Source organism: Camelus bactrianus, chromosome 31 (genome assembly GCF_048773025.1).
Source record: "Camelus bactrianus isolate YW-2024 breed Bactrian camel chromosome 31, ASM4877302v1, whole genome shotgun sequence".
In the NCBI taxonomy this organism is placed as follows: domain Eukaryota; kingdom Metazoa; phylum Chordata; class Mammalia; order Artiodactyla; family Camelidae; genus Camelus; species Camelus bactrianus.
The window spans coordinates 2565275-2709453 of NC_133569.1; positions in this window are offsets into that span (position 1 = coordinate 2565275).

Consider the following 144179-nt stretch of genomic DNA (forward strand, 5'->3'; position numbering starts at 1 on the left):
CTAGATGAACGAACGTCTCTCCACATGCTCAGTTCTGAGAGATAAGTGTGTGTGAAATCCTTCCTTCACCTAGCTTGTTGGGAACACAAAGTTTCTCTTCATTAGCAAACTCCACTCCATACATATATATGGGGAGGTACAAGCTCCAACTCGGTTTTACAGTGAAAACTGCAGGAACTTCAAACCGGCACTAGGAAACAGACTGAGAAACAAGAGTAAAAGTTTCTCCTGCAACCCGTTCCCTTTGTGCTAGATGAACGAACGTCTCTCCACATGCTCAGTTCTGAGAGATTATGTGTGTGAAAGCCGTCCTTCACCTAGCTTGTTGGGAACACAAAGTTTCTCTTCAGTTGCAAACACCACTCCATACATTTATATGGAGAGGTACAAGCTCCAACTCGGTTTTACAGTGAAAACTGCAGGAACTTCAAACCAGCACTAGGAAAGAGACCGAGATACCAGAGTAAATGTTTCCCTGCAACCCGTTCACTTTGTGCTATATGAACGAACGTCTCTCCACATGCTCAGTTCTGAGAGATAAGTGTGTTTGAAAGCCGTCATTAAACTAGCTTGTTGAGAACACAAAGTTTCTCTTCAGTTGCAAACTCCATTCCATACATATATACGGGGAGGTACTAGCTCCAAATCGGTTTTAAAGTGAAAACTGCAGGAACTTCAAACCGGCAGTAGGAAAAAGACTGAGAAACCAGAGTAAAATTTTCTCCTGCAACACGTTCCGTTTGTGCTAGATGAACGAACGTCTCTCCACATGCTCAGATCTGAGAGATAAGTGTGTGTGAAAGCCATACTTCATATAGCTTGTTGGGAACACAAAGTTTCTCTTCAGTTGCAAACTCCACTCCATACATATATATGGGGTGGTACAAGCTCCAACTCGATTTTACAGTGAAAACGCAGTAACTTCAAACCGGCACTAGAAAACAGACCGAGAATCCAGAGTAAAATTTCCTCCGGCAAACTGTTCCATTTGTGCTAGATGAACGAACGTCTCTCCACATGCTCAGTTCTGAGAGATAAGTGTGTGTGAAAGCCGTCATTAAACTTGCTTGTTGGGAACACAAAGTTTCTCTTCAGTTGCAAACTCCACTCCATACATATATATGGGGAGGTACTAGCTCCAAATCGGTTTTACAGTGAAAACTGCAGGAACTTCAAACCGGCACTAGGAAACAGACTGAGAAACCAGAGTAATAGTTTCTCCTGCAACCCGTTCCCTTTGTGCTAGATGAACGAACGTCTCTCCACATGCTCAGTTCTGAGAGATAAGTGTGTGTGAAAGCCGTCCTTCACCTAGCTTGTTGGGAACACAAAGTTTCTCTTAAGTTGCCAACTCCACTCCATACATATATATTGGGAGGTAGTATCTCCAACTCTGTTTTACACTGAAAACTGCAGGAACTTCAAACCGGCACTAGGAAACAAAATGAGAAACCAGAGTAAAAGTTTTTCCTGCACCCCGTTCCCTTTGTGCTAGATGACCTAACGACTCTCCACATGCTCAGTTCTGAGAGATAAGTGTGTGAAAGCCGTCCTTCATCTAGCTTGTTGGGAACACATAGTTTCTCTTCAGTTGCCAACTCCACTCCATACATATTTATGGGGAAGTACTAGCTCCAACTCGGTTTTACAGTGAAAACTGCATGAACTTCAAACCGGCACTAGGAAACAGACTGAAACCAGAGTAAAAGTTTCTCCTGGAACCCGTTCCCATTGTGCTAGATGAACGAATGTCTCTCCACATGCTCATTTCTGAGAGATAAGTGTGTGTGAAAGCCGTCCTTCACCTAGCTTGTTGGGAAAACAAAGTTACTTTTCATTTGCTAACTCCACTCCTTACATATATATGGGGAGGTACTAGCTTCAACTAGGTTTTACAGTGAAAACTGCAGGAACTTCAAACCGGCACTAGGAAACAGACTGAGAAACCAGAGTAAAAGATTCTCCTGCAACCCGTTCCCTTTGTGCTAGATGAACGAACGTCTCTCCACATGCTCAGTTCTGAGAGATAAGTGCGTGTGAAAACCGTTCTGCACCTAGCTTTTTGGGAACACAAAGTTTCTTTTAAGTTGCAAACTCCACTCCTTACATATATATGGGGAGGTACTAGCTCCAAATCTGTTTTACAGTGAAAACTGCAGGAACTTCAAACCGGCACTAGGAAACAGACTGAGAAACCAGAGTAAATGTTTCTCCTGCAACCCGTTCCCTTTGTGCTAGATGAACGAACGTCTCTCTACATGCGCAGTTCTGAGAGATAAGTGTGTGTGAAAGCCGTCCTTCACCTAGCTTGTTGGGAACACAAAGTTTCTCTTCAGTTGCAAACTCCACTCAACACATATATATGGGGAGGTACTAGCTCCAACTCGGTTTTGCTGTGAAAACTGCAGGAACTTCCAACCGGCACAAGGAAACAGACTGAGAAACCAGAGTAAAAGTTTCTCCTGCAACACGTTCCCTTTGTGCTAGATGAACGAACGTCTCTCCACATGCTCAGTTCTGAGAGATAAGTGTGTGTGAAAGCCGTCCTTCACCTAGCTTGTTGGGAACACTAAGTTTCTCTTCAGATGCAAACAACACTCCATACATATATATGGGGAGGTACTAGCTCCAACACGGTTTTACAGTGAAAACTGCAGGAACTTCAAACCGGCACTAGGAAAAAGACCGAGAAACCAGAGTAAAAGTTTCTCCTGCAACCCGTTCCCTTTGTGCTAGATGAACGAACGTCTTTCCACATGCTCAGTTCTGAGACATAAGTGTGTGTGAAAGCCGTCCTTCACCTAGCTTGTTGGGAACACTAAGTTTCTCTTCAGATGCAAACAACACTCCATACATATATATGGGGAGGTACTAGCTCCAACACGGTTTTACAGTGAAAACTGCAGGAACTTCAAACCGGCACTAGGAAACAGACCGAGAAACCAGAGTAAAAGTTTCTCCTGCAAACCGTTACATTTGTGCTAGATGAACGAACGTCTCTCCACATCCTCAGTTCTGAGAGATAAGTGTGTGTGAAAGCCGTCCTTCAACTAGCTTGTTGGGAACACAAATTTTTTCTTCAGTTGCCAAATCCACTCCATAAATATATATGGGGGGTTACTAGCTCCAACTCGGTTTTACAGTGAAACCTGCAGGAACTTCAAACCGCCACTAGGAAACAGACCGATATACCAGAGTATAAGTTTCTCCTGCAACCCGTTCACTTTGTGCTAGATGAACGAACGTCTCTCCACATGCTCAGTTCTGAGAGATAAGTGTGTTTGAAAGCCGTCATTAAACTAGCTTGTTGAGAACACAAAGTTTCTCTTCAGTTGCAAACTCCATTCCATACATATATACGGGGAGGTACTAGCTCCAAATCGGTTTTACAGTGAAAACTGCAGGAACTTCAAACCGGCAGTAGGAAAAAGACTGAGAAACCAGAGTAAAAGTTTCTCCTGCAACACGTTCCCTTTGTGCTAGATGAACGAACGTCTCTCCACATGCTCAGATCTGAGAGATAAGTGTGTGTGAAAGCCATACTTCACATATCTTGTTGGGAACACAAAGTTTCTCTTCAGTTGCAAACTCCACTCCCTACATATATATGGGGTGGTACAAGCTCCAACTCGATTTTACAGTGAAAACGGCAGTAACTTCAAACCGGCACTAGAAAACAGACCGAGAATCCAGAGTAAAATTTCCTCCGGCAAACTGTTCCATTTTTGCTAGATGAACGAACGTCTCTCCACATGCTCAGTTCTGAGAGATAAGTGTGTGTGAAAGCCGTCATTAAACTTGCTTGTTGGGAACACAAAGTTTCTCTTCAGTTGCAAACTCCACTCCATACATATATATGGGGAGGTACTAGCTCCAAATCGGTTTTACAGTGAAAACTGCAGGAACTTCAAACCGGCACTAGGAAACAGACTGAGAAACCAGAGTAATAGTTTCTCCTGCAACCCGTTCCATTTGTGCTAGATGAACGAACGTCTCTCCACATGCTCAGTTCTAAGAGATAAGTGTGTGAGAAAGCCGTCCTTCACCTAGCTTGTTGGGAACAGAAAGTTTCTCTTCAGTTGCAAACTCCACTCTCTACATATATATGGGGAGGTCCTAGCTCCAACTCGGTTTTACAGTGAAAACTGCAGGAACTTCAAACAGGCACTAGGAAACAGACTGAGAAACCAGAGTAAAAGTTTCTCCTGCAACCCGTTCCCTTTGTGCTAGATGAACGAACGTCTCTCCACATGCTCAGTTCTGAGAGATAAGTGTGTGTGAAAGCCGTCCTTCACCTAGCTTGTTGGGAAGAAAAATTTTCTCTTCAGATGCCACCTCCACTCCATACATATATATGGGGAGGTACTAGATCCAACTCGGTTTTACAGTGAAAACTGCAGGAGCTTCAAACCGGCACTAGGAAACAGATCGAGATACCAGAGTAAAGTTTCTCCTGCAACCAGTTCCCTTTGTGCTAGATGAACGAACGTCTCTCCACATGCTCAGTTCTGAGAGATAAGAGTGTGTGAAAGCCGTCCTTCACCTAGCTTGTTGGGAACACAAAGTTTCTCTTCAGTTGAAAACTCCACTCCATACATATATATGGGGAGGTACTAGCTCCAACTCGGTTTTACAGTGAAAACTGCAGGAACTTCAAACCGGCACTAGGAAACAGACTGAGAAACCAGAGTAAAAGTTTCTCCTGCAACCCGTTCCCTTTGTGCTAGATGAACGATCGTCTCTCCACATGCTCAATTCTGAGAGATAAGTGTGTGTGAAAGCCGTCCTTCACCTAGCTTGTTGGGAACAAAAATTTTCTCTTCAGTTGCAACCTCCACACCATACATATATATGGGGTGGTACTAGATCCAACTCGGTTTTACAGTGAAAACTGCAGGAACTTCAAACCGGCACTAGGAAACAGACCGAGAAACCAGAGTAAAGTTTCTCCTGCAACCCGTACCCTTTGTGCTAGATGAACGAACGTCTCTCCACATGCTCAGTTCTGAGAGATAAGTGTGTGTGAAAGCCGTCCTTAACCTAGCTTGTTGGGAACACAAAGTTTCTCTTCAGTTCCTATCTCCACTCCATACATATATATGGGGAGGTACTAGCTCCAATTCAGTTTTATAGTGAAAACTGCAGGAACTTCAAACCGGCAGAAGGAAACAGACTGAGAAACCAGAGTAATAGTTTCTCCTGCAACCCGTTCCCTTTGTGCTAGATGAACGAACGTCTCTCCACATGCTCAGTTCTGAGAGATAAGTGTGTGTGAAAGCCGTCCTTCAACTAGCCTGTTGGGAACACAAAGTTTCTCTTCAGATGCAAACTCCTCTCCGTACATATTTATGGGGAGGTACTAGCTCCAACTCGGTTTTAAAGTGAAAAATGCAGGAACTTCAAACCGGCACTAGAAAACAGACCGAGAAACCAGAGTAAAAGTTTCTCCTGCAACCCGTTCCCTTTTTGCTAGATGAAAGAACGTCTCTCCACATGCTCAGTTCTGAAAGATAAGTGTGTGTGAATACCGTCCTTCACCTAGCTTGTTGTGAACACAAATTTTCTCTTCAGTTGCAAACTCCACTCCATACATATATATGGGGAGGTACTAGCTCCAACTCCGTTTTACAGTGAAAACTGCAGGAACTTCAAACCGGCACTAGGAAACAGACCGAGAAACCAGAGTAAAAGTTTCTCCTGCAACCTGTTCCCTTTGTGCTAGATGAACGATCGTCTCTCCACATGCTCAATTCTGAGAGATAAGTGTGTGTGAAAGCCGTCGTTCACCTAGCTTGTTGGGAACAAAAATTTTCTCTTCAGTTGCAACCTCCACACCATACATATATATGGGGTGGTACTAGATCCAACTCGGTTTTACAGTGAAAACTGCAGGAACTTCAAACCGGCACTAGGAAACAGACCGAGAAACCAGAGTAAAGTTTCTCCTGCAACCCGTTCCCTTTGTGCGAGATGAACGAACGTCTCTCCACATGCTCAGTTCTGAGAGATAAGTGTGTGTGAAAGCCGTCCTTCACCTAGCTTGTTGGGAACACAAAGTTTCTCTTCAGTTGCTATCTCCACTCCATACATATATATGGGGAGGTACTAGCTCCAACTCGGTTTTATAGTGAAAACTGCAGGAACTTCAAACCGGCAGAAGGAAACAGACCGAGAAACCAGAGTAATAGTTTCTCCTGCAACCCGATCCTTTGTGCTAGATGAACGAACGTCTCTCCACATGCTCAGTTCTGAGAGATAAGTGTGTGTGAAAGCCGTCCTTCAACTAGCTTGTTGGGAACACAAAGTTTCTCTTCAGATGCAAACTCCTCTCCGTACATATATATGGGGAGGTACTAGCTCCAACTCGGTTTTACAGTGAAAACTGCAGGAACTTCAAACCGGCACTAGAAAACAGACCGAGAAACCAGAGTAAAAGTTTCTCCTGCAACCCGTTCCCTTTGTGCTAGATGAAAGAACGTCTCTCCACATGCTCAGTTCTGAAAGATAAGTGTGTGTGAATACCGTCCTTCACCTAGCTTGTTGGGAACACAAATTTTCTCTTCAGTTGCAAACTCCACTCCATACATATATATGGGGAGGTACTAGCTCCAACTCGGTTTTACAGTGAAAACTGCATGAACTTCAAACAGGCACTAGGAAACAGACCGAGAAACCAGAGTAAAAGTTTCTCCTGCAACCCGTTCCCTTTGTGCTAGATGAACGAACGTCTCACCACATGCTCATTTCTGAGAGATAATTGTGTGTGAAAGCCGTCCTTCACCTAACTTGTTGGTAACACAAAGTTTCTGTTCAGTTGCAAACTCCACTCCATACATATATATTGGGAGGTACAAGCTCCAACTCGGTTTTACAGTGAAAACTGAAGGAACTTCAAACCGGTACTAGGATACGGACCGAGAAACCAGAGTAATAGTTACCCCTGCAACCCGTTCCCTTTGTGCTACATGAACGAACGTCTCTCCACATGCTCAGTTCTGAGAGATAAGTGTGTGTGAAAGCCGTCCTTCAACTAGCTTGTTGGGAGCACAAAGTTTCTCTTCAGTTGCAAACTCCAGTCCGTACGTATATATGGGGAGGTCCTAGCTCCAACTCGGTTTTACAGTTAAAACTGCAGGAACTTCAAACCGGCACTAGGACACAGACTGAGAAACCAGAGTAAATTTTCTCCTGCAACCATTTCCATTGTGCTTGATGAACGAAAGTTTCTCCACATGCTCAGTTCCGACAGATAAGTGTGTGTGAAAGCCGTCCTTCACCTAGCTTGTTGGGAACACAAAGTTTCTCTTCATTAGCAAACTCCACTCAATACATATATATGGGGAGGTACTAGCTCCAACTAAGTTTTACAGTGAAATCTGCAGGAACTTCAAACCGGCACTAGGAAACAGACTGAGAAACAAGAGTAAAAGTTTCTCCTGCAACCCGTTCCCTTTGCGCTAGATGAACGAACGTCTCTCCACATGCTCAGTTCTGAGAGATAATTTGTGTGAAAGCCGTCCTTCACCTTGCTTGTTGGGAACACAAAGTTTCTCTTCAGTTGCAAACACCACTCCATACATATATATGGGGAGGTACCAGCTCCAACTCGGTTTTACAGTGAAAACTGCAGGAACTTCAAACCTGCACTAGGAAACAGACCGAGATACCAGAGTAAATGTTTCTCCTGTAACCCGTTCCCTTTGTGCTAGATGAACGAACGTCTCTCCACATGCTCATTTCTGAGAGATAAGTGTGTGTGAAAGCCGTCCTTCACCTAGCTTGTTGGGAACACAAAGTGGCTCTTCAGTTGCAAACACCTCTCCATAAATATATATGGGGAGGTACTAGTTCCAACTCGGTTTTACAGTGAAAACTGCAGGAACTTCAATCCGGCACTAGGAAACAGACTGAGAAACCAGAGTAAAAGTTTCCCCTGCAACACTTTCTCTTTTTGCTAGATGAAAGAACGTCTCTCCACATGCTCAGATCTGAGAGAAATGTGTCTGTGAAAGCCGTCCTTCACCTAGCTTGTTGGGAACACAAAGATTCTCTTCAGTTGCAAACTCCACTCCATACATATATATGGGGAGGTACTAGCTCCAACTCGGTTTTACAGTGAAAACTGCAGGAACTTCAAACCGGCACTAGGAAACAGACTGAGAAACCAGAGTAAAAATTTCTCCTGCAACCCGTTCCCTTGTGCTAGATGAACGATCGTCTCTCCATATGCTCAGTTCTGAGAGATAAGTTTGTGTGAAAGCCGTCCTTCACCTAGCTTGTTGGGAACAAAAATTTTCTCTTCAGTTGCAACCTCCAAACCATACATATATATGGGGTGGTACTAGATCCAACTCGGTTTTACAGTGAAAACTGCAGGAACTTCAAACCGGCACTAGGAAACAGACCGAGAAACCAGAGTAAAATTTCTCCTGCAACCCGTTCCCTTTGTGCTAGATGAACGAACGTCTCTCCACATGCTCAGTTCTGAGAGATAAGTGTGTGTGAAAGCCGTCCTTCACCTAGCTTGTTGGGAACACAAAGTTTCTCTTCAGTTGCTATCTCCACTCCATACATATATATGGGGAGGTACTAGTTCCAACTCGGTTTTATAGTGAAAACTGCAGGAACTTCAAACCGGCAGAAGGAAACAGACCGAGAAACCAGAGTAATAGTTCTCCTGCAACCCGTTACCTTTGTGCTAGATGAACGAACGTCTCTCCACATGCTCAGTTCTGAGAGATATTTGTGTGTGAAAGCCGTCCTTCAACTAGCTTGTTGGGAACACAAAGTTTCTCTTCAGATGCAAGCTCCACTCCATACATATATATGGGGAGGTACTAGCTCCAACTCGGTTTTACAGTGAAAAATGCAGGAACTTCAAACCGGCACTAGAAAACAGACCGAGAAAACAGAGTAAAAGTTTCTCCTGCAACACGTTCCCTTTGTGCTAGATGAAAGAACGTCTCTCCACATGCTCAGTTCTGAAAGATAAGTGTGTGTGAATACCGTCTTCACCTAGCTTGTTGGGAACACAAATTTTCTCTTCAGTTGCAAACTCCACTCCATACATATATATGGTGAGGTACTAGCTCCAACTCGGTTTTACAGTGAAAACTGCATGAACTTCAAACAGGCACTAGGAAACAGACTGAGAAACCAGAGTAAAGTTTCTCCTGCAACCCGTTCCATTTGTGCTTGATGAACGAACGTCTCTCCACATGCTCAGTTCCGACAGATAAGTGTGTGTGAAAGCCGTCCTTTACCTAGCTTGTTGGGAACACAAAGATTCTCTTCAGTAGCAAACTCCACTCCGTACATATATATGGGGAGGTACAATTTCCAACTCGGTTTTACAGTGAAAACTGCAGGAACTTCAATCCGGCACTAGGAAACAGACTGCGAAACCAGAGTAAAAGTTTCTCCTGCAACCCGTTCCGTTTGTGCTAGATGAACGAACGTCTCTCCACATGCTCAGTTCTGAGAGATAAGTGTGTGTGAAAGCCTTCCTTCACCTAGCTTGTTGGGAACACAAAGTTTCTCTTCATTAGCAAACTCCACTCCATACATATATATGGGGAGGTACTAGCTCCAACTCGGTTTTACAGTGAAAACTGCAGGAACTTCAAACCGGCACTAGGAAACAGACTGAGAAACAAGAGTAAAAGTTTCTCCTGCAACCCGTTCCCTTTGTGCTAGATGAACGAACGTCTCTCCACATGCTCAGTTCTGAGAGATAATGTGTGTGAAAGCCGTCCTTCACCTAGCTTGTTGGGAACACAAAGTTTCTCTTCAGTTGCAAACACCACTCCATACATATATATGGAGAGGTACAAGCTCCAACTCGGTTTTACAGTGAAAACTGCAGGAACTTCAAACCAGCACTAGGAAAGAGACCGAGATACCAGAGTAAATGTTTCCCTGCAACCCGTTCACTTTGTGCTAGATGAACGAACGTCTCTCCACATGCTCAGTTCTGAGAGATAAGTGTGTTTGAAAGCCGTCATTAAACTAGCTTGTTGAGAACACAAAGTTTCTCTTCAGTTGCAAACTCCATTCCATACATATATACGGGGAGGTACTAGCTCCAAATCGGTTTTAAAGTGAAAACTGCAGGAACTTCAAACCGGCAGTAGGAAAAAGACTGAGAAACCAGAGTAAAAGTTTCTCCTGCAACGCGTTCCCTTTGTGCTAGATGAACGAACGTCACTCCACATGCTCAGATCTGAGAGATAAGTGTGTGTGAAAGCCATACTTCACATAGCTTGTTGGGAACACAAAGTTTCTCTTCAGTTGCAAACTCCACTCCATACATATATATGGGGTGGTACAAGCTCCAACTCGGGTTTACAGTGAAATCTGCAGGAGCTTCAAACCGGCACTAGGAAACAGACCGAGAAACCAGAGTAAAGTTTCCTCCGGCAAACTGTTCCATTTGTGCTAGATGAACGAACGTCTCTCCACATGCTCAGTTCTGAGAGATAAGTGTGTGTGAAAGCCGTCATTAAACTTGCTTGTTGGGAACACAAAGTTTCTCTTCAGTTGCAAACTCCACTCCATACATATATATGGGGAGGTACTAGCTCCAAATCGGTTTTACAGTGAAAACTGCAGGAACTTCAAACCGGCACTAGGAAACAGACTGAGAAACCAGAGTAATAGTTTCTCCTGCAACCCGTTCCCTTTGTGCTAGATGAACGAACGTCTCTCCACATGCTCAGTTCTGAGAGATAAGTGTGTGTGAAAGCCGTCCTTCACCTAGCTTGTTGGGAACACAAAGTTTCTCTTAAGTTGCCAACTCCACTCCATACATATATATGGGGAGGTACTATCTCCAACTCTGTTTTACACTGAAAACTGCAGGAACTTCAAACCGGCACTAGGAAACAAAATGAGAAACCAGAGTAAAAGTTTTTCCTGCACCCCGTTCCCTTTGTGCTAGATGACCTAACGACTCTCCACATGCTCAGTTCTGAGAGATAAGTGTGTGAAAGCCGTCCTTCATCTAGCTTGTTGGGAACACATAGTTTCTCTTCAGTTGCCAACTCCACTCCATACATATTTATGGGGAAGTACTAGCTCCAACTCGGTTTTACAGTGAAAACTGCATGAACTTCAAACCGGCACTAGGAAACAGACTGAAACCAGAGTAAAAGTTTCTCCTGGAACCCGTTCCCATTGTGCTAGATGAACGAATGTATCTCCACATGCTCATTTCTGAGAGATAAGTGTGTGTGAAAGCCGTCCTTCACCTAGCTTGTTGGGAAAACAAAGTTCCTTTTCATTTGCTAACTCCACTCCTTACATATATATGGGGAGGTACTAGCTTCAACTAGGTTTTACAGTGAAAACTGCAGGAACTTCAAACCGGCACTAGGAAACAGACTGAGAAACCAGAGTAAAAGATTCTCCTGCAACCCGTTCCCTTTGTGCTAGATGAACGAACGTCTCTCCACATGCTCAGTTCTGAGAATAAGTGCGTGTGAAAACCGTTCTGCACCTAGCTTGTTGGGAACACAAAGTTTCTTTTAAGTTGCAAACTCCACTCCTTACATATATATGGGGAGGTACTAGCTCCAAATCTGTTTTACAGTGAAAACTGCAGGAACTTCAAACCGGCACTAGGAAACAGACTGAGAAACCAGAGTAAATGTTTCTCCTGCAACCCGTTCCCTTTGTGCTAGATGAACGAACGTCTCTCCACATGCGCAGTTCTGAGAGATAAGTGTGTGTGAAAGCCGTCCTTCAACTAGCTTGTTGGGAACACAAAGTTTCTCTTCAGTTGCAAACTCCACTCAACACATATATATGGGGAGGTACTAGCTCCAACTCGGTTTTGCTGTGAAAACTGCAGGAACTTCCAACCGGCACAAGGAAACAGACTGAGAAACCAGAGTAAAAGTTTCTCCTGCAACACGTTCCCTTTGTGCTAGATGAACGAACGTCTCTCCACATGCTCAGTTCTGAGAGATATTTGTGTGTGAAAGCCGTCCTTCACCTAGCTTGTTGGAAACACAAAGTTTCTCTTCAGTTGCAAACTCCAGTCCTTACATATATATGGGGAGGTACTAGCTCCAACTCGGTTTTGCAGTGAAAACTGCAGGAAATTCAAACCGGCACTAGGAAACAGACTGAGAAACCAGAGTAAAAGTTTCTCCTGCAACCCGTTCCCTTTGTGCTAGATGAACGAACGTCTCTCCACATGCTCAGTTCTGAGAGATAAGTGTGTGTGAAAGCCGTCCTTCACCTAGCTTGTTGGGAACACTAAGTTTCTCTTCAGATGCAAACAACACTCCATACATATATATGGGAGGTCCTAGCTCCAACACGGTTTTACAGTGAAAACTGCAGGAACTTCAAACCGGCACTAGGAAACAGACCGAGAAACCAGAGTAAAAGTTTCTCCTGCAAACCGTTACATTTGTGCTAGATGAACGAACGTCTCTCCACATCCTCAGTTCTGAGAGATAAGTGTGTGTGAAAGCCGTCCTTCAACTAGCTTGTTGGGAACACAAATTTTTTCTTCAGTTGCCAAATCCACTCCATAAATATATATGGGGGGTTACTAGCTCCAACTCGGTTTTACAGTGAAACCTGCAGGAACTTCAAACCGCCACTAGGAAACAGACCGATATACCAGAGTATAAGTTTCTCCTGCAACCCGTTCACTTTGTGCTAGATGAACGAACGTCTCTCCACATGCTCAGTTCTGAGAGATAAGTGTGTTTGAAAGCCGTCATTAAACTAGCTTGTTGAGAACACAAAGTTTCTCTTCAGTTGCAAACTCCATTCCATACATATATACGGGGAGGTACTAGCTCCAAATCGGTTTTACAGTGAAAACTGCAGGAACTTCAAACCGGCAGTAGGAAAAAGACTGAGAAACCAGAGTAAAAGTTTCTCCTGCAACACGTTCCCTTTGTGCTAGATGAACGAACGTCTCTCCACATGCTCAGATCTGAGAGATAAGTGTGTGTGAAAGCCATACTTCACATAGCTTGTTGGGAACACAAAGTTTCTCTTCAGTTGCAAACTCCACTCCATACATATATATGGGGTGGTACAAGCTCCAACTCGATTTTACAGTGAAAACGGCAGTAACTTCAAACCGGCACTAGAAAACAGACCGAGAATCCAGAGTAAAATTTCCTCCGGCAAACTGTTCCATTTTTGCTAGATGAACGAACGTCTCTCCACATGCTCAGTTCTGAGAGATAAGTGTGTGTGAAAGCCGTCATTAAACTTGCTTGTTGGGAACACAAAGTTTCTCTTCAGTTGCAAACTCCACTCCATACATATATATGGGGAGGTACTAGCTCCAAATCGGTTTTACCGTGAAAACTGCAGGAACTTCAAACCGGCACTAGGAAACAGACTGAGAAACCAGAGTAATAGTTTCTCCTGCAACCCGTTCCATTTGTGCTAGATGAACGAACGTCTCTCCACATGCTCAGTTCTAAGAGATAAGTGTGTGAGAAAGCCGTCCTTCACCTAGCTTGTTGGGAACAGAAAGTTTCTCTTCAGTTGCAAACTCCACTCTGTACATATATATGGGGAGGTCCTAGCTCCAACTCGGTTTTACAGTGAAAACTGCAGGAACTTCAAACCGGCACTAGGAAACAGACTGAGAAACCAGAGTAAAAGTTTCTCCTGCAACCCGTTCCCTTTGTGCTAGATGAACGAACGTCTCTCCACATGCTCAGTTCTGAGAGATAAGTGTGTGTGAAAGCCGTCCTTCACCTAGCTTGTTGGGAAGAAAAATTTTCTCTTCAGATGCCACCTCCACTCCATACATATATATGGGGAGGTACTAGATCCAACTCGGTTTTACAGTGAAAACTGCAGGAGCTTCAAACCGGCACTAGGAAACAGATCGAGATACCAGAGTAAAGTTTCTCCTGCAACCAGTTCCCTTTGTGCTAGATGAACGAACGTCTCTCCACATGCTCAGTTCTGAGAGATAAGAGTGTGTGAAAGCCGTCCTTCACCTAGCTTGTTGGGAACACAAAGTTTCTCTTCAGTTGAAAACTCCACTCCATACATATATATGGGGAGGTACTAGCTCCAACTCGGTTTTACAGTGAAAACTGCAGGAACTTCAAACCGGCACTGGGAAACAGACCGAGAAACCAGAGTAATAGATTCTCCTGCAACACTTTCTCTTTGTGCTAGATGAAAGAACGTCTCTCCACATGCTCAGATCTGAGAGAAAAGTGTCTGTGAAAGCCGTCCTTCACCTAGCTTGTTGGGAACACAAAGATTCTCTTCATTTGCAAACTCCACTCCATACATATATATGGGGAGGTACTAGCTCCAACTCGGTTTTACAGTGAAAACTGCAGGAATTTCAAACCGGCACTAGGAAACAGACTGAGAACCCAGAGTAAAACTTTCTCCTGCAACCCGTTCCCTTTGTGCTAGATGAAAGAACGTCTCTCCACATGCTCAGTTCTAAGAGATAAGTATGTGTGAAAGCCGTCCTTCACATTGCTTGTTGGGAACACAAAGTTTCTCTTCAGTTGCAAACTCCACTCCGTACATATATATGGGGAGGTACTAGCTCCAACTCGGTTTTACAGTGAAAACTGCAGGAACTTCAAACCGGCACTAGGAAACAGACTGAGAAACCAGAGTAAAAGTTTCTCCTGCAACCCGTTCCCTTTGTGCTAGATGAACGATCGTCTCTCCACATGCTCAATTCTGAGAGATAAGTGTGTGTGAAAGCCGTCCTTCACCTAGCTTGTTGGGAACAAAAATTTTCTCTTCAGTTGCAACCTCCACACCATACATATATATGGGGTGGTACTAGATCCAACTCGGTTTTACAGTGAAAACTGCAGGAACTTCAAACCGGCACTAGGAAACAGACCGAGAAACCAGAGTAAAGTTTCTCCTGCAACCCGTACCCTTTGTGCTAGATGAACGAACGTCTCTCCACATGCTCAGTTCTGAGAGATAAGTGTGTGTGAAAGCCGTCCTTAACCTAGCTTGTTGGGAACACAAAGTTTCTCTTCAGTTCCTATCTCCACTCCATACATATATATGGGGAGGTACTAGCTCCAATTCAGTTTTATAGTGAAAACTGCAGGAACTTCAAACCGGCAGAAGGAAACAGACTGAGAAACCAGAGTAATAGTTTCTCCTGCAACCCGTTCCCTTTGTGCTAGATGAACGAACGTCTCTCCACATGCTCAGTTCTGAGAGATAAGTGTGTGTGAAAGCCGTCCTTCAACTAGCCTGTTGGGAACACAAAGTTTCTCTTCAGATGCAAACTCCTCTCCGTACATATTTATGGGGAGGTACTAGCTCCAACTCGGTTTTAAAGTGAAAAATGCAGGAACTTCAAACCGGCACTAGAATACAGACCGAGAAACCAGAGTAAAAGTTTCTCCTGCAACCCGTTCCCTTTTTGCTAGATGAAAGAACGTCTCTCCACATGCTCAGTTCTGAAAGATAAGTGTGTGTGAATACCGTCCTTCACCTAGCTTGTTGTGAACACAAATTTTCTCTTCAGTTGCAAACTCCACTCCATACATATATATGGGGAGGTACTAGCTCCAACTCCGTTTTACAGTGAAAACTGCAGGAACTTCAAACCGGCACTAGGAAACAGACCGAGAAACCAGAGTAAAAGTTTCTCCTGCAACCTGTTCCCTTTGTGCTAGATGAACGATCGTCTCACCACATGCTCAATTCTGAGAGATAAGTGTGTGTGAAAGCCGTCGTTCACCTAGCTTGTTGGGAACAAAAATTTTCTCTTCAGTTGCAACCTCCACACCATACATATATATGGGGTGGTACTAGATCCAACTCGGTTTTACAGTGAAAACTGCAGGAACTTCAAACCGGCACTAGGAAACAGACCGAGAAACCAGAGTAAAGTTTCTCCTGCAACCTGTTCCCTTTGTGCGAGATGAACGAACGTCTCTCCACATGCTCAGTTCTGAGAGATAAGTGTGTGTGAAAGCCGTCCTTCACCTAGCTTGTTGGGAACACAAAGTTTCTCTTCAGTTGCTATCTCCACTCCATACATATATATGGGGAGGTACTAGCTCCAACTCGGTTTTATAGTGAAAACTGCAGGAACTTCAAACCGGCAGAAGGAAACAGACCGAGAAACCAGAGTAATAGTTTCTCCTGCAACCCGATCCTTTGTGCTAGATGAACGAACGTCTCTCCACATGCTCAGTTCTGAGAGATAAGTGTGTGTGAAAGCCGTCCTTCAACTAGCTTGTTGGGAACACAAAGTTTCTCTTCAGATGCAAACTCCTCTCCGTACATATATATGGGGAGGTACTAGCTCCAACTCGGTTTTACAGTGAAAACTGCAGGAACTTCAAACCGGCACTAGAAAACAGACCGAGAAACCAGAGTAAAAGTTTCTCCTGCAACCTGTTCCCTTTGTGCTAGATGAACGATCGTCTCACCACATGCTCAATTCTGAGAGATAAGTGTGTGTGAAAGCCGTCGTTCACCTAGCTTGTTGGGAACAAAAATTTTCTCTTCAGTTGCAACCTCCACACCATACATATATATGGGGTGGTACTAGATCCAACTCGGTTTTACAGTGAAAACTGCAGGAACTTCAAACCGGCACTAGGAAACAGACCGAGAAACCAGAGTAAAGTTTCTCCTGCAACCCGTTCCCTTTGTGCGAGATGAACGAACGTCTCTCCACATGCTCAGTTCTGAGAGATAAGTGTGTGTGAAAGCCGTCCTTCACCTAGCTTGTTGGGAACACAAAGTTTCTCTTCAGTTGCTATCTCCACTCCATACATATATATGGGGAGGTACTAGCTCCAACTCGGTTTTATAGTGAAAACTGCAGGAACTTCAAACCGGCAGAAGGAAACAGACCGAGAAACCAGAGTAATAGTTTCTCCTGCAACCCGATCCTTTGTGCTAGATGAACGAACGTCTCTCCACATGCTAGGTTCTGAGAGATAAGTGTGTGTGAAAGCCGTCCTTCAACTAGCTTGTTGGGAACACAAAGTTTCTCTTCAGATGCAAACTCCTCTCCGTACATATATATGGGGAGGTACTAGCTCCAACTCGGTTTTACAGTGAAAACTGCAGGAACTTCAAACCGGCACTAGAAAACAGACCGAGAAACCAGAGTAAAAGTTTCTCCTGCAACCCGTTCCCTTTGTGCTAGATGAAAGAACGTCTCTCCACATGCTCAGTTCTGAAAGATAAGTTTGTGTGAATACCGTCCTTCACCTAGCTTGTTGGGAACACAAATTTTCTCTTCAGTTGCAAACTCCACTCCATACATATATATGGGGAGGTACTAGCTCCAACTCGGTTTTACAGTGAAAACTGCATGAACTTCAAACAGGCACTAGGAAACAGACCGAGAAACCAGAGTAAAAGTTTCTCCTGCAACCCGTTCCCTTTGTGCTAGATGAACGAACGTCTCACCACATGCTCATTTCTGAGAGATAATTGTGTGTGAAAGCCGTCCTTCACCTAACTTGTTGGTAACACAAAGTTTCTGTTCAGTTGCAAACTCCACTCCATACATATATATTGGGAGGTACAAGCTCCAACTCGGTTTTACAGTGAAAACTGAAGGAACTTCAAACCGGTACTAGGATACGGACCGAGAAACCAGAGTAATAGTTTCCCCTGCAACCCGTTCCCTTTGTGCTACATGAACGAACGTCTCTCCACATGCTCAGTTCTGAGAGATAAGTGTGTGTGAAAGCCGTCCTTCACCTAGCTTGTTGGGAGCACAAAGTTTCTCTTCAGTTGCAAACTCCAGTCCGTACATATATATGGGGAGGTCCTAGCTCCAACTCGGTTTTACAGTTAAAACTGCAGGAACTTCAAACCGGCACTAGGACACAGACTGAGAAACCAGAGTAAATTTTCTCCTGCAACCATTTCCATTGTGCTTGATAAACGAAAGTTTCTCCACATGCTCAGTTCCGACAGATAAGTGTGTGTGAAAGCCGTCCTTCACCTAGCTTGTTGGGAACACAAAGTTTCTCTTCATTAGCAAACTCCACTCAATACATATATATGGGGAGGTACTAGCTCCAAATAAGTTTTACAGTGAAATCTGCAGGAACTTCAAACCGGCACTAGGAAACAGACTGAGAAACAAGAGTAAAAGTTTCTCCTGCAACCCGTTCCCTTTGCGCTAGATGAACGAACGTCTCTCCACATGCTCAGTTCTGAGAGATAATTTGTGTGAAAGCCGTCCTTCACCTAGCTTGTTGGGAACACAAAGTTTCTCTTCAGTTGCAAACACCACTCCATACATATATATGGGGAGGTACCAGCTCCAACTCGGTTTTACAGTGAAAACTGCAGGAACTTCAAACCTGCACTAGGAAACAGACCGAGATACCAGAGTAAATGTTTCTCCTGTAACCCGTTCCCTTTGTGCTAGATGAACGAACGTCTCTCCACATGCTCATTTCTGAGAGATAAGTGTGTGTGAAAGCCGTCCTTCACCTAGCTTGTTGGGAACACAAAGTGGCTCTTCAGTTGCAAACACCTCTCCATAAATATATATGGGGAGGTACTAGTTTCAACTCGGTTTTACAGTGAAAACTGCAGGAACTTCAATCCGGCACTAGGAAACAGACTGAGAAACCAGAGTAAAAGTTTCCCCTGCAACACTTTCTCTTTGTGCTAGATGAAAGAACGTCTCTCCACATGCTCAGATCTGAGAGAAATGTGTCTGTGAAAGCCGTCCTTCACCTAGCTTGTTGGGAACACAAAGATTCTCTTCAGTTGCAATCTCCACTCCATACATATATATGGGGAGGTACTAGCTCCAACACGGTTTTACAGTGAAAACTGCAGGAACTTCAAACCGGCACTAGGAAACAGACTGAGAACCCAGAGTAAAAGTTTCTCCTGCAACCCGTTAACTTTGTGCTAGATGAAAGAACTTCTCTCCACATGCTCAGTTCTAAGAGATAAGTATGTGTGAAAGCAGTCCTTCACATTGCTTGTTCGGAAAACAAAGTTTCTCTTCAGTTGCAAACTCCACTCCGTACATATATATGGGGAGGTACTAGCTCCAACTCCGTTTTACAGTGAAAACTGCAGGAACTTCAAACCGGCACTAGGAAACAGACTGAGAAACCAGAGTAAAAATTTCTCCTGCAACCCGTTCCCTTGTGCTAGATGAACGATCGTCTCTCCATATGCTCAGTTCTGAGAGATAAGTTTGTGTGAAAGCCGTCCTTCACCTAGCTTGTTGGGAACAAAAATTTTCTCTTCAGTTGCAACCTCCAAACCATACATATATATGGGGTGGTACTAGATCCAACTCGGTTTTACAGTGAAAACTGCAGGAACTTCAAACCGGCACTAGGAAACAGACCGAGAAACCAGAGTAAAATTTCTCCTGCAACCCGTTCCCTTTGTGCTAGATGAACGAACGTCTCTCCACATGCTCAGTTCTGAGAGATAAGTGTGTGTGAAAGCCGTCCTTCACCTAGCTTGTTGGGAACACAAAGTTTCTCTTCAGTTGCTATCTCCACTCCATACATATATATGGGGAGGTACTAGTTCCAACTCGGTTTTATAGTGAAAACTGCAGGAACTTCAAACCGGCAGAAGGAAACAGACCGAGAAACCAGAGTAATAGTTCTCCTGCAACCCGTTCCCTTTGTGCTAGATGAACGAACGTCTCTCCACATGCTCAGTTCTGAGAGATATTTGTGTGTGAAAGCCGTCCTTCAACTAGCTTGTTGGGAACACAAAGTTTCTCTTCAGATGCAAGCTCCACTCCATACATATATATGGGGAGGTACTAGCTCCAACTCGGTTTTACAGTGAAAAATGCAGGAACTTCAAACCGGCACTAGAAAACAGACCGAGAACCCAGAGTAAAAGTTTCTCCTGCAACACGTTCCCTTTGTGCTAGATGAACGAACGTCTCTCCACATGCTCAGTTCCGACAGATAAGTGTGTGTGAAAGCCGTCCTTTACCTAGCTTGTTGGGAACACAAAGATTCTCTTCAGTAGCAAACTCCACTCCGTACATATATATGGGGAGGTACTATTTCCAACTCGGTTTTACAGTGAAAACTGCAGGAACTTCAATCCGGCACTAGGAAACAGACTGCGAAACCAGAGTAAAAGTTTCTCCTGCAACCCGTTCCGTTTGTGCTAGATGAACGAACGTCTCTCCACATGCTCAGTTCTGAGAGATAAGTGTGTGTGAAAGCCTTCCTTCACCTAGCTTGTTGGGAACACAAAGTTTCTCTTCATTAGCAAACTCCACTACATACATATATATGGGGAGGTACTAGCTCCAACTCGGTTTTACAGTGAAAACTGCAGGAACTTCAAACCGGCACTAGGAAACAGACTGAGAAACAAGAGTAAAAGTTTCTCCTGCAACCCGTTCCCTTTGTGCTAGATGAACGAACGTCTCTCCACATGCTCAGTTCTGAGAGATAATGTGTGTGAAAGCCGTCCTTCACCTAGCTTGTTGGGAACACAAAGTTTCTCTTCAGTTGCAAACACCACTCCATACATATATATGGAGAGGTACAAGCTCCAACTCGGTTTTACAGTGAAAACTGCAGGAACTTCAAACCAGCACTAGGAAAGAGACCGAGATACCAGAGTAAATGTTTCCCTGCAACCCGTTCACTTTGTGCTAGATGAACGAACGTCTCTCCACATGCTCAGTTCTGAGAGATAAGTGTGTTTGAAAGCCGTCATTAAACTAGCTTGTTGAGAACACAAAGTTTCTCTTCAGTTGCAAACTCCATTCCATACATATATACGGGGAGGTACTAGCTCCAAATCGGTTTTAAAGTGAAAACTGCAGGAACTTCAAAACGGCAGTAGGAAAAAGACTGAGAAACCAGAGTAAAAGTTTCTCCTGCAACACGTTCCCTTTGTGCTAGATGAACGAACGTCACTCCACATGCTCAGATCTGAGAGATAAGTGTGTGTGAAAGCCATACTTCACATAGCTTGTTGGGAACACAAAGTTTCTCTTCAGTTGCAAACTCCACTCCATACATATATATGGGGTGGTACAAGCTCCAACTCGGGTTTACAGTGAAATCTGCAGGAGCTTCAAACCGGCACTAGGAAACAGACCGAGAAACCAGAGTAAAGTTTCCTCCGGCAAACTGTTCCATTTGTGCTAGATGAACGAACGTCTCTCCACATGCTCAGTTCTGAGAGATAAGTGTGTGTGAAAGCCGTCATTAAACTTGCTTGTTGGGAACACAAAGTTTCTCTTCAGTTGCAAACTCCACTCCATAAATATATATGGGGAGGTTCTAGCTCCAAATCGGTTTTACAGTGAAAACTGCAGGAACTTCAAACCGGCACTAGGAAACAGACTGAGAAACCAGAGTAATAGTTTCTCCTGCAACCCGTTCCCTTTGTGCTAGATGAACGAACGTCTCTCCACATGCTCAGTTCTGAGAGATAAGTGTGTGTGAAAGCCGTCCTTCACCTAGCTTGTTGGGAAAACAAAGTTTCTCTTCAGTTGCCAACTCCACTCCATACATATATATGGGGAGGTACTATCTCCAACTCTGTTTTACACTGAAAACTGCAGGAACTTCAAACTGGCACTAGGAAACAAACTGAGAAACCAGAGTAAAAGTTTTTCCTGCACCCCGTTCCCTTTGTGCTAGATGAACTAACGACTCTCCACATGCTCAGTTCTGAGAGATAAGTGTGTGAAAGCCGTCCTTCATCTAGCTTGTTGGGAACACATAGTTTCTCTTCAGTTGCCAACTCCACTCCATACATATTTATGGGGAAGTACTAGCTCCAACTCGGTTTTACAGTGAAAACTGCATGAACTTCAAACCGGCACTAGGAAACAGACTGAAACCAGAGTAAAAGTTTCTCCTGGAACCCGTTCCCATTGTGCTAGATGAACGAATGTCTCTCCACATGCTCATTTCTGAGAGATAAGTGTGTGTGAAAGCCGTCCTTCACCTAGCTTGTTGGGAAAACAAAGTTCCTTTTCATTTGCTAACTCCACTCCTTACATATATATGGGGAGGTACTAGCTTCAACTAGGTTTTACAGTGAAAACTGCAGGAACTTCAAACCGGCACTAGGAAACAGACTGAGAAACCAGAGTAAAAGATTCTCCTGCAACCCGTTCCCTTTGTGCTAGATGAACGAACGTCTCTCCACATGCTCAGTTCTGAGAGATAAGTGCGTGTGAAAACCGTTCTGCACCTAGCTTGTTGGGAACACAAAGTTTCTTTTAAGTTGCAAACTCCACTCCTTACATATATATGGGGAGGTACTAGCTCCAAATCTGTTTTACAGTGAAAACTGCAGGAACTTCAAACCGGCACTAGGAAACAGACTGAGAAACCAGAGTAAATGTTTCTCCTGCAACCCGTTCCCTTTGTGCTAGATGAACGAACGTCTCTCCACATGCGCAGTTCTGAGAGATAAGTGTGTGTGAAAGCCGTCCTTCACCTAGCTTGTTGGGAACACAAAGTTTCTCTTCAGTTGCAAACTCCACTCAACACATATATATGGGGAGGTACTAGCTCCAACTCGGTTTTGCTGTGAAAACTGCAGGAACTTCCAACCGGCACAAGGAAACAGACTGAGAAACCACAGTAAAAGTTTCTCCTGCAACACGTTCCTTTTGTGCTAGATGAACGAACGTCTCTCCACATGCTCAGTTCTGAGAGATATTTGTGTGTGAAAGCCGTCCTTCACCTAGCTTGTTGGGAACACAAAGTTTCTCTTCAGTTGCAAACTCCACTCCTTACATATATATGGGGAGGTACTAGCTCCAACTCGGTTTTGCAGTGAAAACTGCAGGAAATTCAAACCGGCACTAGGAAACAGACTGAGAAACCAGAGTAAAAGTTTCTCCTGCAACCCGTTCCCTTTGTGCTAGATGAACGAACGTCTCTCCACATGCTCAGTTCTGAGAGATAAGTGTGTGTGAAAGCCGTCCTTCACCTAGCTTGTTGGGAACACTAAGTTTCTCTTCAGATGCAAACAACACTCCATACATATATATGGGGAGGTACTAGCTCCAACACGGTTTTACAGTGAAAACTGCAGGAACTTCAAACCGGCACTAGGAAACAGACCGAGAAACCAGAGTAAAAGTTTCTCCTGCAACCCGTTACATTTGTGCTAGATGAACGAACGTCTCTCCACATCCTCAGTTCTGAGAGATAAGTGTGTGTGAAAGCCGTCCTTCAACTAGCTTGTTGGGAACACAAATTTTTTCTTCAGTTGCCAAATCCACTCCATAAATATATATGGGGGGTTACTAGCTCCAACTCGGTTTTACAGTGAAACCTGCAGGAACTTCAAACCGCCACTAGGAAACAGACCGATATACCAGAGTATAAGTTTCTCCTGCAACCCGTTCACTTTGTGCTAGATGAACGAACGTCTCTCCACATGCTCAGTTCTGAGAGATAAGTGTGTTTGAAAGCCGTCATTAAACTAGCTTGTTGAGAACACAAAGTTTCTCTTCAGTTGCAAACTCCATTCCATACATATATACGGGGAGGTACTAGCTCCAAATCGGTTTTACAGTGAAAACTGCAGGAACTTCAAACCGGCAGTAGGAAAAAGACTGAGAAACCAGAGTAAAAGTTTCTCCTGCAACACGTTCCTTTTGTGCTAGATGAACGAACGTCTCTCCACATGCTCAGATCTGAGAGATAAGTGTGTGTGAAAGCCGTCCTTCACCTAGCTTGTTGGGAACACAAAGTTTCTCTTCAGTTGCAAACTCCACTCCATACATATATATGGGGTGGTACAAGCTCCAACTCGATTTTACAGTGAAAACGGCAGTAACTTCAAACCGGCACTAGAAAACAGACCGAGAATCCAGAGTAAAATTTCCTCCGGCAAACTGTTCCATTTGTGCTAGATGAACGAACGTCTCTCCACATGCTCAGTTCTGAGAGATAAGTGTGTGTGAAAGCCGTCATTAAACTTGCTTGTTGGGAACACAAAGTTTCACTTCAGTTGCAAACTCCACTCCATACATATATATGGGGAGGTACTAGCTCCACATCGGTTTTACAGTGAAAACTGCAGGAACTTCAAACCGGCACTAGGAAACAGACTGAGAAACCAGAGTAATAGTTTCTCCTGCAACCCGTTCCATTTGTGCTAGATGAACGAACGTCTCTCCACATGCTCAGTTCTAAGAGATAAGTGTGTGAGAAAGCCGTCCTTCACCTAGCTTGTTGGGAACAGAAAGTTTCTCTTCAGTTGCAAACTCCACTCTGTACATATATATGGGTAGGTCCTAGCTCCAACTCGGTTTTACAGTGAAAACTGCAGGAACTTCAAACCGGCACTAGGAAACAGACTGAGAAACCAGAGTAAAAGTTTCTCCTGCAAACCGTTCCCTTTGTGCTAGATGAACGAACGTCTCTCCACATGCTCAGTTCTGAGAGATAAGTGTGTGTGAAAGCCGTCCTTCACATAGCTTGTTGGGAAGAAAAATTTTCTCTTCAGATGCCACCTCCACTCCATACATATATATGGGGAGGTACTAGATCCAACTCGGTTTTACAGTGAAAACTGCAGGAGCTTCAAACCGGCACTAGGAAACAGATCGAGATACCAGAGTAAAGTTTCTCCTGCAACCAGTTCCCTTTGTGCTAGATGAACGAACGTCTCTCCACATGCTCAGTTCTGAGAGATAAGAGTGTGTGAAAGCCGTCCTTCACCTAGCTTGTTGGGAACACAAAGTTTCTCTTCAGTTGAAAACTCCACTCCATACATATATATGGGGAGGTACTAGCTCAAACTCGGTTTTACAGTGAAAACTGCAGGAACTTCAAACCGGCACTGGGAAACAGACCGAGAAACCAGAGTAATAGATTCTCCTGCAACCCGTTCCTTTTGTGCTACATGAACGAACGTCTCCCCACATGCTCAGTTCTGAGAGATAAGTGTGTGTGAAAGCCGTCATTCATCTAGCTTGTTGGGAACACAAAGTTTCTCTTCAGTTGCAAACTCCACTCCGTACATATATATGGGGAGGTACTAGCTCCAACTCGGTTTTACAGTGAAAACTGCAGGAACTTCAAACAGGCACTAGGAAACAAACTGAGAAACCAGAGAAAAAGTTTTTCCTGCAACCCGTTCCCTTTTTCTAGATGAACGAACGTCTCTCCACATGCTCAGTTCTGAGAGATAAGTGTGTGTGAAAGGCGTCCTTCAACTAGCTTGTTGGGAACAAAAATTTTCTCTTCAGTTGCAACCTCCACTCCATACATGTATATGGGGAGGTACTAGATCCAACTCGGTTTTACAGTGAAAACTGCAGGAGCTTCAAACCGGCACTAGGAAACAGACCGAGAAACTAAAGTTTCTCCTGCAACCCGTTCCCATTGTGCTAGATGAACGAACGTCTCTCCACATGCTCAGTTCTGAGAGATAAGTGTGTGTGAAAGCCGTCCTTCAACTAGCTTGTTGGGAACACAAAGTTTCTCTTCAGATGCAAACTCCACTCCATACATATATATGGGTAGGTACTAGCTCCAACTCGGTTTTATAGTGAAAACTGAAGGAACTTCAAACCGGCAGTAGGAAACAGTCCGAGAAACCAGAGAAATAGTTTCTCCTGCAACCCGTTACATTTGTGCTTGATGAACGAACGTCTCTCCACATGCTCAGATCCGACAGATAAGTGTGTGTTAAAGCCGTACTTCACCTAGCTTTTTGGGAACACAAAGTTTCTCTTCAGTAGCAAACTCCACTCCGTACATATAAATGGGTATGTACTAGATCCAACTCGGTTTTACAGTGAAAACTGCAGGAACTTCAAACAGGCACTAGGAAAGAGACTGAGAAACCAGAGTAAAAGTTTCTCCTGCAACCCGTTCCCTTTGTGCTAGATGAACGAACGTCTCTCCACATGCTCAGTTCTGAGAGATAAGTTTGTGTGAAAGCCGTCCTTCACATAGCTTGTTTAGAACAAAAATTTTCTCTTCAGTTGCAACCTCCACTCCATACATATATATAGGGAGGTACTAGATCCAACTCGGTTTTACAGTGAAAACTGCAGGAGCTTCAAACAGGCACTAGGAAACAGACCGAGAAACCAGAGTAAAGTTTCTCCTGCAACCCGTTCCCTTTGAGCTAGATGAAAGAACGTCTCTCCACATGCTCAGTTCTGAGAGATAAGTGTGTGTGAAAGCCGTCCTTCACCTAGCTTGTTGGGAACACAAAGTTTCTCTTCAGGTTCAAACTCCACTCCATACATATATATGGGGAGGTACTAGGTCCAACTCGGTTTTATAGTGAAAACTGCAGGAACTTCAAACCGGCAGTAGGAAACAGACCGAGAAACCAGAGTAATAGTTTCTCCTGCAACCCGTTCCCTTTGTGCTAGATGAACGGACGTCTCTCCACATGCTCAGTTCTGAGAGATAAATGTGTGTGAAAGCCGTCCTTCAACTAGTTTGTTGGGAACACAAAGTTTCTCTTCAGTTGCAAACTCCACTCCGTACATATATATGGGTAGGTACTAGCTCCAACTCGGTTTTACAGTGAAAAATGCAGGAACTTCAAACCGGCACTAGGAAACAGACCGAGAAACCTGAGTAAAAATTTGTCCTGCAACCCGTTCCCTTTGTGCTAGATGAACGAACGTCTCTCCACATGCTCAGTTCGGAGAGATAAGTGTGTGTGAAAACCGTCCTTCACCTAGCTTGTTGGGAACACAAATTTTCTGTTCAGTTGCAAACTCCACTCCATACATATATATGGGGAGGTACTAGATCCAACTCGGTTTTACAGTGAAAAATGCAGGAACTTCAAACCGGCACTAGGAAACAGACTGAGAAACCAGAGTAAAAGTTTCTCCTGCAACCCGTTCCCTTAGTGCAAGATGAACGAACGTCTCTCCACAAGCTCAGTTCTGAGAGATAATGTGTGTGAAAGCCGTCCTTCACCTAGCTTGTTGGGAACACAAAGTTTCTCTTCAGTTGCAAACACCACTCCATACATATATATGGAGAGGTACCAGCACCAAATCGGTTTTACAGTGAAAACTGCAGGAACTTCAAACCGGCACTAGGAAACAGACTGAGAAACCAGAGTAAAAGTTTCTCCAGCAACCCGTTCCCTTTGGTCTAGATGAACGAACGTCTCTCCACATGCTCATTTCTGAGAGATAAGTATGTGTGAAAGCCTTCCTTCACCTAGCTTGTTGGGAACACAAAGTTTCTTTTCAGTTGCAAACACCACTCCATACATATATATGGGGAGGTATTAGCCCCAACTCGGTTTTACAGTGAAAACTGCAGGAATTTCAAACCGGCACTAGGAAACAGACTGAGAAACCAGAGTAAAAGTTTCTCCTGCAACACTTTCTCTTTGTGCTAGATGAAAGAATGTATATCCACATGCTCAGATCTGAGATATAAGTGTCTGTGAAAGCCGTCCTTCACCTACCTTGTTGGGAACACAAAGTTTCTGTTCAGATGCAAACTCCACTCCGTACATATATATGGGGAGGTACTAGCTCCAACTCGGTTTTACAGTGAAAAATGCAGGAACTTCAAACCGGCACTAGGAAACAGACCGAGAAACCTGAGTAAAAATTTCTCCTGCAACCCGTTCCCTTTGTGCTAGATGAACGAACGTCTCTCCACATGCTCAGTTCGGAGAGATAAGTGTGTGTGAAAACCGTCCTTTACCTAGCTTGTTGGGAACACAAAGTTTCTCTTCAGTTGCAAACTCCACTCCATACATATATATGGGGAGGTACTAGATCCAAATCGGTTTTACAGTGAAAACTGCAGGAACTTCAAACCGGCACTAGGAAACAGACTGAGAAACCAGAGTAAAAGTTTCTCCTGCAACCAGTTCCCTTAGTGCAAGATGAACGAACGTCTCTCCACAAGCTCAGTTCTGAGAGATAATGTGTGTGAAAGCCGTCCTTCACCTAGCTTGTTGGGAACACAAAGTTTCTCTTCAGTTGCAAACACCACTCCATACATATATATGGAGAGGTACCAGCTCCAAATCGGTTTTACAGTGAAAATTGCAGGAACTTCAAACCGGCACTAGGAAACAGACTGAGAAACCAGAGTAAAAGTTTCTCCAGCAACCCGTTCCCTTTGGGCTAGATGAACGAACGTCTCTCCACATGCTCATTTCTGAGAGATAAGTGTGTGTGAAGCCTTCCTTCACCTAGCTTGTTGGGAACACAAAGTTTCTTTTCAGTTGCAAACACCTCTCCATACATATATATGGGGAGGTATTAGCCCCAACTCGGTTTTACAGTGAAAACTGCAGGAATTTCAAACCGGCACTAGGAAACAGACTGAGAAACCAGAGTAAAAGTTTCTCCTGCAACACTTTCTCTTTGTGCTAGATGAAAGAATGTATATCCACATGCTCAGATCTGAGAGATAAGTGTCTGTGAAAGCCGTCCTTCACCTACCTTGTTGGGAACACAAAGTTTCTGTTCAGATGCAAATTCCACTCCGTACATATATATGGGGAGGTACTAGCTCCAACTCGGTTTTACAGTGAAAAATGCAGGAACTTCAAACCGGCACTAGGAAACAGACCGAGAAACCTGAGTAAATATTTCTCCTGCAACTCGTTCCCTTTGTGCTAGATGAACGAACGTCTCTCCACATGCTCAGTTCGGAGAGATAAGTGTGTGTGAAAACCGTCCTTTACCTATCTTGTTGGGAACACAAAGTTTCTCTTCAGTTGCAAACTCCACTCCATACATATATATGGGGAGGTAGTAGCTCCAACTCGGTTTTACAGTGAAAACTGCAGGGACTCCAAACCGGCACTAGGAAACAGACTGAGAAACCAGAGTAAAAGTTTCTTCTGCAACCCGTTCCCTTAGTGCTAGATGAACGAACGTCTCTCCACATGCTCAGTTCTGAGAGATAATGTGTGTGAAAGCCGTCCTTAAAATAGCTTGTTGGGAACACAAAGTTTCTCTTCAGTTGCAAACACCACTCCATACATATATATGGGGAGGGACCAGCTCCAACTCGGTTTTACAGTGAAAACTGCAGGAACTTCAAACAGGCACTAGGAATCAGACTGAGAAACCAGAGTAAAAGTTTCTCCTGCAACCCGTTCCATTTGTGCTTGATGAACGAACGACTCTCAAATGCTCAGTTCCGACAGATAAGTGTGTGTGAAAGCCGTACTTCACCTAGCTTGTTGGGAACACAAAGTTTCTCTTCAGTAGCAAACTCCACTCCGTGCATATATATGAGGAGGTACTAGCTCCAACTCGGTTTTACAGTGAAAACTGCAGGACCTTCAAACAGGCACTAGGAAAGAGACTGAGAAACCAGAGTAAAAGTTTCTCCTGCAACCCGTTCCATTTGTGCTAGATGAACGAACGTCTCTCCACATGCTCAGTTCTGAGAGATAAGTGTGTGTGAAAGCCGTACTTCACCTAGCTTGTTGGGAACACAAAGTTTCTCTTCAGGTTCAAACTCCACTCCATACATATATATGGGGAGGTACTAGCTCCAAATCGGTTTTATAGTGAAAACTGCAGGAACTTCAAACCGGCAGTAGGAAACAGACCTAGAAACCAGAGTAATAGTTTCTCCTGCAACCCGTTCCCTTTGTGGTAGATGAACGAACGTCTCTCCACATGCTCAGTTCTGAGAGATAAATGTGTGTGAAAGCCGTCCTTCAACTAGCTTGTTGGGAACACAAAGTTTCTCTTCAGTTGCAAACACCTCTCCATACATATATATGGGGAGGTATTAGCCCCAACTCGGTTTTACAGTGAAAACTGCAGGAATTTCAAACCGGCACTAGGAAAAAGACTGAGAAACCAGAGTAAAAGTTTCTCCTGCAACACTTTCTCTTTGTGCTAGATGAAAGAATGTATATCCACATGCTCAGATCTGAGAGAGAAGTGTCTGTGAAAGCCGTCCTTCACCTAGCTTGTTGGGAACACAAAGTTTCTCTTCAGTTGCAAACTCCACTCCATACATATATATGGGGAGGTACTAGCTCCAACTCGGGGTTACAGTGAAATCTGCAGGAGCTTCATACCGGCACTAGGAAACAGACCGAGAAACCAGAGTAAAGTTTCTCCTGCAACCCGTTCCCTTTGTGCTAGATGAACGAACGTCTCTCCACATGCTCAGTTCTGAGAGATAAGTGTGTGTGAAAGCCGTCCTTCACTTAGCTTGTTGGGAACACAAAGTTTCTCTTCATGTTCAAACTCCACTCCATACATATATATGGGGAGGTACAAGCTCCAAATCGGTTTTATAGTGAAAACTGCAGGTACTTCAAACAGGCAGAAGGAAACAGACCTAGAAACCAGAGTAATAGTTTCTCCTGCAACCCGTTCCCTTTGTGCTAGATGAACGAACGTCTCTCCACATGCTCAGTTCTGAGAGGTAAGTGTGTGTGAAAGCCGTCCTTCAACTAGCTTGTTGGGAACACAAAGTTTCTGTTCAGATGCAAACTCCACTCCGTACATATATATGGGGAGGTAGTAGCTCCAACTCGGTTTTACAGTGAAAAATGCAGGAACTTCAAACCGGCACTAGGAAACAGACCGAGAAACCTGAGTAAAAATTTCTCCTGCAACCCGTTCCCTTTGTGCTAGATGAACGAACGTCTCTCCACATGCTCAGTTCGGAGAGATAATTGTGTGTGAAAACCGTCCTTCACCTAGCTTGTTGGGAACACAAATTTTCTCTTCAGTTGCAAACTCCACTCCATACATATATATGGGGAGGTAGTAGCTCCAACTCGGTTTTACAGTGAAAACTGCAGGGACTTCAAACCTGCACTAGGAAACAGACTGAGAAACCAGAGTAAAAGTTTCTCCTGCAACCCGTTCCCTTTGTGCGAGATGAACGAACGTCTCTCCACATGCTCATTTCTGAGGGATAAGTGTGTGTGAAAGCCGTCCTTCACCTAGCTTGTTGGGAACACAAAGTTTCTCTTCAGATGCAAACACATCTCCATACATATATATTGGGAGGTACTAGCTCCAAATCGGTTTTACAGTGAAAACTGCAGGAACTTCAAACCGGCACTAGGATACAGTCCGTGAAAGCAGAGTAATAGTTTCTCCTGCAACCCGTTCCCTTTGTGGTACATGAACGAACGTCTCTCCACCTGCTCATTTCTGAGAGATAAGTGTGTGTGAAAGCCGTCCTTCACCTAGCTTGTTGGGAACACAAAGTTTCTCTTCAGTTGCAAACTCCAGTCCGTACATATATAAGGGGAGGTACTAACTCCAACTCTGTTTTACAGTGAAAACTGCAGGAACTTCAAACCGGCACTAGGAATCAGACTGAGAAACCAGAGTAAAAGTTTCTCCTGCAACCCGTTCCATTTGTGCTTGATGAACGAACATCTCTCCACATGCTCAGTTCCGACAGATAAGTGTGTGTGAAAGCCGTACTTCACCTAGCTTGTTGGGAACACAAAGTTTCTCTTCAGTAGCAAACTCCACTCCGTACATATATATGGGGAGGTACTAGCTCCAACTCGTTTTTACAGTGAAAACTGCAGGAACTTCAAACAGGCACTAGGAAAGAGACTGAGAAACCAGAGTAAAAGTTTCTCCTGCAACCCGTTCCCTTTGTGCTAGATGAACGAACGTCTCTCCACATGCTCATTTCTGAGAGATAAGTGTGTGTGAAAGCCGTCCTTCACCTAGCTTGTTGGGAACACAAAGTTTCTCTTCAGGTTCAAACTCCACTCCATACATATATATGGGGAGGTACTAGCTCCAAATCGGTTTTACAGTGAAAACTGCAGGAACTTCAAACCGGCACTAGGATACAGTCCGAGAAAGCAGAGTAATAGTTTCTCCTGCAACCCGTTCCGTTTTTGGTACATGAACGAACGTCTCTCCACATGCTCAGTTCTGAGAGATAAGTGTGTGTGAAAGCCGTCCTTCACCTAGCTTGTTGGGAACACAAAGTTTCTCTTCAGTTGCAAACTCCAGTCCGTACATATATAAGGGGAGGTACTAACTCCAACTCGGTTTTACAGTGAAAACTGCAGGAACTTCAAACCGGCACTAGGAATCAGACTGAGAAACCAGAGTAAAAGTTTCTCCTGCAACCCGTTCCATTTGTGCTTGATGAACGAACATTTCTCCACATGCTCAGTTCCGACAGATAAGTGTGTGTGAAAGCAGTCCTTCACCTAGCTTGTTGGGAACACAAAGTTTCTCTTCAGTAGCAAACTCCACTCCGTACATATATATTGGGTGGTACTAGCTCCAACTCGGTTTTACAGTGAAAACTGCAGGAACTTCAAACAGGCACTAGGAAAGAGACTGAGAAACCAGAGTAAAAGTTTCTCCTGCAACCCGTTCCCTTTGTGCTAGATGAACGAACGTCTCTCCACATGCTCATTTCTGAGAGATACGTGTGTGTGAAAGCCGTCCTTCAACTAGCTTGTTGGGAACACAAAGTTTCTCTTCAGGTTCAAACTCCACTCCATACATATATATGGGGAGGTACTAGCTCCAAATCGGTTTTATAGTGAAAACTGCAGGAACTTCAACCGGCAGTATGAAACAGACCTAGAAACCAGAGTAATAGTTTCACCTGCAACCCGTTCTCTTTGTGCTAGATGAACGAACGTCTCTCCACATGCTCAGTTCTGAGAGATAAATGTGTGTGAAAGCCGTCCTTCAACTAGCTTGTTGGGAACACAAAGTTTCTCTTCAGTTGCAAACTCCACTCCGTACATATATATGGGGAGGTACTAGCTCCAACTCGGTTTTACAGTGAAAAATGCAGGAACTTCAATCCGGCACTAGGAAACAGACCGAGAAACCTGAGTAAAAATTTCTCCTGCAACCCGATCCCTTTGTGCTAGATGAACGAACGTCTCTCCACATGCTCAGTTCGGAGAGATAAGTGTGTGTGAAAACCGTTCTTCACATAGCTTGTTGGGAACACAAATTTTCTGTTGAGTTGCAAACTCCACTCCATACATATATATGGGGAGGTACTAGCTCCAACTCGGTTTTACAGTGAAAAATGCAGGAACTTCAAACCGGCACTAGGAAACAGACTGAGAAACCAGAGTAAATGTTTCTCCTGCAACCCGTTCCCTTAGTGCTAGATGAACGAACGTCTCACCACATGCTCAGTTCTGAGAGATAATGTGTGTGTAAGCCGTCTTTAACCTAGCTTGTTGGGAACACAAAGTTTCTCTTCAGTTGCAAACACCACTCCATACATATATATGGGGAGGTACCAGCTCCAAATCGGTTTTAAAGTGAAAACTGCAGGAACTTCAAACCGGCACTAGGAAACAGACTGAGAAACCAGAGTAAAAGTTTCTCCTGCAACCCGTTCCCTTTGTGCTAGATGAACGAACGTCTCTCCACATGCTCATTTCTGAGAGATAAGTGTGTGTGAAAGCCGTCCTTCACCTAGCTTGTTGGGAACACAAAGTTTCTCTTCAGTTGCAAACACCTCTCCATACATATATATGGGGAGGTATTAGCCCTAACTCGGTTTTACAGTGAAAACTGCAGGAATTTCAAACCGGCACTAGGAAACAGACTGAGAAAACAGAGTAAAATTTTCTCCTGCAACACTTTCTCTTTGTGCTAGATGAAAGAATGTATATCCACATGCTCAGATCTGAGAGATAAATTTCTGTGAAAGCCGTCCTTCACCTAGCTTGTTGGGAACACAAAGTTTCTCTTCAGTTGCAAACTCCACTCCATACATATATATGGGGAGGTACTAGATCCAACTCGGGTTTACAGTGAAATATGCAGGAGCTTCAAACCGGCACTAGGAAACAGACCGAGAAACCAGAGTAAAGTTTCTCCTGCAACCCGTTCCCTTTGTGCTAGATGAACGAAAGTCTCTCCACATGCTCAGTTCTGAGAGATAAGTGTGTGTGAAAGCCGTCCTTCACTTAGCTTGTTGGGAACACAAAGTTTCTCTTCATGTTCAAACTCCACTCCATACATATATATGGGGAGGTACAAGCTCCAAATCGGTTTTATAGTGAAAACTGCAGGAACTTCAAACAGGCAGTAGGAAACAGACCTAGAAACCAGAGTAATAGTTTCTCCTGCAACCCGTTCCCTTTGTGCTAGATGAACGAACGTCTCTCCAATGCTCAGTTCTGAGAGGTAGGTGTGTGTGAAAGCCGTACTTCAACTAGCTGGTTGGGAACACAAAGTTTCTCTTCAGCTGCAAACTCCACACCATAAATATATATGGGGAGGTACTAGCTCCAACTCGGTTTTACAGTGAAAACTGCAGGGACTTCAAACCGGCACTAGGAAACAGACTGAGAAACCAGAGTAAAAATTTCTCCTGCAACCCGTTCCCTTAGTGCTAGATGAACGAACGTCTCTCCACATGCTCAGTTCCGAGAGATAATGTGTGTGAAAGCCGTCCTTAAACTAGCTTTTTGGCAACACAAAGTTTCTCTTCAGTTGCAAACACCACTCCATACATATATATGGGGAGGGACCAGCTCCAACTCGGTTTTACAGTGAAAACTGCAGGAACTTCAAACCGGCACTAGGAAACAGACTGAGAAACCAGAGTAAAAGTTTCTCCTGCAACACGTTCCCTTTGTGCTAGATGAACGAACGTCTCTCCACATGCTCATTTCTGAGGGATAAGTGTGTGTGAAAGCCGTCCTTCACCTAGCTTGTTGGGAACACAAAGTTTCTCTTCAGTTGCAAACACCTCTCCATACATATATATGGGGAGGTACTAGCTCCAACTCGGTTTTACAGTGAAAACTGCAGGAATTTCAAACCGGCACTAGGAAACAGACTGAGAAACCAGAGTAAAATTTTCTACTGCAACACTTTCCCTTTGTGCTAGATGAAAGAAAGTATATCCACATGCTCAGATCTGAGAGATAAGTGTCTGTGAAAGCCGTCCTTCACCTAGCTTGTTGGGAACACAAAGTTTCTCTTCAGTTGCAAACTCCACTCCATACATATATATGGGGAGGTACAAGCTCCAACTCGGTTTTACAGTGAAAAATGCAGGAACTTCAAACCGGCACTAGGAAACAGACCGAGAAACCAGAGTAAAAGTTTCCCCTGCAACCCGTTCCTTTGTGCTAAATGAACGAACGTCTCTCCACATGCTCAGTTCTGAGAGATAAGTGTGTGTGAAAGCCGTCCTTCACCTAGCTTGTTGGGAACACAAAGTTTCTCTTCAGTTGCAAATTCTACTCCATACATATATATGGGTAGGTACTAGCTCCAACTCGGTTTTACAGTGAAAACTGCAGGAACTTCAAACCGGCACTAGGAAACAGACTGAGAAACCAGGGTAAAAGTTTCTCCTGCAACACGTTCCATTTGTGCTAGATGAACGAACGTCTCTCCACATGCTCAGTTCTGAGAGATAATGTGTGTGAAAGCCGTCCTTCACCTAGCTTGTTGGGAACACAAAGTTTCTCTTCAGTTGCAAACACCATTCCATACATATATATGGGGAGGTACCAGCTCCAACTCGGTTTTACAGTGAAAACTGCAGGAACTTCAAACCGGCACTAGGAAACAGACCGAGATACCAGAGTATATGTTTCTCCTGCAAACCGTTCCCTTTGTGCTAGATGAACGAACGTCTCTCCACATGCTCATTTTTGAGAGATAAGTGTGTGTGAAAGCCGTCCTTCACCTAGCTTGTTGGGAACACAAAGTTTCTCTTCAGTTGCAAACACCTCTCCATACATATATATGGGGAGGTACTAGCCCCAACTCGGTTTTACAGTGAAAACTGCAGGAATTTCAAACCGGCACTAGGAAACAGACTGAGAAACCAGAGTAAAATTTTCTACTGCAACACTTTCCCTTTGTGCTAGATGAAAGAAAGTATATCCACATGCTCAGATCTGAGAGATAAGTGTCTGTGAAAGCCGTCCTTCACCTAGCTTGTTGGGAACACAAAGTTTCTCTTCAGTTGCAAACTCCACTCCATACATATATATGGGGAGGTACAAGCTCCAACTCGGTTTTACAGTGAAAAATGCAGGAACTTCAAACCGGCACTAGGAAACAGACCGAGAAACCAGAGTAAAAGTTTCCCCTGCAACCCGTTCCTTTGTGCTAAATGAACGAACGTCTCTCCACATGCTCAGTTCTGAGAGATAAGTGTGTGTGAAAGCCGTCCTTCACCTAGCTTGTTGGGAACACAAAGTTTCTCTTCAGTTGCAAATTCTACTCCATACATATATATGGGTAGGTACTAGCTCCAACTCGGTTTTACAGTGAAAACTGCAGGAACTTCAAACCGGCACTAGGAAACAGACTGAGAAACCAGGGTAAAAGTTTCTCCTGCAACACGTTCCATTTGTGCTAGATGAACGAACGTCTCTCCACATGCTCAGTTCTGAGAGATAATGTGTGTGAAAGCCGTCCTTCACCTAGCTTGTTGGGAACACAAAGTTTCTCTTCAGTTGCAAACACCATTCCATACATATATATGGGGAGGTACCAGCTCCAACTCGGTTTTACAGTGAAAACTGCAGGAACTTCAAACCGGCACTAGGAAACAGACCGAGATACCAGAGTATATGTTTCTCCTGCAAACCGTTCCCTTTGTGCTAGATGAACGAACGTCTCTCCACATGCTCATTTTTGAGAGATAAGTGTGTGTGAAAGCCGTCCTTCACCTAGCTTGTTGGGAACACAAAGTTTCTCTTCAGTTGCAAACACCTCTCCATACATATATATGGGGAGGTACTAGCCCCAACTCGGTTTTACAGTGAAAACTGCAGGAATTTCAAACCGGCACTAGGAAACAGACTGAGAAACCAGAGTAAAAGTTTCTCCTGCAACACTTTCTCTTTGTGCTAGATGAAAGAATGTATATCCACATGCTCAGATCTGAGAGATAATTGTCTGTGAAAGCCATCCTTCACCTAGCTTGTTGGGAACACAAAGTTTCTCTTCAGTTGCAAACTCCACTCCATACATATATATGGGGAGGTACTAGCTCCAACTCGGGTTTACAGTGAAATCTGCAGGAGCTTCAAACCGGCACTAGGAAACAGACCGAGAAACCAGAGTAAAGTTTCTCCTGCAAACCGTTCCCTTTGTGCTAGATGAACGAACGTCTCTCCACATGCTCAGTTCTGAGAGATAAGTGTGTGTGAAAGCCGTCCTTCACTTAGCTTGTTGGGAACACAAAGTTTCTCTTCATGTTCAAACTCCACTCCATACATATATACGGGAAGGTACAAGCTCCAAATCGGTTTTATAGTGAAAACTGCAGGAACTTCAAACAGGCAGTAGGAAACAGACCTAGAAACCAGAGTAATAGTTTCTCCTGCAACCCGTTCCCTTTGTGCTAGATGAACGAACGTCTCTCCACATGTTCAGTTCTGAGAGGTAGGTGTGTGTGAAAGCCGTCCTTCAACTAGCTTGTTGGGAACACAAAGTTTCTCTTCAGCTGCAAACCCAACTCCGTACATATATATGGGGAGGTACTATCTCCAACTCGGTTTTACAGTGAAAAATGCAGGAACTTCAAACCGGCACTAGGAAACAGACCGAGAAACATGAGTAAAAATTTCTCCTGCAACCCGTTCCCTTTGTGCTAGATGAACGAACGTCTCTCCACATGCTCAGTTCGGAGAGATAAGTGTGTGTGAAAACCGTCCTTCACCTAGCTTGTTGGGAATACAAATTTTCTCTTCAGTTGCAAACTCCACTCCATACATATATATGGGGAGGTACTAGCTCCAACTCGGTTTTACAGTGAAAACTGCAGGGACTTCAAACCGGCACTAGGAAACAGACTGAGAAACCAGAGTAAAAGTTTCTCCTGCAACCCGTTCCCTTAGTGCTAGATGAACGAACGTCTCTCCACATGCTCAGTTCTGAGAGATAATGTGTGTGAAAGCCGTCCTTAAACTAGCTTGTTGGCAACACAAAGTTTCTCTTCAGTTGCAAACACCACTGCATACATATATATGGGGAGGGATCAGCTCCAACTCGGTTTTACAGTGAAAACTGCAGGAACTTCAAACCGGCACTAGGAAACAGACTGAGAAACCAGAGTAAAAGTTTCCCCTGCAACGCGTTCCCTTTGTGATAGATGAACGAACGTCTCTCCACATGCTCATTTCTGAGGGATAAGTGTGTGTGAAAGCCGTCCTTCACCTAGCTTGTTGGGAACACAAAGTTTCTCTTCAGTTGCAAACACCTCTCCATACATATATATGGGGAGGTATTAGCTCCAACTCGGTTTTACAGTGAAAACTGCAGGAACTTCAAACCGGCACTAGGAAACAGACTGAGAAACCAGAGTAAAAGTTTCTCCTGCAACACTTTCCCTTTGTGCTAGATGAAAGAAAGTATATCCACATGCTCAGATCTGAGAGATAAGTGTCTGTGAAAGCCGTCCTTCACCTAGCTTGTTGGGAACACAAAGTTTCTCTTCAGTTGCAAACTCCACTCCATACATATATATGGGGAGGTACAAGCTCCAACTCGGTTTTACAGTGAAAAATGCAGGAACTTCAAACCGGCACTAGGAAACAGACCGAGAAACCAGAGTAAAATTTCCCCTGCAACCCGATCATTTGTGCTAGATGAACGAACGTCTCTCCACATGCTCAGTTCTGAGAGATAAGTGTGTGTGAAAGCCGTCCTTCACCTAGCTTGTTGGGAACACAAAGTTTCTCTTCAGTTGCAAACTCTACTCCATACATATATATGGGGAGGTACTAGCTCCAACTCGGTTTTACAGTGAAAACTGCAGGAACTTCAAACCGGCACTAGGAAACAGACTGAGAAACCAGAGTAAAAGTTTCTCCTGCAACACATTCCATTTGTGCTAGATGAACGAACGTCTCTCCACATGCTCATTTCTGAGAGATAATGTGTGTGAAAGCCGTCCTTCACCTAGCTTGTTGGGAACACAAAGTTTCTCTTCAGTTGCAAACTCCACTCCATACATATATATGGGGAGGTACTAGCTCCAACTCGGGTTTACAGTGAAATCTGCAGGAGCTTCAAACCGGCACTAGGAAACAGACCGAGAAACCAGAGTAAAGTTTCTCCTGCAAACCGTTCCCTTTGTGCTAGATGAACGAACGTCTCTCCACATGCTCAGTTCTGAGAGATAAGTGTGTGTGAAAGCCGTCCTTCACTTAGCTTGTTGGGAACACAAAGTTTCTCTTCATGTTCAAACTCCACTCCATACATATATACGGGAAGGTACAAGCTCCAAATCGGTTTTATAGTGAAAACTGCAGGAACTTCAAACAGGCAGTAGGAAACAGACCTAGAAACCAGAGTATTAGTTTCTTCTGCAACCCGTTCCCTTTGTGCTAGATGAACGAACGTCTCTCCACATGTTCAGTTCTGAGAGGTAGGTGTGTGTGAAAGCCGTCCTTCAACTAGCTTGTTGGGAACACAAAGTTTCTCTTCAGCTGCAAACTCCAGTCCGTACATATATAAGGGGAGGTACTAACTCCAACTCTGTTTTACAGTGAAAAATGCAGGAACTTCAAACCGGCACTAGGAATCAGACTGAGAAACCAGAGTAAAAGTTTCTCCTGCAACCCGTTCCATTTGTGCTTGATGAACGAACATCTCTCCACATGCTCAGTTCCGACAGATAAGTGTGTGTGAAAGCCGTACTTCACCTAGCTTGTTGGGAACACAAAGTTTCTCTTCAGTAGCAAACTCCACTCCGTACATATATATGGGGAGGTACTAGCTCCAACTCGGTTTTACAGTGAAAACTGCAGGAACTTCAAACAGGCACTAGGAAAGAGACTGAGAAACCAGAGTAAAAGTTTCTCCTGCAACCCGTTCCCTTTGTGCTAGATGAACGAACGTCTCTCCACATGCTCATTTCTGAGAGATAAGTGTGTGTGAAAGCCGTCCTTCACCTAGCTTGTTGGGAACACAAAGTTTCTCTTCAGGTTCAAACTCCACTCCATACATATATATGGGGAGGTACTAGCTCCAAATCGGTTTTACAGTGAAAACTGCAGGAACTTCAAACCGGCACTAGGATACAGTCCGAGAAAGCAGAGTAATAGTTTCTCCTGCAACCCGTTCCGTTTTTGGTACATGAACGAACGTCTCTCCACATGCTCAGTTCTGAGAGATAAGTGTGTGTGAAAGCCGTCCTTCACCTAGCTTGTTGGGAACACAAAGTTTCTCTTCAGTTGCAAACTCCAGTCCGTACATATATAAGGGGAGGTACTAACTCCAACTCGGTTTTACAGTGAAAACTGCAGGAACTTCAAACCGGCACTAGGAATCAGACTGAGAAACCAGAGTAAAAGTTTCTCCTGCAACCCGTTCCATTTGTGCTTGATGAACGAACATCTCTCCACATGCTCAGTTCCGACAGATAAGTGTGTGTGAAAGCCGTCCTTCACCTAGCTTGTTGGGAACACAAAGTTTCTCTTCAGTAGCAAACTCCACTCCGTACATATATATTGGGTGGTACTAGCTCCAACTCGGTTTTACAGTGAAAACTGCAGGAACTTCAAACAGGCACTAGGAAAGAGACTGAGAAACCAGAGTAAAAGTTTCTCCTGCAACCCGTTCCCTTTGTGCTAGATGAACGAACGTCTCTCCACATGCTCATTTCTGAGAGATACGTGTGTGTGAAAGCCGTTTTTCAACTAGCTTGTTGGGAACACAAATTTTCTCTTCAGGTTCAAACTCCACTCCATACATATATATGGGGAGGTACTAGCTCCAAATCGGTTTTATAGTGAAAACTGCAGGAACTTCAACCGGCAGTAGGAAACAGACCTAGAAACCAGAGTAATAGTTTCACCTGCAACCCGTTCTCTTTGTGCTAGATGAACGAACGTCTCTCCACATGCTCAGTTCTGAGAGATAAATGTGTGTGAAAGCCGTCCTTCAACTAGCTTGTTGGGAACACAAAGTTTCTCTTCAGTTGCAAACTCCACTCCGTACATATATATGGGGAGGTACTAGCTCCAACTCGGTTTTACAGTGAAAAATGCAGGAACTTCAATCCGGCACTAGGAAACAGACCGAGAAACCTGAGTAAAAATTTCTCCTGCAACCCGATCCCTTTGTGCTAGATGAACGAACGTCTCTCCACATGCTCAGTTCGGAGAGATAAGTGTGTGTGAAAACCGTTCTTCACATAGCTTGTTGGGAACACAAATTTTCTGTTGAGTTGCAAACTCCACTCCATACATATATATGGGGAGGTACTAGCTCCAACTCGGTTTTACAGTGAAAAATGCAGGAACTTCAAACCGGCACTAGGAAACAGACTGAGAAACCAGAGTAAATGTTTCTCCTGCAACCCGTTCCCTTAGTGCTAGATGAACGAACGTCTCACCACATGCTCAGTTCTGAGAGATAATGTGTGTGTAAGCCGTCTTTAACCTAGCTTGTTGGGAACACAAAGTTTCTCTTCAGTTGCAAACACCACTCCATACATATATATGGGGAGGTACCAGCTCCAAATCGGTTTTAAAGTGAAAACTGCAGGAACTTCAAACCGGCACTAGGAAACAGACTGAGAAACCAGAGTAAAAGTTTCTCCTGCAACCCGTTCCCTTTGTGCTAGATGAACGAACGTCTCTCCACATGCTCATTTCTGAGAGATAAGTGTGTGTGAAAGCCGTCCTTCACCTAGCTTGTTGGGAACACAAAGTTTCTCTTCAGTTGCAAACACCTCTCCATACATATATATGGGGAGGTATTAGCCCTAACTCGGTTTTACAGTGAAAACTGCAGGAATTTCAAACCGGCACTAGGAAACAGACTGAGAAAACAGAGTAAAATTTTCTCCTGCAACACTTTCTCTTTGTGCTAGATGAAAGAATGTATATCCACATGCTCAGATCTGAGAGATAAATTTCTGTGAAAGCCGTCCTTCACCTAGCTTGTTGGGAACACAAAGTTTCTCTTCAGTTGCAAACTCCACTCCATACATATATATGGGGAGGTACTAGATCCAACTCGGGTTTACAGTGAAATATGCAGGAGCTTCAAACCGGCACTAGGAAACAGACCGAGAAACCAGAGTAAAGTTTCTCCTGCAACCCGTTCCCTTTGTGCTAGATGAACGAAAGTCTCTCCACATGCTCAGTTCTGAGAGATAAGTGTGTGTGAAAGCCGTCCTTCACTTAGCTTGTTGGGAACACAAAGTTTCTCTTCATGTTCAAACTCCACTCCATACATATATATGGGGAGGTACAAGCTCCAAATCGGTTTTATAGTGAAAACTGCAGGAACTTCAAACAGGCTGTAGGAAACAGACCTAGAAACCAGAGTAATAGTTTCTCCTGCAACCCGTTCCCTTTGTGCTAGATGAACGAACGTCTCTCCACATGCTCAGTTCTGAGAGGTAGGTGTGTGTGAAAGCCGTACTTCAACTAGCTGGTTGGGAACACAAAGTTTCTCTTCAGCTGCAAACTCCACACCATAAATATATATGGGGAGGTACTAGCTCCAACTCGGTTTTACAGTGAAAATTGCAGGGACTTCAAACCGGCACTAGGAAACAGACTGAGAAACCAGAGTAAAAATTTCTCCTGCAACCCGTTCCCTTAGTGCTAGATGAACGAACGTCTCTCCACATGCTCAGTTCCGAGAGATAATGTGTGTGAAAGCCGTCCTTAAACTAGCTTTTTGGCAACACAAAGTTTCTCTTCAGTTGCAAACACCACTCCATACATATATATGGGGAGGGACCAGCTCCAACTCGGTTTTACAGTGAAAACTGCAGGAACTTCAAACCGGCACTAGGAAACAGACTGAGAAACCAGAGTAAAAGTTTCTCCTGCAACACGTTCCCTTTGTGCTAGATGAACGAACGTCTCTCCACATGCTCATTTCTGAGGGATAAGTGTGTGTGAAAGCCGTCCTTCACCTAGCTTGTTGGGAACACAAAGTTTCTCTTCAGTTGCAAACACCTCTCCATACATATATATGGGGAGGTACTAGCTCCAACTCGGTTTTACAGTGAAAACTGCAGGAATTTCAAACCGGCACTAGGAAACAGACTGAGAAACCAGAGTAAAAGTTTCTACTGCAACACTTTCCCTTTGTGCTAGATGAAAGAAAGTATATCCACATGCTCAGATCTGAGAGATAAGTGTCTGTGAAAGCCGTCCTTCACCTAGCTTATTGGGAACACAAAGTTTCTCTTCAGTTGCAAACTCCACTCCATACATATATATGGGGAGGTACAAGCTCCAACTCGGTTTTACAGTGAAAAATGCAGGAACTTCAAACCGGCACTAGGAAACAGACCGAGAAACCAGAGTAAAAGTTTCCCCTGCAACCCGTTCCTTTGTGCTAAATGAACGAACGTCTCTCCACATGCTCAGTTCTGAGAGATAAGTGTGTGTGAAAGCCGTCCTTCACCTAGCTTGTTGGGAACACAAAGTTTCTCTTCAGTTGCAAATTCTACTCCATACATATATATGGGGAGGTACTAGCTCCAACTCGGTTTTACAGTGAAAACTGCAGGAACTTCAAACCGGCACTAGGAAACAGACTGAGAAACCAGAGTAAAAGTTTCTCCTGCAACACGTTCCATTTGTGCTAGATGAACGAACGTCTCTCCACATGCTCAGTTCTGAGAGATAATGTGTGTGAAACCGTCCTTCACCTAGCTTGTTGGGAACACAAAGTTTCTCTTCAGTTGCAAACACCATTCCATACATATATATGGGGATGTACCAGCTCCAACTCGGTTTTACAGTGAAAACTGCAGGAACTTCAAACCGGCACTAGGAAACAGACCGAGATACCAGAGTATATGTTTCTCCTGCAAACCGTTCCCTTTGTGCTAGATGAACGAACGTCTCTCCACATGCTCATTTTTGAGAGATAAGTGTGTGTGAAAGCCGTCCTTCACCTAGCTTGTTGGGAACACAAAGTTTCTCTTCAGTTGCAAACACCTCTCCATACATATATATGGGGAGGTACTAGCCCCAACTCGGTTTTACAGTGAAAACTGCAGGAATTTCAAACCGGCACTAGGAAACAGACTGAGAAACCAGAGTAAAAGTTTCTCCTGCAACACTTTCTCTTTGTGCTAGATGAAAGAATGTATATCCACATGCTCAGATCTGAGAGATAATTGTCTGTGAAAGCCGTCCTTCACCTAGCTTGTTGGGAACACAAAGTTTCTCTTCAGTTGCAAACTCCACTCCATACATATATATGGGGAGGTACTAGCTCCAACTCGGGTTTACAGTGAAATCTGCAGGAGCTTCAAACCGGCACTAGGAAACAGACCGAGAAACCAGAGTAAAGTTTCTCCTGCAAACCGTTCCCTTTGTGCTAGATGAACGAACGTCTCTCCACATGCTCAGTTCTGAGAGATAAGTGTGTGTGAAAGCCGTCCTTCACTTAGCTTGTTGGGAACACAAAGTTTCTCTTCATGTTCAAACTCCACTCCATACATATATACGGGAAGGTACAAGCTCCAAATCGGTTTTATAGTGAAAACTGCAGGAACTTCAAACAGGCAGTAGGAAACAGACCTAGAAACCAGAGTAATAGTTTCTCCTGCAACCCGTTCCCTTTGTGCTAGATGAACGAACGTCTCTCCACATGTTCAGTTCTGAGAGGTAGGTGTGTGTGAAAGCCGTCCTTCAACTAGCTTGTTGGGAACACAAAGTTTCTCTTCAGCTGCAAACACCACTCCGTATATATATATGGGGAGGTACAATCTCCAACTCGGTTTTACAGTGAAAAATGCAGGAACTTCAAACCGGCACTAGGAAACAGTCCGAGAAACATGAGTAAAAATTTCTCCTGCAACCCGTTCCCTTTGTGCTAGATGAACGAACGTCTCTCCACATGCTCAGTTCGGAGAGATAAGTGTGTGTGAAAACCGTCCTTCACCTAGCTTGTTGGGAATACAAATTTTCTCTTCAGTTGCAAACTCCACTCCATACATATATATGGGGAGGTACTAGCTCCAACTCGGTTTTACAGTGAAAACTGCAGGGACTTCAAACCGGCACTAGGAAACAGACTGAGAAACCAGAGTAAAAGTTTCTCCTGCAACCCGTTCCCTTAGTGCTAGATGAACGAACGTCTCTCCACATGCTCAGTTCTGAGAGATAATGTGTGTGAAAGCCGTCCTTAAACTAGCTTGTTGGCAACACAAAGTTTCTCTTCAGTTGCAAACACCACTCCATACATATATATGGGGAGGGATCAGCTCCAACTCGGTTTTACAGTGAAAACTGCAGGAACTTCAAACCGGCACTAGGAAACAGACTGAGAAACCAGAGTAAAAGTTTCCCCTGCAACGCGTTCCCTTTGTGATAGATGAACGAACGTCTCTCCACATGCTCATTTCTGAGGGATAAGTGTGTGTGAAAGCCGTCCTTCACCTAGCTTGTTGGGAACACAAAGTTTCTCTTCAGTTGCAAACACCTCTCCATACATATATATGGGGAGGTATTAGCTCCAACTCGGTTTTACAGTGAAAACTGCAGGAACTTCAAACCGGCACTAGGAAACAGACTGAGAAACCAGAGTAAAAGTTTCTCCTGCAACACTTTCCCTTTGTGCTAGATGAAAGAAAGTATATCCACATGCTCAGATCTGAGAGATAAGTGTCTGTGAAAGCCGTCCTTCACCTAGCTTGTTGGGAACACAAAGTTTCTCTTCAGTTGCAAACTCCACTCCATACATATATATGGGGAGGTACAAGCTCCAACTCGGTTTTAAAGTGAAAAATGCAGGAACTTCAAACCGGCACTAGGAAACAGACCGAGAAACCAGAGTAAAATTTCCCCTGCAACCCGATCATTTGTGCTAGATGAACGAACGTCTCTCCACATGCTCAGTTCTGAGAGATAAGTGTGTGTGAAAGCCGTCCTTCACCTAGCTTGTTGGGAACACAAAGTTTCTCTTCAGTTGCAAACTCTACTCCATACATATATATGGGGAGGTACTAGCTCCAACTCGGTTTTACAGTGAAAACTGCAGGAACTTCAAACCGGCACTAAGAAACAGACTGAGAAACCAGAGTAAAAGTTTCTCCTGCAACACATTCCATTTGTGCTAGATGAACGAACGTCTCTCCACATGCTCAGTTCTGAGAGATAATGTGTGTGAAAGCCGTCCTTCACCTAGCTTGTTGGGAACACAAAGTTTCTCTTCAGTTGCAAACTCCACTCCATACATATATATGGGGAGGTACTAGCTCCAACTCGGGTTTACAGTGAAATCTGCAGGAGCTTCAAACCGGCACTAGGAAACAGACCGAGAAACCAGAGTAAAGTTTCTCCTGCAAACCGTTCCCTTTGTGCTAGATGAACGAACGTCTCTCCACATGCTCAGTTCTGAGAGATAAGTGTGTGTGAAAGCCGTCCTTCACTTAGCTTGTTGGGAACACAAAGTTTCTCTTCATGTTCAAACTCCACTCCATACATATATACGGGAAGGTACAAGCTCCAAATCGGTTTTATAGTGAAAACTGCAGGAACTTCAAACAGGCAGTAGGAAACAGACCTAGAAACCAGAGTAATAGTTTCTCCTGCAACCCGTTCCCTTTGTGCTAGATGAACGAACGTCTCTCCACATGTTCAGTTCTGAGAGGTAGGTGTGTGTGAAAGCCGTCCTTCAACTAGCTTGTTGGGAACACAAAGTTTCTCTTCAGCTGCAAACTCCACTCCGTACATATATATGGGGAGGTACTATCTCCAACTCGGTTTTACAGTGAAAAATGCAGGAACTTCAAACCGGCACTAGGAAACAGACCGAGAAACATGAGTAAAAATTTCTCCTGCAACCCGTTCCCTTTGTGCTAGATGAACGAACGTCTCTCCACATGCTCAGTTCGGAGAGATAAGTGTGTGTGAAAACCGTCCTTCACCTAGCTTGTTGGGAATACAAATTTTCTCTTCAGTTGCAAACTCCACTCCATACATATATATGGGGAAGTACTAGCTCCAACTCGGTTTTACAGTGAAAACTGCAGGGACTTCAAACCGGCACTAGGAAACAGACTGAGAAACCAGAGTAAAAGTTTCTCCTGCAACCCGTTCCCTTAGTGCTAGATGAACGAACGTCTCTCCACATGCTCAGTTCTGAGAGATAATGTGTGTGAAAGCCGTCCTTAAACTAGCTTGTTGGCAACACAAAATTTCTCTTCAGTTGCAAACACCACTCCATACATATATATGGGGAGGGATCAGCTCCAACTCGGTTTTACAGTGAAAACTGCAGGAACTTCAAACCGGCACTAGGAAACAGACTGAGAAACCAGAGTAAAAGTTTCCCCTGCAACGCGTTCCCTTTGTGATAGATGAACGAACGTCTCTCCACATGCTCATTTCTGAGGGATAAGTGTGTGTGAAAGCCGTCCTTCACCTAGCTTGTTGGGAACACAAAGTTTCTCTTCAGTTGCAAACACCTCTCCATACATATATATGGGGAGGTATTAGCTCCAACTCGGTTTTACAGTGAAAACTGCAGGAACTTCAAACCGGCACTAGGAAACAGACTGAGAAACCAGAGTAAAAGTTTCTCCTGCAACACTTTCCCTTTGTGCTAGATGAAAGAAAGTATATCCACATGCTCAGATCTGAGATATAAGTGTCTGTGAAAGCCGTCCTTCACCTAGCTTGTTGGGAACACAAAGTTTCTCTTCAGTTGCAAACTACACTCCATACATATATATGGGGAGGTACAAGCTCCAACTCGGTTTTACAGTGAAAAATGCAGGAACTTCAAACCGGCACTAGGAAACAGACCGAGAAACCAGAGTAAAATTTCCCCTGCAACCCGATCATTTGTGCTAGATGAACGAACGTCTCTCCACATGCTCAGTTCTGAGAGATAAGTGTGTGTGAAAGCCGTCCTTCCCCTAGCTTGTTGGGAACACAAAGTTTCTCTTCAGTTGCAAACTCTACTCCATACATATATATGGGGAGGTACTAGCTCCAACTCGGTTTTACAGTGAAAACTGCAGGAACTTCAAACCGGCACTAGGAAACAGACTGAGAAACCAGAGTAAAAGTTTCTCCTGCAACACATTCCATTTGTGCTAGATGAACGAACGTCTCTCCACATGCTCAGTTCTGAGAGATAATGTGTGTGAAAGCCGTCCTTCACCTAGCTTGTTGGGAACACAAAGTTTCTCTTCATTTGCAAACACCATTCCATACATATATATGGGGAGGTACCAGCTCCAACTCGGTTTTACAGTGAAAACTGCAGGAACTTCAAACCGGCACTAGGAAACAGACCGAGATACCAGAGTATATGTTTCTCCTGCAACCCGTTCCCTTTGTGCTAGATGAACGAACGTCTCTCCACATGCTCATTTTTGAGAGATAATTGTGTGTGAAAGCCGTCCTTCACCTAGCTTGTTGGGAACACAAAGTTTCTCTTCAGTTGCAAACACCTCTCCATACATATATATTGGGAGGTACTAGCCCCAACTCGGTTTTACAGTGAAAACTGCAGGTATTTCAAACCGGCACTAGGAAACAGACTGAGAAACCAGAGTAAAAGTTTCTCCTGCAACACTTTCCCTTTGTGCTAGATGAAAGAAAGTATCTCCACATGCTCAGATCTGAGAGATAAGTGTGTGTGAAAGCCGTCCTTCACCTAGCTTGTTGGGAACACAAAGTTTCTCTTCAGTTGCAAACTCCACTCCATACAAATATATGGGGAGGTACTAGCTCCAACTCGGTTTTACAGTGAAAACTGCAGGAACATCAAACCGGCACTAGGAAACAGACCGAGAAACCAGAGTAAAAGTTTCTCCTGCAACCCGTTCCTTTGTGCTAGATGAACGAACGTCTCTCCACATGCTCATTTCTGAGAGATAAGTGTGTGTGAAAGCCGTACTTCACCTAGCTTGTTGGGAACACAAAGTTTCTCTTCAGTTGCAAACTCCACTCCATACATGTATATCGGAAGGTACTAGCTCCAACTTGGTTTTACAGTGAAAACTGCAGGAACTTCAAACCGGCACTAGGAAACAGACTGAGAAACCAGAGTAAAAGTTTCTACTTCAATCCCGTTCCATTTGTGCTTGATGAACGAACGTCTCTCTACATGCTCAGTTCCCAGATACAAGTGTGTGTGAAAGCCGTTCTTCAACTAGCTTGTTGGGAACACAAAGTTTCTCTTCAGTTGCAAACTCCACTCCATACATATATATGGGGAGGTACTAGCTCCAACTCGGTTTTACAGTGAAAACTGCAGGAATTTCAAACCGGCACTAGGAAACAGACTGAGAAACCAGAGAAAAAGTTTCTCCTGCAACCCGTTCCCTTTGTGCTAGATGAACGAACGTCTCTCCACATGCTCAGTTCTGAGAGACAAGTGTGTGTGAAAACCGTCCTTCACCTAGCTTGTTGGGAACACAAATTTTCTCTTCAGTTGCAAACTCCACTCCATACATATATATGGGGAGGTACTAGCTCCAACACGGTTTTACAGTGAAAAATGCAGGAATTTCAAACAGGCACTAGGAAACAGACCGAGAAACCAGAGTAAAAGTTTCTCCTGCAACCCGTACCATTTGTGCTAGATGAACGAACGTCTCTCCACATGCACAGTTCTGAGAGATATGTGTGTGTGAAAGCCGTACTTCACCTAGCTTGTTGGGAACACAAAGTTTCTGTTCAGTTGCAAACTCCACTCCATACATATATATTGGGAGGTACTAGCTCCAAATCGGTTTTACAGTGAAAACTGCAGGAACTTCAAACCGGCACAAGGATACAGACCGAGAAACCAGAGTAATACTTTTTCCTGCAACCCGTTCCATTTGTGGTACATGAACGAACGTCTCTCCACATGCTCAGTTCTGAGAGATAAGTGTGTGTGAAAGCCGTCCTTCACCTAGCTTGTTGGGAACACAAATTTTCTCTTCAGTAGCAAACTCCACTCCGTACATATATATGGGGAGGTACTAGCTCCAACTCGGTTTTACAGTGAAAACTGCAGGAACTTCAAACAGGCACTAGGAAACAGACTTAGAAACCAGAGTAAAAGTTTCTCCTGCAACCCGTTCCCTTTGTGCTAGATGAACGAACGTCTCTCCACATGCTAAGTTCTGAGAGATAAGTGTGTGTGAAAGCCGTCCTTCACGTAGCTTGTTGGGAACAAAAATTTTCTCTTCAGTTGCAACCTCAACTCCATACAAATATATAGGGAGGTACTAGATCCAACTCGGTTTTACAGTGAAAACTGCAGGAGTTTCAAACCGGCACTAGGAAACAGACCGAGAAACCGGAGTTAAGTTTCTCCTGCAACCCGTTCCCTTTGTGCTAGATGAACGAACGTCTCTCCACATGCTCAGTTCTGAGAGATAAGTGTGTGTGAAAGCCGTCCTTCACCTAGCTTGTTGGGAACACAAAGTTCTCTTCAGGTTCAAACTCCACTCCATACATATATATGGGGAGGTATTAGCCCCAACTCGGTTTTAAAGTGAAAACTGCAGGAATTTCAAACCGGCACTAGGAAACACACTGAGAAACCAGAGTAAAAGTTTCTCCTGCAACACTTTCCCTTTGTGCTAGATGAAAGAAAGTATATCCACATGCTCAGATCTGAGAGATAAGTGTCTGTGAAAGCCGTCCTTAAACAAGCTTTTTGGGAACACCAAGTTTCTCTTCAGTTGCAAACTCCACTCCATACATATATATGGGGAAGTACTAGCTCCAACTCGGGTTTACAGTGAAAACTGCAGGAGCTTCAAACCGGCACTAGGAAACAGACCGACAACCAGAGTAAAGTTTCTCCTGCAACCCGTTCCCTTTGTGCTAGATGAACGAACGTCTCTCCACATGTTCAGTTCTGAGAGATATGTGTGTGTGAAAGCCGTCCTTCACTTAGCTTGTTGGGAACACAAAGTTTCTCTTCAGGTTCAAACTCCACTCCATACATATATATGGGGAGGTACTAGCTCCAAATCGGTTTTATAGTGAAAACTGCAGGAACTTAAAACCGGCAGTAGGAAACAGACATAGAAACCAGAGAAATAGTTTCTCCTGCAACCCGTTCCCTTTGTGCTAAATGAACGAACGTCTCTCCACATGCTCAGTTCTGAGAGATATATGTGTGTGAAAGCCGTCCTTCAACTAGCTTGTTGGGAACACAAAGTTTCTCTTCAGTTGCAAACTCCACTCCGTACATATATATGGGGGGGTACTAGCTCCAACTCGGTTTTACAGTGAAAAATGCAGGAACTTCAAACCGGCACTAGGAAACAGACCGAGAAACCTGAGTAAAAATTTCTCCTGCAACCCGTTCCCTTTGTGCTAGATGAACGAACGTCTCTCCACATGCTCAGTTCGGAGAGATAAGTGTGTGTGAAAACCGCCTTCAACTAGCTTGTTGGGAACACAAATTTTCTCTTCAGTTGCAAACTCCACTCCATACATATATATGGGGAGGTACTAGCTCCAACTCGGTTTTACAGTGAAAACTGCAGGGACTTCAAACCGGCACTAGGAAACAGACTGAGAAACCAGAGTAAAAGTTTCCCCTGCAAACCGTTCCCTTAGTGCTAGATGAACGAACGTCTCTCCACATGCTCAGTTCTGAGAGATAAGTGTGTGTGAAAGCCATACTTCACATAGCTTGTTGGGAACACAAAGTTTCTCTTCAGTTGCAAACACCACTCCGTACATATATATGGGGTGGTACAAGCTCCAACTCGTTTTTACAGTGAAAACGGCAGTAACTTCAAACCGGCACTAGGAAACAGACCGAGAATCCAGAGTAAAATTTCCTCCGGCAAACTGTTCCATTTGTGCTAGATGAACGAACGTCTCTCCACATGCTCATTTCTGAGAGATAAGTGTGTGTGAAAGCCGTCATTAAACTTGCTTGTTGGGAACACAAAGTTTCTCTTCAGTTGCAAACTCCACTCCATACATATATATGGGGAGGTACTAGCTCCAAATCGGTTTTACAGTGAAAACTGCAGGAACTTCAAACCGGCACTAGGAAACAGACTGAGAAACCAGAGTAATAGTTTCTCCTGCAACCCGTTCCATTTGTGCTAGATGAACGAACGTCTCTCCACATGCTCATTTTTGAGAGATAATTGTGTGTGAAAGCCGTCCTTCACCTAGCTTGTTGGGAACACAAAGTTTCTCTTCAGTTGCAAACACCTCTCCATACATATATATTGGGAGGTACTAGCCCCAACTCGGTTTTACAGTGAAAACTGCAGGTATTTCAAACCGGCACTAGGAAACAGACTGAGAAACCAGAGTAAAAGTTTCTCCTGCAACACTTTCCCTTTGTGCTAGATGAAAGAAAGTATCTCCACATGCTCAGATCTGAGAGATAAGTGTGTGTGAAAGCCGTCCTTCACCTAGCTTGTTGGGAACACAAAGTTTCTCTTCAGTTGCAAACTCCACTCCATACAAATATATGGGGAGGTACTAGCTCCAACTCGGTTTTACAGTGAAAACTGCAGGAACATCAAACCGGCACTAGGAAACAGACCGAGAAACCAGAGTAAAAGTTTCTCCTGCAACCCGTTCCTTTGTGCTAGATGAACGAACGTCTCTCCACATGCTCATTTCTGAGAGATAAGTGTGTGTGAAAGCCGTACTTCACCTAGCTTGTTGGGAACACAAAGTTTCTCTTCAGTTGCAAACTCCACTCCATACATGTATATCGGAAGGTACTAGCTCCAACTTGGTTTTACAGTGAAAACTGCAGGAACTTCAAACCGGCACTAGGAAACAGACTGAGAAACCAGAGTAAAAGTTTCTACTTCAATCCCGTTCCATTTGTGCTTGATGAACGAACGTCTCTCTACATGCTCAGTTCCCAGATACAAGTGTGTGTGAAAGCCGTTCTTCAACTAGCTTGTTGGGAACACAAAGTTTCTCTTCAGTTGCAAACTCCACTCCATACATATATATGGGGAGGTACTAGCTCCAACTCGGTTTTACAGTGAAAACTGCAGGAATTTCAAACCGGCACTAGGAAACAGACTGAGAAACCAGAGAAAAAGTTTCTCCTGCAACCCGTTCCCTTTGTGCTAGATGAACGAACGTCTCCACATGCTCAGTTCTGAGAGACAAGTGTGTGTGAAAACCGTCCTTCACCTAGCTTGTTGGGAACACAAATTTTCTCTTCAGTTGCAAACTCCACTCCATACATATATATGGGGAGGTACTAGCTCCAACACGGTTTTACAGTGAAAAATGCAGGAATTTCAAACAGGCACTAGGAAACAGACCGAGAAACCAGAGTAAAAGTTTCTCCTGCAACCCGTACCATTTGTGCTAGATGAACGAACGTCTCTCCACATGCACAGTTCTGAGAGATATGTGTGTGTGAAAGCCGTCCTTCACCTAGCTTGTTGGGAACACAAAGTTTCTGTTCAGTTGCAAACTCCACTCCATACATATATATTGGGAGGTACTAGCTCCAAATCGGTTTTACAGTGAAAACTGCAGGAACTTCAAACCGGCACAAGGATACAGACCGAGAAACCAGAGTAATACTTTTTCCTGCAACCCGTTCCATTTGTGGTACATGAACGAACGTCTCTCCACATGCTCAGTTCTGAGAGATAAGTGTGTGTGAAAGCCGTCCTTCACCTAGCTTGTTGGGAACACAAATTTTCTCTTCAGTAGCAAACTCCACTCCGTACATATATATGGGGAGGTACTAGCTCCAACTCGGTTTTACAGTGAAAACTGCAGGAACTTCAAACAGGCACTAGGAAACAGACTTAGAAACCAGAGTAAAAGTTTCTCCTGCAACCCGTTCCCTTTGTGCTAGATGAACGAACGTCTCTCCACATGCTAAGTTCTGAGAGATAAGTGTGTGTGAAAGCCGTCCTTCACGTAGCTTGTTGGGAACAAAAATTTTCTCTTCAGTTGCAACCTCAACTCCATACAAATATATAGGGAGGTACTAGATCCAACTCGGTTTTACAGTGAAAACTGCAGGAGTTTCAAACCGGCACTAGGAAACAGACCGAGAAACCGGAGTTAAGTTTCTCCTGCAACCCGTTCCCTTTGTGCTAGATGAACGAACGTCTCTCCACATGCTCAGTTCTGAGAGATAAGTGTGTGTGAAAGCCGTCCTTCACCTAGCTTGTTGGGAACACAAAGTTCTCTTCAGCTTCAAACTCCACTCCATACATATATATGGGGAGGTATTAGCCCCAACTCGGTTTTAAAGTGAAAACTGCAGGAATTTCAAACCGGCACTAGGAAACACACTGAGAAACCAGAGTAAAAGTTTCTCCTGCAACACTTTCCCTTTGTGCTAGATGAAAGAAAGTATATCCACATGCTCAGATCTGAGAGATAAGTGTCTGTGAAAGCCGTCCTTAAACAAGCTTTTTGGGAACACCAAGTTTCTCTTCAGTTGCAAACTCCACTCCATACATATATATGGGGAAGTACTAGCTCCAACTCGGGTTTACAGTGAAAACTGCAGGAGCTTCAAACCGGCACTAGGAAACAGACCGACAACCAGAGTAAAGTTTCTCCTGCAACCCGTTCCCTTTGTGCTAGATGAACGAACGTCTCTCCACATGTTCAGTTCTGAGAGATATGTGTGTGTGAAAGCCGTCCTTCACTTAGCTTGTTGGGAACACAAAGTTTCTCTTCAGGTTCAAACTCCACTCCATACATATATATGGGGAAGTACTAGCTCCAAATCGGTTTTATAGTGAAAACTGCAGGAACTTAAAACCGGCAGTAGGAAACAGACATAGAAACCAGAGAAATAGTTTCTCCTGCAACCCGTTCCCTTTGTGCTAAATGAACGAACGTCTCTCCACATGCTCAGTTCTGAGAGATATATGTGTGTGAAAGCCGTCCTTCAACTAGCTTGTTGGGAACACAAAGTTTCTCTTCAGTTGCAAACTCCACTCCGTACATATATATGGGGGGGTACTAGCTCCAACTCGGTTTTACAGTGAAAAATGCAGGAACTTCAAACCGGCACTAGGAAACAGACCGAGAAACCTGAGTAAAAATTTCTCCTGCAACCCGTTCCCTTTGTGCTAGATGAACGAACGTCTCTCCACATGCTCAGTTCGGAGAGATAAGTGTGTGTGAAAACCGCCTTCAACTAGCTTGTTGGGAACACAAATTTTCTCTTCAGTTGCAAACTCCACTCCATACATATATATGGGGAGGTACTAGCTCCAACTCGGTTTTACAGTGAAAACTGCAGGGACTTCAAACCGGCACTAGGAAACAGACTGAGAAACCAGAGTAAAAGTTTCCCCTGCAAACCGTTCCCTTAGTGCTAGACGAACGAACGTCTCTCCACATGCTCAGTTCTGAGAGATAAGTGTGTGTGAAAGCCATACTTCACATAGCTTGTTGGGAACACAAAGTTTCTCTTCAGTTGCAAACACCACTCCGTACATATATATGGGGTGGTACAAGCTCCAACTCGTTTTTACAGTGAAAACGGCAGTAACTTCAAACCGGCACTAGGAAACAGACCGAGAATCCAGAGTAAAATTTCCTCCGGCAAACTGTTCCATTTGTGCTAGATGAACGAACGTCTCTCCACATGCTCATTTCTGAGAGATAAGTGTGTGTGAAAGCCGTCATTAAACTTGCTTGTTGGGAACACAAAGTTTCTCTTCAGTTGCAAACTCCACTCCATACATATATATGGGGAGGTACTAGCTCCAAATCGGTTTTACAGTGAAAACTGCAGGAACTTCAAACCGGCACTAGGAAACAGACTGAGAAACCAGAGTAATAGTTTCTCCTGCAACCCGTTCCATTTGTGCTAGATGAACGAACGTCTCTCCACATGCTCAGTTCTAAGAGATAAGTGTGTGAGAAAGCCGTCCTTCACCTAGCTTGTTGGGAACAGAAAGTTTCTCTTCAGTTGCAAACTCCACTCCATACATGTATATCGGAAGGTACTAGCTCCAACTTGGTTTTACAGTGAAAACTGCAGGAACTTCAAACCGGCACTAGGAAACAGACTGAGAAACCAGAGTAAAAGTTTCTACTTCAATCCCGTTCCATTTGTGCTTGATGAACGAACGTCTCTCTACATGCTCAGTTCCCAGATATAAGTGTGTGTGAAAGCCGTCCTTCACCTAGCTTGTTGGGAACACAAAGTTTCTCTTCAGTTGCAAACTCCACTCCATACATATATATGGGGAGGTACTAGCTCCAACTCGGTTTTACAGTGAAAACTTCAGGAATTTCAAACCGGCACTAGGAAACAGACTGAGAAACCAGAGTAAAAGTTTCTCCTGCAACCCGTTCCCTTTGTGCTAGATGAACGAACGTCTCTCCACATGCTCAGTTCTGAGAGACAAGTGTGTGTGAAAACCGTCCTTCACCTAGCTTGTTGGGAACACAAATTTTCTCTTCAGTTGCAAACTCCACTCCATACATATATATGGGGAGGTACTAGCTCCAACACGGTTTTACAGTGAAAAATGCAGGAACATCAAACAGGCACTAGGAAACAGACCGAGAAACCAGAGTAAAAGTTTCTCCTGCAACCCGTACACTTTGTGCTAGATGAACGAACGTCTCTCCACATGCACAGTTCTGAGAGATATGTGTGTGTGAAAGCCGTCCTTCACCTAGCTTGTTGGGAACACAAAGTTTCTGTTCAGTTGCAAACTCCACTCCATACATATATATTGGGAGGTACTAGCTCCAAATCGGTTTTACAGTGAAAACTGCAGGAACTTCAAACCGGCACATGGATACAGACCGAGAAACCAGAGTAATAGTTTTTCCTGCAACCCGTTCCATTTGTGGTACATGAACGAACGTCTCTCCACATGCTCAGTTCTGAGAGATAAGTGTGTGTGAAAGCCGTCCTTCACCTAGCTTGTTGGGAACAAAAATTTTCTCTTCAGTTGCAACCTCAACTCCATACAAATATATAGGGAGCTACTAGATCCAACTCGGTTTTACAGTGAAAACTGCAGGAGTTTCAAACCGGCACTAGGAAACAGACCGAGAAACCAGAGTAAAGTTTCTCCTGCAACCCGTTCCCTTAGTGCTAGATGAACGAACGTCTCTCCACATGCTCAGTTCTGAGAGATAAGTGTGTGTGAAAGCCGTCCTTCACCTAGCTTGTTGGGAACACAAAGTTTCTGTTTAGTTGCAAACTCCACTCCATACATATATATTGGGATGTACTAGCTCCAAATCGGTTTTACAGTGAAAACTGCAGGAAATTCAAACCGGCACAAGGATACAGACCGAGAAACCAGAGTAATAGTTTTTCCTGCAACCCGTTCCATTTGTGCTAGATGAACGAACGTCTCTCCACATGCTCAGTTCTGAGAGATAAGTGTGTGTGAAAGCCGTCCTTCACCTAGCTTGTTGGGAACAAAAATTTTCTCTTCAGTTGCAACCTCAACTCCATACAAATATATAGGGAGGTACTAGATCCAACTCGGTTTTACAGTGAAAACTGCAGGAGTTTCAAACCGGCACTAGGAAACAGACCGAGAAACCAGAGTTAAGTTTCTCCTGCAACCCGTTCCCTTTGTGCTAGATGAACGAACGTCTCTCCACATGCTCAGATCTGAGAGATAAGTGTGTGTGAAAGCCGTCCTTCACCTAGCTTGTTGGGAACACAAAGTTCTCTTCAGGTTCAAACTCCACTCCATACATATATATGGGGAGGTATTAGCCCCAACTCGGTTTTACAGTGAAAACTGCAGGAATTTCAAACCGGCACTAGGAAACACACTGAGAAACCAGAGTAAAAGTTTCTCCTGCAACACTTTCACTTTGTGCTAGATGAAAGAAAGTATATCCACATGCTCAGATCTGAGAGATAAGTGTCTGTGAAAGCCGTCCTTAAACAAGCTTTTTGGGAACACAAAGTTTCTCTTCAGTTGCAAACTCCACTTCATACATATATATGGGGAGGTACTAGCTCCAACTCGGGTTTACAGTGAAAACTGCAGGAGCTTCAACCCGGCACTAGGAAACAGACCGAGAACCAGAGTAAAGTTTCTCCTGCAAACCGTTCCCTTTGTGCTAGATGAACGAACGTCTCTCCACATGTTCAGTTCTGAGAGATATGTGCGTGTGAAAGCCGTCCTTCACTTAGCTTGTTGGGAACACAAAGTTTCTCTTCAGGTTTAAACTCCACTCCATACATATATATGGGGAGGTACTAGCTCCAAATCGGTTTTATAGTGAAAACTGCAGGAAATTAAAACCGGCAGTAGGAAACAGACCTAGAAACCAGAGAAATAGTTTCTCCTGCAACCCGTTCCCTTTGTGCTAGATGAACGAACGTCTCTCCACATGCTCAGTTCTGAGAGATAAATGTGTGTGAAAGCCGTACTTCAACTAGCTTGTTGGGAACACAAAGTTTCTCTTCAGTTGCAAACCCCACTCCGTACATATATATGGGGAGGTACTAGCTCCAACTCGGTTTTACAGTGAAAAATGCAGGAACTTCAAACCGGCACTAGGAAACAGACCGAGAAAACTGAGTAATAATTTCTCCTGCAACCCGTTCCCTTTGTGCTAGATGAACGAACGTCTCTCCACATGCTCAGTTCGGAGAGATAAGTGTGTGTGAAAACCGCCTTCAACTAGCTTGTTGGGAACACAAATTTTCTCTTCAGTTGCAAACTCCACTCCATACATATATATGGGGAGGTACTAGCTCCAACTCGGTTTTACAGTGAAAACTGCAGGAACTTCAAACCGGCACTAGGAAACAGACTGAGAAACCAGAGTAAAAGAATCTCCTGCAACCCGTTCCATTAGTCCTAGATGAACGAACGTCTCTCCACATGCTCAGTTCTGAGAGATAATGTGTGTGAAAGCCGTCCTTCACCTAGCTTGTTGGGAACACAAAGTTTCTCTTCAGTTGCAAACACCACTCCATACATATATATGGGGAGGTACCAGCTCCAACTCGGTTTTACAGTGAAAACTGCTGGAACTTCAAACCGGCACTAGGAAACAGACTGAGAAACCAGAGTAATAGTTTCTCCTGCAACCCGTTCCATTTGTGCTAGATGAACGAACGTCTCTCCACATGCTCAGTTCTAAGAGATATGTGTGTGAGAAAGCCGTCCTTCACCTAGCTTGTTGGGAACAGAAAGTTTCTCTTCAGTTGCAAACTCCACTCCGTACATATATATGGGGAGGTCCTAGCTCCAACTCGGTTTTAAAGTGAAAACTGCAGGAACTTCAAACCGGCACTAGGAAACAGACTGAGAAACCAGAGTAAAAGTTTCTCCTGCAACCCGTTCCCATTGTGCTAGATGAACGAACGTCTCTCCACATGCTCAGTTCTGAGAGATAAGTGTGTGTGAAAGCCGTCCTTCACCTAGCTTGTTGGGAAGAAAAATTTTCTCTTCAGATGCCACCTCCACTCCATACATATATATGGGTAGGTAGTAGATCCAACTCGGTTTTACAGTGAAAACTGCAGGAGCTTCAAACCGGCACTAGGAAACAGACCGAGAAACCAGAGTAAAGTTTCTCCTGCAACCCGTTCCCTTAGTGCTAGATGAACGAACGTCTCTCCACATGCTCAGTTTTGAGAGATAATGTGTGTGAAAGCCGTCCTTCACCTAGCTTGTTGGGAACACAAAGTTTCTCTTCAGTTGAAAACTCCACTCCATACATATATATGGGGAGGTACCAGCTCCAACTCGGTTTTATAGTGAAAACTGCAGGAACTTCAAACCGGCACTGGGAAACAGACCGAGAAACCAGAGAAATAGTTTCTCCTGCAACCCGTTCCATTTGTGCTAGATGAACGAACGTCTCTCCACATGCTCAGTTCTGAGAGTTAAGTGTGTGTGAAAGCCGTCCTTCAAATAGCTTGTTGGGAACACAAAGTTTCTCTTCAGTTGCAAACTCCACTCCGTACATATATATGGGTATGTACTAGCTCCAACTCGGTTTTACAGTGAAAAATGCAGGAACTTCAAACCGGCACTAGGAAACAGTCCGAGAAACCAGAGTAAAAATTTCTCCTGCAACCCGTTCCCTTTGTGCTAGATGAACGAACGTCTCTCCACATGCTCAGTTCGGAGAGATAAGTGTGTGTGAAAACCGTCCTTCACCTAGCTTGTTGGGAACACAAATTTTCTGTTCAGTTGCAAACTCCACTCCATACATTTATATGGGGAGGCACTAGCTCCAACTCGGTTTTACAGTGAAAAATGCAGGAACTTCAAACCGGCACTAGGAAACAGACCGAGAAACCAGAGTAAAAGTTTCTCCTGCAACCCGTTCCCTTAGTGCTAGATGAACGAACGTCTCTCCACATGCTCAGTTCTGAGAGATAATGTGTGTGAAAGTCGTCCTTCACCTAGCTTGTTGGGAACACAAAGTTTCTCTTCAGTTGCAAACACCATTCCATACATATATATGGGGAGGTACCAGCTCCAAATCGGTTTTACAGTGAAAACTGCAGGAACTTCAAACCGGCACTAGGAAACAGACTGAGATACCAGAGTAAAAGTTACTCCTGCAACCCTTTCCCTTTGTGCTAGATGAACGAACGTCTCTCCACATGCTCATTTCTGAGAGATAAGTGTGTGTGAAAGCCGTCCTTCACCTAGCTTGTTGGGAACACAAAGTTTCTCTTCAGTAGCTAACACCTCTCCATACATATATATGGGGAGGTATTAGCCCCAACTCGGTTTTACAGTGAAAACTGCAGGAATTTCAAACCGGCACTAGGAAACAGACTGAGAAACCAGAGTAAAAGTTTCTCCTGCAACACTTTCTCTTTGTGCTAGATGAAAGAATGTATATCCACATGCTCAGATCTGAGAGATAAGTGTCTGTGAAAGCCGTCCTTCACCTACCTTCTTGGGAACACAAAGTTTCTCTTCAGTTGCAAACTCCACTCCATACATATATATTGGGAGGTACTAGGTACAACTCGGGTTTACAGTGAAATCTGCAGGAGCTTCAAACCGGCACTAGGAAACAGACCGAGAAACCAGAGTAAAGTTTCTCCTGCAACCCGTTCCCTTTGTGCTAGATGAACGAACTTCTCTCCACATGCTCAGGTCTGAGAGATAAGTGTGTGTGAAAGCCGTCCTTCACTTAGCTTATTGGGAACACAAAGTTTCTCTTCATGTTCAAACTCCACTCCATACATATATATGGGGAGGTACATGCTCCAAATCGGTTTTATAGAGAAAACTGCAGGAACTTCAAACAGGCAGTAGGAAACAGACCTAGAAACCAGAGTAATAGTTTCTCCTGCAACCCGTTCCTTTGTGCTAGATGAACGAACGTCTCTCCACATGCTCAGTTCTGAGAGGTAAGTGTGTGGGAAAGCCGTCCTTCAACTAGCTTGTTGGGAACACAAAGTTTCTCTTCAGTTGCAAACCCCTCTCCGTACATATATATGGGGAGTTACTAGCTCCAACTCGGTTTTACAGTGAAAACTGCAGGAACTTCAAACAGGCACTAGGAAAGAGACTGAGAAACCAGAGTAAATGTTTCTCCTGCAACCCGTTCCCGTTGTGCTAGATGAACGAACGTCTCTCCACATGCTCAGTTCGGAGAGATAAGTGTGTGTGAAAACCGTTCTTCACCTAGCTTGTTGGGAACACAAAGTTTCTGTTCAGTTGCTAACTCCACTCCATACATATATATGGGGAGGTACTAGCTCCAACTCGGTTTTACAGTGAATAATGCAGGAACTTCAAACCGGCACTAGGAAACAGAATGAGAAACCAGAGTAAAAGTTTCTCCTGCAACCCGTTCCCTTAGTGCTAGATGAACGAACGTCTCTCCACATGCTCAGTTCTGAGAGATAATTTGTGTGTAAGCCGTCCTTCACGTAGTTTGTTGGGAACACAAAGTTTCTCTTCAGTTGCAAACACCACTCCATACATATATATGGGGAGGTACCAGCTCCAAATCGGTTTTACAGTGAAAACTGCAGGAACTTCAAACCGGCACTAGGAAACAGACTGAGAAACCAGAGTAAAAGTTTCTCCTGCAACCCGTTCCCTTTGTGCTAGATGAACGAACGTCTCTCCACATGCTCATTTCTGAGAGATAATTGTGTGTGAAAGCCGTCCTTCACCTAGCTTGTTGGGAACACAAAGTTTCTCTTCATTTGCAAACACCTCTCCATACATATATATGGGGAGGTATTAGCCCCAACTCGGTTTTACAGTGAAAACTGCAGGAATTTCAAACCGGCACTAGGAAACAGACTGAGAAACCAGAGTAAAAGTTTCTCCTGCAACACTTTCTCTTTGTGCTAGATGAAAGAATGTATATCCACATGCTCAGATCTGAGAGATAATTGTCTGTGAAAGCCGTCCTTCACCTAGCTTGTTGGGAACACAAAGTTTCTCTTCATGTTCAAACTCCACTCCATACATATATATGGGGAGGTACAAGCTCCAAATCGGTTTTATAGTGAAAACTGCAGGAAATTCAAACAGGCAGTAGGAAACAGACCTAGAAACCAGAGTAATAGTTTCTCCTGCAACCCGTTCCCTTTGTGATAGATGAACGAACGTCACTCCACATGCTCAGTTCTGAGAGGTAAGTGTGTGTGAAAGCCGTCCTTCAACTAGCTTGTTGGGAACACTAATTTTTTCTTCAGTTGCAAACTCCACTCCATACATATATATGGGGAGGTACTAGCTCCAACTCGGTTTTACAGTGAAAACTGCAGGGACTTCAAACCGGCACTAGAAAACAGACTGAGAAACCAGAGGTAAAGTTTCTCCTGCAACCCGTTCCCTTAGTGCTAGATGAACGAACGTCTCTCCTCATGCTCAGTTCTGAGAGATAATGTGTGTGAAAGCCGTCCTTAAACTAGCTTGTTGGCAACACAAAGCTTCTCTTCAGTTGCAAACACCACTCCATACATATATATGGGGAGGGACCAGCTCCAACTCGGTTTTACAGTGAAAACTGCAGGAACTTCAAACCGGCACTAGGAAACAGACTGAGATACCAGAGTAAAAGTTTCTCCTGCAACCCGTTCCCTTTGTGCTAGATGAATGAACGTCTCTCCACATGCTCATTTCTGAGGGATAAGTGTGTGTGAAAGCCGTCCTTCACCTAGCTTGTTGGGAACACAAAGTTTCTCTTCATTTGCAAACACCTCTCCATACATATATATGGGGAGGTACTAGCTCCAACTCGGTTTTACAGTGAAAACTGCAGGAATTTCAAACCGGCACTAGGAAACAGACTGAGAAACCAGAGTAAAAGTTTCTCCTGCAACACTTTCCCTTTGTGCTAGATGAAAGAATGTATATCCACATGCTCAGATCTGAGAGATAAGTGTCTGTGAAAGCCGTCCTTCACCTAGCTTGTTGGGAACACAAAGTTTCTCTTCAGTTGCAAACTCCACTCCATACATATATATGGGGAGGTACTAGCTCCAACTCGGTTTTACAGTGAAAACTGCAGGAACTTCAAACCGGCACTAGGAAACAGACCGAGAAACCAGAGTAAAAGTTTCTCCTGCAACCCGTTCCTTTGTGCTAGATGAACGAACGTCTCTCCACATGCTCAGTTCTGAGAGATAAGTGTGTGTGAAAGCCGTCCTTCACCTAGCTTGTTGGGAACACAAATTTCTATTCAGTTGCAAACTCCACTCCATATATATATATGGGGAGGTACTAGTTCCAACTCGGTTTTACAGTGAAAACTGCAGGAACTTCAAACCGGCACTAGGAAACAGACTGAGAAACCAGAGTAAAAGTTTCTCCTGCAACACGTTCCATTTGTGCTAGATGAACGAACGTCTCTCCACATGCTCAGTTCTGAGAGATAATGTGTGTGAAAGCCTTCCTTCACCTAACTTGTTGGGAACACAAAGTTTCTCTTCAGTTGCAAACACCATTCCATACATATATATGGGGAGGTACCAGCTCCAACTCGGTTTTACAGTGAAAACTGCAGGAACTTCAAACCGGCACTAGGAAACAGACCGAGATACCAGAGTATATGTTTCTCCTGCAAACCGTTCCCTTTGTGCTAGATGAACGAACGTCTCTCCACATGCTCATTTTTGAGAGATAAGTGTGTGTGAAAGCCGTCCTTCACCTAGCTTGTTGGGAACACAAAGTTTCTCTTCAGTTGCAAACACCTCTCCATACATATATATGTGGAGGTACTAGCCCCAACTCGGTTTTACAGTGAAAACTGCAGGAATTTCAAACCGGCACTAGGAAACAGACTGAGAAACCAGAGTGAAAGTTTCCCCTGCAACACTTTCCCTTTGTGCTAGATGAAAGAAAGTATCTCCACATGCTCAGATCTGAGAGATAATTGTGTGTGAAAGCCGTCCTTCACATAGCTTGTTGGGAACACAAAGTTTCTCTTCAGTTGCAAACTCCACTCCATACAAATATATGGGGAGGTACTAGCTCCAACTCGGTTTTACAGTGAAAACTGCAGGATCATCAAACCGGCACTAGGAAACAGACTGAGAAACCAGAGTAAAAGTTTCTCCTGCAACCCATTCCCTTTGTGCTAGATGAACGAACGTCTCTCCACATGCTCAGTTCTGAGAGACAAGTGTGTGTGAAAACCGTCCTTCACCTAGCTTGTTGGGAACACAAATTTTCTCTTCAGTTGCAAACTACACTCCATACATATATATGGGGAGGTACTAGCTCCAACTCTGTTTTACAGTGAAAACTGCAGGAACTTCAAACAGGCACTAGGAAACAGACCGAGAAACCAGAGTAAAAGTTTCTCCTGCAACCCGTACCCTTTGTGCTAGATGAACGAACGTCTCTCCACATGCACAGTTCTGAGAGATATGTGTGTGTGAAAGCCGTCCTTCACCTAGCTTGTTGGGAACACAAAGTTTCTGTTCAGTTGCAAACTCCAATCCATACATATATATTGGGATGTACTAGCTCCAAATCGGTTTTACAGTGAAAACTGCAGGAACTTCAAACCGGCACAAGGATACAGACCGAGAAACCAGAGTAATAGTTTCTCCTGCAACCCGTTCCCTTTGTGGTACATGAACGAACGTCTCTCCACATGCTCAGTTCTGAGAGAAAAGTGTGTGTGAAAGCCGTCCTTCACCTAGCTTGTTGGAAACACAAATTTTCTCTTCAGTTGCAAACTCCATTCCGTACATATATAAAGGGAGGTACTAGCTCCAACTCGGTTTTACAGTGATAACTGCAGGAACTTCAAACCGGCACTAGGAAACAGACTGAGAATCCAGAGTAAAAGTTTCTCCTGCAACCCATTCCATTTGTGCTTGATGAACGAACGTCTCTCCACATGCTCAGTTCCGACAGATAATTGTGTGTGAAAGCCGTACTTCACCTAGCTTGTTGGGAACACAAAGTTTCTCTTCAGTAGCAAACTCCACTCCGTACAAATATATAGGGATGTACTAGCTCCAAATCGGTTTTACAGTGAAAACTGCAGGAACTTCAAACAGGCACTAGGAAACAGACTTAGAAACCAGAGTAAAAGTTTCTCCTGCAAACCGTTCCCTTTGTGCTAGATGAACGAACGTCTCTCCACATGCTCAGTTCTGAGAGATAAGTGTGTGTGAAAGCCGTCCTTCACCTAGCTTGTTGGGAACAAAAATTTTCTCTTCAGTTGCAACCTCAACTCCATACAAATATATAGGGAGGTACTAGATCCAACTCGGTTTTACAGTGAAAACTGCAGTAGCTTCAAACCGGCACTAGGAAACAGACCGAGAAACCAGAGTAAAGTTTCTCCTGCAACCCGTTCCCTTTGTGCTAGATGAACGAACGTCTCTCCACATGCTCAGTTCTGAGAGATAAGTGTGTGTGAAAGCCGTACTTCAACTAGCTTGTTGGGAACACAAAGTTTCTCTTCAGTTGCAAACTCCACTCCGTACATATATATGGGGAGGTACTAGCTCCAACTCGGCTTTACAGTGAAAAATGCAGGAACTTCAAACCGGCACTAGGAAACAGACCGAGAAACCTGAGTAAAAATTTCTCCTGCAACCCGTTCCTTTTGTGCTAGATGAACGAACGTCTCTCCACATGCTCATTTCGGAGAGATAAGTGCGTGTGAAAACCGTCCTTCACCTAGCTTGTTGGGAACACAAATTTTCTCTTCAGTTGCAAACTCCACTCCATACATATATATGGGGAGGTACTAGCTCCAACTCGGTTTTACAGTGAAAACTGCAGGAACTTCAAACCGGCACTAGGAAACAGACTGAGAAACCAGAGTAAAAGTTTCTCCTGCAACCCGTTCCCTTTCTGCTAGATGAACGAACGTCTCTCCACATGCTCAGTTCTGAGAGATAATGTGTGTGAAAGCCGTCCTTCACCTAGCTTGTTGGGAACACAAAGTTTCTCTTCAGTTGCAAACACCTCTCCATACATATATATGGGGAGGTACCAGCTCCAAATCGGTTTTACCGTGAAAACTGCAGGAACTTCAAACCGGCACTAGGAAACAGACTGAGAAACCAGAGTAAAAGTTTCTCCTGCAACCAGTTCCCTTTGTGCTAGATGAACGAACGTCTCTCCACATGCTCATTTCTGAGAGATAAGTGTGTGTGAAAGCCGTCCTTCACCTAGCTTGTTGGGAACACAAAGTTTCTCTTCAGTTGCAAACACCTCTCTATACATATATATCGGGAGGTATTAGCCCCAACTCGGTTTTACAGTGAAAACTGTAGGAATTTCAAACCGGCACTAGGAAACACACTGAGAAACCAGAGTAAAAGTTTCTCCTGCAACACGTTCCCTTTGTGGTACATGAACGAACGTCTCTCCACATGCTCAGTTCTGAGAGAAAAGTGTGTGTGAAAGCCGTCCTTCACCTAGCTTGTTGGGAACACAAATTTTCTCTTCAGTTGCAAACTCCATTCCGTACATATATAAAGGGAGGTACTAGCTCCAACTCGGTTTTACAGTGATAACTGCAGGAACTTCAAACCGGCACTAGGAAACAGACTGAGAAACAAGAGTAAAAGTTTCTCCTGCAACCCATTCCATTTGTGCTTGATGAACGAACGTCTCTCCACATGCTCAGTTCCGACAGATAATTGTGTGTGAAAGCCGTACTTCACCTAGCTTGTTGGGAACACAAAGTTTCTCTTCAGTAGCAAACTCCACTCCGTACAAATATATAGGGAGGTACTAGCTCCAAATCGGTTTTACAGTGAAAACTGCAGGAACTTCAAACAGGCACTAGGAAACAGACTTAGAAACCAGAGTAAAAGTTTCTCCTGCAAACCGTTCCCTTTGTGCTAGATGAACGAACGTCTCTCCACATGCTCAGTTCTGAGAGATAAGTGTGTGTGAAAGCCGTCCTTCACCTAGCTTGTTGGGAACAAAAATTTTCTCTTCAGTTGCAACCTCAACTCCATACAAATATATAGGGAGGTACTAGATCCAACTCGGTTTTACAGTGAAAACTGCAGTAGCTTCAAACCGGCACTAGGAAACAGACCGAGAAACCAGAGTAAAGTTTCTCCTGCAACCCGTTCCCTTTGTGCTAGATGAACGAACGTCTCTCCACATGCTCAGTTCTGAGAGATAAGTGTGTGTGAAAGCCGTACTTCAACTAGCTTGTTGGGAACACAAAGTTTCTCTTCAGTTGCAAACTCCACTCCGTACATATATATGGGGAGGTACTAGCTCCAACTCGGCTTTACAGTGAAAAATGCAGGAACTTCAAACCGGCACTAGGAAACAGACCGAGAAACCTGAGTAAAAATTTCTCCTGCAACCCGTTCCTTTTGTGCTAGATGAACGAACGTCTCTCCACATGCTCAGTTCGGAGAGATAAGTGTGTGTGAAAACCGTCCTTCACCTAGCTTGTTGGGAACACAAATTTTCTCTTCAGTTGCAAACTACACTCCATACATATATATGGGGAGGTACTAGCTCCAACTCGGTTTTACAGTGAAAACTGCAGGAACTTCAAACCGGCACTAGGAAACAGACTGAGAAACCAGAGTAAAAGTTTCTCCTGCAACCCGTTCCCTTTCTGCTAGATGAACGAACGTCTCTCCACATGCTCAGTTCTGAGAGATAATGTGTGTGAAAGCCGTCCTTCCTCTAGCTTGTTGGGAACACAAAGTTTCTCTTCAGTTGCAAACACCTCTCCATACATATATATGGGGAGGTACCAGCTCCAAATCGGTTTTACCGTGAAAACTGCAGGAACTTCAAACCGGCACTAGGAAACAGACTGAGAAACCAGAGTAAAAGTTTCTCCTGCAACCCGTTCCCTTTGTGCTAGATGAACGAACGTCTCTCCACATGCTCATTTCTGAGAGATAAGTGTGTGTGAAAGCCGTCCTTCACCTAGCTTGTTGGGAACACAAAGTTTCTCTTCAGTTGCAAACACCTCTCCATACATATATATCGGGAAGTATTAGCCCCAACTCGGTTTTACAGTGAAAACTGCAGGAATTTCAAACCGGCACTAGGAAACACACTGAGAAACCAGAGTAAAAGTTTCTCCTGCAACACTTTCCCTTTGTGCTAGATGAAAGAAAGTATATCCACATGCTCAGTTCTGAGAGATAAGTGTCTGTGAATGCCGTCCTTAAACAAGCTTTTTGGGAACACAAAGTTTCTCTTCAGTTGCCAACTCCACTCCATACATATATATGGGGAGGTACTAGCTCCAACTCGGGTTTAGAGTGAAAACTGCAGGAGCTTCAAACCGGCACTAGGAAACAGACCGAGAACCAGAGTAAAGTTTCTCCTGCAACCCGTTCCCTTTGTGCTACATGAACGAACGTCTCTCCACATGTTCAGTTTTGAGAGATATGTGTGTGTGAAAGCCGTCCTTCACTTAGCTTGTTGGGAACACATAGTTTCTCTTCAGGTTCAAACTCCACTCCATACATATATATGGGGAGGTACTAGCTCCTAATCGGTTTTATAGTGAAAACTGCAGGAACTTAAAACCGGCAGTAGGAAACAGACCTAAAACCAGAGAAATAGTTTCTCCTGCAACAGGTTCCATTTGTACTAGATGAACGAACGTCTCTCCACATGCTCAGTTCTGAGAGATAAATGTGTGTGAAAGCCGTCCTTCAACTAGCTTGTTGGGAACACAAAGTTTCCCTTCAGTTGCAAACCCCACTCCGTACATATATATGGGGAGGTACTAGCTCCAACTCGGTTTTACAGTGAAAAATGCAGGAACTTCAAACCAGCACTAGGAAACAGACCGAGAAACCTGAGTAAAAATTTCCCCTGCAACCCGTTCCCTTTGTGCTAGATGAACGAACGTCTCTCCACATGCTCAGTTCGGAGAGATAAGTGTGTGTGAAAACCGCCTTCAACTAGCTTGTTGGGAACACAAATTTTCTCTTCAGTTGCAAACTCCACTCCATACATATATATGGGGAGGTACTAGCTCCAACTCGGTTTTACAGTGAAAACTGCAGGGACTTCAAACCGGCACTAGGAAACAGACTGAGAAACCAGAGTAAAAGTTTCTCCTTCAACCCGTTCCCTTAGTGCTAGATGAACGAACTTCTCTCCACATGCTCAGTTCTGAGAGATAATGTGTGTGAAAGCCGTCCTTCACCTAGCTTGTTGGGAACACAAAGTTTCTCTTCAGTTGCAAACACCACTCCATACATATATATGGGGAGGTACCAGCTCCAACTCTGTTTTACAGTGAAAACTGCAGGAACTTCAAACCGGCACTAGGAAACAGACTGAGAAACCATAGTAAAAGTTTCTCCTGCAACCCGTTTCCTTTGTGCTAGATGAACGAACGTCTCTCCACATGCTCATTTCTGAGAGATAAATGTGTGTGAAAGCCGTCCTTCACCTAGCTTGTTGGGAACACAAAGTTTCTCTTCAGTTGCAAACTCCACTCCATACATATATATGGGGAGGTACTAGCCCCAACTCGGTTTTACAGTGAAAACTGCAGGAATTTCAAACCGACACTAGGAAACAGACTGAGAAACCAGAGTAAAAGTTTCTCCTGCAACAATTTCCCTTTGTGCTAGATGAAAGAAAGTATATCCACATGCTCAGATCTGAGAGATAAGTGTCTGTGAAAGCCGTCCTTAAACAAGCTTTTTGGGAACACAAAGTTTCTCTTCAGTTGCAAAATCCACTCCATACATATATATGGGGAGGTACTAGCTCCAACTCGGGTTTACAGTGAAAACTGCAGGAGCTTCAAACCGGCACTAGGAAACAGACCGAGAACCAGAGTAAAGTTTCTCCTGCAACCCGTTCCCTTTGTGCTAGATGAACGAACGTCTCTCCACATGTTCAGTTCTGAGAGATATGTGTGTGTGAAAGCCGTACTTCACTTAGCTTGTTGGGAACACAAAGTTTCTCTTCAGGTTCAAACTCCACTCCATACATATATATGGGGAGGTACTAGCTGCAAATCGGTTTTATAGTGAAAACTGCAGGAACTTAAAACCGGCAGTAGGAAACGGACCGAGAAACCAGAGTAAAAGTTTCTCCTGCAACCCGTTCCTTTGTGCTAGATGAACGAACGTCTCTCCACATGCTCATTTCTGAGAGATAATTGTGTGTGAAAGCCGTCCTTCACCTAGCTTGTTGGGAACACAAAGTTTCTCTTCAGTTGCAAACTCCACTCCATACATGTATATGGGGAGGTACTAGCTCCAACTCGGTTTTACAGTGAAAACTGCAGGAACTTCAAACCGGCACTAGGAAACAGACTGAGAAACCAGAGTAAAAGTTTCTACTTCAATCCCGTTCCATTTGTGCTTGATGAACGAACGTCTCTCCACATGTTCAGTTCCGAGAGATAAGAGTGTTTGAAAGCCGTACTTCACCTAGCTTGTTGGGAACACAAAGTTTCTCTTCAGTTGCAAACTCCACTCCATACATATATATGGGGAGGTACTAGCTCCAACTCCGTTTTACAGTGAAAACTGCAGGAATTTCTAACCGGCACTAGGAAACAGACTGAGAAACCAGAGTAAAAGTTTCTCCTGCATCACTATCCTTTTGTGCTCGATGAAAGAACGTCTCTCCACTTGCTCAGTTCTGAGAGATAAATGTGTGTGAAAGCTGTCCTTCATCTAGCTTGTTGGGAACACAGAGTTTCTCTTCAGTTGCATACTCCACTCCATACATATATATGGGGAGGTACTAGCTCCAACTCGGTTTTACAGTGAAAACTGCAGGAACTTCAAACCGGCACTAGGAAACAGACGGAGAAACCAGAGTAAAAGTTTCTCCTGCAAACCGTTCCATTTGTGCTAGATGAACGAACGTCTCTCCACATGCTCAGTTCTGAGAGATAAGTGTGTGTGAAAGACGTCCTTCACCTAGCTTGTTGGGAACAAAAAGTTTCTCTTCAGTTGCAAACTCCACTCCATATATATATATGGGGAGGTACTAGCTCCAACTCGGTTTTACAGTGAAAAATGCAGGAACTTCAAACCGGCACTAGGAAACAGACTGAGAAACCAGAGTAAAATTTTCCCTGCAACCCGTTCCTTTTGTGCTAGATGAACGAACGTCTCTCCACATGCCCATTTCTGAGAGATAAGTGTGTGTGAAAGCCGTCCTTCAACTAGCTTGTTGGGAACACAAAGTTTCTCTTCAGTTGCAAACTCCACTCCATACATATATATGGGGTGGTCCTAGCTCCAACTCGGTTTTACAGTGAAAACTGCAGGAACTTCAAACCGGCACTAGGAAACAGACCGAGAAACCAGAGTAATAGTTTCTCCTGCAACCCGTTCCCTTTGTGCTAGATGAACGAACGTCTCTCCACATGCTCAGTTCTGAGAGATAAGTGTGTGTGAAAGCCGTCCTTCACCTAGCTTGTTGGGAACACAAAGTTTCTCTTCAGTTGCAAACTCCACTCCATACATATATATGGGGGGTACTAGCTCCAACTCGGTTTTACAGTGAAACCTGCAGGAACTTCAAACCGGCACTAGGAAAAAGACTGAGAAACCAGAGTAAAAGTTTTTCCTGCAACCCGTTCCCTTTGTGCCAGATGAACGAACGTCTCTCCACATGCTCAGTTCTGAGAGATAAGTGTGTGTGAAAGCCGTCCTTCAACTAGCTTGTTGGGAACACAGAGTTTATCTTCAATTGCTAACTCCACTCCATATATATATATGGGGAGGTACTAGCCCCAACTAAGTTTTACACTGAAAACTGCAGGAACTTCAAACCGGCACTAGAAAACAGACGGAGAAACCAGAGTAAAAGTTTCTCCTGCAACCCGTTCCTTTGTGCTAGATGAACGAACGTCTCTCCACATGCTCATTTCTGAGAGATACGTGTGTGTGAAAGCCGTCCTTCTCCTAGCTTGTTGGGAACACAAAATTTCTCTTCAGTTGCAAACACCACTCCATACATATATATGGGGAGGTACCAGATCCAAATCGGTTTTACAGTGAAAACTGCAGTAACTTCAAACAGGCACTAGGAAACAGACTGAGAAACCAGAGTAAAAGTTTCTCCTTCAATCCCGTTCCATTTGTGCTCGATGAACGAACGTCTCTCCACATGCTCAGTTCCGAGAGATAAGTGTGTGTGAAAGCCGTCCTTCACCTAGCTTGTTGGGAACACAAAGTTTCTCTTCAGTTGCAAACTCCACTCCATACATATATATGGGGAGGTACTAGCTCCAACTCCGTTTTACAGTGAAAACTGCAGGAATTTCAAACCGGCACTAGGAAACAGACTGAGAAACCAGAGTAAAAGTTTCTCCTGCAACACTATCCCTTTGTGCTAGATGAAAGAATGTCTCTCCACTTGCTCAGTTCTGAGAGATAAATGTGTGTGAAAGCTGTCCTTCATCTAGCTTGTTGGGAACACAGAGTTTCTCTTCAGTTGCAAACTCCACTCCATACATATATATGGGGAGGTACTAGCTCCAAATCGGTTTTACAGTGTAAACTGCAGGAATTTCAAACCGGCACTAGGAAACAGACCGAGAAACCAGAGTAAAAGTTTCTCCTGCAACCCGTTCCCTTTGTGCTAGATGAACGAACGTCTCTCCACATGCTCAGTTCTGAGAGATAAGTGTGTGTGAAAGCCGTCCTTCACCTATCTTGTTGGGAACAAAAAGTTTCTATTCAGTTGCAAACTCCACTCCATACATATATATGGGGAGGTACCAGCTCCAACTCCGTTTTACAGTGTAAACTGCAGGAATTTCAAACCGGCACTAGGAAACAGACTGAGAAACCAGAGTAAAAGTTGCTCCTGCAACACTATCCCTTTGTGCTAGATGAAAGAACGTCTCTCCACTTGCTCAGTTCTGAGAGATATATGTGTGTGAAAGCTGTACTTCATCTAGCTTGTTGGGAACACAGAGATTATCTTCAGTTGCAAACTCCACTCCATACATATATATGGGGAGGTACTAGCCCCAACTAAGATTTACACTGAAAACTGCAGGAACTTCAAACAGGCACTAGGAAACAGACCGAGAAACCAGAGTATAAGTTTCTCCTGCAACCCGTTCCATTTGTGCTAAATGAACGAACTTCCCTCCACATGCTCAGTTCTGAGACATAATTGTGTGTGAAAGACGTCCTTCACCTAGCTTGTTGGGAACAAAAAGTTTCTCTTCATTTGCAAACTCCACTCCATACATATATATGGGGAGGTACTAGCTCCAACTCGGTTTTACAGTGAAAACTGCAGGAACTTCAAACCGGCACTAGGAAACAGACTGAGAATCCAGAGTAAAAGTTTCTCCTGCAACCCGTTCCATTTGTGCAAGATGAACGAACGTCTCTCCACATGCTCAGTTCTGAGAGAAAAGTGTGTGTGAAAGCCGTTCTTCACCTAGCTTGTTTGGAACACAAAGTTTCTCTTCAGATGCAAACACCACTCCATACATATATATTGGGAGGTACTAGCTCCAACACGGTTTTACAGTTAAAACTGCAGGAACTTCAAACCGGCACTAGGAAACAGACCGAGAAACCAGAGTAAATGTTTCTCCTGCAACCCGTTCCCTTTTTGGTAGATGAACGAACGTCTCTCCACATCCTAGGTTCTGAGAGATAAGTGTGTGTGAAAGCCGTCCTTCAATTAGCTTGTTGGGAACACAAAGTTTTTCTTCAGTTGCCAAATCCACTCCATACATATATATGGGGAGTTACTAGACCCAACTCGGTTTTACAGTGAAACCTACAGGAACTTCAAACCGCCAATAGGAAACAGTCCGAGATACCAGAGTATAAGTTTCTCCTGCAACCCGTTCCCTTTGTGCTAGATGAACGGACGTCTCTCCACATGCTCAGTTCTGAGAGATAAGTGTGTGTGAAAGCCGTCATTAAACTAGCTTGTTGGGAACACAAAGTTTCTCTTCAGTTGCAAACTCCACTCCATACATATATATGGGGAAGTACAAGCTCCAAATCGGTTTTACAGTGAAAACTGCAGGAACATAAAAACCGGCACTAGGAAACTGACTGAGAAACCAGAGTAAAAGTTTCTCCTGCAACCCGTTCCCTTTGTGCTAGATGAACGAACGTCTCTCCACATGCTCAATTCTGAGAAATATGTGTGTGTGAAAGCCGTCCTTCATCTAGCTTGTTGGGAACACAAAGTTTCTCTACAGATGCAAACTCCACTCCATACATATATATGGGGAGGTACTAGCTCCAACTCGGTTTTACAGTGAAAAGTGCAGGAACTTCAAACCGGCACTAGGAAACATACCGAGAAACCACAGTAAAAGTTTCTCGTGCAACCCTTTCCCTTTGTGCTAGATGAACGAACGTCTCTCCACATGCTCAGTTCTGAGAGATAAGTGTGTGTGAAAGCCGACCTTCACCTTGCTTGTTGGGAACACAAAGTTTCTCTTCAGTTGCAAACTCCACTCCATACATATATATGGGGAGGTACTAGCTCCAACACGGTTTTACAGTGAAAACTGCAGGAATTTCAAACCGGCACTAGGAAACAGACTGAGAAACCAGAGTAAATGTATCTCCTGCAACCCGTTCCCTTTGTGCTAGATGAACCAACGTCTCTCCACATGCTCAGTTCTGAGAGATAAGTGTGTGTGAAAGCCGTCCTTAAACTAGCTTTTTGGGAACACAAAGTTTCTCTTCAGTTGCAAACACCACTCCATACTTATATATGGGGCGTTACTAGCTACAACTCTGTTTTACAGTGAAAACTGCAGGAATTTCAAACCAGCACTAGGAAACAGACTGAGAAACCAGAGTAAAACTTTCTCCTGCAACCCGTTCCATTTGTGCTAGATGAACGAACGTCTCTACACATGCTCAGTTCTGAGAGATAATTGTGTGTGAAAGCCGCCCTTCACCTAGCTTGTTGGGAACACAAAGTTTCTCTTCAGTTGCAAACTCCACTCCATACATATATATGGGGAGGTACTAGCTCCAACTCGGTTTTAGAGTGAAATATGCAGGAACTTCAAACCGGCACTAGGAAACAGACCGAGATACCAGAGTACAAGTTTCTCCTGCAACCAGTTCCCTTTGTGCCAGATAAACGAACGTCTCTCCACATGCTCAGTTCTGAGAGATAAGTATCTGTGAAAGTCGTCCTTCACCTAGCTTGTTTTGGAACTCACAGTTTCTCTTCAGTTGCAAACACCTCTTCATATATATATATATGGGGAGGTACTAGGTCCAACTCGGGTTTACAGTGAAAACTGCAGGAACTTCAAACCGGCACTAGGAAAAAGACTGAGAAACCAGAGTAAAAGTTTCTCCTGCAACACGTTCCCTTTGTGCTAGATGAACGAACGTCTCTCCACATGCTCAGTTCTGAGAAAAAAGTGTGTGTGAAAGCCGTCCTTCATCTAGCTTGTTGGGAACACAAAGTTTCTCTACAGATGCAAACTCCACTCCATACATATATATGGGGGGGGGTACTAGCTCCAACTCGGTTTTACAGTGAAAACTGCAGGAACTTCAAACCGGCACTAGGAAACATACCGAGAAACCACAGTAAAAGTTTCTCGTGCAACCCGTTCCCTTTGTGTTAGATGAACGAACGTCTCTCCACATGCTCATTTCTGAGAGATAAGGGTGTGTGAAAGCCGTCCTTCACCTAGCTTGTTACGAACACAAAGTTTCTCTTCAGTTGCAAACTCCACTCCATGCATATATATGGGGAGGTACTAGCTCCAACACAGTTTTACAGTGAAAACTGCAGGAATTTCAAACCGGCACTAGGAAACAGACTGAGAAACCAGAGTAAAAGTTTCTCCTGCAACCCGTTCCCTTTGTGCTAGATGAACGAACGTCTCTCCACATGCTCAGTTCTGAGAGATAAGTGTGTGTGAAAGCCGTCCTTAAACTAGCTTTTTGGGAACACAAAGTTTCTCTTCAGTTGCAAACACCACTCCATACTTATATATGGGTAGGTACTAGCTACAACTCGGTTTTACAGTGAAAACTGCAGGAACTTCAAACCAGCACTAGGAAACATACTGAGAAACCAGAGTAAAAGTTTCTCCTGCAACCCGTTCCCTTTGTGCTAGATGAACGAACGTCTCTACACATGCTCAGTTCTGAGAGATAATGTGTGTGAATACCGTCCTTCAACTAGCTTGTTGGGAACACTAAGTTTCTCTTCAGTTGAAAACTCCACTCCATATATATATATGGGGAGGTACTAGCTCTAACTCGGGTTTACAGTGAAAACTGCAGGAACTTCAAACCGCCACTACGAAAAAGACCGAGAAACCAGAGTAAAAGTTTCTCCTGCAACCCGTTCCCTTTGTGCTAGATGAACGAACGTCTCTCCACATGTTCATTTCTGAGAGATAAGTGTGTGTGAAAGCCGTCCTTCACCTAGCTTGTTGGGAACACAAAGATTCTCTTCACTTGCAAACTCCACTCCATACATATATATGGGGAGGTACTAGCTCCAAATCCGTTTTACAGTGAAAACTGCAATAATTTCAAACCGGCACTAGGAAACAGACTGAGAAACCAGAGTAAAAGTTTCTCCTGCAACACTTTCCCTTTGTGCTAGATGAACGAACGTCTCTCCACATGCTCAGTTCTGAGAGATAAGTATCTGTGAATGCCGTCTTTCACCTAGGTTGTTTTGGAACTCACAGTTTCTCTACAGTTGCAAACACCTCTTCATATATATATATGGGGAGGTACTAGGTCCAACTCGGGTTTACAGTGAAAACTGCAGGAACTTCAAACCGCCACTAGGAAAAAGACTGAGAAACCAGAGTAAAAGTTTCTCGTGCAACCCGTTCCCTTTGCGCTAGATGAATGAAAGTCTCTGCACATGCTCATTTCTGAGAGATAAGTGTGTGTGAAGCCGTCTTTCACCTAGCTTGTTGGGAACACAAAGTTTCTCTTCAGTTGCAAACTCCACTCCATACATATATATGGGGAGGTACTAGCTCCAACTCGGTTTTACAGTGAAAACTGCAGGAACTTCAAACCGGCACTATGAAACAGACTTAGAAACCAGAGTAAAAGTTTCTCCTGCAACACGTTCCCTTTGTGCTAGATGAACGAACGTCTCTCCACATGCTCAGTTCTGAGAGATAAGTGTGTGTGAAAGACATACTTCACATAGCTTGTTGGGAACACAAAGTTTCTCTTCAGTTGCAAACTCCAATCCATACATATATATGGGGTGGTACAAGCTCCAACTCGGTTTTACAGTGAAAACTGCAGGAACTTCAAACCGGCACTAGGAAACAGTCCGAGAAACCAGAGAAAAGTTTCTCCTGCAACCCGTTCCCTTTGTGCTAGATGAACGAACGTCTCTCCACATGCTCAGTTCTGAGAGATATGTGTGTGTGAAAGCCGTCCTTCACCTAGCTTGTTGGGAACACAAAGTTTCTCTTCAGTTGCAAACTCCACTCCATACATATATATGGGGAGGTACTAGCTCCAAATCGGTTTCACAGTGAAAACTGCAGGAACTTCAAACCGGCACTAGGAAACAGACTGAGAATCCAGAGTAAAAGTTTCTCCTGCAACCCGTTCCATTTGTGCTAGATGAATGAAAGTCTCTGCACATGCTCATTTCTGAGAGATAAGTGTGTGTGAAAGCCGTCCTTCACCTAGCTTGTTGGGAACACAAAGTTTCTCTTCAGTTGCAAACTCCACTCCATACATATATATGGGTAGGTACTAGCTCCATCTCGGTTTTACAGTGAAAACTGCAGGAACTTCAAACCGGCATTAGGAAACAGACTTAGAAATCAGAGTAAAACTTTCTCCTGCAACCCGTTCCCTTTGTGCTAGATGAACGAACGTCTCTCCACATGCTCAGTTCTGAGAGATAAGTATCTGTGAATGCCGTCCTTCACCTAGCTTGTTTTGGAACTCACAGTTTCTCTTCAGTTGCAAACACCGCTTCATATATATATATGGGGAGGTACTAGGTCCAACTCGGGTTTACAGTGAAAACTGCAGGAACATCAAACCGCCACTAGGAAAAAGACTGAGAAACCAGAGAAAAGTTTCTCGTGCAACCCGTTCCCTTTGCGATAGATGAATGAAAGTCTCTGCACATGCTCATTTCTGAGAGATATGTGTGTGTGAAAGCCGTCCTTCACCTAGCTTGTTGGGAACACAAAGTTTCTCTTCAGTTGCAAACTCCACTCCATACATATATATGGGTAGGTACTAGCTCCATCTCGGTTTTACAGTGAAAACTGCAGGAACTTCAAACCAGCACTAGGAAACAGACTTAGAAATCAGAGTATAAGTTTCTCCTGCAACCCGTTCCATTTGTGCTAGATGAACGAACGTCTCTCCACATGCTCAGTACTGAGAGATAAGTGTGTGTGAAAGCCGTCCTTCACCTAGCTTGTTGGGAACACAAAGTTTCTCTTCAGTTGCAAACTCCACTCCATACATATATATGGGGAGGTACTAGCTCCAACTCGGTTTTACAGTGAAAAATGCAGGAACTTCAAACCGGCACTAGGAAACAGACCGAGATACCAGAGTACAAGTTTCTCCTTCAACCCTTTCCTTTGTGCGAGATGAACGAACGTCTCTCCACATGCTCAGTTCTGAGAGATAAGTATCTGTGAAAGCCGTCCTTCACCTAGCTTGTTTTGGAACTCACAGTTTCTCTTCAGTTGCAAACACCTCTTCATATATATATATGGGGAGGTACTAGGTCCAACTCGGGTTTACAGTGAAAACTGCAGGAACTTCAAACCGCCACTAGGAAAAAGACTGAGAAACCAGAGTAAAAGTTTCTCCTGCAACCCGTTCCCTTTGTGCTAGATGAATGAAAGTCTCTGCACATGCTCATTTCTGAGAGATAAGTGTGTGTGAAGCCGTCCTTCACCTAGCTTGTTGGGAACACAAAGTTTCTCTTCAGTTGCAAACCCCACTCCATACATATATATGGGGAGGTACTAGCTCCAACTCGGTTTCACAGTGAAAACTGCAGGAACTTCAAACCGGCACTAGGAAACAGACTGAGAATCCAGAGTAAAAGTTTCTCCTGCAACACGTTCCATTTGTGCTAGATGAAAGAACGTCTCTCCACATGCTCAGTTCTGAGAGAAAAGTGTGTGTGAAAGCCGGTCTTCACCTAGCTTGTTGGGAACACAAAGTTTCTCTTCAGTTGCAAACTCCACTCCATACATATATATGGGTAGGTACTAGCTCCATCTCGGTTTTACAGTGAAAACTGCAGGAACTTCAAACCGGCATTAGGAAACAGACTTAGAAATCAGAGTAAAAGTTTCTCCTGCAACCCGTTCCCTTTGTGCTAGATGAACGAACGTCTCTCCACATGCTCAATTCTGAGAGATAAGTATCTGTGAATGCCGTCCTTCACCTAGCTTGTTTTGGAACTCACAGTTTCTCTTCAGTTGCAAACACCTCTTCATATATATATATGGGGAGGTACTAGGTCCAACTCGGGTTTACAGTGAAAACTGCAGGAACATCAAAACGCCACTAGGAAAAAGACTGAGAAACCAGAGAAAAGTTTCTCGTGCAACCCGTTCCCTTTGCGTTAGATGAATGAAAGTCTCTGCACATGCTCATTTCTGAGAGATAAGTGTGTGTGAAAGCCGTCCTTCAACTAGCTTGTTGGGAACACAAAGTTTCTCTTCAGGTGCAAACTCCACTCCATACATATATATGGGTAGGTACTAGCTCCATCTCGGTTTTACAGTGAAAACTGCAGGAACTTCAAACCAGCACTAGGAAACAGACTTAGAAATCAGAGTAATAGTTTCTCCTGCAACCCGTTCCATTTGTGCTAGATGAACGAACGTCTCTCCACATGCTCAGTACTGAGAGATAAGTGTGTGTGAAAGCCGTCCTTCACCTAGCTTGTTGGGAACACAAAGTTTCTCTTCAGTTGCAAACTCCACTCCATACATATATATGGGGAGGTACTAGCTCCAACTCGGTTTTACAGTGAAAAATGCAGGAACTTCAAACCGGCACTAGGAAACAGACCGAGATACCAGAGTACAAGTTTCTCCTTCAACCCGTTCCTTTGTGTGAGATGAACGAACGTCTCTCCACATGCTCAGTTCTGAGAGATAAGTATCTGTGAAAGCCGTCCTTCACCTAGCTTGTTTTGGAACTCACAGTTTCTCTTCAGTTGCAAACACCTCTTCATATATATATATGGGGAGGTACTAGGTCCAACTCGGGTTTACAGTGAAAACTGCAGGAACTTCAAACCGCCACTAGGAAAAAGACTGAGAAACCAGAGTAAAAGTTTCTCCTGCAACCCGTTCCCTTTGTGCTAGATGAATGAAAGTCTCTGCACATGCTCATTTCTGAGAGATAAGTGTGTGTGAAGCCGTCCTTCACCTAGCTTGTTGGGAACACAAAGTTTCTCTTCAGTTGCAAACCCCACTCCATACATATATATGGGGAGGTACTAGCTCCAACTCGGTTTTACAGTGAAAACTGCAGGAACTTCAAACCGGCACTAGGAAACAGACTTAGAAACCAGAGTAAAAGTTTGTCCTGCAACACGTTCCCTTTGTGCTAGATGAACGAACGTCTCTCCACATGCTCAGTTCTGAGAGATAAGTGTGTGTGAAAGCCATACTTCACATAGCTTGTTGGGAACACAAAGTTTCTCTTCAGTTGCTAACTCCACTCCATACATATATATGGGGTGGTACAAGCTCCAACTCGGTTTTAAAGTTAAAACTGCAGGAACTTCAAACCGGCACTAGGAAACAGTCCGAGAAACCAGAGAAAAGTTTCTCCTGCAACCCGTTCCCTTTGTGCTAGATGAACGAACGTTTCTCCACATGCTCAGTTCTGAGAGATATGTGTGTGTGAAAGCCGTCCTTCACCTAGCTTGTTGGGAACACAAAGTTTCTCTTCAGTTGCAAACTCCACTCCATACATATATATGGGGAGGTACCTGCTCCAACACGATTTTACAGTGAAAACTGCAGGAACTTCAAACCGGCACTAGGAAACAGACTGAGAGTCCAGAGTAAAAGTTTCTGATGCAACCCGTTCCATTTGTGCTAGATGAACGAACGTCTCTCCACATGCTCAGTTCTGAGAGATAAGTGTGTGTGAAAGCCGTTCTTCACCTAGCTTGTTTGGAACACAAAGTTTCTCTTCAGATGCAAACACCACTCCATACATATATATGGGGAGGTTCTAGGTCCAACACGGTTTTACAGTGAAAACTGCAGGAACTTCAAACCGGCACTGGGAAACAGACCGAGAAACCACTGTAAAAAATTCCCGTGCAACCCGTTCCCTTTGTGCTAGATGAACGAATGTCTCTCCACATGCTCAGTTCTGAGAGATAAGTGTGTGTGAAAGCCGTCCTTCACCTAGCTTGTTGGGAACACAAAGTTTCTCTTCAGTTGCAAACTCCACTCCATACATATATATGGGGAGGTACTAGCTCCAAATCGGTTTTACAGTGAAAACTGCAATAATTTCAAACCGGCACTAGGAAACAGACTGAGAAACCAGAGTAAAAGTTTCTCCTGCAACACGTTCCCTTTGTGCTAGATGAACGAACGTCTCTCCACATGCTCAGTTCTGAGAGATAAATATCTGTGAAAGCCGTCCTTCACCTAGCTTGTTTTGGAACTCACAGTTTCTCTTCAGTTGCAAACACCTCTTCATATATATATACGGGGAGGTACTAGCTCCAACTCGGGTTTACAGTGAAAACTGCAGGAACTTCAATCCGGCACTAGGAAAAAGACCGAGAAACCAGAGTAAAACTTTCTCCTGCAACCCGTTCCCTTTGTGCTAGATGAATGAAAGTCTCTGCACATGCTCATTTCTGAGAGATAAGTGTGTGTGAAAGCCGTCCTTCACCTAGCTTGTTGGGAACACAAAGTTTCTCTTCAGTTGCAAACTCCACTCCATACATATATATGGGGAGGTACTAGCTCCATCTCGGTTTTACAGTGAAAACTGCAGGAACTTCAAACCGGCACTAGGAAACAGACTTAGAAACCAGAGTAAAAGTTTCCCCTGCAACACGTTCCCTTTGTGCTAGATGAACGAACGTCTCTCCACATGCTCAGTTCTGAGAGATAAGTGTGTGTGAAAGCCGTTTTTCACCTAGCTTGTTGGGAACACAAAGATTCTCTTCACTTGCAAACTCCACTCCATACATATATATGGGGAGGTACTAGCTCCAAATCCGTTTTACAGTGAAAACTGCAATAATTTCAAACCGGCACTAGGAAACAGACTGAGAAACCAGAGTAAAAGTTTCTCCTGCAACACGTTCCCTTTGTGCTAGATGAACGAACGTCTCTCCACATGCTCAGTTCTGAGAGATAAGTGTGTGTGAAAGCCGTCCTTCACCTAGCTTGTTGGGAACACAAAGTTTCTCTTCAGTTGCAAACTCCACTCCATACATATATATGGGGAGGTACTAGCTCCAAATCGGTTTTACAGTGAAAACTGCAGGAATTTCAAACCGGCACTAGGAAACAGACTGAGAAACCAGAGTAAAAGTTTCTCCTGCAACCCGTTCCCTTTGTGCTAGATGAACGAACGTCTCTACACATGCTCAGTTGTGAGAGATTATGTGTGTGAAAACCGTCCTTCACCTAGCTTGTTGGGAACACTAAGTTTCTCTTCAGTTGCAAACTCCACTCCATACATATATATGGGGTGGTACTAGCTCCATCTCGGTTTTACAGTGAAAACTGCAGGAACTTCAAACCGGCACTAGGAAACAGACTTAGAATTCAGAGTATAAGTTTCTCCTGGAACCCGTTCCCTTTGTGCTAGATGAACGAACGTCTCTCCACATGCTCAGTTCTGAGAGGTAAGTGTGTGTGAAAGCCGTCCTTCACCTAGCTTGTTGGGAACACAAAGTTTCTCTTCAGTTGCAAACTCCACTCCATACATATATATGGGGAGGTACTAGCTCCAACTCGGTTTTACAGTGAAAAATGCAGGAACTTCAAACCGGCACTAGGAAACAGACCGAGATACCAGAGTACAAGTTTCTCCTGCAACCCGTTCCCTTGTGCTAGATGAACGAACGTCTCTCCACATGCTCAGTTCTGAGAGATAAGTATCTGTGAAAGCCGTCCTTCACCTAGCTTGTTTTGGAACTCACAGTTTCTCTTCAGTTGCAAACACCTCTTCATAAATATATATGGGGAGGTACTAGCTCCAACTCGGGTTTACAGTGAAAACTGCAATAACTTCAAACCGGCACTAGGAAAAAGAACGAGAAACCAGAGTAAAAGTTTCTCCTGCAACCCGTTCCCTTTGTGCTAGATGAATGAAAGTCTCTGCACATGCTCATTTCTGAGAGATAAGTGTGTGTGAAAGCCGTCCTTCACCTAGCTTGTTGGGAACACAAAGTTTCTCTTCAGTTGCAAAATTCACTCCATACATATATATGGGGAGGTACTAGCTCCATCTCGGTTTTACAGTGAAAACTGCAGGAACTTCAAACCGGCACTAGGAAACAGACTTAGAAACCAGAGTAAAAGTTTCCCCTGCAACACGTTCCCTTTGTGCTAGATGAACGAACGTCTCTCCACATGCTCAGTTCTGAGAGATAAGTGTGTGTGAAAGCCGTTTTTCACCTAGCTTGTTGGGAACACAAAGATTCTCTTCACTTGCAAACTCCACTCCATACATATATATGGGGAGGTACTACCTCCAACTCGGTTTTACAGTGAAAAATGCAGGAACTTCAAACCGGCACTAGGAAACAGACCGAGAAATCACAGTAAAAGTTTTTCCTGCAATCCGTTCCCTTTGTGCTAGATGAACGAATGTCTCTCCACATGCTCAGTTCTGAGAGATAAGTATGTGTGAAAGCCGTTCTTCACCTAGCTTGTTGGGAACACAAAGTTTCTCTTCAGTTGCAAACACCTCTCCATAAATATATATGGGGAGGTACTAGCTCCAACTCGGTTTTACAGTGAAAACTGCAGGAATTTCAAACCGGCACTAGGAAACAGACTGAGAAACCAGAGTAAATGTTTCTCCTGCAACACTTTCCCTTTGTGCTAGATGAAACAACGTCTCTCCAAATGCTCAGTTCTGAGAGACAAGTGTGTGTGAAAGCCGTCCTTCACCTAGCTTGTTCGGAACAAAAATTTTCTCTTCAGTTGCAACCTCAACTCCATACAAATATATAGGGAGGTACTAGATCCAACTCGGTTTTACAGTGAAAACTGCAGTAGCTTCAAACCGGCACTAGGAAACAGACCGAGAAACCAGAGTAAAGTTTCTCCTGCAACCCGTTCCCTTTGTGCTAGATGAACGAACGTCTCTCCACATGCTCAGTTCTGAGAGATAAGTGTGTGTGAAAGCCGTACTTCAACTAGCTTGTTGGGAACACAAAGTTTCTCTTCAGTTGCAAACTCCACTCCGTACATATATATGGGGAGGTACTAGCTCCAACTCGGCTTTACAGTGAAAAATGCAGGAACTTCAAACCGGCACTAGGAAACAGACCGAGAACCAGAGTAAAGTTTCTCCTGCAACCCGTTCCCTTTGTGCTACATGAACGAACGTCTCTCCACATGTTCAGTTTTGAGAGATATGTGTGTGTGAAAGCCGTCCTTCACTTAGCTTGTTGGGAACACATAGTTTCTCTTCAGGTTCAAACTCCACTCCATACATATATATGGGGAGGTACTAGCTCCAACTCGGTTTTACAGTGAAAAATGCAGGAACTTCAAACCGGCACTAGGAAACAGACCGAGAAACCTGAGTAAAAATTTCCCCTGCAACCCGTTCCCTTTGTGCTAGATGAACGAACGTCTCTCCACATGCTCAGTTCGGAGAGATAAGTGTGTGTGAAAACCGCCTTCAACTAGCTTGTTGGGAACACAAATTTTCTCTTCAGTTGCAAACTCCACTCCATACATATATATGGGGAGGTACTAGCTCCAACTCGGTTTTACAGTGAAAACTGCAGGGACTTCAAACCGGCACTAGGAAACAGACTGAGAAACCAGAGTAAAAGTTTCTCCTTCAACCCGTTCCCTTAGTGCTAGATGAACGAACTTCTCTCCACATGCTCAGTTCTGAGAGATAATGTGTGTGAAAGCCGTCCTTCACCTAGCTTGTTGGGAACACAAAGTTTCTCTTCAGTTGCAAACACCACTCCATACATATATATGGGGAGGTACCAGCTCCAACTCTGTTTTACAGTGAAAACTGCAGGAACTTCAAACCGGCACTAGGAAACAGACTGAGAAACCATAGTAAAAGTTTCTCCTGCAACCCGTTTCCTTTGTGCTAGATGAACGAACGTCTCTCCACATGCTCATTTCTGAGAGATAAATGTGTGTGAAAGCCGTCCTTCACCTAGCTTGTTGGGAACACAAAGTTTCTCTTCAGTTGCAAACTCCACTCCATACATATATATGGGGAGGTACTAGCCCCAACTCGGTTTTACAGTGAAAACTGCAGGAATTTCAAACCGACACTAGGAAACAGACTGAGAAACCAGAGTAAAAGTTTCTCCTGCAACAATTTCCCTTTGTGCTAGATGAAAGAAAGTATATCCACATGCTCAGATCTGAGAGATAAGTGTCTGTGAAAGCCGTCCTTAAACAAGCTTTTTGGGAACACAAAGTTTCTCTTCAGTTGCAAAATCCACTCCATACATATATATGGGGAGGTACTAGCTCCAACTCGGGTTTACAGTGAAAACTGCAGGAGCTTCAAACCGGCACTAGGAAACAGACCGAGAACCAGAGTAAAGTTTCTCCTGCAACCCGTTCCCTTTGTGCTAGATGAACGAACGTCTCTCCACATGTTCAGTTCTGAGAGATATGTGTGTGTGAAAGCCGTACTTCACTTAGCTTGTTGGGAACACAAAGTTTCTCTTCAGGTTCAAACTCCACTCCATACATATATATGGGGAGGTACTAGCTGCAAATCGGTTTTATAGTGAAAACTGCAGGAACTTAAAACCGGCAGTAGGAAACGGACCGAGAAACCAGAGTAAAAGTTTCTCCTGCAACCCGTTCCTTTGTGCTAGATGAACGAACGTCTCTCCACATGCTCATTTCTGAGAGATAATTGTGTGTGAAAGCCGTCCTTCACCTAGCTTGTTGGGAACACAAAGTTTCTCTTCAGTTGCAAACTCCACTCCATACATGTATATGGGGAGGTACTAGCTCCAACTCGGTTTTACAGTGAAAACTGCAGGAACTTCATACCGGCACTAGGAAACAGACTGAGAAACCAGAGTAAAAGTTTCTACTTCAATCCCGTTCCATTTGTGCTTGATGAACGAACGTCTCTCCACATGTTCAGTTCCGAGAGATAAGAGTGTTTGAAAGCCGTACTTCACCTAGCTTGTTGGGAACACAAAGTTTCTCTTCAGTTGCAAACTCCACTCCATACATATATATGGGGAGGTACTAGCTCCAACTCCGTTTTACAGTGAAAACTGCAGGAATTTCTAACCGGCACTAGGAAACAGACTGAGAAACCAGAGTAAAAGTTTCTCCTGCATCACTATCCTTTTGTGCTCGATGAAAGAACGTCTCTCCACTTGCTCAGTTCTGAGAGATAAATGTGTGTGAAAGCTGTCCTTCATCTAGCTTGTTGGGAACACAGAGTTTCTCTTCAGTTGCATACTCCACTCCATACATATATATGGGGAGGTACTAGCTCCAACTCGGTTTTACAGTGAAAACTGCAGGAACTTCAAACCGGCACTAGGAAACAGACGGAGAAACCAGAGTAAAAGTTTCTCCTGCAAACCGTTCCATTTGTGCTAGATGAACGAACGTCTCTCCACATGCTCAGTTCTGAGAGATATGTGTGTGTGAAAGACGTCCTTCACCTAGCTTGTTGGGAACAAAAAGTTTCTCTTCAGTTGCAAACTCCACTCCATATATATATATGGGGAGGTACTAGCTCCAACTCGGTTTTACAGTGAAAAATGCAGGAACTTCAAACCGGCACTAGGAAACAGACTGAGAAACCAGAGTAAAATTTTCCCTGCAACCCGTTCCTTTTGTGCTAGATGAACGAACGTCTCTCCACATGCCCATTTCTGAGAGATAAGTGTGTGTGAAAGCCGTCCTTCAACTAGCTTGTTGGGAACACAAAGTTTCTCTTCAGTTGCAAACTCCACTCCATACATATATATGGGGTGGTCCTAGCTCCAACTCGGTTTTACAGTGAAAACTGCAGGAACTTCAAACCGGCACTAGGAAACAGACCGAGAAACCAGAGTAATAGTTTCTCCTGCAACCCGTTCCCTTTGTGCTAGATGAACGAACGTCTCTCCACATGCTCAGTTCTGAGAGATAAGTGTGTGTGAAAGCAGTCCTTCACCTAGCTTGTTGGGAACACAAAGTTTCTCTTCAGTTGCAAACTCCACTCCATACATATATATGGGGGGTACTAGCTCCAACTCGGTTTTACAGTGAAACCTGCAGGAACTTCAAACCGGCACTAGGAAAAAGACTGAGAAACCAGAGTAAAAGTTTTTCCTGCAACCCGTTCCCTTTGTGCCAGATGAACGAACGTCTCTCCACATGCTCAGTTCTGAGAGATAAGTGTGTGTGAAAGCCGTCCTTCAACTAGCTTGTTGGGAACACAGAGTTTATCTTCAATTGCTAACTCCACTCCATATATATATATGGGGAGGTACTAGCCCCAACTAAGTTTTACACTGAAAACTGCAGGAACTTCAAACCGGCACTAGAAAACAGACGGAGAAACCAGAGTAAAAGTTTCTCCTGCAACCCGTTCCTTTGTGCTAGATGAACGAACGTCTCTCCACATGCTCATTTCTGAGAGATACGTGTGTGTGAAAGCCGTCCTTCTCCTAGCTTGTTGGGAACACAAAATTTCTCTTCAGTTGCAAACACCACTCCATACATATATATGGGGAGGTACCAGATCCAAATCGGTTTTACAGTGAAAACTGCAGTAACTTCAAACAGGCACTAGGAAACAGACTGAGAAACCAGAGTAAAAGTTTCTCCTTCAATCCCGTTCCATTTGTGCTCGATGAACGAACGTCTCTCCACATGCTCAGTTCCGAGAGATAAGTGTGTGTGAAAGCCGTCCTTCACCTAGCTTGTTGGGAACACAAAGTTTCTCTTCAGTTGCAAACTCCACTCCATACATATATATGGGGAGGTACTAGCTCCAACTCCGTTTTACAGTGAAAACTGCAGGAATTTCAAACCGGCACTAGGAAACAGACTGAGAAACCAGAGTAAAAGTTTCTCCTGCAACACTATCCCTTTGTGCTAGATGAAAGAATGTCTCTCCACTTGCTCAGTTCTGAGAGATAAATGTGTGTGAAAGCTGTCCTTCATCTAGCTTGTTGGGAACACAGAGTTTCTCTTCAGTTGCAAACTCCACTCCATACATATATATGGGGAGGTACTAGCTCCAAATCGGTTTTACAGTGTAAACTGCAGGAATTTCAAACCGGCACTAGGAAACAGACCGAGAAACCAGAGTAAAAGTTTCTCCTGCAACCCGTTCCCTTTGTGCTAGATGAACGAACGTCTCTCCACATGCTCAGTTCTGAGAGATAAGTGTGTGTGAAAGCCGTCCTTCACCTATCTTGTTGGGAACAAAAAGTTTCTCTTCAGTTGCAAACTCCACTCCATACATATATATGGGAGGTACCAGCTCCAACTCCGTTTTACAGTGTAAACTGCAGGAATTTCATACCGGCACTAGGAAACAGACTGAGAAACCAGAGTAAAAGTTTCTCCTGCAACACTATCCCTTTGTGCTAGATGAAAGAACGTCTCTCCACTTGCTCAGTTCTGAGAGATATATGTGTGTGAAAGCTGTACTTCATCTAGCTTGTTGTGAACACAGAGTTTCTCTTCAGTTGCAAACTCCACCCCATACATATATATGGGGAGGTACTAGCTCCAACTCGGTTTTACAGTGAAAATTGCAGGAACTTCAAACCGGCACTAGGAAACAGAGTGAGAAACCAGAGTAAAAGTTTCTCCTGCAACCCGTTCCCTTTGTGCTAGATGAACGAACGTCTCTCCACATGCTCAGTTCTGAGAGATAAGTGTGTGTGAAAGCCGTCCTTCACCTAGCTTGTTGGGAACAAAAAGTTTCTCTTCAGTTGCAAACTCCACTCCATACATATATATGGGGAGGTACTATCTCCAACTCGGTTTTACAGTGAAAAATGCAGGAACTTCAAACCGGCACTAGGAAACAGACTGAGAAACCAGAGTAAAAGTTTCTCCTGCAAACCGTTCCTTTTGTGCTAGATGAACGAACGTCTCTCGACATGCCCATTTCTGAGAGATAAGTGTGTGTGAAAGCGGTCCTTCATCTAGCTTGTTGGGAACACAAAGTTTCTCTTCAGTTGCAAACTCCACTTCATACATATATATGGGGTGGTACTAGCTCCAACTCGGTTTTACAGTGAAAACTGCAGGAACTTCATACCTGCACTAGGAAACAGACCGAGAAACCAGAGTAATAGTTTCTCCTGCAACCCGTTCCCTTTGTGCTAGATGAACGAACGTCTCTCCACATGCACAGTTCTGAGAGATAATTGTGTGTGAAAGCCGTCCTTCACCTAGCTTGTTGGGAACACAAAGTTTCTCTTCAGTTGCAAACTCCACTCCATACATATATATGGGGGGTACTAGCTCCAACTCGGTTTTACAGTGAAACTTGCAGGAACTTCAAACCGGCACTAGGAAACAGACTGAGAAACCAGAGTAAAAGTTTTTCTTGCAACCCGTTCCCTTTGTGCCAGATGAACGAACGTCTCTCCACATGCTCAGTTCTGAGAGATAAGTGTTTGTGAAAGCCGTCCTTCAACTAGCTTGTTGGGAACACAGAGATTATCTTCAGTTGCAAACTCCACTCCATACATATATATGGGGAGGTACTAGCCCCAACTAAGATTTACACTGAAAACTGCAGGAACTTAAAACAGGCACTAGGAAACAGACCGAGAAACCAGAGTATAAGTTTCTCCTGCAACCCGTTCCATTTGTGCTAAATGAACGAACTTCCCTCCACATGCTCAGTTCTGAGACATAATTGTGTGTGAAAGACGTCCTTCACCTAGCTTGTTGGGAACAAAAAGTTTCTCTTCATTTGCAAACTCCACTCCATACATATATATGGGGAGGTACTAGCTCCAACTCGGTTTTACAGTGAAAACTGCAGGAACTTCAAACCGGCACTAGGAAATAGACTGAGAATCCAGAGTAAAAGTTTCTCCTGCAACCCGTTCCATTTGTGCAAGATGAACGAACGTCTCTCCACATGCTCAGTTCTGAGAGAAAAGTGTGTGTGAAAGCCGTTCTTCACCTAGCTTGTTTGGAACACAAAGTATCTCTTCAGATGCAAACACCACTCCATACATATATATTGGGAGGTACTAGCTCCAACACGGTTTTACAGTTAAAACTGCAGGAACTTCAAACCGGCACTAGGAAACTGACCGAGAAACCAGAGTAAATGTTTCTCCTGCAACCCGTTCCCTTTTTGGTAGATGAACGAACGTCTCTCCACATCCTAGGTTCTGAGAGATAAGTGTGTGTGAAAGCCGTCCTTCAATTAGCTTGTTGGGAACACAAAGTTTTTCTTCAGTTGCCAAATCCACTCCATACATATATATGGGGAGTTACTAGACCCAACTCGGTTTTACAGTGAAACCTACAGGAACTTCAAACCGCCACTAGGAAACAGTCCGAGATACCAGAGTATAAGTTTCTCCTGCAACCCGTTCCCTTTGTGCTAGATGAACGAACGTCTCTCCACATGCTCAGTTCTGAGAGATAAGTGTGTGTGAAAGCCGTCATTAAACTAGCTTGTTGGGAACACAAAGTTTCTCTTCAGTTGCAAACTCCACTCCATACATATATATGGGGAAGTACAAGCTCCAAATCGGTTTTACAGTGAAAACTGCAGGAACATAAAAACCGGCACTAGGAAACTGACTGAGAAACCAGAGTAAAAGTTTCTCCTGCAACCCGTTCCCTTTGTGCTAGATGAACGAACGTCTCTCCACATGCTCAATTCTGAGAAATATGTGTGTGTGAAAGCCGTCCTTCATCTAGCTTGTTGGGAACACAAAGTTTCTCTACAGATGCAAACTCCACTCCATACATATATATGGGGAGGTACTAGCTCCAACTCGGTTTTACAGTGAAAAGTGCAGGAACTTCAAACCGGCACTAGGAAACATACCGAGAAACCACAGTAAAAGTTTCTCGTGCAACCCTTTCCCTTTGTGCTAGATGAACGAACGTCTCTCCACATGCTCAGTTCTGAGAGATAAGTGTGTGTGAAAGCCGACCTTCACCTTGCTTGTTGGGAACACAAAGTTTCTCTTCAGTTGCAAACTCCACTCCATACATATATATGGGGAGGTACTAGCTCCAACACGGTTTTACAGTGAAAACTGCAGGAATTTCAAACCGGCACTAGGAAACAGACTGAGAAACCAGAGTAAATGTATCTCCTGCAACCCGTTCCCTTTGTGCTAGATGAACCAACGTCTCTCCACATGCTCAGTTCTGAGAGATAAGTGTGTGTGAAAGCCGTCCTTAAACTAGCTTTTTGGGAACACAAAGTTTCTCTTCAGTTGCAAACACCACTCCATACTTATATATGGGGCGTTACTAGCTACAACTCTGTTTTACAGTGAAAACTGCAGGAATTTCAAACCAGCACTAGGAAACAGACTGAGAAACCAGAGTAAAACTTTCTCCTGCAACCCGTTCCATTTGTGCTAGATGAACGAACGTCTCTACACATGCTCAGTTCTGAGAGATAATTGTGTGTGAAAGCCGCCCTTCACCTAGCTTGTTGGGAACACAAAGTTTCTCTTCAGTTGCAAACTCCACTCCATACATATATATGGGGAGGTACTAGCTCCAACTCGGTTTTAGAGTGAAATATGCAGGAACTTCAAACCGGCACTAGGAAACAGACCGAGATACCAGAGTACAAGTTTCTCCTGCAACCAGTTCCCTTTGTGCCAGATGAACGAACGTCTCTCCACATGCTCAGTTCTGAGAGATAAGTATCTGTGAAAGTCGTCCTTCACCTAGCTTGTTTTGGAACTCACAGTTTCTCTTCAGTTGCAAACACCTCTTCATATATATATATATGGGGAGGTACTAGGTCCAACTCGGGTTTACAGTGAAAACTGCAGGAACTTCAAACCGGCACTAGGAAAAAGACTGAGAAACCAGAGTAAAAGTTTCTCCTGCAACACGTTCCCTTTGTGCTAGATGAACGAACGTCTCTCCACATGCTCAGTTCTGAGAAAAAAGTGTGTGTGAAAGCCGTCCTTCATCTAGCTTGTTGGGAACACAAAGTTTCTCTACAGATGCAAACTCCACTCCATACATATATATGGGGGGGGTACTAGCTCCAACTCGGTTTTACAGTGAAAACTGCAGGAACTTCAAACCGGCACTAGGAAACATACCGAGAAACCACAGTAAAAGTTTCTCGTGCAACCCGTTCCCTTTGTGTTAGATGAACGAACGTCTCTCCACATGCTCATTTCTGAGAGATAAGGGTGTGTGAAAGCCGTCCTTCACCTAGCTTGTTACGAACACAAAGTTTCTCTTCAGTTGCAAACTCCACTCCATGCATATATATGGGGAGGTACTAGCTCCAACACAGTTTTACAGTGAAAACTGCAGGAATTTCAAACCGGCACTAGGAAACAGACTGAGAAACCAGAGTAAAAGTTTCTCCTGCAACCCGTTCCCTTTGTGCTAGATGAACGAACGTCTCTCCACATGCTCAGTTCTGAGAGATAAGTGTGTGTGAAAGCCGTCCTTAAACTAGCTTTTTGGGAACACAAAGTTTCTCTTCAGTTGCAAACACCACTCCATACTTATATATGGGTAGGTACTAGCTACAACTCGGTTTTACAGTGAAAACTGCAGGAACTTCAAACCAGCACTAGGAAACATACTGAGAAACCAGAGTAAAAGTTTCTCCTGCAACCCGTTCCCTTTGTGCTAGATGAACGAACGTCTCTACACATGCTCAGTTCTGAGAGATAATGTGTGTGAATACCGTCCTTCAACTAGCTTGTTGGGAACACTAAGTTTCTCTTCAGTTGAAAACTCCACTCCATATATATATATGGGGAGGTACTAGCTCTAACTCGGGTTTACAGTGAAAACTGCAGGAACTTCAAACCGCCACTACGAAAAAGCCCGAGAAACCAGAGTAAAAGTTTCTCCTGCAACCCGTTCCCTTTGTGCTAGATGAACGAACGTCTCTCCACATGTTCATTTCTGAGAGATAAGTGTGTGTGAAAGCCGTCCTTCACCTAGCTTGTTGGGAACACAAAGATTCTCTTCACTTGCAAACTCCACTCCATACATATATATGGGGAGGTACTAGCTCCAAATCCGTTTTACAGTGAAAACTGCAATAATTTCAAACCGGCACTAGGAAACAGACTGAGAAACCAGAGTAAAAGTTTCTCCTGCAACACGTTCCCTTTGTGCTAGATGAACGAACGTCTCTCCACATGCTCAGTTCTGAGAGATAAGTATCTGTGAATGCCGTCTTTCACCTAGGTTGTTTTGGAACTCACAGTTTCTCTACAGTTGCAAACACCTCTTCATATATATATATGGGGAGGTACTAGGTCCAACTCGGGTTTACAGTGAAAACTGCAGGAACTTCAAACCGCCACTAGGAAAAAGACTGAGAAACCAGAGTAAAAGTTTCTCGTGCAACCCGTTCCCTTTGCGCTAGATGAATGAAAGTCTCTGCACATGCTCATTTCTGAGAGATAAGTGTGTGTGAAGCCGTCTTTCACCTAGCTTGTTGGGAACACAAAGTTTCTCTTCAGTTGCAAACTCCACTCCATACATATATATGGGGAGGTACTAGCTCCAACTCGGTTTTACAGTGAAAACTGCAGGAACTTCAAACCGGCACTATGAAACAGACTTAGAAACCAGAGTAAAAGTTTCTCCTGCAACACGTTCCCTTTGTGCTAGATGAACGAACGTCTCTCCACATGCTCAGTTCTGAGAGATAAGTGTGTGTGAAAGACATACTTCACATAGCTTGTTGGGAACACAAAGTTTCTCTTCAGTTGCAAACTCCAATCCATACATATATATGGGGTGGTACAAGCTCCAACTCGGTTTTACAGTGAAAACTGCAGGAACTTCAAACCGGCACTAGGAAACAGTCCGAGAAACCAGAGAAAAGTTTCTCCTGCAACCCGTTCCCTTTGTGCTAGATGAACGAACGTCTCTCCACATGCTCAGTTCTGAGAGATATGTGTGTGTGAAAGCCGTCCTTCACCTAGCTTGTTGGGAACACAAAGTTTCTCTTCAGTTGCAAACTCCACTCCATACATATATATGGGGAGGTACTAGCTCCAAATCGGTTTCACAGTGAAAACTGCAGGAACTTCAAACCGGCACTAGGAAACAGACTGAGAATCCAGAGTAAAAGTTTCTCCTGCAACCCGTTCCCTTTGTGCTAGATGAATGAAAGTCTCTGCACATGCTCATTTCTGAGAGATAAGTGTGTGTGAAAGCCGTCCTTCACCTATCTTGTTGGGAACACAAAGTTTCTCTTCAGTTGCAAACTCCACTCCATACATATATATGGGTAGGTACTAGCTCCATCTCGGTTTTACAGTGAAAACAGCAGGAACTTCAAACCGGCATTAGGAAACAGACTTAGAAATCAGAGTAAAAGTTTCTCCTGCAACCCGTTCCCTTTGTGCTAGATGAACGAACGTCTCTCCACATGCTCAGTTCTGAGAGATAAGTATCTGTGAATGCCGTCCTTCACCTAGCTTGTTTTGGAACTCACAGTTTCTCTTCAGTTGCAAACACCGCTTCATATATATATATGGGGAGGTACTAGGTCCAACTCGGGTTTACAGTGAAAACTGCAGGAACATCAAACCGCCACTAGGAAAAAGACTGAGAAACCAGAGAAAAGTTTCTCGTGCAACCCGTTCCCTTTGCGCTAGATGAATGAAAGTCTCTGCACATGCTCATTTCTGAGAGATATGTGTGTGTGAAAGCCGTCCTTCACCTAGCTTGTTGGGAACACAAAGTTTCTCTTCAGTTGCAAACTCCACTCCATACATATATATGGGTAGGTACTAGCTCCATCTCGGTTTTACAGTGAAAACTGCAGGAACTTCAAACCAGCACTAGGAAACAGACTTAGAAATCAGAGTATAAGTTTCTCCTGCAACCCGTTCCATTTGTGCTAGATGAACGAACGTCTCTCCACATGCTCAGTACTGAGAGATAAGTGTGTGTGAAAGCCGTCCTTCACCTAGCTTGTTGGGAACACAAAGTTTCTCTTCAGTTGCAAACTCCACTCCATACATATATATGGGGAGGTACTAGCTCCAACTCGGTTTTACAGTGAAAAATGCAGGAACTTCAAACCGGCACTAGGAAACAGACCGAGATACCAGAGTACAAGTTTCTCCTTCAACCCTTTCCTTTGTGCGAGATGAACGAACGTCTCTCTACATGCTCAGTTCTGAGAGATAAGTATCTGTGAAAGCCGTCTTTCACCTAGCTTGTTTTGGAACTCACAGTTTCTCTTCAGTTGCAAACACCTCTTCATATATATATATGGGGAGGTACTAGGTCCAACTCGGGTTTACAGTGAAAACTGCAGGAACTTCAAACCGCCACTAGGAAAAAGACTGAGAAACCAGAGTAAAAGTTTCTCCTGCAACCCGTTCCCTTTGTGCTAGATGAATGAAAGTCTCTGCACATGCTCATTTCTGAGAGATAAGTGTGTGTGAAGCCGTCCTTCACCTAGCTTGTTGGGAACACAAAGTTTCTCTTCAGTTGCAAACCCCACTCCATACATATATATGGGGAGGTACTAGCTCCAACTCGGTTTCACAGTGAAAACTGCAGGAACTTCAAACCGGCACTAGGAAACAGACTGAGAATCCAGAGTAAAAGTTTCTCCTGCAACACGTTCCATTTGTGCTAGATGAAAGAACGTCTCTCCACATGCTCAGTTCTGAGAGAAAAGTGTGTGTGAAAGCCGGTCTTCACCTAGCTTGTTGGGAACACAAAGTTTCTCTTCAGTTGCAAACTCCACTCCATACATATATATGGGTAGGTACTAGCTCCATCTCGGTTTTACAGTGAAAACTGCAGGAACTTCAAACCGGCATTAGGAAACAGACTTAGAAATCAGAGTAAAAGTTTCTCCTGCAACCCGTTCCCTTTGTGCTAGATGAACGAACGTCTCTCCACATGCTCAGTTCTGAGAGATAAGTATCTGTGAATGCCGTCCTTCACCTAGCTTGTTTTGGAACTCACAGTTTCTCTTCAGTTGCAAACACCTCTTCATATATATATATGGGGAGGTACTAGGTCCAACTCGGGTTTACAGTGAAAACTGCAGGAACATCAAAACGCCACTAGGAAAAAGACTGAGAAACCAGAGAAAAGTTTCTCGTGCAACCCGTTCCCTTTGCGCTAGATGAATGAAAGTCTCTGCACATGCTCATTTCTGAGAGATAAGTGTGTGTGAAAGCCGTCCTTCAACTAGCTTGTTGGGAACACAAAGTTTCTCTTCAGGTGCAAACTCCACTCCATACATATATATGGGTAGGTACTAGCTCCATCTCGGTTTTACAGTGAAAACTGCAGGAACTTCAAACCAGCACTAGGAAACAGACTTAGAAATCAGAGTAATAGTTTCTCCTGCAACCCGTTCCATTTGTGCTAGATGAACGAACGTCTCTCCACATGCTCAGTACTGAGAGATAAGTGTGTGTGAAAGCCGTCCTTCACCTAGCTTGTTGGGAACACAAAGTTTCTCTTCAGTTGCAAACTCCACTCCATACATATATATGGGGAGGTACTAGCTCCAACTCGGTTTTACAGTGAAAAATGCAGGAACTTCAAACCGGCACTAGGAAACAGACCGAGATACCAGAGTACAAGTTTCTCCTTCAACCCGTTCCTTTGTGTGAGATGAACGAACGTCTCTCCACATGCTCAGTTCTGAGAGATAAGTATCTGTGAAAGCCGTCCTTCACCTAGCTTGTTTTGGAACTCACAGTTTCTCTTCAGTTGCAAACACCTCTTCATATATATATATGGGGAGGTACTAGGTCCAACTCGGGTTTACAGTGAAAACTGCAGGAACTTCAAACCGCCACTAGGAAAAAGACTGAGAAACCAGAGTAAAAGTTTCTCCTGCAACCCGTTCCCTTTGTGCTAGATGAATGAAAGTCTCTGCACATGCTCATTTCTGAGAGATAAGTGTGTGTGAAGCCGTCCTTCACCTAGCTTGTTGGGAACACAAAGTTTCTCTTCAGTTGCAAACCCCACTCCATACATATATATCGGGAGGTACTAGCTCCAACTCGGTTTTACAGTGAAAACTGCAGGAACTTCAAACCGGCACTAGGAAACAGACTTAGAAACCAGAGTAAAAGTTTGTCCTGCAACACGTTCCCTTTGTGCTAGATGAACGAACGTCTCTCCACATGCTCAGTTCTGAGAGATAAGTGTGTGTGAAAGCCATACTTCACATAGCTTGTTGGGAACACAAAGTTTCTCTTCAGTTGCTAACTCCACTCCATACATATATATGGGGTGGTACAAGCTCCAACTCGGTTTTAAAGTTAAAACTGCAGGAACTTCAAACCGGCACTAGGAAACAGTCCGAGAAACCAGAGAAAAGTTTCTCCTGCAACCCGTTCCCTTTGTGCTAGATGAACGAACGTTTCTCCACATGCTCAGTTCTGAGAGATATGTGTGTGTGAAAGCCGTCCTTCACCTAGCTTGTTGGGAACACAAAGTTTCTCTTCAGTTGCAAACTCCACTCCATACATATATATGGGGAGGTACCTGCTCCAACACGATTTTACAGTGAAAACTGCAGGAACTTCAAACCGGCACTAGGAAACAGACTGAGAGTCCAGAGTAAAAGTTTCTCATGCAACCCGTTCCATTTGTGCTAGATGAACGAACGTCTCTCCACATGCTCAGTTCTGAGAGATAAGTGTGTGTGAAAGCCGTTCTTCACCTAGCTTGTTTGGAACACAAAGTTTCTCTTCAGATGCAAACACCAGTCCATACATATATATGGGGAGGTTCTAGGTCCAACACGGTTTTACAGTGAAAACTGCAGGAACTTCAAACCGGCACTGGGAAACAGACCGAGAATCCACTGTAAAAAATTCCCGTGCAACCCGTTCCCTTTGTGCTAGATGAACGAATGTCTCTCCACATGCTCAGTTCTGAGAGATAAGTGTGTGTGAAAGCCGTCCTTCACCTAGCTTGTTGGGAACACAAAGTTTCTCTTCAGTTGCAAACTCCACTCCATACATATATATGGGGAGGTACTAGCTCCAAATCGGTTTTACAGTGAAAACTGCAATAATTTCAAACCGGCACTAGGAAACAGACTGAGAAACCAGAGTAAAAGTTTCTCCTGCAACACGTTCCCTTTGTGCTAGATGAACGAACGTCTCTCCACATGCTCAGTTCTGAGAGATAAATATCTGTGAAAGCCGTCCTTCACCTAGCTTGTTTTGGAACTCACAGTTTCTCTTCAGTTGCAAACACCTCTTCATATATATATACGGGGAGGTACTAGCTCCAACTCGGGTTTACAGTGAAAACTGCAGGAACTTCAATCCGGCACTAGGAAAAAGACCGAGAAACCAGAGTAAAACTTTCTCCTGCAACCCGTTCCCTTTGTGCTAGATGAATGAAAGTCTCTGCACATGCTCATTTCTGAGAGATAAGTGTGTGTGAAAGCCGTCCTTCACCTAGCTTGTTGGGAACACAAAGTTTCTCTTCAGTTGCAAACTCCACTCCATACATATATATGGGGAGGTACTAGCTCCATCTCGGTTTTACAGTGAAAACTGCAGGAACTTCAAACCGGCACTAGGAAACAGACTTAGAAACCAGAGTAAAAGTTTCCCCTGCAACACGTTCCCTTTGTGCTAGATGAACGAACGTCTCTCCACATGCTCAGTTCTGAGAGATAAGTGTGTGTGAAAGCCGTTTTTCACCTAGCTTGTTGGGAACACAAAGATTCTCTTCACTTGCAAACTCCACTCCATACATATATATGGGGAGGTACTAGCTCCAAATCCGTTTTACAGTGAAAACTGCAATAATTTCAAACCGGCACTAGGAAACAGACTGAGAAACCAGAGTAAAAGTTTCTCCTGCAACACGTTCCCTTTGTGCTAGATGAACGAACGTCTCTCCACATGCTCAGTTCTGAGAGATAAGTGTGTGTGAAAGCCGTCCTTCACCTAGCTTGTTGGGAACACAAAGTTTCTCTTCAGTTGCAAACTCCACTCCATACATATATATGGGGAGGTACTAGCTCCAAATCGGTTTTACAGTGAAAACTGCAGGAATTTCAAACCGGCACTAGGAAACAGACTGAGAAACCAGAGTAAAAGTTTCTCCTGCAACCCGTTCCCTTTGTGCTAGATGAACGAACGTCTCTACACATGCTCAGTTGTGAGAGATTATGTGTGTGAAAACCGTCCTTCACCTAGCTTGTTGGGAACACTAAGTTTCTCTTAAGTTGAAAACTCCACTCCATAAATATATATGGGAAGGTACTAGCTCCAACTCGGTTTTACAGTGAAAACTGCAGGAACTTCAAACCGCCACTAGGAAAAAGACCGAGAAACCAGAGTTAAAGTTTCTCCTGCAACCGGTTCCCTTTGTGCTAGATGAACGAACGTCTCTCCACATGCTCATTTCTGAGAGATAAGTGTGTGTGAAAGCCGTCCTTCACCTAGCTTGTTGGGAACACAAAGTTTCTCTTCAGTTGCAAACTCCACTCCATACATATATATGGGGTGGTACTAGCTCCATCTCGGTTTTACAGTGAAAACTGCAGGAACTTCAAACCGGCACTAGGAAACAGACTTAGAATTCAGAGTATAAGTTTCTCCTGGAACCCGTTCCCTTTGTGCTAGATGAACGAACGTCTCTCCACATGCTCAGTTCTGAGAGGTAAGTGTGTGTGAAAGCCGTCCTTCACCTAGCTTGTTGGGAACACAAAGTTTCTCTTCAGTTGCAAACTCCACTCCATACATATATATGGGGAGGTACTAGCTCCAACTCGGTTTTACAGTGAAAAATGCAGGAACTTCAAACCGGCACTAGGAAACAGACCGAGATACCAGAGTACAAGTTTCTCCTGCAACCCGTTCCCTTGTGCTAGATGAACGAACGTCTCTCCACATGCTCAGTTCTGAGAGATAAGTATCTGTGAAAGCCGTCCTTCACCTAGCTTGTTTTGGAACTCACAGTTTCTCTTCAGTTGCAAACACCTCTTCATAAATATATATGGGGAGGTACTAGCTCCAACTCGGGTTTACAGTGAAAACTGCAATAACTTCAAACCGGCACTAGGAAAAAGAACGAGAAACCAGAGTAAAAGTTTCTCCTGCAACCCGTTCCCTTTGTGCTAGATGAATGAAAGTCTCTGCACATGCTCATTTCTGAGAGATAAGTGTGTGTGAAAGCCGTCCTTCACCTAGCTTGTTGGGAACACAAAGTTTCTCTTCAGTTGCAAAATTCACTCCATACATATATATGGGGAGGTACTAGCTCCATCTCGGTTTTACAGTGAAAACTGCAGGAACTTCAAACCGGCACTAGGAAACAGACTTAGAAACCAGAGTAAAAGTTTCCCCTGCAACACGTTCCCTTTGTGCTAGATGAACGAACGTCTCTCCACATGCTCAGTTCTGAGAGATAAGTGTGTGTGAAAGCCGTTTTTCACCTAGCTTGTTGGGAACACAAAGATTCTCTTCACTTGCAAACTCCACTCCATACATATATATGGGGAGGTACTACCTCCAACTCGGTTTTACAGTGAAAAATGCAGGAACTTCAAACCGGCACTAGGAAACAGACCGAGAAATCACAGTAAAAGTTTTTCCTGCAATCCGTTCCCTTTGTGCTAGATGAACGAATGTCTCTCCACATGCTCAGTTCTGAGAGATAAGTATGTGTGAAAGCCGTTCTTCACCTAGCTTGTTGGGAACACAAAGTTTCTCTTCAGTTGCAAACACCTCTCCATAAATATATATGGGGAGGTACTAGCTCCAACTCGGTTTTACAGTGAAAACTGCAGGAATTTCAAACCGGCACTAGGAAACAGACTGAGAAACCAGAGTAAATGTTTCTCCTGCAACACTTTCCCTTTGTGCTAGATGAAACAACGTCTCTCCAAATGCTCAGTTCTGAGAGACAAGTGTGTGTGAAAGCCGTCCTTCATCTAGCTTTTGGGAACACAGAGATTCTATTCAGTTGCAAATTCCACTCCATACATATATATGGGATGTACTAGCTCCAACTCTGTTTTACAGTGAAAAATGTAGGAATTTCAAACCGGCATTAGGAAACAGACCGAGAAACCAGATTAAAAGTTTCTCCTGCAACCCGTCCCCTTTGTGCTAGATGAACGAACGTCTCTCCACATGCTCAGTTCTGAGAGATAAGTGTGTGTGAAAGCCGTCCTTCACCTAGCTTTTTGGGAACACAAAGTTTCTCTTCAGTTGCAAACCCCACTCCATACATATATATGGGGATGTACTAGCTGCAACTCGGTTTTATAGTGAAAACTGCAGGAACTTCAAACCGGCACTAGGAAACAGACTGAGAAACCAGAATAAATGTTTCTCCTGCAACCCGTTCCCTTTGTGCTAGATGAACGAACGTCTCTCCACATGCTCAGTTCTGAGAGATAAGTGTGTGTGAAAGCCGTCCTTCACCTAGCTTGCTGGGAACACAAAGTTTCTCTTCAGTTGCAAACTCCACTCCGTACATATATATGGGGAGGTACTAGCTCCAACTCGGTTTTACAGTGAAAACTGCAGGAACTTCAAACCGGCACTAGGATACAGACAGAGTAACCAGAGTAATAGTTTCTCCTGCAACCCGTTCCCATTGTGCTACATGAACGAACGTCTCTCCACATGCTCAGTTCTGAGAGATAAGTGTGTGTGAAAGCCGTTCTTCACCTAGCTTGTTTGGAACACAAAGTTTCTCTTCAGATGCAAACACCACTCCATACATCTATATGGGGAAGTTCTAGGTCCAACACGAATTTACAGTGAAAACTGCAGGAACTTCAAACCGGCACTAGGAAACAGACCGAGAAACCAGAGTAAAAGTTTCTCCTGCAAACCGTTCCCTTTGTGCTAGATGAATGAACGTCTCTCCACCTCCTCAGTTCTGAGAGATAAGTGTGTGTGAAAGCCGTCCTTCAACTAGCTTGTTGGGAACACAAAATTTTTCTTCAGTTGCCAAATCCACTCCATAAATATATATGGGGGGTTACTAGCCCCAACTCGGTTTTACAGTGAAACCTGCAGGAACTTCAAACCGGCACTAGGAAACAGACCGAGAAACCAGAGTAAAAGTTTTTCCTGCAACCCGTTCCCTTTGTGCTAGATGAACGAACGTCTCTCCACATGCTCAGTTCTGAGAGATAAGTGTGTGTGAAAACCGTCTTCACCTAGCTTGTTGGGAGCACAAATTTTCTCTTCAGTTGCAAACTCCACTCCATACATATATATGGGGAGGTACTAGCTCCAACTCGGTTTTACAGTGAAAACTGCAGGAACTTCAAACCGGCAGTAGGATACAGACCGAGAAACCAGAGTAATAGTTTCTCCTGCAACCCGTTCCCATTGTGCTACATGAACGAACGTCTCTCCACATGCTCAGTTCTGAGAGATAAGTGTGTGTGAAAGCCGTCCTTCAACTAGCTTGTTGGGAACACAAAGTTTCTCTTCAGTTGCAAACTCCACTCCGTACATATATATGGGGAGGTACTAGCTCCAACTCGGTTTTACAGTGAAAAATGCAGGAACTTCAACCCGGAACTAGGAAACAGACCGAGAAACCTGAGTATAAGTTTCTCCTGCAACCCGTTCCCATTGTGCTACATGAACGAACGTCTCTCCACATGCTCAGTTCTGAGAGATAAGTGTGTGTGAAAGCCGTTTTTCACCTAGCTTGTTTGGAACACAAAGTTTCTCTTCAGATGCAAACACCACTCCATACATATATATGGGGAGGTTCTAGGTCCAACACGATTTTACAGTGAAAACTGCAGGAACTTCAAACCGGCACTAGGAAACAGACCGAGAAACCAGAGTAAAAGTTTCTCCAGCAAACCTTTCCCTTTGTGCTAGATGAATGAACGTCTCTCCACCTCCTCAGTTCTAAGAGATAAGTGTGTGTGAAAGCCGTCCTTCAACTAGCTTGTTGGGAATACAAAATTTTTCTTCAGTTGCCAAATCCACTCCATATATATATATATGGGGGGTTACTAGCCCCAACTCGGTTTTACAGTGAAACCTGCAGGAACTTCTAACCGCCACTAGGAAACAGTCTGAGATACCAGAGTATAAGTTTCTCCTGCAAACCGTTCCCATTGTGCTAGATGAACGAACGTCTCTCCACATGCTCAGTTCTGAGAGATAAGTGTGTGTGAAAGCCGTCATTAAACTAGCTTGTTGGGAACACAAAGTTTCTCTTCAGTTGCAAACTCCACTCCGTACATATATATGGGGAGGTACTAGTTCCAACTCGGTTTTACAGTGAAAACTGCAGGAAATTCAAACAGGCACTAGGAAACAGACTGAGAAACCAGAATAAATGTTTCTCCTGCAACCCGTTCCCTTTGTGCTAGATGAACGAACGTCTCTCCACATGCTCAGTTCTGAGAGATAAGTATGTGTGAAAGCCGTCCTTCACCCAGCTTGTTGGGAACTCACAGTTTCTCTTCAGTTGCAAACACCTCTTCATATATATATATGGGGAGGTACTAGCTCCAACTCGGGTTTACAGTGAAAACTGCAGGAACTTCAAACCGGTACTAGGAAAAAGACCGAGAAACCAGAGTAAAAGTTTCTCCTGCAACCCGTTCCATTTGTGATAGATGAACGAACGTCTCTCCACATGCTCATTTCTGAGAGATAAGTGTGTGTGAAAGCCGTCCTTCACATAGCTTGTTTGGAACACAAAGTTTCTCTTCAGTTGCAAACTCCACTCCATACATATATATGGGGAGGTACTAGCTCCAACTCGGTTTTACAGTGAAAACTGCAGGAACTTCAAACCGGCACTAAAAAACAGACTTAGAAACCAGAGTAAAAATTTCTCCTGCAACAAGTTCCATTTGTGCTAGATGAACGAACGTCTCTAAACATGCTCAGTTCTGAGAGATAATGTGAGTGAAAACCGTTCTTCAACTAGCTTGTTGGGAACACTAAGTTTCTCTTCAGTTGCAAACTCCACTCCATACATATATATGGGGAGGTACTAGCTCCAACTCGGGTTTACAGTGAAAACTGCAGGAACTTCAAACCGGCACTAGGAAAAAGACCGAGAAACCAGAGTAAAAGTTTCTCCTGCAACCCGTTCCCTTTGTGCTAGATGAACGAACGTCTCTCCACATGCTCATTTCTGAGAGATAATTGTGTGTGAAAGCCGTCCTTCACATATCTTGTTGGGAACACAAAGTTTCTCTTCAGTTGCAAACTCCACTCCATACATATATATGGGGAGGTAATAGCTCCATCTCGGTTTTACTGTGAAAACTGCAGGAACTTCAAACCGGCACTAGGAAACATACTTAGAATTCAGAGTATAAGTTTCTCCTGCAACCCGTTCCCTTTGTGCTAGATGAACGAACGTCTCTCCACATGCTCATTACTGAGAGATAAGTGTGTGTGAAAGCCGTCCTTCACATATCTTGTTGGGAACACAAAGTTTCTCTTCAGTTGCAAACTCCACTCCATACATATATATGGGGAGGTACTAGCTCCAACTCGGGTTTGCAGTGAAAACTGCAGGAACTTCAAACCGGCACTAGGAAAAAGACCGAGATACCAGAGTACAAGTTTCCCCTGCAACCCGTTCCCTTTGTGCTAGATGAACGAACGTCTCTCCACATGCTCAGTTCTGAGAGATAAGTATGTGTGAAAGCCGTCCTTCACCCAGCTTGTTGGGAACTCACAGTTTCTCTTCAGTTGCAAACACCTCTTCATATATATATATGGGGAGGTACTAGCTCCAACTCGGGTTTACAGTGAAAACTGCAGGAACTTCAAACCGGCACTAGGAAACAGACCGAGAAACCAGAGTAAAAGTTTCTCCTGCAACCCGTTCCCTTTGTGCTAGATGAACGAACGTCTCTCCACATGCTCATTTCTGAGAGATAATTGTGTGTGAAAGCCGTCCTTCACATATCTTGTTGGGAACACAAAGTTTCTCTTCAGTTGCAAACTCCACTCCATACATATATATGGGGAGGTAATAGCTCCATCTCGGTTTTACTGTGAAAACTGCAGGAACTTCAAACCGGCACTAGGAAACATACTTAGAATTCAGAGTATAAGTTTCTCCTGCAACCCGTTCCCTTTGTGCTAGATGAACGAACGTCTCTCCACATGCTCATTACTGAGAGATAAGTGTGTGTGAAAGCCTTCCTTCACCTAGCTTGTTGGGAACACAAAGTTTCTCTTCAGTTGCAAACTCCACTCCATACATATATATGGGGAGGTACTAGCTCCAACTCGGTTTTACAGTGAAAAATGCAGGAACTTCAAACCGGCACTAGGAAACAGACCGAGATACCAGAGTACAAGTTTCTCCTGCAACCCGTTCTCTTTGTGCTAAATGAACGAACGTCTCTCCACATGCTCAGTTCTGAGAGATAAGTATGTGTGAAAGCCGTCCTTCACCCAGCTTGTTGGGAACTCACAGTTTCTCTTCAGTTGCAAACACATCTTCATATATATATATGGGGAGGTACTAGCTCCAACTCGGGTTTACAGTGAAAACTGCAGGAACTTCAAACCGGTACTAGGAAAAAGACCGAGAAACCAGAGTAAAAGTTTCTCCTGCAACCCGTTCCCTTTGTGATAGATGAACGAACGTCTCTCCACATGCTCATTTCTGAGAGATAAGTGTGTGTGAAAGCCGTCGTTCACCTAGCTTGTTGGGAACACAAAGTTTCTCTGCAGTAGCAAACTCCACTCCGTACATATATATGGGGAGGTACTTTCTCCAACTCGGTTTTACAGTGAAAACTGCAGGAACTTCAAACCGGCACTAAAAAACAGACTTAGAAACCAGAGTAAAAATTTCTCCTGCAACGTTTCCTTTGTGCTAGATGAACGAACGTCTCTCCACATGCTCAGTACTGAGAGATAAGTGTGTGTGAAAGCCGTCCTTCACATAGCTTGCTGGGAACACAAAGTTTCTTTTCAGTTGCAACCTCTATTCCATAAATATATATGGGGAGGTACTAGCTCCAACTCGGTTTTACAGTGAAAACTGCAGGAACTTCCAACCGGCACTAGGAAACAGACCGAGATACCAGAGTAAAGTTTCTCCTGCAACCCGTTCCCTTTGTGCTAGATGAACGAATGTCTCTCTGCATGCTCAGTTCTGAGAGATAAGTATGTGTGAAAGCCGTCTTTCACCTAGCTTGTTGGGAACACAAAATTTTTCTTCAGTTGCCAAATCCAATCCATAAATATATATGGGGGGTTACTAGCCCCAACTCGGTTTTACAGTGAAACCTGGAGGAACTTCAAACCGGCACTAGGAATCAGACCGAGAAACCAGAGTAAAGTTTTTCCTGCAACCCGTTCCTTTTGTGCTAGATGAACGAACGTCTCTCCACATGCTCATTTCTGAGAGATAAGTGTGTCTGAAAGCCGTCCTTCACATAGCTTGTTGGGAACACAAAGTTTCTCTTCAGTTGCAAACTCCACTCCATACATATATATGGGGAGGTACTAGCTCCAACTCGGTTTTACAGTGAAAACTGCAGGAACTTCAAACCGGCACTAAAATACAGACTTAGAAACCAGAGTAAAAATTTCTCCTGCAACAAGTTCCATTTGTGCTAGATGAACGAACGTCTCTAAACATGCTCAGTTCTGAGAGATAATGTGAGTGAAAACCGTTCTTCAACTAGCTTGTTGGGAACACTAAGTTTCTCTTCAGTTGCAAACTCCACTCCATACATATATATGGGGAGGTACTAGCTCCAACTCGGGTTTACAGTGAAAACTGCAGGAACTTCAAACCGGCACTAGGAAACAGACCGAGAAACCAGAGTAAAAGTTTCTCCTGCAACCCGTTCCCTTTGTGCTAGATGAACGAACGTCTCTCCACATGCTCATTTCTGAGAGATAATTGTGTGTGAAAGCCGTCCTTCACATATCTTGTTGGGAACACAAAGTTTCTCTTCAGTTGCAAACTCCACTCCATACATATATATGGGGAGGTAATAGCTCCATCTCGGTTTTACTGTGAAAACTGCAGGAACTTCAAACCGGCACTAGGAAACATACTTAGAATTCAGAGTATAAGTTTCTCCTGCAAACAGTTCCCTTTGTGCTAGATGAACGAACGTCTCTCCACATGCTCATTACTGAGAGATAAGTGTGTGTGAAAGCCGTCCTTCACATATCTTGTTGGGAACACAAAGTTTCTCTTCAGTTGCAAACTCCACTCCATACATATATATGGGGAGGTACTAGCTCCAACTCGGGTTTGCAGTGAAAACTGCAGGAACTTCAAACCGGTACTAGGAAAAAGAACGACAAACCAGAGTAAAAGTTTCTCCTGCAACCCGTTCCCTTTGTGCTAGATGAACGAACGTCTCTCCACATGCTGATTACTGAGAGATAAGTGTGTGTGAAAGCCGTCCTTCATCTAGCTTGTTGGGAACACAAAGTTTCTCTTCAGTTGCAAACTCCACTCCATACATATATATGGGGAGGTACTAGCTCCAACTCGGTTTTACAGTGAAAAATGCAGGAACTTCAAACCGGCAGTAGGAAAAAGACCGAGATACCAGAGTACAAGTTTCCCCTGCAACCCGTTCCCTTTGTGCTAGATGAACGAACGTCTCTCCACATGCTCAGTTCTGAGAGATAAGTATGTGTGAAAGCCGTCCTTCACCCAGCTTGTTGGGAACTCACAGTTTCTCTTCAGTTGCAAACACCTCTTCATATATATATATGGGGAGGTACTAGCTCCAACTCGGGTTTACAGTGAAAACTGCAGGAACTTCAAACCGGTACTAGGAAAAAGACCGAGAAACCAGAGTAAAAGTTTCTCCTGCAACCCGTTCCATTTGTGATAGATGAACGAACGTCTCTCCACATGCTCATTTCTGAGAGATAAGTGTGTGTGAAAGCCGTCCTTCACATAGCTTGTTGGGAACACAAAGTTTCTCTTCAGTTGCAAACTCCACTCCATACATATATATGGGGAGGTACTAGCTCCAACTCGGTTTTACAGTGAAAACTGCAGGAACTTCAAACCGGCACTAAAAAACAGACTTAGAAACCAGAGTAAAAATTTCTCCTGCAACAAGTTCCATTTGTGCTAGATGAACGAACGTCTCTAAACATGCTCAGTTCTGAGAGATAATGTGAGTGAAAACCGTTCTTCAACTAGCTTGTTGGGAACACTAAGTTTCTCTTCAGTTGCAAACTCCACTCCATACATATATATGGGGAGGTACTAGCTCCAACTCGGGTTTACAGTGAAAACTGCAGGAACTTCAAACCGGCACTAGGAAAAAGACCGAGAAACCAGAGTAAAAGTTTCTCCTGCAACCCGTTCCCTTTGTGCTAGATGAACGAACGTCTCTCCACATGCTCATTTCTGAGAGATAATTGTGTGTGAAAGCCGTCCTTCACATATCTTGTTGGGAACACAAAGTTTCTCTTCAGTTGCAAACTCCACTCCATACATATATATGGGGAGGTAATAGCTCCATCTCGGTTTTACTGTGAAAACTGCAGGAACTTCAAACCGGCACTAGGAAACATACTTAGAATTCAGAGTATAAGTTTCTCCTGCAACCCGTTCCCTTTGTGCTAGATGAACGAACGTCTCTCCACATGCTCATTACTGAGAGATAAGTGTGTGTGAAAGCCTTCCTTCACCTAGCTTGTTGGGAACACAAAGTTTCTCTTCAGTTGCAAACTCCACTCCATACATATATATGGGGAGGTACTAGCTCCAACTCGGTTTTACAGTGAAAACTGCAGGAACTTCAAACCGGCACTAGGAAACAGACCGAGATACCAGAGTACAAGTTTCTCCTGCAACCCGTTCTCTTTGTGCTAAATGAACGAACGTCTCTCCACATGCTCAGTTCTGAGAGATAAGTATGTGTGAAAGCCGTCCTTCACCCAGCTTGTTGGGAACTCACAGTTTCTCTTCAGTTGCAAAAACATCTTCATATATATATATGGGGAGGTACTAGCTCCAACTCGGGTTTACAGTGAAAACTGCAGGAACTTCAAACCGGTACTAGGAAAAAGACCGAGAAACCATAGTAAAAGTTTCTCCTGCAACCCGTTCCCTTTGTGATAGATGAACGAACGTCTCTCCACATGCTCATTTCTGAGAGATAAGTGTGTGTGAAAGCCGTCCTTCACCTAGCTTGTTGGGAACACAAAGTTTCTCTGCAGTTGCAAACTCCACTCCGTACATATATATGGGGAGGTACTTTCTCCAACTCGGTTTTACAGTGAAAACTGCAGGAACTTCAAACCGGCACTAAAAAACAGACTTAGAAACCAGAGTAAAAATTTCTCCTGCAACAAGTTTCCTTTGTGCTAGATGAACGAACGTCTCTCCACATGCTCAGTACTGAGAGATAAGTGTGTGTGAAAGCCGTCTTTCACATAGCTTGTTGGGAACACAAAGTTTGTTTTCAGTTGCAACCTCTACTCCATACATACATATGGGGAGGTACTAGCTCCAACTCGGTTTTACAGTGAAAACTGCAGGAACTTCAAACCGGCACTAGGAAACAGACCGAGATACCAGAGTATAAGTTTCTCCTGCAAACCGTTCCCTTTGTGCTAGATGAATGAACGTCTCTCCACCTCCTCAGTTCTGAGAGATAAGTGTGTGTGAAAGCCGTCCTTCAACTAGCTTGTTGGGAACACAAAATTTTTCTTCAGTTGCCAAATCCACTCCATAAATATATATGGGGGGTTACTAGCCCCAACTCGGTTTTACAGTGAAACCTGCAGGAACTTCTAACCGCCACTAGGAAACAGTCTGAGATACCAGAGTATAAGTTTCTCCTGCAAACCGTTCCCATTGTGCTAGATGAACGAACGTCTCTCCACATGCTCAGTTCTGAGAGATAAGTGTGTGTGAAAGCCGTCATTAAACTAGCTTGTTGGGAACACAAAGTTTCTCTTCAGATGCAAACACCACTCCATACATATATATGGGGAAGTTCTAGGTCCAACAAGATTTTACAGTGAAAACTGCAGGAACTTCAAACCGGCACTAGGAAACAGACTTAGAAACCAGAGTAAAAGTTTCTCCTGCAAACCGTTCCCTTTGTGCTAGATGAATGAACGTCTCTCCACCTCCTCAGTTCTGAGAGATAAGTGTGTGTGAAAGCCGTCCTTCAACTAGCTTGTTGGGAACACAAAATTTTTCTTCAGTTGCCAAATCCACTCCATAAATATATATGGGGAGGTACTAGCCCCAACTCGGTTTTACAGTGAAACCTGCAGGAACTTCTAACCGCCACTAGGAAACAGTCTGAGATACCAGAGTATAAGTTTCTCCTGCAAACCGTTCCCATTGTGCTAGATGAACGAACGTCTCTCCACATGCTCAGTTCTGAGAGATAAGTGTGTGTGAAAGCCGTCATTAAACTAGCTTGTTGGGAACACAAAGTTTCTCTTCAGTTGCAAACTCCACTCCATACATATATATGGGGAGGTACTAGCTCCAACTCGGTTTTACAGAGAAAACTGCAGGAACTTCAAACCGGCACTAAAAAACAGACTTAGAAACCAGAGTAAAAATTTCTCCTGCAACAAGTTCCATTTGTGCTAGATGAACGAACGTCTCTAAACATGCTCAGTTCTGAGAGATAATGTGAGTGGAAACCGTTCTTCAACTAGCTTGTTGGGAACACTAAGTTTCTCTTCAGTTGCAAACTCCACTCCATACATATATATGGGGAGGTACTAGCTCCAACTCGGGTTTACAGTGAAAACTGCAGGAACTTCAAATCGGCACTAGGAAAAAGACCGAGAAACCAGAGTAAATGTTTCTCCTTCAACCCGTTACCTTTGTGCTAGATGAACGAACGTCTCTCCACATGCTCAGTTCTGAGAGATAATTGTGTGTGAAAGCCGTCCTTCACATATCTTGTTGGGAACACAAAGTTTCTCTTCAGTTGCAAACTCCACTCCATACATATATATGGGGAGGTAATAGCTCCATCTCGGTTTTACTGTGAAAACTGCAGGAACTTCAAACCGGCACTAGGAAACATACTTAGAATTCAGAGTATAAGTTTCTCCTGCAACCCGTTCCCTTTGTGCTAGATGAACGAACGTCTCTCCACATGCTCATTACTGAGAGATAAGTGTGTGTGAAAGCCTTCCTTCACCTAGCTTGTTGGGAACACAAAGTTTCTCTTCAGTTGCAAACTCCACTCCATACATATATATGGGGAGGTACTAGCTCCAACTCGGTTTTACAGTGAAAACTGCAGGAACTTCAAACCGGCACTAGGAAACAGACGGAGATACCAGAGTAAAAGTTTCTCCTGCAAACCGTTCCATTTGTGCTAGATGAACGAACGTCTCTCCACCTCCTCAGTTCTGAGAGATAAGTGTGTGTGAAAACCGTCCTTCAACTAGCTTGTTGGGAACACAAAATTTTTCTTCAGTTGCCAAATCCACTCCATAAATATATATGGGGGGTTACTAGCCCCAACACGGTTTTACAGTGAAACCTGCAGGAACTTCTAACCGACACTAGGAAACAGTCTGAGATACCAGAGTATAAGTTTCTCCTGCAAACCGTTCCCATTGTGCTAGATGAACGAACGTCTCTCCACATGCTCAGTTCTGAGAGATAAGTGTGTGTGAAAGCCGTCATTAAACTAGCTTGTTGGGAACACAAAGTTTCTCTTCAGTTGCAAACTCCACTCCATACATATATATGGGGAGGTACTAGCTCCAACTCGGTTTTACAGTGAAAACTGCAGGAACTTCAAACCGGCACTAAAAAACAGACTTAGAAACCAGAGTAAAAATTTCTCCTGCAACAAGTTCCATTTGTGCTAGATGAACGAACGTCTCTAAACATGCTCAGTTCTGAGAGATAATGTGAGTGGAAACCGTTCTTCAACTAGCTTGTTGGGAACACTAAGATTCTCTTCAGTTGCAAACTCCACTCCATACATATATATGGGGAGGTACTAGCTCCAACTCGGGTTTACAGTGAAAACTGCAGGAACTTCAAACCGGCACTAGGAAAAAGACCGAGAAACCAGAGTAAAAGTTTCTCCTGCAACCCGTTCCCTTTGTGCTAGATGAACGAACGTCTCTCCACATGCTCAGTTCTGAGAGATAATTGTGTGTGAAAGCCGTCCTTCACATATCTTGTTGGGAACACAAAGTTTCTCTTCAGTTGCAAACTCCACTCCATACATATATATGGGGAGGTAATAGCTCCATCTCGGTTTTACTGTGAAAACTGCAGGAACTTCAAACCGGCACTAGGAAACATACTTAGAATTCAGAGTATAAGTTTCTCCTGCAACCCGTTCCCTTTGTGCTAGATGAACGAACGTCTCTCCACATGCTCATTACTGAGAGATAAGTGTGTGTGAAAGCCTTCCTTCACCTAGCTTGTTGGGAACACAAAGTTTCTCTTCAGTTGCAAACTCCACTCCATACATATATATGGGGAGGTACTAGCTCCAACTCGGTTTTACAGTGAAAACTGCAGGAACTTCAAACCGGCACTAGGAAACAGACGGAGATACCAGAGTACAAGTTTCTCCTGCAACCCGTTCTCTTTGTGCTAAATGAACGAACGTCTCTCCACATGCTCAGTTCTGAGAGATAAGTATGTGTGAAAGCCGTCCTTCACCCAGCTTGTTGGGAACTCACAGTTTCTCTTCAGTTGCAAACACATCTTCATATATATATATGGGGAGGTACTAGCTCCAACTCGGGTTTACAGTGAAAACTGCAGGAACTTCAAACCGGTACTAGGAAAAAGACCGAGAAACCAGAGTAAAAGTTTCTCCTGCAACCCGTTCCCTTTGTGATAGATGAACGAACGTCTCTCCACATGCTCATTTCTGAGAGATAAGTGTGTGTGAAAGCCGTCCTTCACCTAGCTTGTTGGGAACACAAAGTTTCTCTGCAGTTGCAAACTCCACTCCGTACATATATATGGGGAGGTACTTTCTCCAACTCGGTTTTACAGTGAAAACTGCAGGAAATTCAAACCGGCACTAAAAAACAGACTTAGAAACCAGAGTAAAAATTTCTCCTGCAACAACTTTCCTTTGTCCTAGATGAACGAACGTCTCTCCACATGCTCAGTACTGAGAGATAAGTGTGTGTGAAAGCCGTCCTTCACATAGCTTGTTGGGAACACAAAGTTTCTTTTCAGTTGCAACCTCTACTCCATAAATATATATGGGGAGGTACTAGCTCCAACTCGGTTTTACAGTGAAAACTGCAGGAACTTCAAACCGGCACTAGGAAACAGACCGAGATACCAGAGTAAAGTTTCTCCTGCAACCCGTTCCCTTTGTGCTAGATGAACGAATGTCTCTCTGCATGCTCAGTTCTGAGAGATAAGTATGTGTGAAAGCCGTCCTTCACCTAGCTTGTTGGGAACACAAAATTTTTCTTCAGTTGCCAAATCCACTCCATAAATATATATGGGGGGTTACTAGCCCCAACTCGGTTTTACAGTGAAACCTGCAGGAACTTCAAACCGGCACTAGGAAACAGACCGAGAAACCAGAGTAAAAGTTTTTCCTGCAACCCGTTCCTTTTGTGCTAGATGAACGAACGTCTCTCCACATGCTCAGTTCTGAGAGATAAGTGTGTGTGAAAACCGTCTTCACCTAGCTTGTTGGGAGCACAAATTTTCTCTTCAGTTGCAAACTCCACTCCATACATATATATGGGGAGGTACTAGCTCCAACTCGGTTTTACAGTGAAAACTGCAGGAACTTCAAACCGGCAGTAGGATACAGACCGAGAAACCAGAGTAATAGTTTCTCCTGCAACCCGTTCCCATTGTGCTACATGAACGAACGTCTCTCCACATGCTCAGTTCTGAGAGATAAGTGTGTGTGAAAGCCGTCCTTCAACTAGCTTGTTGGGAACACAAAGTTTCTCTTCAGTTGCAAACTCCACTCCGTACATATATATGGGGAGGTACTAGCTCCAACTCGGTTTTACAGTGAAAAATGCAGGAACTTCAACCCGGAACTAGGAAACAGACAGAGAAACCTGAGTATAAGTTTCTCCTGCAACCCGTTCCCATTGTGCTACATGAACGAACGTCTCTCCACATGCTCAGTTCTGAGAGATAAGTGTGTGTGAAAGCCTTCCTTCACCTAGCTTGTTGGGAACACAAAGTTTCTCTTCAGATGCAAACACCACTCCATACATATATATGGGGAGGTTCTAGGTCCAACACGATTTTACAGTGAAAACTGCAGGAACTTCAAACCGGCACTAGGAAACAGACCGAGAAACCAGAGAAAAGTTTCTCCAGCAAACCTTTCCCTTTGTGCTAGATGAATGAACGTCTCTCCACCTCCTCAGTTCTAAGAGATAAGTGTGTGTGAAAGCCGTCCTTCAACTAGCTTGTTGGGAACACAAAATTTTTCTTCAGTTGCCAAATCCACTCCATAAATATATATGGGGGGTTACTAGCCCCAACTCGGTTTTACAGTGAAACCTGCAGGAACTTCTAACCGCCACTAGGAAACAGTCTGAGATACCAGAGTATAAGTTTCTCCTGCAAACCGTTCCCATTGTGCTAGATGAACGAACGTCTCTCCACATGCTCAGTTCTGAGAGATAAGTGTGTGTGAAAGCCGTCATTAAACTAGCTTGTTGGGAACTCACAGTTTCTCTTCAGTTGCAAACACCTCTTCATATATATATATGGGGAGGTACTAGCTCCAACTCGGGTTTACAGTGAAAACTGCAGGAACTTCAAACCGGTACTAGGAAAAAGACCGAGAAACCAGAGTAAAAGTTTCTCCTGCAACCCGTTCCATTTTTGATAGATGAACGAACGTCTCTCCACATGCTCATTTCTGAGAGATAAGTGTGTGTGAAAGCCGTCCTTCACATAGCTTGTGGGAACACAAAGTTTCTCTTCAGTTGCAAACTCCACTCCATACATATATATGGGGAGGTACTAGCTCCAACTCGGTTTTACAGTGAAAACTGCAGGAACTTCAAACCGGCACTAAAAAACAGACTTAGAAACCAGAGTAAAAATTTCTCCTGCAACAAGTTCCATTTGTGCTAGATGAACGAACGTCTCTAAACATGCTCAGTTCTGAGAGATAATGTGAGTAAAAACCGTTCTTCAACTAGCTTGTTGGGAACACTAAGTTTCTCTTCAGTTGCAAACTCCACTCCATACATATATATGGGGAGGTACTAGCTCCAACTCGGGTTTACAGTGAAAAATGCAGGAACTTCAAACCGGCACTAGGAAAAAGACCGAGAAACCAGAGTAAAAGTTTCTCCTGCAACCCGTTCCCTTTGTGCTAGATGAACGAACGTCTCTCCACATGCTCATTTCTGAGAGATAATTGTGTGTGAAAGCCGTCCTTCACATATCTTGTTGGGAACACAAAGTTTCTCTTCAGTTGCAAACTCCACTCCATACATATATATGGGGAGGTAATAGCTCCATCTCGGTTTTACTGTGAAAACTGCAGGAACTTCAAACCGGCACTAGGAAACATACTTAGAATTCAGAGTATAAGTTTCTCCTGCAACCCGTTCCCTTTGTGCTAGATGAACGAACGTCTCTCCACATGCTCATTACTGAGAGATAAGTGTGTGTGAAAGCCTTCCTTCACCTAGCTTGTTGGGAACACAAAGTTTCTCTTCAGTTGCAAACTCCACTCCATACATATATATGGGGAGGTACTAGCTCCAACTCGGTTTTACAGTGAAAACTGCAGGAACTTCAAACCGGCACTAGGAAACAGACCGAGATACCAGAGTACAAGTTTCTCCTGCAACCCGTTCTCTTTGTGCTAAATGAACGAACGTCTCTCCACATGCTCAGTTCTGAGAGATAAGTATGTGTGAAAGCCGTCCTTCACCCAGCTTGTTGGGAACTCACAGTTTCTCTTCAGTTGCAAACACATCTTCATATATATATATGGGGATGTACTAGCTCCAACTCGGGTTTACAGTGAAAACTGCAGGAACTTCAAACCAGTACTAGGAAAAAGACAGAGAAACCAGAGTAAAAGTTTCTCCTGCAACCCGTTCCCTTTGTGATAGATGAACGAACGTCTCTCCACATGCTCATTTCTGAGAGATAAGTGTGTGTGAAAGCCGTCCTTCACCTAGCTTGTTGGGAACACAAAGTTTCTCTGCAGTTGCAAACTCCACTCCGTACATATATATGGGGAGGTACTAGCTCCAACTCGGTTTTACAGTGAAAAATGCAGGAACTTCAAAACGGAACTAGGAAACAGACCGAGAAACCTGAGTATAAGTTTCCCCTGCAACCCGTTCCCATTGTGCTACATGAACGAACGTCTCTCAACATGCTCAGTTCTGAGAGATAAGTGTGTGTGAAAGCCGTTCTTCACCTAGCTTGTTTGGAACACAAAGTTTCTCTTCAGATGCAAACACCACTCCATACATATATATGGGGAAGTTCTAGGTCCAACACGATTTTACAGTGAAAACTGCAGGAACTTCAAACCGGCACTAGGAAACAGACCGAGAAACCAGAGTAAAAGTTTCTCCTGCAAACCGTTCCCTTTGTGCTAGATGAATGAACGTCTCTCCACCTCCTCAGTTCTGAGAGATAAGTGTGTGTGAAAGCCGTCCTTCAACTAGCTTGTTGGGAACACAAAATTTTTCTTCAGTTGCCAAATCCACTCCATAAATATATATGGGGGGTTACTAGCCCCAACTCGGTTTTACAGTGAAACCTGCAGGAACTTCAAACCGGCACTAGGAAACAGACCGAGAAACCAGAGTAAAAGTTTTTCCTGCAACCCGTTCCTTTTGTGCTAGATGAACGAACGTCTCTCCACATGCTCAGTTCTGAGAGATAAGTGTGTGTGAAAACCGACTTCACCTAGCTTGTTGGGAGCACAAATTTTCTCTTCAGTTGCAAACTCCACTCCATACATATATATGGGGAGGTACTAGCTCCAACTCGGTTTTACAGTGAAAACTGCAGGAACTTCAAACCGGCACTAGGATACAGACCGAGAAACCAGAGTAATAGTTTCTCCTGCAACCCGTTCCCATTGTGCTACATGAACGAACGTCTCTCCACATGCTCAGATCTGAAAGATAAGTGTGTGTGAAAGCCGTCCTTCAACTAGCTTGTTGGGAACACAAAGTTTCTCTTCAGTTGCAAACACCACTCCGTATATATATATGGGGAGGTACTAGCTCCAACTCGGTTTTACAGTGAAAAATGCAGGAACTTCAACCCGGAACTAGGAAACAGACCGAGAAACCTGAGTATAAGTTTCTCCTGCAACCCGTTCCCATTGTGCTACATGAACGAACGTCTCTCCACATGCTCAGTTCTGAGAGATAAGTGTGTGTTAAAGCCGTTTTTCACCTAGCTTGTTTGGAACACAAAGTTTCTCTTCAGATGCAAACACCACTCCATACATATATATGGGGAGGTTCTAGGTCCAACACGATTTTACAGTGAAAACTGCAGGAACTTCAAACCGGCACTAGGAAACAGACCGAGAAACCAGAGTAAAAGTTTCTCCAGCAAACCTTTACCTTTGTGCTAGATGAATGAACGTCTCTCCACCTCCTCAGTTCTAAGAGATAAGTGTGTGTGAAAGCCGTCCTTCAACTAGCTTGTTGGGAACACAAAATTTTTCTTCAGTTGCCAAATCCACTCCATAAATATATATGGGGGGTTACTAGCCCCAACTCGGTTTTACAGTGAAACCTGCAGGAACTTCTAACCGCCACTAGGAAACAGTCTGAGATACCAGAGTATAAGTTTCTCCTGCAAACCGTTCCCATTGTGCTAGATGAACGAACGTCTCTCCACATGCTCAGTTCTGAGAGATAAGTGTGTGTGAAAGCCGTCCTTCACCTAGCTTGTTGGGAACAAAAATTTTCTCTTCAGTTGCAAACTCCACTCCGTACATATATATGGGGAGGTACTAGCTCCAACTCGGATTTACAGTGAAAATTGCAGGAACTTCAAACCGGCACTAGGAAACAGACCGAGAAACCACTGTAAAAGTTTCTCGTGCAACCCGTTCCCTTTGTGCTAGATGAATGAACGTCTCTCCACATGCTCAGTTCTGAGATATAAGTGTGTGTGAAAGCCGTCCTTCACCTAGCTAGTTGGGAACACAAAGTTTCTCTTCAGTTGCCAACTCCACTCCATACATATATATGGGGAGGTACTAGCTCCAAATCGGTTTTACAGTGAAAACTGCAATAATTTCAAACCGGCACTAGGAAACAGACTGAGAAACCAGAGTAAAAGTTTCTCCTGCAACACGTTCCCTTTGTGCTAGATGAACGAACGTCTCTCCACATGCTCAGTTCTGAGAGATAAGTGTTTGTGAAAGCCGTCCTTCACCTAGCTTGTTGGGAACACAAAGTTTCTCTTCAGTTGCAAACTCCACTCCATACATATATATGGGGAGGTAGTAGCTCCAACTCCGTTTTACAGTGAAAACTGCAGGAATTTCAAAACGGCACTAGGAAACAGACTGAGAAACCAGAGTAAAAATTTCTCCTGCAACCCGTTCCCTTTGTGCTAGATGAACGAACGTCTCTACACATGCTCAGTTCTGAGAGATAATGTGTGTGAAAACCTTCCTTCATCTAGCTTGTTGGGAACACTAAGTTTCTCTTAAGTTGAAAACTCCACTCCATAAATATATATGGGGAGGTACTAGCTCCAACTCGGGTTTACAGTGAAAACTGCAGGAACTTCAAACCGCCACTAGGAAAAAGACCGAGAAACCAGAGTAAAAGTTTCTCCTGCAACCCGTTCCCTTTGTGCTAGATGAACGAACGTCTCTCCACATGCTCATTTCTGAGAGATAAGTGTGTGTGAAAGCCGTCCTTCACCTAGCTTGTTGGGAACACAAAGTTTCTCTTCAATTGCAAACTCCACTCCATACATATATATGGGGAGGTACTAGCTCCATCTCGGTTTTACAGTGAAAACTGCAGGAACTTCAAACCGGCACTAGGAAACAGACTTAGAAACCAGAGTAAAAGTTTCTCCTGCAACCGGTTCCCTTTGTTCTAGATGAACGAACGTCTCTCCACATGCTCAGTTCTGAGAGATAAGTGTGTGTGAAAGCCGTCCTTCACATAGCTTGTTGGGAACACAAAGTTTCTCTTCAGTTGCAAACTCCACTCCATACATATATATGGGGAGGTACTAGCTCCAAATCGGTTTTACAGTGAAAAATGCAGGAACTTCAATCCGGAACTAGGAAACAGACCGAGATACCAGAGTACAAGTTTCTCCTGCAACCCGTTCCCTTTGTGCTAGATGAACGAACGTCTCTCCACATGCTCAGTTCTGAGGGATAAGTATCTGTGAAAGCCGTCCATCACCTAGCTTGTTTTGGAACTCACAGTTTCTCTTCAGTTGCAAACACCTCTTCATATATATATATGGGGAGGTACTAGCTCCAAGTCGGGTTTACAGTGAAAACTGCAGGAACTTCAAACCGGCACTAGGAAAAAGACCGAGAAACCAGAGTAAAAGTTTCTCCTGCAACCCGTTCCCTTTGTGATAGATGAATGAAAGTCTCTGTACATGCTCATTTCTGAGAGATAAGTGTGTGTGAAAGCCGTCCTTCACCTAGCTTGTTGGGAACACAAAGTTTCTCTTCAGTTGCAAACTCCACTCCATACATATATATGGGGAGGTACTAGCTCCATCACGGTTTTACAGTGAAAACTGCAGGAACTTCAAACCGGCACTAGGAAACAGACTTAGAAACCAGAGTAAAAGTTTCCCCTGCAACACGTTCCCTTTGTGCTAGATGAACGAACGTCTCTCCACTTGCTCAGTTCTGAGAGATAAGTGTGTGTGAAAGCCGTTTTTCACCTAGCTTGTTGGGAACACAAAGATTCTCTTCACTTGCGAACTCCACTCCATACATATATATGGGGAGGTACTAGCTCCAACTCGGTTTTACAGTGAAAAATGCAGGAACTTCAAACCGGCACTAGGAAACAGACCGAGAAACCACAGTAAAAGTTTTTCCTGCAACCCGTTCCCTTTGTGCTAGATGAACGAATGTCTCTCCACATGCTCAGTTCTGAGAGATAAGTATGTGTGAAAGCCGTCCTTCACCTAGCTTGTTGGGAACACAAAGTTTCTCTTCAGTTGCAAACACCTCTCCATAAATATATATGGGGAGGTACTAGCTCCAACTCCGTTTTACAGTGAAAACTGCAGGAATTTCAAAACGGCACTAGGAAACAGACTGAGAAACCAGAGTAAATGTTTCTCCTGCAACACTTTCCCTTTGTGCTAGATGAAACAACGTCTCTCCAAATGCTCAGTTCTGAGTGATAAGTGTGTGTGAAAGCCGTCCTTCATCTAGCTTTTGGGAACACAGAGATTCTCTTCAGTTGCAAAATCCACTCCATATATATATATGGGGAGGTACTAGCTCCAACTCTGTTTTACAGTGAAAAATGTAGGAATTTCAAACCGGCATTAGGAAACAGACCGAGAAACCAGATTAAAAGTTTCTCCTGCAACCTGTTCCCTTTGTGCTAGATGAACGAACGTCTCTCCACATGCTCAGGTCTGAGAGATAAGTGTGTGTGAAAGCCGTCCTTCACCTTGCTTGTTGGGAACACAAAGTTTCTCTTCAGTTGCAAATTCCACTCCATATATATATATGGGGAGGTACTAGCTCCATCTCAGTTTTACAGTGAAAACTGCAGGAACTTCAAACCGGCACTAGGAAACAGACCGAGAAACCAGAGTAAAAGTTTCTCCTGCAACCCGTTCCCTTTGTGCTAGATGAACGAACGTCTCTCCACATGCTCAATTCTGAGAGAAAAGTGTGTGTGAAAGCCGTCCTTCACCTAGCTTGTTGGGAACACAAAGTTTCTCTTCAGTTGCAAACACCACTCCATACTTTTATATGGGGCGGTACTAGCTACAACTCGGTTTTACAGTGAAAAATGCAGGAACTTCAAACCAGCACTAGGAAACAGACTGAGAAACCAGAGTAAAATTTCTCCTGCAACCCGTTCCATTTGTGCTAGATGAACGAACGTCTCTCCACATGCTCAGTTCTGAGAGATAATGTGTGTGAAAACCGTCCTTCACCTAGCTTGTTGGGAACAAAAATTTTCTCTTCAGTTGCAACCTCCACTCCATACATATATATGGGGAGGTACTAGATCCAACTCGGTTTTACAGTGAAATCTGCAGGAGCTTCAAACCGGCACTACAAAACAGACCGAGAGACCAGAGTATAGTTTCCCCGGCAACCCGTTCCCTTTGTGCTAGATGAACATACGTCTCTCCACATGCTCAGTTCTGAGAGATAAGAGTGTGTGAAAGCCGTCCTTCACCTAGCTTGTAGGGAACACAAAGTTTCTCTTCTGTTGCAAACTCCACTCCATACATATATATGGGGAGGTACTAGCTCCAACTCGGTTTTACAGTGAAAACTGCAGGAACTTCAAACAGGCACTAGGAAACAGACCGAGAAACCAGAGTAATAGTTTCTCCTGCAACCCGTTCCCTTTGTGCTAGATGAACGAACGTCTCTCCACATGCTCAGTTCTGAGAGATAAGTGTGTGTGAAAGCCGTCCTTCACCAACTTGTTGGGAACACAAAGTTTCTCTTCAGTTGCAAACTCCACTCCATACATATATATGGGGAGGTACTAGCTACAACTCGGTTTTACAGTGAAAACTGCAGGAACTTCAAACAGGCACTAGGAAACAGACCGAGAAACCAGAGTAAAATTTCTCATGCAACCCGTTCCCTTTGTGCTAGATGAACGAACGTCTCTCCACATGCTCAGTTCTGAGAGATAATTGTGTGTGAAAGCCGTACTTCAACTAGCTTGTTGGGAACACAAAGTTTCTGTTCAGTTGCAAACTCCACTCCATACATATATATTGGGAGGTACAAGCTCCAACTCGGTTTTACAGTGAAAACTGCAGGAACTTCAAACCGGCACTAGGATACAGACCGAGAAACCAGAGTAATAGTTTCTCCTGCAACCCGTTCCCATTGTGCTACATGAACGAACGTCTCTCCACATGCTCAGTTCTGAGAGATAAGTGTGTGTGAAAACCGTCCTTCAACTATCTTGTTGGGAACACAAAGTTTCTCTTCAGTTGCTAACTCCACTCCGTACATATATATGGGGAGGTTCTAGCTCCAACTCGGTTTTACAGTGAAAAATGCAGGAACATCAAACCGGAACTAGGAAACAGACCGAGAAACCTGAGAAAAAGATTCTCCTGCAACCCTTTCCCTTTGTGCTAGATGAACGAACGTCTCTCCACATGCTCAGTTCTGAGAGATAAGTGTGTGTGAAAACCGTCCTTCACCCAGCTTGATGGGAACACAAATTTTCTCTTCAGTTGCAAACTCCTCTCCATACATATATATGGGGAGGTACAATCTCCAACTCGGTTTTACAGTGAAAACTGCAAGAACTTCAAACAGGCACTAGGAAAGAGACCGAGAAACCAGAGTAATAGTTTCTCCTGCAACCCTTTCCCTTTGTGCTAGATGAACGAACGTCTCTCCACATGCTCAGTTCTGAGAGATAAGTGTGTGTGAAAACCGTACTTCACCTAGCTTGTTTGGAACACAAATTTTCTCTTCAGTTGCAAACTCCACTCCATACATATATATGGGGAGGTACTAGCTCCAACTCGGTTTTACAGTGAAAACTGCAGGAACTTCAAACCGGCACTAGGAAACAGACTGCGAAACCAAAGTAAAAGTTTCTCCTGCAACCCGTTCCTTTTGTGCTAGATGAACGAAAGTCTCTCCACATGCTCAGTTCTGAGAGATAAGTGTGTGTGAAAGCCGCCCTTCCCCTAGCTTGTTGGAAACACAAAGTTTCTCTTCAGTTGCAAACTCCACTCCATACATATATATGGGGAGGTACTAGTTCCAACTCGGTTTTACAGTGAAAACTGCAGGAACATCAAACCGGCACTAGAAAACAGACTGAGAAACCAGAGTAAAAGTTTCTCCTGCAACCCGTTCCATTTGTGCTAGATGAACGAACGTCTCTCCACATGCTCAATTCTGAGAGATAAGTGTGTGTGAAATCCGTCCTTAACCTAGCTTGTTGGGAACACAAAGTATCTCTTCAATTGCAAACTCCACTCCATACATATATATGGGGAGGTACTAGCTCCAACTCGGTTTTACAGTGAAAACTGCAGGAACTTCAAACCGGCACTAGGAAACAGACTGAGAAACCAGAGTAAAAGTATTTCCTGCAACCCGTTCCTTTTGTGCTAGATGAACGAACGTCTCTCCACATGCTCAGTTCTGAGAGATAAGTGTGTGTGAAAACCGTCCTTCACCAAGCTTGATGGGAACACAAATTTTCTCTTCAGTTGCAAACTCCACTCCATACATATATATGGGTAGGTACTAGCTCCAACTCGGTTTTACAGTGAAAACTGCAGGAACTTCAAACAGGCACTAGGAAACAGACCGAGAAACCAGAGTAAAAGTTTCTCCTGCAACCCGTTCCCTTTGTGCTAGATGAACGAACGTCTCTCCACATGCTCAGTTCTGAGAGATAAGTGTGTGTGAAAGCCGTCCTTCACCTAGCTTGTTGGGAACACAAATTTTCTGTTCAGTTGCAAACTACACTCCATACATATATATTGGGAGGTACTAGCTCCAACTCGGTTTTACAGTGAAAACTGCAGGAACTTCAAACCGGCACTAGGATACAGACCGAGAAACCAGAGTAATAGTTTCTCCTGCAACCCGTTCCCATTGTGCTACATGAACGAACGTCTCTCCACATGCTCAGTTCTGAGAGATAAGTGTGTGTGAAAGCCGTCCTTCAAATAGCTTGTTGGGAACACAAAGTTTCTCTTCAGTTGCAAACTCCACTCCGTACATATATATGGGGAGGTACTAGCTCCAACTAGGTTTTACAGTGAAAAATGCAGGAACTTCAAACCGGAACTAGGAAACAGACCAAGAAACCTGAGTAAAAGTTTCTCCTGCAAACCGTTCCCTTTGTGCTAGATGAACGAACGTCTCTCCACATGCTCAGTTCTGAGAGATAAGTGTGTATGAGAGCCGTCCTTCACCTAGCTTGTTGGGAACACAGAGTTTCTCTTCAGTAGCAAACTCCACTCCGTACATATATATGGGGAGGTACTAGCTCCAACTCGGTTTTACAGTGAAAACTGCAGGAAATTCAAACCGGCACTAGGAAACAGACTGCGAAACCAGAGTAAAAGTTTCTCCTGCAGCCCGTTCAGTTTGTGCTAGATGAACGAACGTCTCTCCACATGCTCAGTTCTGAGAGATAAATGTGTGTGAAAGCCGCCCTTCACCTAGCTTGTTGGGAACACAAAGTTTCTCTTCAGTTGCAAACTCCACTCCATACATATATATGGGGAGGTACTAGCTCCAACTCGGTTTTACAATGAAAACTGCAGGAACTTCAAACCGGCACTAGGAAACAGACTGAGAAACCAGAGTAAAATTTACTCCTGCAACCCGTTCCATTTGTGCTAGATGAACGAACGTCTCTCCACATGCTCAGTTCTGAGAGATAATGTGTGTGAAAGCCGTCCTTCACCTAGCTTGTTGGGAACACAAAGTTTCTCTTCAGTTGCAAACACAACTCCATACTTATATATGGGGAGGTACTAGCTACAACTCGGTTTTACAGTGAAAACTGCAGGAACTTCAAACCAGCACTAGGAAACAGACTGAGAAACCAGAGAAAAAGTTTCTCCTGCAACCCGTTCCCTTTGTGCTAGATGAACGAACGTCTCTAAACATGCTCAGTTCTGAGAGATAATGTGTGTGAAAACCGTCCTTCAACTAGCTTGTTGGGAACACTAAGTTTCTCTTCAGTTGCATACTCCACTCCATACATATATATGGGGAGGTACTAGCTCCAACTCGGTTTACAGTGAAAACTGCAGGAACTTCAAACCGGCACTAGGAAACAGACTTAGAAATCAGAGTATTAGTTTCTCCTGCAACCCGTTCCCTTTGTGCTAGATGAACGAACGTCTCTCCACATGCTCAGTACTCAGAGATAAGTGTGTGTGAAAGCCGTCCTTCACCTAGCTTGTTGGGAACACAAAGTTACTCTTCAGTAGCAAACCCCACTCCATACATATATATGGGGAGGTACTAGCTCCAACTCGGTTTTATAGTGAAAATTGCAGGAACTTCAAACCGGCACTAGGAAACAGACCGAGAAACCAGAGTAAAAGTTTCCCTGCAAACCGTTCATTTTATGCTAGATGAACGGACGTCTCTCCACATGCTCAGTTCTGAGTGATAAGTGTGTGTGAAAGCCGTCCTTCACCTAGCTTGTTGGGAACACAAAGTTTCTCTTCAGTTGCAAACACCACTCCATACTTATATATGCGGAGGTACTAGCTACAACTCGGTTTTACAGTGTAAAATGCAGGAACTTCAAACCAGCACTAGGAAACAGACTGAGAAACCAGAGTAAAAGTTTCTCCTGCAACCCGTTCCCTTTTTGCTAGATGAAAGAACGTCTCTCCACATGCTCAGTTCTGAGAGATAATGTGTGTGAAAACCGTCCTTCAACTAGCTTGTTGGGAACACTAAGTTTCTCTTCAATTGCAAACTCCACTCCATACATATATATGGGGAGGTACAAGCTCCAACTCGGGTTTACAGTGAAAACTGCAGGAACTTCAAACCGGCACTAGGAAAAAACCGAGAAACCAGAGTAAAAGTTTCTCCTGCAACCCGTTCCTTTTGTGCTAGATGAACGAACGTCTCTCCACATGCTCAGTTCTGAGAGATAAGTGGGTGTGAAAACCGTTCTTCACCTAGCTTTTTGGGAAAACAAAGTTTCTCTTCAGTTGCAAACACCACTCCATACATATATATTGGGAGGTACTAGCTCCAACTCGGTTTTACAGTGAAAACTGCAGGAACTTCAAACCGGCACTAGGAAAGAGACTGAGAAACCAGAATAAAAGTTTCTCCTGCAACCCGTTCCCTTTGTGCTAGATGAACGAACGTCTCTCCACATGCTCAGTTCTGAGAGATAAGTGTGTGTGAAAGCTGTCCTTCACCTAGCTTGTTGGGAACAAAAATTTTCTCATCAGTTTCAACATCCACTCCATACATATATATGGGGAGGTAAGAGATCCAACTCGGTTTTACAGTGAAAACTGCAGGAGCTTCAAACCGGCACCAGGAAACAGACCGAGAAACCATAGTAAAAGTTTCTCCTGCAACCCTTTCCCTTTGTGCTAGATGAACGAACGTCTCTCCACATGCTCAGTTCTGAGAGATAAGTGTGTGTGAAAGCCGTCCTTCACCTAACTTGTTGGGAACACAAAGTTTCTCTTCAGTTGTAAACACCACTCCTTACATATATATGGGGAGGTACAAGCTCCAACTCGGTTTTACAGTGAAAACTGCAGGAACTTCAAACCGGCCCTAGGAAACAGACCGAGAAACCAGAGTAATAGTTTCTCCTGCAAATATTTCCCTTTGTGCTAGATGAACGAAAGTCTCTCCACATGCTCAGTTCTGAGAAATAAGTGTGTGTGAAAGCCGTCCTTCACCTAGCTTTTTGGGAACAAAAAGTTTCTCTTCAGTTGCAAACACAACTCCATACTTATATATGGGGAGGTACTAGCTACAACTCGGTTTTACAGTGAAAACTGCAGGAACTTCAAACCAGCACTAGGACACAGACTGAGAAACCAGAGAAAAAGTTTCTCCTGCAACCCGTTCCCTTTGTGCTAGATGAACGAACGTCTCTAAACATGCTCAGTTCTGAGAGATAATGTGTGTGAAAACCGTCCTTCAACTAGCTTGTTGGGAACACTAAGTTTCTCTTCAGTTGCAAAATCCACTCCATACATATATATGGGGAGGTACTAGCTCCAACTCGGTTTTACAGTGAAAACTGCAGGAACTTCAAACCGGCACTAGGAAACAGACCGAGAAACCAGAGTAAAAGTTTCTCCTTCAACCCTTTCCCTTTGTGCTAGATGAACGAACGTCTCTCCACATGCTCAGTTCTAAGAGATAAGTGTGTGTGAAAGCCGTACTTCACCTAGCTTGTTGGGAACACAAAGTTTCTCTTCAGTTTTAAACTCCACTCCTTACATATATATGGGGAGGTACTAGCTCCAACTCGGTTTTACAGTGAAAACTGCAGGAACTTCAAACCGGCACTAGGAAACAGACTGAGAAACCAGAGTAAACCTTTCTCCTGCAACCAGTTCCCTTTGTGCTAGATGAACGAACGTCTCTCCACATGCTCAGTTCTGAGAGATAAGTGTGTGTGAAAGCAGTCCTTCACCTAGCTTGTTGGGAACAAAAATTTTCTCATCAGTTGCAACCTCCACTCCATACATATATATGGGGAGGTAAGAGATCCAACTCGGTTTTACAGTGAAAACTGCAGGAGCTTCAAACCGGCACCAGGAAACAGACCGAGAACCAGAGTAAAAGTTTCACCTGCAAACCTTTCCCTTTGTGCTAGATGAACGAACGTCTCTCCACATGCTCAGTTCTGAGAGATAAGTGTGTGTGAAAGCCGTACTTCAACTAGCTTGTAGGGAACACAAAGTTTCTCTTCAGTTGTAAACTCCACTCCTTACATATATATGGGGAGGTACTAGCTCCAACTCGGTTTTACAGTGAAAACTGCAGGAACTTCAAACCGGCACTAGGAAAGAGACTGAGAATCCAGAGTAAAAGTTTCTCCTGCAACCCGTTCCCTTTGTGCTAGATGAACGAACGTCTCTCCACATGCTCAGTTCTGAGAGATAAGTGTGTGTGAAAGCAGTCCTTCACCTAGCTTGTTGGGAACAAAAATTTTCTCATCAGTTGCAACCTCCACTCCATACATATATATGGGGAGGTAAGAGATCCCACTCGGTTTTACAGTGAAAACTGAAGGAGCTTCAAACCGGCACCAGGAAACAGACCGAGAAACCATAGTAAAAGTTTCTCCTGCAACCCTTTCCCTTTGTGCTAGATGAACGAACGTCTCTCCACATGCTCAGTTCTGAGAGATAAGTGTGTGTGAAAGCCGTCCTTCACCTAGCTTGTTGGGAACACAAAGTTTCTCTTCAGTTGTAAACACCACTCCTTACATATATATGGGGAGGTACTAGCTCCAACTCGGTTTTACAGTGAAAACTGCAGGAACTTCAAACCGGCACTAGGAAACAGACCGAGAAACCAGAGTAATAGTTTCTCCTGCAAACATTTCCCTTTGTGCTAGATGAACGAAAGTCTCTCCACATGCTCAGTTCTGAGAAATAAGTGTGTGTGAAAGCCGTCCTTCACCTAGCTTTTTGGGAACACAAAGTTCTCTTCAGTTGCAAACACAACTCCATACTTATATATGGGGAGGTACTAGCTACAACTCGGTTTTACAGTGAAAACTGCAGGAACTTCAAACCAGCACTAGGAAACAGACTGAGAAACCAGAGAAATAGTTTCTCCTGCAACCCGTTCCCTTTGTGCTAGATGAACGAACGTCTCTAAACATGCTCAGTTCTGAGAGATAATGTGTGTGAAAACCGTCCTTCAACTAGCTTGTTGGGAACACTAAGTTTCTCTTCAGTTGCAAACTCCACTCCATTCATATATATGGGGAGGTACTAGCTCCAACTCGGTTTTACAGTGAAAACTGCAGGAACTTCAAACCGGCACTAGGAAACAGACCGAGAAACCAGAGTAAAAGTTTCTCCTGCAACCCTATCCCTTTGTGCTAGATGAACGAACGTCTCTCCACATGCTCAGTTCTGAGAGATAAGTGTGTGTGAAAGCCGTCCTTCACCTAGCTTGTTGGGAACACAAAGTTTCTCTTCAGTTGTAAACTCCACTCCTTACATATATATGGGGAGGTACTAGCTCCAACTCGGTTTTACAGTGAAAACTGCAGGAACTTCAAACCGGCACTAGGAAACAGACCGAGAAACCAGAGTAAAAGTTTCTCCTGCAACACTTTCCCTTTGTGCTAGATGAACGAACGTCTCTCCACATGCTCAGTTTTGAGAGATAAGTGTGTGTGAAAGCCGTCCTTCACCTAGCTTGTTGGGAACACAAAGTTTCTCTTCAGTTGTAAACTCCACTCCTTACATATATATAGGGAGGTACTAGTTCCATCTCGGTTTTACAGTGAAAACTGCAGGAACTTCAAACCGGCACTAGGAAACAGAACGAGAAACCACAGTAAAAGTTTCTCCTGCAATCCTTTCCATTTGTGCTGGATGAACGAAAGTCTCTCCACATGCTCAGTTCTAAGAGATAAGTGTCTGTGAAAGCCGTCCTTCACCTAGCTTTTTGGGAACACAAAGTTTCTCTTCAGTTTTAAACTCCACTCCATACATATATATGGGGAGGTAAGAGATCCAACTCGGTTTTACAGTGAAAACTGCAGGAGCTTCAAACCGGCACCAGGAAACAGACCGAGAAACCATAGTAAAAGTTTCTCCTGCAACCCTTTCCCTTTGTGCTAGATGAACGAACGTCTCTCCACATGCTCAGTTCTGAGAGATAAGTGTGTGTGAAAGCCGTCCTTCACCTAGCTTGTTGGGAACACAAAGTTTCTCTTCAGTTGTAAACACCACTCCTTACATATATATGGGGAGGTACTAGCTCCAACTCGGTTTTACAGTGAAAACTGCAGGAACTTCAAACCGGCACTAGGAAACAGACTGAGAAACCAGAGTAAACGTTTCTACTGCAACCCGTTCCCTTTGTGCTAGATGAACGAACGTCTCTCCACATGCTCAGTTCTGAGAGATAAGTGTGTGTGAAAGCAGTCCTTCACCTAGCTTGTTGGGAACAAAAATTTTCTCATCAGTTGCAACCTCCACTCCATACATATATATGGGGAGGTAAGAGATCCAACTCGGTTTTACAGTGAAAACTGCAGGAGCTTCAAACCGGCACCAGGAAACAGACCGAGAAACCATAGTAAAAGTTTCTCCTGCAACCCTTTCCCTTTGTGCTAGATGAACGAACGTCTCTCCACATGCTCAGTTCTGAGAGATAAGTGTGTGTGAAAGCCGTCCTTCACCTAGCTTGTTGGGAACACAAAGTTTCTCTTCAGTTGTAAACACCACTCCTTACATATATATGGGGAGGTACTAGCTCCAACTCGGTTTTACAGTGAAAACTGCAGGAACTTCAAACCGGCACTAGGAAACAGACCGAGAAACCAGAGTAATAGTTTCTCCTGCAAACATTTCCCTTTGTGCTAGATGAACGAAAGTCTCTCCACTTGCTCAGTTCTGAGAAATAAGTGTGTGTGAAAGCCGTCCTTCACCTAGCTTTTTGGGAACACAAAGTTTCTCTTCAGTTGCAAACACAACTCCATACTTATATATGGGGAGGTACTAGCTACAACTCGATTTTACAGTGAAAACTGCAGGAACTTCAAACCAACACTAGGAAACAGACGGAGAAACCAGAGAAAAATTTTCTCCTGCAACCCTTTCCCTTTGTGCTAGATGAACGAACGTCTCTCCACATGCTCAGTTCTGAGAGATAAGTGTGTGTGAAAGCCGTCCTTCAACTAGCTTGTAGGGAACACAAAGTTTCTCTTCAGTTGTAAACTCCACTCCTTACATATATATGGGGAGGTACTAGCTCCAACTCGTTTTTACAGTGAAAACTGCAGGAACTTCAAACCGGCACTAGGAAACAGACTGAGAAACCAGAATAAAAGTTTCTCCTGCAACCCGTTCCCTTTGTGCTAGATGAACGAACGTCTCTCCACATGCTCAGTTCTGAGAGATAAGTGTGTGTGAAAGCAGTCCTTCACCTAGCTTGTTGGGAACAAAAATTTTCTCATCAGTTGCAACCTCCACTCCATACATATATATGGGGAGGTAAGAGATCCAACTCGGTTTTACAGTGAAAACTGCAGGAGCTTCAAACCGGCACCAGGAAACAGACCGAGAAACCATAGTAAAAGTTTCTCCTGCAACACTATCCCTTTGTGCTAGATGAACGAACGTCTCTCCACATGCTCAGTTCTGAGAGATAAGTGTGTGTGAAAGCCGTCCTTCACCTAGCTTGTTGGGAACACAAAGTTTCTCTTCAGTTGTAAACACCACTCCTTACATATATATGGGGAGGTACTAGCTCCAACTCGGTTTTACAGTGAAAACTGCAGGAACTTCAAACCGGCACTAGGAAACAGACCGAGAAACCAGAGTAATAGTTTCTCCTGCAAACATTTCCCTTTGTGCTAGATGAACGAAAGTCTCTCCACATGCTCTGTTCTGAGAAATAAGTGTGTGTGAAAGCCGTCCTTCACCTAGCTTTTGGGAACACAAAGTTTCTCTTCAGTTGCAAACACAACTCCATACTTATATATGGGGAGGTACTAGCTACAACTCGGTTTTACAGTGAAAACTGCAGGAACTTCAAACCAGCACTAGGAAACAGACTGAGAAACCAGAGAAAAAGTTTCTCCTGCAACCCGTTCCCTTTGTGCTAGATGAACGAACGTCTCTAAACATGCTCAGTTCTGAGAGATAATGTGTGTGAAAACCGTCCTTCAACTAGCTTGTTGGGAACACAAAGTTTCTCTTCAGTTGCAAACTCCACTCCATACATATATATGGGGAGGTACTAGCTCCAACTCGGTTTTACAGTGAAAACTGCAGGAATTTCAAACCGGCACTAGGAAACAGACCGAGAAACCACAGTAAAAGTTTCTCCTGCAACCCTTTTCATTTGTGCTAGATGAACGAACGTCTCTCCACATGCTCAGTTCTGAGAGATAAGTGTGTGTGAAAGCAGTCCTTCACCTAGCTTGTTGGGAACACAAAGTTTCTCTTCAGTTGTAAACACCACTCCTTACATATATATGGGGAGGTACTAGCTCCAACTCGGTTTTACAGTGAAAACTGCAGGAACTTCAAACCGGCACTAGGAAACAGACCGAGAAACCAGAGTAATAGTTTCTCCTGCAAACATTTCCCTTTGTGCTAGATGAACGAAAGTCTCTCCACATGCTCAGTTCTGAGAAATAAGTGTGTGTGAAAGCCGTCCTTCACCTAGCTTTTTGGGAACACAAAGTTTCTCTTCAGTTGCAAACACAACTCCATACTTATATATGGGGAGGTACTAGCTACAACTCGGTTTTACAGTGAAAACTGCAGGAACGTCAAACCAGCACTAGGAAACAGACTGAGAAACCAGAGAAAAAGTTTCTCCTGCAACCCGTTCCCTTTGTGCTAGATGAACGAACGTCTCTAAACATGCTCAGTTCTGAGAGATAATGTGTGTGAAAACCGTCCTTCAACTAGCTTGTTGGGAACACTAAGTTTCTCTTCAGTTGCAAACTCCACTCCATACATATATATGGGGAGGTACTAGCTCCAACTCGGTTTTACAGTGAAAACTGCAGGAACTACAAACCGGCACTAGGAAACAGACCGAGAAACCAGAGTAAAAGTTTCTCCTGCAACCCTTTCCATTTGTGCTAGATGAACGAACGTCTCTCCACATGCTCAGTTCTGAGAGATAAGTGTGTGTGAAAGCCGTCCTTCACCTAACTTGTTGGGAACACAAAGTTTCTCTTCAGTTGTAAACTCCACTCCTTACATATATATAGGGAGGTACTAGTTCCATCTCGGTTTTACAGTGAAAACTGCAGGAACTTCAAACCGGCACTAGGAAACAGACCGAGAAACCACAGTAAAAGTTTCTCCTGCAACCTTTTCCATTTGTGCTAGATGAACGAACGTCTCTCCACATGCTCAGTTCTAAGAGATAAGTGTGTGTGAAAGCCGTCCTTCACCTAGCTTTTTGGGAACACAAAGTTTCTCTTCAGTTTTAAACTCCACTCCTTACATATATATGGGGAGGTACTAGCTCCAACTCGGTTTTACAGTGAAAACTGCAGGAACTTCAAACCGGCACTAGGAAACAGACTGAGAAACCAGAGTAAACGTTTCTCCTGCAACCCGTTCCCTTTGTGCTAGATGAACGAACGTCTCTCCACATGCTCAGTTCTGAGAGATAAGTGTGTGTGAAAGCAGTCCTTCACCTAGCTTGTTGGGAACAAAAATTTTCTCATCAGTTGCAACCTCCACTCCATACATATATATGGGGAGGAAATAGATCCAACTCGGTTTTACAGTGAAAACTGCAGGAGCTTCAAACCGGCACCAGGAAACAGACCGAGAACCAGAGTAAAAGTTTCTCCTGCAAACCTTTCCCTTTGTGCTAGATGAACGAAGGTCTCTCCACATGCTCAGTTCTGAGAGATAATTGTGTGTGAAAGCCGTCCTTCACATAGCTTGTTGGGAACACAAAGTTTCTCTTCAGTTGTAAACAACACTCCTTACTTATATATGGGGATGTACTAGCTCCAACTCGGTTTTACAGTGAAAACTGCAGGAACTTCAAACCGGCACTAGGAAACAGACCGAGAAACCAGAGTAAAAGTTTCTCCTGCAACACTTCCCCTTTGTGCTAGATGAACGAACGTCTCTCCACATGCTCAGTACTGAGAGATAAGTGTGTGTGAAAGCCGTACTTCACCTAGCTTGTTGGGAACACAAAGTTTCTCTTCAGTGGTAAACTCCACTCCTTAAATATATAGGGGGAGGTACTAGCTCCAACTCGGTTTCACAGTGAAAAATGCAGGAATTTCAAACCGGCACTAGGAAACACACCGAGAAACCAGAGTATTAGTTTCTCCTGCAAACATTTCCCTTTGTGCTAGATGAACGAACGTCTCTACACATGCTCAGTTCTGAGAGATAAGTGTGTGTGAAAGCCGTCCTTCACCTCACTTGTTGGGAACACAAAGTTTCTCTTCAGTTGCAAACACAACTCCTTACTTATATATGGGGAGCTACTAGCTACAACTCGGTTTTACAGTGAAAACTGCAGGAACTTCAAACCAGCACTAGGAAACAGACTGAGAAACCAGAGTAAAAGTTTCTCCTGCAACCCGTTCCCTTTGTGCTAGATGAACGAACGTCTCTAAACATGCTCAGTTCTGAGAGATAATGTGTGTGAAAACCGTTCTTCAACTAGCTTGTTGGGAACACTAAGTTTCTCTTCAGTTGCAAACTCCAATCCATACATATATATGGGGAGGTACTAGCTCCAACTCGGGTTTACAGTGAAAACTGCAGGAACTTCAAACCGGCACTAGGAAAAAGACCGAGAAACCAGAGTAAAAGTTTCTCCTGCAACCCGTTCCCTTAGTGCTAAATGAACGAACGTCTCTCCACATGCTCAATTCTGAGAGATAAGTGTGTGTGAAAGCCGTCCTTCACCTAGCTTCTTGGGAACACAAAGTTTCTCTTCAGTTGCAAACTCCACTCCATACATATATATGGGGAGGTACTAGCTCCATCTCGGTTTTACAGTGAAAACTGCAGGAACTTCAAACCGGCACTAGGAAACAGACTTAGAAATCAGAGTATAAGTTTCTCCTGCAACCCGTTCCCTTTGTGCTAGATGAACGAACGTCTCTCCACATGCTCATTACTGAGAGATAAGTGTGTGTGAAAGCCGTCCTTCACCTAGCTTTTTGGGAACACAAAGTTTCTCTTCAGTTGCAAACTCCACTCCATACATATATATGGGGAGGTACTAGCTCCAACGCGGTTTTACAGTGAAAACTGCAGCAACTTCAAACCGGCCCTAGGAAACAGACCGAGATACCAGATTACAAGTTTCTCCTGCAACCCGTTCCCTTTGTGCTAGATGAACGAACGTCTCTCCACATGCTGAGTTCTGAGAGATAAGTATGTGTCAAAGCCGTCCTTCACCCAGCTTGTTGGGAACTCACTGTTTCTCTTCAGTTGCAAACACCTCTTCATATATATATATGGGGAGGTACTAGCTCCAACTCGGGTTTACAGTGAAAACTGCAGGAACTTCAAACCGGTACTAGGAAAAAGACCGAGAAACCAGAGTAAAAGTTTCTCCTGCAACCCGTTCCATTTGTGATAGATGAACGAACGTCTCTCCACATGCTCATTTCTGAGAGATAAGTGTGTGTGAAAGCCGTCCTTCACATAGCTTGTTGGGAACACAAAGTTTCTCTTCAGTTGCAAACTCCACTCCATACATATATATGGGGAGGTACTAGCTCCAACTCGGTTTTACAGTGAAAACTGCAGGAACTTCAAACCGGCACTAAAAAACAGACTTAGAAACCAGAGTAAAAATTTCTCCTGCAACAAGTTCCATTTGTGCTAGATGAACGAACGTCTCTAAACATGCTCATTTCTGAGAGATAATGTGAGTGAAAACCGTTCTTCAACTAGCTTGTTGGGAACACTAAGTTTCTCTTCAGTTGCAAACTCCACTCCATACATATATATGGGGAGGTACTAGCTCCAACTCGGGTTTACAGTGAAAACTGAAGGAACTTCAAACCGGCACTAGGAAAAAGACCGAAAACCAGAGTAAAAGTTTCTCCTGCAACCCGTTCCCTTTGTGCTAGATGAACGAACGTCTCTCCACATGCTCATTTCTGAGAGATAATTGTGTGTGAAAGCCGTCCTTCACATAGCTTGTTGGGAACACAAAGTTTCTCTTCAGTTGCAAACTCCACTCCATACATATATATGGGGAGGTAATAGCTCCATCCCGGTTTTACAGTGAAAACTGCAGGAACTTCAAACCGGCACTAGGAAACATACTTAGAATTCAGAGTATAAGTTTCTCCTGCAACCCGTTCCCTTTGTGCTAGATGAACGAACGTCTCTCCACATGCTCATTTCTGAGAGATAAGTGTGTGTGAAAGCCGTCCTTCACCTAGCTTGATGGGAACACATAGTTTCTCTTCAGTTGCAAACACCACTCCATACATATATATGGTGAGGTACTAGCTCCATCTCGGTTTTACAGTGAAACCCGCAGGAACTTCAAACCGGCTCTAGGAAACAGACCGAGATACCAAAGTACAAGTTTCTCCTGCAACCCGTTCCCTTTGTGCTAGATGAACGAACGTCTCTCCACATGCTCAGTTCTGAGAGATAAGTATGTGTGAAAGCCGTCCTTCACCCAGCTTGTTGGGAACTCACAGTTTCTCTTCAGTTGCAAACACCTCTTCATATATATATATGGGGAAGTTACTAGCTCCAACTCGGGTTTGCAGTGAAAACTGCAGGAACTTCAAACAGGTACTAGGAAAAAGAACGACAAACCAGAGTAAAAGTTTCTCCTGCAACCCGTTCCCTTTGTGCTAGATGAACGAACGTCTCTCCACATGCTCATTACTGAGAGATAAGTGTGTGTGAAAGCCGTCCTTCACCTAGCTTGTTGGGAACACAAAGTTTCTCTTCAGTTGCAAACTCCACTCCATACATATATATGGGGAGGTACTAGCTCCAACTCGGTTTTACAGTGAAAACTGCAGGAACTTCAAACCGGCACTAGGAGAAAGACCGAGATACCAGAGTACAAGTTTCCCCTGCAACCCGTTCCCTTTGTGCTAGATGAACGAACGTCTCTCCACATGCTCAGTTCTGAGAGATAAGTATGTGTGAAAGCCGTCCTTCACCCAGCTTGTTGGGAACTCACAGTTTCTCTTCAGTTGCAAACACCTCTTCATATATATATATGGGGAGGTACTAGCTCCAACTCGGGTTTACAGTGAAAACTGCAGGAACTTCAAACCGGTACTAGGAAAAAGACCGAGAAACCAGAGTAAAAGTTTCTCCTGCAACCCGTTCCATTTGTGATAGATGAACGAACGTCTCTCCACATGCTCATTTCTGAGAGATAAGTGTGTGTGAAAGCCGTCCTTCACATAGCTTGTTGGGAACACAAAGTTTCTCTTCAGTTGCAAACTCCACTCCATACATATATATGGGGAGGTACTAGCTCCAACTCGGTTTTACAGTGAAAACTGCAGGAACTTCAAACCGGCACTAAAAAACAGACTTAGAAACCAGAGTAAAAATTTCTCCTGCAACAAGTTCCATTTGTGCTAGATGAACGAACGTCTCTAAACATGCTCAGTTCTGAGAGATAATGTGAGTGAAAACCGTCCTTCAACTAGCTTGTTGGGAACACTAAGTTTCTCTTCAGTTGCAAACTCCACTCCATACATATATATGGGGAGGTACTAGCTCCAACTCGGGTTTACAGTGAAAACTGCAGGAACTTCAAACCGGCACTAGGAAAAAGACTGAGAAACCAGAGTAAAAGTTTCTCCTGCAACCCTTTCCCTTTGTGCTAGATGAACGAACGTCTCTCCACATGCTCATTTCTGAGAGATAATTGTGTGTGAAAGCCGTCCTTCACATATCTTGTTGGGAACACAAAGTTTCTCTTCAGTTGCAAACTCCACTCCATACATATATATGGGGAGGTAATAGCTCCATCTCGGTTTTACTGTGAAAACTGCAGGAACTTCAAACCGGCACTAGGAAACATACTTAGAATTCAGAGTATAAGTTTCTCCTGCAACCCGTTCCCTTTGTGCTAGATGAACGAACGTCTCTCCACATGCTCATTACTGAGAGATAAGTGTGTGTGAAAGCCTTCCTTCACCTAGCTTGTTGGGAACACAAAGTTTCTCTTCAGTTGCAAACTCCACTCCATACATATATATGGGGAGGTACTAGCTCCAACTCGGTTTTACAGTGAAAACTGCAGGAACTTCAAACCGGCACTAGGAAACAGACCGAGATACCAGTGTACAAGTTTCTCCTGCAACCCGTTCTCTTTGTGCTAAATGAACGAACGTCTCTCCACATGCTCAGTTCTGAGAGATAAGTATGTGTGAAAGCCGTCCTTCACCCAGCTTGTTGGGAACTCACAGTTTCTCTTCAGTTGCAAACACATCTTCATATATATATATGGGGAGGTACTAGCTCCAACTCGGGTTTACAGTGAAAACTGCAGGAACTTCAAACCGGTACTAGGAAAAAGACCGAGAAACCAGAGTAAAAGTTTCTCCTGCAACCCGTTCCCTTTGTGATAGATGAACGAACGTCTCTCCACATGCTCATTTCTGAGAGATAAGTGTGTGTGAAAGCCGTCCTTCACCTAGCTTGTTGGGAACACAAAGTTTCTCTGCAGTTGCAAACTCCACTCCGTACATATATATGGGGAGGTACTTTCTCCAACTCGGTTTTACAGTGAAAACTGCAGGAACTTCAAACCGGCACTAAAAAACAGACTTAGAAACCAGAGTAAAAATTTCTCCTGCAACAAGTTTCCTTTGTGCTAGATGAACGAACGTCTCTCCACATGCTCAGTACTGAAAGATAAATGTGTGTGAAAGCCGTCCTTCACATAGCTTGTTGGGAACACAAAGTTTCTTTTCAGTTGCAACCTCTACTCCATAAATATATATGGAGAGGTACTAGCTCCAACTCGGTTTTACAGTGAAAACTGCAGGAACTTCAAACCGGCACTAGGAAACAGACCGAGATACCAGAGTAAAGTTTCTCCTGCAATCCATTCCCTTTGTGCTAGATGAACGAATGTCTCTCTGCATGCTCAGTTCTGAGAGATAAGTATGTGTGAAAGCCGTCCTTCACCTAGCTTGTTGGGAACACAAAGTTTGTCTTCAGTTGCAAACACCTCTCCATATATATATATGGGGAGGTACTAGCTCCAACTCGGTTTTACAGTGAAAACTGCAGGAATTTCAAACCGGCACTAGGAAACAGACTGAGAAACCAGAGTAAATGTTTCTCCTGCAACACTTTCCCTTTGTGCTAGATGAAACAACGTCTCTCCACATGCTCAGTTCTGAGAGATAAGTGTGTGTGAAAGCCGTCCTTCATCTAGCTTGTTGGGAACACAGAGATTCTCTTCAGTTGCAAACTCCACTCCATACATATATATGGGGAGGTACTAGCTCCAACTCGGTTTTACAGTGAAAACTGCAGGAACTTCAAACCGGCACTAGGAAACAGACCGAGATACCAGAGTACAAGTTTCTCCTGCAAACCGTTCCCTTTGTGCTAGATGAACGAACGTCTCTCCACATGCTCAGTTCTGAGAGATAAGTGTGTGTGAAAGCCGTCCTTCACCCAGCTTGTTGGGAACTCACAGTTTCTCTTCAGTTGCAAACACCTCTTCATATATATATATGGGGAGGTACTAGCTCCAACTCGGGTTTACAGTGAAAACTGCAGGAACTTCAAACCGGTACTAGGAAAAAGACCGAGAAACCAGAGTAAAAGTTTCTCCTGCAAACCGTTCCCTTTCTGATAGATGAACGAACGTCTCTCCACATGCTCATTTCTGAGAGATAAGTGTGTGTGAAAGCCGTCCTTCACCTAGCTTGTTGGGAACACAAAGTTTCTCTTCAGTTGCAAACTCCAATCCATACATATTTATGGGGAGGTACTAGCTCCAACTCGGTTTTACAGTGAAAACTGCAGGAACTTCAAACCGGCACTAAAAAACAGACTTAGAAACCAGAGTAAAAATTTCTCCTGCAACAAGTTCCTTTTGTGCTAGATGAACGAAAGTCTTTCCACATGCTCAGTACTGAGAGATAAGTGTGTGTTAAAGCCGTCCTTCACCTAGCTTGTTGGGAACACAAAGTTTCTTTTCAGTTGCAACCTCCACTCCATAAATATATATGGGGAAGTACTAGCTCCAACTCGGTTTTACAGTGAAAATTGCAGGAACTTCAAACCGGCACTAGGAAACAGACCGAGATACCAGAGTACAAGTTTCTCCTGCAACCCGTTCCCTTTTTCCTAGATGAACGAATGTCTCTCTGCATGCTCAGTTCTGAGAGATAACTATGTGTGAAAGCCGTCCTTCACCTAGCTTGTTGGGAACACAAAGTTTCTCTTCAGTTGCAAACACCTCTCCATATATATATATGGGGAGGTACTAGCTCCAACTCGGTTTTACAGTGAAAACTGCAGGAACTTCAAACCGGCACTAGGAAACAGACTTAGAAATCAGAGTATAAGTTTCTCCTGCAACCCGTTCCCTTTGTGCTAGATGAACGAACGTTTCTCCACATGCTCAGTTCTGAGAGATAAGTGTGTGTGAAAGCCGTCCTTCACCTAGCTTGTTGGGAACACAAAGTTTCTCTTCAGTTGCAAACTCCACTCCATACATATATATGGGTAGGTACTAGCTCCAACTCGGTTTTACAGTGAAAACTGCAGGAACTTCAAACCGGTACTAGGAAACAGACCGAGATACCAGAGTACAAATTTCTCCTGCAACCCGTTCCCTTTGTGATAGATGAATGAAGGTCTCTCCACATGCTCATTTCTGAGAGATAAGTGTGTGTGAAAGCCGTCCTTCACCTAGCTTTTTGGGAACACAAAGTTTCTCTTCAGTTGCAAACTCCACTCCATACATATATATGGGGTGGTACTAGCTCCAACTCGGTTTTACAGTGAAAACTGCAGGAACTTCAAACCGGCACTAAAAAACAGACTTAGAAACCAGAGTAAAAATTTCTCCTACAACAAGTTCCCTTTGTGCTAGATGAACGAACGTCTCTAAACATGCTCAGTTCTGAGAGATAATGTGTGTGAAATCCGTACTTCACCTAGCTTGTTGGGAACACTTGGTTCTCTTCAGTTGCAAACTCCACTCCATACATATATATGGGGAGGTACTAGATCCAACTCGGGTTTACAGTGAAAACTGCAGGAACTTCAAACCGGCACTAGGAAAAAGACCGAGAAACCAGAGTAAAAGTTTTTCCTGCAAACCGTTCCCTTTGTGCTAGATGAACGAACGTCTCTCCACATGCTCATTTCTGAGAGATAAGTGTGTGTGAAAGCCGTCCTTCACCTAGCTTGTTGGGAACACTAAGTTTCTCTTCAGTTGCAAACTCCACTCCATAAATATATATGGGGAGGTACTATCTCCATCTCGGTTTTACAGTGAAAACTGCAGGAAATTCAAACCGGCACTAGGAAACAGACTTAGAAATCAGAGTATAAGTTTCTCCTGCAACCCGTTCCCTTTGTGCTAGATGAACGAACGTCTCTCCACATGCTCATTACTGAGAGATAATTGTGTGTGAAAGCCGTCCTTCACCTAGCTTGTTGGGAACACAAAGTTTCTCTTCAGTAGCAAACTCCACTCCATACATATATATGGGGAGGTACTAGCTCCAACTCGGTTTTACCGTGAAAACTGCAGGAACTTCAAACCGGCACTAGGAAACAGACCGAGAAACCAGAGTACAAGTTTCTCAAGCAACCCGTTCCCTTTGTGCTAGATGAACGAACGTCTCTCCACATGCTCAGTTCTGAGAGATAAGTATGTGTGAAAGCCGTCCTTCACCCAGCTAGTTGGGAACTCACAGTTTCTCTTCAGTTTCAAACACCTCTTCATATAAATCTATGGGGAGGTACTAGCTCCAACTCGGGTTTACAGTGAAAACTGCAGGAACTTCAAACCGGTACTAGGAAAAAGACCGAGAAACCAGAGTAAAAGTTTCTCCTGCAAAACGTTCCCTTTGTGATAGATGAACGAACGTCTCTCCACATGCTCAGTTCTGAGAGATAAGTGTGTGTGAAAGCTGTACTTCACCTAGCTTGTAGGGAACACAAAGTTTCTTTTCAGTTGCAACCTCCACTCCATAAATATATATGGGGAGGTACTAGCTCCAACTCGGTTTTACCGTGAAAAATGCAGGAACTTCAAACCGGCAATAGGAAACAGACCGAGATACCAGAGTACAAGTTTCTCCTGCAACCCGTTCCCTTTGTGCTAGATGAAACAACGTCTCTCCACATGCTCAGTTCTGAGAGATAAGTGTGTGTGAAAGCCGTCCATCATCTAGCTTGTTGGGAACACAGAGATTCTCTTCAGTTGCAAACTCCACTCCATACATATATATGGGGAGGTACTAGCTCCAACTCGGTTTTACAGTGAAAACTGCAGGAACTTCAAACCGGCACTAGGAAACAGACAGAGATACCAGAGTACATGTTTCTCCTGCAACCCGTTCCCTTTGTGCTAGATGAACGAACGTCTCTCCACATGCTCAGTTCTGAGAGATAAGTATGTGTGAAAGCCGCCCTTCAACTAGCTTGTTGGGAACACAAAGTTTCTTTTAAGTTGCAACCTCCACTCCATAAATATATATGGGGAGGTACTAGCTCCAACTCGGTTTTACAGTGAAAACTGCAGGAACTTCAAACCGGCACTAGGAAACAGACCGAGATACCAGAGTACAAGTTTCTCCTGCAACCCGTTCCCTTTTTCCTAGATGAACGAATGTCTCTCTGCATGCTCAGTTCTGAGAGATAACTATGTGTGAAAGCCGTCCTTCACCTAGCTTGTTGGGAACACAAAGTTTCTCTTCAGTTGCAAACACCTCTCCATATATATATATGGGGAGGTACTAGCTCCAACTCGGTTTTACAGTGAAAACTGCAGGAATTTCAAACCGGCACTAGGAAACAGACTGAGAAACCAGAGTAAATGTTTCTCCTGCAACAATTTCCCTTTGTGCTAGATGAAACAACGTCTCTCCACATGCTCATTTCTGAGAGATAAGTGTGTGTGAAAGCCTTCCTTCACCTAGCTTGTTGGGAACAGAAAGTTTCTCTTCAGTTGCTAACTCCACTCCATACATATATATGGGGAGGTACTAGCTCCAACTCGGTTTTAAAGTGAAAACTGTAGGAACTTCAAACCGGCACTAAAAAACAGAATTAGAACCCAGAGTAAAAATTTCTCCTGCAACAAGTTCCCTTTGTGCTAGATGAACGAACGTCTCTCCACATGCTCATTACTGAGAGATAATTGTGTGTGAAAGCCGTCCTTCACCTAGCTTGTTGGGAACACAAAGTTTCTTTTCAGTTGCAACCTCCACTCCATAAATATATATGGGGAGGTACAAGCTCCAACTCGGTTTTACAGTGAAAACTGCAGGAACTTCAAACCGGCACTAGGAAACAGACTGAGATACCCGAGTACAAGTTTCTCCTGCAACCCGTTCCATTTGCGCTTGATGAACGAATGTCTCTCTGCATGCTCAGTTCTGAGAGATAAGTGTGTGTGAAAGCCGTCCTTCACCTAGCTTGTTGGGAACACAAAGTTTCTCTTCAGTTGCAAACACCTCTCCATATATATATATGGGGAGGTACTAGCTCCAACTCGGTTTTACAGTGAAAACTGCAGGAATTTCAAACCGGCACTAGGAAACAGACTGAGAAATCAGAGAAAATGTTTCTCCTGCAACACTTTCCCTTTGTGCTAGATGAAACAACGTCTCTCCACATGCTCAGTTCTGAGAGATAAGTGTGTGTGAAAGCCGTCCTTCATCTAGCTTGTTGGGAACACAGAGATTCTCTTCAGTTGCAAACTCCACTCCATACATATATATGGGGAGGTACTAGCTCCAACTCGGTTTTACAGTGAAAACTGCAGGAACTTCAAACCGGCAGTAGGAAACAGACCGAGAAACCTGAGTAATAGTTTCTCCTGCAACCCGTTCCCTTTGTGCTAGATGAATGAACGTCTCTCCACATGCTCAGTTCTAAGAGATAATTGTGTGTGAAAGCCGTCCTTCACCTAGCTTGTTGGGAACACAAAGTTTCTCTTCAGTTGCAAACTCCACTCCGTACACATATATGGGGAGGTACTAGCTCAAACTCGGTTTTACAGTGAAAACTGCAGGAAATTCAAACCGGCACTA